This window comes from Watersipora subatra, chromosome 4, assembly GCF_963576615.1.
Source record: "Watersipora subatra chromosome 4, tzWatSuba1.1, whole genome shotgun sequence".
Lineage (NCBI taxonomy): Eukaryota > Metazoa > Bryozoa > Gymnolaemata > Cheilostomatida > Watersiporidae > Watersipora > Watersipora subatra.
Window position 1 is genome coordinate 53,542,217 of NC_088711.1, and position 131,226 is coordinate 53,673,442.

Genomic DNA, 131,226 nt, shown 5'->3' on the forward strand with positions numbered 1-131,226 from the left:
GTCTGAGATTGAGAGTGCTGACAGCCCTCGGCTGGTTTCTGGTATCTCGAAAGCGCACCATGCGATTTTGTTGGGCCATTTGCCATTAGTCTTAGTTTTTTTCAAGTTTCCTATACCGGCATTACCCGTCAAACAAGTTACTTATAAATTTTTTGACAAGCAATGCTGTGTTGTAGCAAGGCTTGTAATACGGATGCTTTTTTCATACTGCCCTGTCATCACTTCTATCACTGATGCAATCCTATCTCTGCAGTCTGACACGCTGATCTGTCATAGCTTCCAATACTGATGTATTCGTAACTTGGAAAATTATCACGCTTTTGTTTTAGCATTACAATATCCGTGATGCCAATTTCAGCGTGAATGCTGCTTTCTGCAAGCTTTCAAACTTTCCAATCCTGACACATACTGGCCCTCAGGTAAGCCAAACCCCGGCTTAATCATTTGCACGAATCCATTTTGATCATCTCCTATCTATATGTTGTTTGGTTTTTGGTCTTTATTCGCCCGTTACAGCAATGATCATCATCTCAGTTCATTAACATTCATTACGTACTTCTGTATTTTGTCTTTCTTTTGGTTAAGTAGGCTCTATGGGCGTGTCGTATTGCAGTTTCTCAATCCTCATTAGATGACTCTACATCGCATAGCCAATTTGCTTCAGGTTAAAGAATGTCGATCACTCTTCTGTCAATTTTAGGTGGGTCATCCGGGAAATATATTGCACTCGCAATATCATCGTGACAGTCAACCGCATTGGATATACGTATATGTATACTTGCATATTGTTTTACGTAAGTTGCTTATAATTTTTGCCGTCTGCATGTCCTCAATTGTCGATAAGTATCTAGTTGTGTATTTGCTCTAGGATCAAGCTGTAAAGTATTTTCTTCTTTTTATAACCTTTTTTTATGTAGTTTTTTTTTTAAATGTATTGATATATGTGTAGAGCTGGATGCTGTAAGCTACTCCAAATCATCCTGTAGCTCATCGTCATAAATATAATCCGTCACCCGTTTTTTCTTTGTACGGCTTTGTAGCTCATACCTTCTGTTTGTTGTTGTCATATTTTAGGCGTGCTTTCTCCTCCAAGTCTTCCGTAATGTGATTGCATGTCGTTTGACAGTTCAGATACATTTATATCGCCATGTATCGCCTTTGTTGCATTGTTGTCTAACACACTTGGGTGCTGTTGGCTCGTCCATGAGAAAATAAGGTGCGTTAAATCCAGGTATCGAGTTGAAAAAGTTTGGCCGCTATTTTTCCTGTTCATCTTTGGCCGCGATAGATAGTGTCTACTTCTTTGTTTGGAAGGCATATTCATTGGTCGCCAACTGTAACACTTCTCGTATATTTGTAGATTCAGCACTTTTACCTCCAGTGTAGAGTCTTTGGACTTACCTGACGTTATCTCGTCAGGTAAGTCCAGTATTAAGTGTGGGTGCGATCTGGGGTCATCTGCTGTGTGACATAGTATGGGATTGTCTGGGTGCGCTTTTGCTTTTCCAATTAGGCTGCAAACCAAAATAATAACAGTTGCCAGAGCAATCGGTCCTCCTGCCTCTTTCAAGACGATTGTCAGTCTTCCTGTCATTAGGCTTGGGCTGAGTTGAGCTTTGTGGCTTGGCTTAGTCTTAGTCATATCAATTGCTGCCTTTTTCTTTCTCCTTTCTGGCTTCTCTTCTTTCATATCACAAATAGCATTTGTCTCCCTAAGGCAACTAGTGCTTTGAGAATTTTCTTCGTTTTTTGTAATTGTAGGATCACTAGAGGCTGTACATGTTAGTTTCTCGTCCTCTGCGGTGGCCTGTTGGGCATTAGAGCTTTCTCTGATCCATAGTTGTGCCATACGAGTATCCAAGCTGCTAAGAACGTGTGGTTGTACTAGTAGTTCCCTTATGTATCCTTTGGGTATCCAGGTTGCTGTTCTGGCCTTTGCTTGCATCGTTTGCGTTTCCTTGCTCGTTTTTTCAGATCGCTTTGATTGGTTTTCGAGGGTGTTGATTTGTGCTATTGTATCATCTGTTGTCCAACGTACTTCTCTCTCGCCTTTCTTTATGTCCTTGAAGTTCTCTTCTCTTGTAATATTTTGATGTTGCAGTTTTTGGTTACACTGTACATCGTTTTGCCTCTGAGCTGGGATATTTTCTTGATTCAGTATATCTTCCCTGTCTATCTCTAGTTGTGCCAGCTCTGCTTCATATACTCGATTCCAATTCTCTTCATCAGTATTGTAATTGCTCGTCCATGTTAATAAGTTCTACCATTCTTCATTGGTTGTTGTTTGTATTGCATTGGGCTCCGTATCTAGAATAATGGCTTTATTATCTGCAAACCATTTGATACATTCTCGCAGTTGTTCATCTAGTTCACGCTCCTCTGTATGTTCACTGTTGTCATCAATGCGGTTTTCTTCTATGTCTAGCTGCTGCTCTATCTGTAGCTGAGGGGTTGGCTGTTCTTTCTGTGGCTGAAGAGTTGTCTGCTCTCTCTGTGGCTGAGGGGTTGTCTGTTCTACTTGTGGCTGAAGAGTTGTCTGCTCTCTATGTGGCTGAAAAGTGGTCTGTTCTATCTGTGGCTGAAGAGTTTTCTGCTCTTGTTCAGTTGCAGCACAATCAAGCTTCTCTTCTACATGAACTGTTGGTGTAGGTAGGTTTGGGTTTAGATTGTTTACCACTCCTGTCTTATTAGTGGTTTGACCTTTATGACTATTGAGAGTGTTGACAGCCCTCGGCTGGTTTCTGGTGTCTCGAAAGCCACCATGCGAATTTGTTGGGCCATTTGTCTTTCTGGTGTAGAGTTGGCCGCTCTCCTACAAAAGTAGTATTGACGACCAATGCCATTGCAGACTCTGCATATGGGTCTGCCATCCATTGTGAACTCTTCACCCACATGCTGGCGATGATGTTCTCTTGCTGTTTGCATCTGGTTCTGTCTCCATGATTGTCCTTGAGGCGCTCTTGAAAAGTTGTTATTTCTTTGATTTCTCTAACGATTATCAAACCTTCTGCCTGAGTAATATTGTGCTTGGCCGTTTCTATGATTGCCGTGAAATTGTCTACCCATTGGTTTATTCCATCTTCTTCTATCTCACCAGTTTGAGTTAGTTGTTGCATTACCACCGTAATTTCTATCTTGCCTGAACCAGTTGTTATTATTATCATGCCGACGTCTGCTCTCTGCTACTCTCTCAGCTTCTCTTAGCTCCAGGTTTTCCAGGCTTTGCTTCATTGCCTCCATCCGTTCCTCCAGTCGTATGTCACGATTTACTACACTAATATTTGCGTGTGCTGACTCATAAAGTAGAATAGCATTTGTCTTTTCCATCCTTTGTGCTGCTTTGAAGGCACTGTCTGCTGTAGTAATGCTGGGATTGTTTAGCAAGCCTCTCTTGAAGGTCACTGGCAGGCCTCTGACAAATGACGATAATATTATTTGTTCTAGCGCATCAGCAGTCATTGTGGGAAACAGTCTTTTAGCCATAGTCGTGATGCTTGCGTAGTAGGCCTACTTGCCAACACTTTCAGACTCCGGTTTTACTCTGTTGTTTAGGTCTACTGTATTAGCTATTCCATCTGTCACTGCAAATTTTTCAGCGAGTTCATATGTGAGTATGTTATAATCTTCTTTAATGGTTGGATTTCTGGCTATTATATTGCGATAAGTAATGAGAGCGCCTTCGGTGAGATATAGTGGGAGTATTTTTCCCCAATTTTCTCGCGGAATACTTAAGGCTTGGCAGTTCAGCTCATAATTGTCTTTCCATTCACTGAAAGTGATTTCTGCTGAGGGTCCATTTGAGAACTTTTCTACTTCAGGTAGTCTTGTAGCTACATTTATTATATTTGTAGTTTGCCCATCTGCTCGTGTCATAATTTGTTTTGCCGGCGGTCCATGCAGTCGCTTGGTAGGTAGTCCCTGTGTTTGTTTGTCTAAGTCGAAGGCCATATTTGACCAGACTGGCGGATCTGTATGTGTACTCATTCGATTAGTCTCTAATGTATATTTGGTAATTTTCTGGTGATGGTGGTTGGTAGGTTTAGTTGTTTTCCTTACATCCCTTTGGCATGTTCTCCATCTGGTATTGACGCAATTTCTATGATTAATTCCTCTAAATTTAAAATTTCTAAATTGCTTTTGACATTTTCTAACTATTGGATCTTTCGATGCCTTTAGGCGTTGTCTTGCTGCTTGCATGTATTATATGCTTATCCCATGGTCTGGCTGCCTTTCCTGTTGGTATGTTATATTCCCAATATCTCCACACAACATTGTTGTGCAACGAAAACTGAATATTTTATATTTGTTGCTATTTTAAGAAAAGACAAGACTTGTTTTAATGAATGTTGATGAACTAAGGTGTGTTATCAGCTAAAAGATTTATTTCAACAATTTTTAACTTTTCTTTTAAATTATTTATTTAAGGTCACTACAACAGCTTTACGTCTGCCTTTTTTGGACCATCATTTCCTAACCGCCATATCTTTTTTGTCAGATCGACAAACCTTTTCTCGTGTTTTGTCCGCCTCCTTGTTTGCTCAATGCATGTTCAATACACGTGTCAGTCTTGTTTTTCCTTCAAACTGATCTCATTAATCATCGTTACTCTTATTTTCATCTTAAGCATTCTCAGCTCTGCCAGAACAAATTTAAGCCACTAAAACTGCTCAAAACAATACTTTGAGTAATAATAGAACTACGACTTCTACTTACATCATAGAATGTATCAATTGTTGACAACTCCAATAATACAATCTGAATTTGGCTAGACGTACTGCGGTTTATGAGCCTAAAGCCAAACTCAAGTATTATCTGCTACCCAAAGAAACCTTCTGTCATTTTGTTATTTTTACAATGATTGACTGTCATAACTGTTACATTTAGTCAAATATCTACTATACTGTAGTAGTAAGTTTCTGCTTGCAGAGGCTAGTGAGAATGACGTGTGATGATGCAAGAACAGTGATAAATGCCGTAAGCGTACACAATGATAAACTGATTGTCCTTGACTGCATCAAAAGGTTAGTACATCCTGATCCCTGATGTTATATCTTTATGCTTTTTTTTAGTTCCATTCCTTCTTGAAACTAGCTAGACAGTTAAATATCTTGACATCTACTTCCTTAAATTAAAAGGTTTTTGATAAAGGACATACGTGTATGTATTCGTTTAAACTGCTTAGTAGATATATTTGCTATGAGCAGTGAGTTGACCTGAAAGTTGTCTTCTAATGGGTAGATAACGATTCACTAAATTACCTGCAAGTAACGTACTTACCATTGTGCATGCAAGAAGTAACTGCATGATACCTGTAGACAGTAATGCCAATTGTTCACAGAGCACTGGTTGACTGCAACACCGAACTTGGAAAAGAATTCATATTGAGCTCCTTTCCTTATGAAGAGGATAAAGTGAAGGCTTTGAGAATATTGGCTACAGTAAGACATACTTTTAAATCATCATTAGTTTTACCTGCGCTACCAAATTTAGGTTATAACTGTTGACTGAGTCTACAGTAAAATTGCTGCAATTAAAATAGCTACAATAAGGTGGTAAGATAAACCCTACAAGTTTGTAGTACTAGTTGCTATTTTCACCTGTGGTACATGGTGCTTTGGCTATTATAGTGTATATTGAATTGGCTTTTTTGTGCAAATTTATTTGTTTTATACAGGTGCGTTATGATGTTCACGATATCATGGCAGCTGGGGGTCATCAAGGATATGCTGCAGTTGGAGGACTATTCACCCAATCACGACCATTGGAAGCTCACCTATTCGGACCAATTCCTGAACAATTGCAAAGAGCTGCGGTAAGCACGCCTAGTTTGATGTTGAGAAGATGTAGAACCATAGCTATACATATTTAATATGCTTTCCAGTAACTATAAATTTTATTTGATGGTTTAGGAACAATGTTTTGAAGCATTGATATTACATAGTAGACATCGCTGGCAGTCCTGTGCAGCATGAGAAATTGACATTAGGGACCAGTACGTGTGTAGGAACCTCGTAAAGTGGTAAGGCAGTGCAGTGGCTAGCGCCAGTCTGTAAAACGGAAGATGTGAGTTTAATTCTCAGATGAGATAACTGTTTTGCTAAGTTGTTATCGTGGCTCCAGACAGACGAACAAATAGTTACAGCTCTTATTATAGTAAAGACTATACAACAGCTTATGGGCGTGACAGCTGATGTAGTTGCCTGCTGCTTGCCATTCGCCTGGCACATTGCCAATGACTAATTTGAGTAAGCTAGTACTTGGAGTACTTGCTAATAAGAGCCGCGAGAGCAAGCATAAAATCACGCTGCACCACGCAGATCTGTATGCACATTTTCACTCACAGAGCGCCATAGTGTAGATCGCCCAATAAATCCATCATTGCTTAATCGGTAAGATATTTGCCTGGTGAACGGGAGGTTCTGAGATCAAATCCTCTGTGATATGGATTCTGGATCTTATTTTAATAGCTATAGCTAGACAAACCGAAGTACACACAAACACACAAACTTTAAGATCTATATATATATATATATATATTATATATGAGTTTTTAGGGACATGGTTAAATTAAGATACCAAAGACTGCCCAGCCTGGAGTTGTACCATCGGTGTACACCGGACATCCTTCATACGCTTATCCCCAAGATAAGACATACGCTGAGGTCAGAGGTTACCCGGAGACAGAAGGTTATCCACAGGAGACAGAGCCTGAGCCGGCATATCCTGCAGGTGCTCCTCCATTGAGCACTACAACCAGTGGTGCCCCAGCACCTATGAACTGGCCCAGCCTACACATGAGGTAGAGTTTATCTTACAGTGCTTGTAGCTAAATACGCCTTTCATTTTTCTGCATAAATTAACTACACGTAGATAGCATGAAGTGATCCAATGATGTTTATGTATTTTGTTAGAGAGCCAAGCTTTCAGAGAGATGTCAGCATTGGACAGAGAGAACCAAGCGCTATGCAGTCATTCACTTGAGGCACTTCTATATTACGACCTGACATGTTCTGCTAATCACCTGCTGAAACCTGCCTATATGCGTTTTGTTACAATTTTAAACCCATTGCCAGCATGCAATGATAACAATATGTCACTAATCGCTAGGACACAGTTTTCGTCAACAATGTATAAATGTCTGTTGCTTCTAAGTGTTGCTATAATTGAAATAACTGCTCAATATGAAGGTCACACTAAATAACTGTAACCGTGTGCAAACAATCTTACAAATGCTTTTTATCTTTTCGGCTGTCACATATTTTATTAGTCCTGAAGCGCTTTACACTAAAATAATAAGTACCTGTATTTGGGATTTGTATAATTTGTGATGGTTAATTCTGTCCATCATCAAATTTCCCGTATTTTTTTAATTCAAGAAAATTTTAAAAACTTATTCTTTATAACGATCCAGTGTTTTAAATACTGTTAGTATAGTAATGGCATCATTGCTAAATTTGCTCAAGAGTTATACACCAGAGGGTTATTTGTGCTACTCATATCTCTTGTCTAATATAGATATATTTCATTCTGCAAACTAGACCCCTGTCTGTGTGGTTCAGAACTGTTATCCAACTTTTCTAAGAAGTAAGACAACATGGTTCTTAGTTAAATAGCAGTTATTTTCAACGTATAAGTTTACAGCTCACTATGTTTAGGTAAGATGAGATATGAAGTACGTGATGAGATGTAATGTATATGAGATATTTTGAGAAAAGACAATGAAAATCAAGCATTAAATGCACTGAAAAGTTATTACACTGATAAGGACTTCATAAGACATAAAACTGGTTAGCACTTTTGTGAATAAGAGGCCTAAAAAGTGTTGTACCTGCTATTTGGAGATCCTAAACTGGTGGATACTACAAATTTGTTTCTGAGGATTGTTATATATATGCAGTATTCTTTTTTCTTTGGCTGGTTTACTCCATTAGGAGTCACCAACTAAACTGGAAAACCATATATGGTGACCCTATTATCGAGTATTATTATTAAATATTAATATTAGATTTTAGGTATTAAAGATTAGTTAAAGCAGGCTAGCAGCAGATGCTAAAAGGAGTGACACAATTATAAACAAAGATTCAAATGAGCACTTATCTACTGTATATATAAATTCCAGTGTTTATCATATGTTTTTTAGTCGGTCATTCATATGGGTTGTTGTAACAATATAGTTTTAGTTTTAGGAACGACAAATCTGGTTCGCACTGGATTTGAACTTCAAATCTCTAGGTCTGCAAACAGGCGAACTAAAACACTAGACCATAGCAGCTACATTGTTATGTAAATGAATACTTGTACACATATATACACCACATAATTATGCACCTGCCAACCTTTAATGCTGATTGGTTAAAATAGCACCCTTCACGTCTCGGCAAGCATGCATGCTTAAAGATTATGATCCTTACGTGTAACGTAGGGATTATTAGGCTGGCTTCTTACACGGCTCTTATTATAGTAAGCTACTAGCTTGAGTTACTCAAATTCATTTGGTAGTTATTTTATTACTCAAACAAAGCCTGGTATTCAGCTAGTCTATATATCTCAATGTGTGTCATTTGTCTGCTGATCTGCCATTGGTGTCTAGTTATAGGGATAAAGTTTTAGGAATGAAGAATCTGTTTAGCAGTGGATTTGAACTCTGAAGCTCCAGGTCAGCAAAGAAGCTAACTAACTCTCTATACTACAATGTCTTTGACATATTATGTAATAATAATTCACATACTTATTCAGCGCTAGTGAAAATACTAGCATGCTTCAAGTTCATGATCATATGATTGATCATTATGTACAACGTAACATCACAAGCTGGCTTCAGACACAGGACATGGCCCTTATTAAAGAAAGTTACTAGGTAAATTCACTCGAATGCTGTACCCATGCCCGGTGATGCACATGTTATTATTTTATTACCTGCATCATCGGGCATCACTGTGCATTTGGTAGTCTTATATAAAACAACTGATAAAACTTTAAAAGTCAGTATTTATCTAATTATTTGCTTTTCTATTGTCAAGAGATTCCGTTTGTTGCACTCTATGTGAATGATTGATTTATTAGTTTGTGGAAAAGAGCTACATTTAGCCACTGCTAATAAGATTTGTCCAATCAATAGCAAACTTTGGTTGTCCTGATTGAACCAAATTAATCGTAACAGAAGCTGAATAGTTCTGAGCTTTCACACTTTGGCATTTTCTCCAAACAAAAGCTTCTGACGTCAGATGCTTTGAAAGCCAGGTGGTTATGTCTTAATATCCAAAAGTCAAGAGCATAGACGACTGGAAAACCCGTGATGAAAAGAGATTTGATATAGGAACTAGCAATGAATAAGAAGGGTGGAGCAGACAAGTGCTAAAATTAGGTTAGAGTAAATCAAGAATCCTGGATTCCTGGTTTGCTATGAATGCTCTTTTTAACACATTGTTTTACCTTGTTGCCATGGTTATTACACAAGCTGAAAGAAGCAGTGTTGTACTTGTGCTTGCAGCAAGTTGGTTAATAATGTTTTCTGAACATTATCAATGACAATCAGTCGTGATTAACCAAATACAATCTTATTAAACATTATGTGGTAAAACAACATTATATTGTCATTGGTTTTTCCCCAATTCTAGCCTTGGTTTAGTCGTACTCACTATTCCATTGATTTATTGGAAATAATTCCAGAGGTTATTGAAAATCACATGCTCAGCTGAGACCAGACCTTTCAGCGGTAGATCATGTCGCTTGTGAAATAAAATAATCGAAAGTTGCTTACCCCTGCACCTACTAGATAAGCAAACTCTTGTGAAAGCATTTATAACCCGATTAATTACCTTATAGTGAGTTCGTTACAGGCTTACAAAATTCCTTTGAAATGATTTTGAAGCAAATTTCCAACTTCTGACCCTGGAACATGGAAAAGATAACACACTTTTTATTATGAGTTATTCATCAAACGCAGCCTCAGTTCCGTATGATGGTTATGTGAAAGTTGCATAAGACCATAAGCTATTTATATGTATATGAAAGCCTTTAGCAGTAATTCAGTCAACCCTAAAAAAGCTTAAGTTTCTTACCTATTCAACTGTTGGATCAGCAATGAGAAGGCAGTAATTCCCTTTACCGTTTGATGTCTGATTCTACTTAGAGATAGTCATGGACTGAGTGTTAGAGTCTCTAACTCATAGGAGTAGATGCTGAGGTGCTGAATTATAAGAGTTGATACTAGCAGACAACTAGGAAAAGACTCAAGAGTAGCAAATCTTTAAAAATAGGTCTATAGTATTGTACCAAATTATCTAAATTACCAAACTAATAATCCATATATATTTTTTAAAGTTTGTCGCTTGTGTATGTGTATGTATGTCCAGCTATAGCTATTAAAATCTTTGAACTAAAATCCACGTTCTGATGGATTTGAACCCACAGAAAATGCTACCGCAAGTTTTTATCCAAGAGAGATACCACGAGCTATGTAAGGCATATTGATCAAAATTGCTGTCCTATTCCGTATACTGTATGCACATGTTAAATGACGTATTATTTGCATTGCATTGCATTGCAATTTTCATGCTCAACCTTCAGCACAGTATCAGTTAAAGCTATCACTTCCAGATTTGCCAAGATAAAAACTCAAAAGGAAGCTACAAAAGTAACTATTAACAAGAATAATCTCAAAGCTCAGCCGACTGGTCGTCCTTAATCATGTCTCACCCTTCACAATAGGTATAAAAAAGTGTACCATATGTCGATTGTTTTCTACGACTTTTATGACTTATTTATATTTATGGCGGACTGCAATCATTGTACCATTTACCAGTGTATATGCAGTTGAAATCAGTTTTTACACTTAGCTAGCTGACATGTTAGCCCATAGCATAGGGCAACATTAATAAGTTTGCAATATATTTTGAATGGAACAATATACATTTTTCTTCACACTTTAGATACAAGATAAACAGCTTTTTATTTAAAAATTTGCTGATTAGAAAATACAGAGTGAATAGGCTTTACATCTAAATTTTCAAACAAATACCTTTAGCATTTAAGTAGTTATGTAAAATTATGTGTAGCAACAAAAATGTCTCTTGATTCTTTCAATGTAAACAATGATGACTCACTTGCCTGACTAGGTGACAGCGAAAGTGAACAAAGCGATGACGTTGTGTAACACAGAATGTGGCTGTTTATTTATGACACCATGGTTTTGCATTCCTATTTCTAGTGTAGTTAATAGGTTGTTGCTATACATAAAGAAAACTGAATGCCCAATGGTAAACATTATACCCTAAACATAAAATCAAAAAGAAAGAACATGTGCACTTGCAGTGGTGGTAAAGGTTTTGACTACCTCTTTTGACCAAAAGGATTACTCATTAAAGAGCTACTAATAAGAAATTTTCTTGCAGCTAAAGATTAAGGTCTGCAAGCTCTGTATGTCAGGGTGATTTAGTTTTTCATGGTATACTGTGTGAAGTATATCCAATGACTTGGTGTAATAGTCAAGCGCTTGCTCATGGTCCCCTAGTGAGTTGTATACTGAACCTATGTGGCTGTAGCTAGTAGCAATATCAGTATGATTAGCCCCGGCACCATATATAGCTTTAGACATATCCAATGACTTGGTGTAATATTCTAAGGCTTGTCCATAGTCACTTAGTAAGTTGTATACTGAACCAATTTTGGTGTAGTTAGTAGCAATATCAGTATGGTTAGTCTCAGCACCATATATAGCTTTACTCATATCCAATGACTTGGTGTAATAATCTAGTGCTTGTAAATAGTCACCTAGTGAGTGATATACTAAACCTAGGTTATTGTAGCTAGTAGCAACAGCAGTATGGTTAGTTTCAGCACCATAAATAGCTTTACGCATATCTAATGACTTGGTGTAATATACTAGGGCTTGTCCATAGTCACATAGTGATATGTGTACTGAACCAATGTTGTTGTGGTCTACAGCAATATCAGTATGAATAGTCTCAGCACTATATATGACTTTATGCATATCCAATGACTTGTTGTGATATTCTAGTGCTTGTCCATAGTCACCTAGTGAGTGGTATACTAAACCAATGTTGTTGTAGTTCCTCGCAATATCAGTATGGTTAGTCTCAGCACTATATATGACTTTATGCATATCCAATGACTTGTTGTGATATTCTAGTGATTGTCCATAGTCACCAAGTGAGTAGTATACTGAACCTATGTTGTCGTATGCTTGAGCAATGTCGGTATGGTTAGTCTCAGCACCATATATAGCTTGATGCATATCCAATGATTTGAGGAGATATTCTAGCGATTGTCTATAATCACCTAGTGAGTGGTAAACTAAGCCAATGTTGTTGTAGCTAATAGCAATATCAGTATGGTTAGCCTCAGCACCGTATATAGCTTTACGCATATCCAATGACTTGTTGTGATATTCTAGTGCCTGTCCATAGTCACCTAGTGACTTGTATACTGAACCTATGTGGCTGTAGCTAGTAGCAATATCAGTATGGTTAGCCTCAGCACCATATATAGCTCTACGCATATCAAATGACTTGGTGTGATATTCTAGTGCTTGTCCATAGTCACCTAGTGAGTAGTATACTAAACCTATGTTGTTGTAGTCTAGAGCAAGGTCTGAATGAACATTTTCGCCGTACATGGCTTGGTCCATCTTCAAAGCTTTTCTCTGATATTTAAGCGCCTCGTCGTACTTACTCAAAACAAAGTACACTGATCCAATGCTTTTGTATGTCTGCGATGTGTCTCTGTTGTTGTCATCAGTTTCTGTGGACAAGTTCCTACTTTCTGATGACTCCATGTCTTTCTCAGGCTGAGACATTTACAAATCCGATATTTCTACTGAGAAACTCATTATTGACCATTGTATACTTGAGCATGTTGTTAGTTTTAGAGAAATGTATCATAAAATAGCATGTTATAAATGTAACAATTTTTAACTACCATGAAGTAGAGTGCCAAAAATACTTCTACTAAGTTACTAAGCTTAAGCAATTTAGATGAATTATATTATTATTTATATATTAAGATAATAGCGTGTTATATTGCTGTGGGCGACACTGTTTGGTATTATTTCCAGTGAAAAGGCCATATCTCTTCATGTTTCTGTTTGTCTGTCAAAGTAATGGTCACAGGTTGAAATAAACGATTGCTATAAGCTGGTTTTGAACCCACAACATTCAGATTATCAGACTGACACTCTATCATCTGCAATGCTCAACCGTCTTTTGGTGTTTAAGATTAGCTGCGTGTTAATATCTACCAAGTTTCTTATCAACACACCTGATGATCAGTGACTCACACACTAAACTTTCAGGGTAGTGATGTTGACCATGGCCACATTATTTAGTAATTAGATACAAAAAATTATAGTATCACGGATACGAAAGCTTTATATAATTTTGTTCAAATTCATGGCAATTTTAGCTGTTCTAAGACAAAATTAATTCTTTACCAATAGTTACAAAAAATTTACTTATGACAGTATATTAAAATATTTATAACCCAAAATTGCTAATTTAGCTACACACGCTAGCTCAGTTTATTTACTGATTGTATTATAGTAAATATCAACTAGTTCACTAAAAACTTTATTGCTTGTTTGGATGAAATTAATACATCCTTACATAGATTATTTTTGCTGTGAAGTCAGATTTTCTTCATATAACTTCAATTTAAAATTTTATAGAATTAGCAAAAGGTTCTGCGTAATTATTTATGCAGTTGAAAAAACAAAAGCAACGTTTAATATTTTGGTAGTTTGGTAAAACTAGCTGAAAAAAAAGCTATCGTTTTTTAAGTTTGACCAAATTGCCGGCACGTTATCTATTATAAAAATGTATTAGCAAAAGACATAATTAGTCTAGTGATGAAGAATTTCCCGAGCAGAAATAAGTTTAAGTCTCTGTTTGCAATATTTCTTTCATTCAAGCTGGAAATTAAAAAAAATTAAACCACAATTTTAGGCTGGTTGGTGAGTAAAGGAAAAACGATTCGGCTCGTTCGTTTTTTAGCAAAATGATAGCTTAATTTCTTAAATTTATTGTGACAAGTTTGGGAAGATCTGATAGCACTGCAATATGTGATTGTTGTTTTTGTATAGTTACAAATGTGATTCCTTATAAAGGCTTTTTGGTAGAAGGAACGATTTTTGCTAGAAGCTACGACGCTTATAAGTAAGCTTCCTGTCAGTGTGCAGACAAACCAGAAAGCTAGTGCATTAATAGCATACAGTATTGATTGAAAAAATATACCCTATGCTATAGAAGTCTTTTAAAAACATGTGCTAGTAGCAACATGGGACTGCACTGACGTCTTAGCTTTGGCGCAAATCAAGTAACCTTTTGTGTTACTTAGGACATCATATTGGTCATAGTTTTTTTGTCAAAGCCGTAATTATAAAGGGAAAAATCGTTGCATTATGACTCGCGTCGTTTTGCTTATTGAACATAGAGTTTGAATCAATTCATTCCTCTCTGGTGACACTGAACACTAGATTGAATTCAATTTTTACTGGTAGGATGCTCCAAACCGATAAAATTCTGCAGTAAATGAAAGATACCAGAGAATCGATTGGTTTTAGTTCATCAGTCAATTGAGCCTCAAGCCCCATTTTAACTTGAGTGCCTAGTTGTGATATTTATCTAGATTTCTGTATTATATCCAAAAAAGTATGCTGATTTTACAAAATTAAACAGATTTTAGCTGGTTGTCATACATAGAAAAAGCTGTATATTTATAAGAAAATATATTACTTGTTACTTAATTTTGCAGATATTAAAAACTGCTTGGCAATATCGTGATATTGGGTGTAAGAGGTGTCTGATTGGTCAGACTAATCGGATGCGCATGAGAGGAAGGGGATCGGGCTACGGAGTGATTCGTCAACCTGGAGGCTTACTAGAAGGACGTCAACGCTCGACTAATAGGTATATATCCAGAGTATTCCTATATGGTGTCAGAATAAGCACACCCACGCTAGCATTGTTAATTACCTCCAAGTCTAGTAGTAAAGGTTTGGCTGAATCTTACCAGGAATACTAACTATAATCTGCATAGTTCGGTACTCTTGAGTTAAGTTGAGGATTTGGATGAATCCTAGGAACTGAATAACTAAGTAAATAGTTGTTAGAAACCAGTTATCTATATAAATAATGGCGGAAGGAAGTAAAGATGATCGCTTTGTAAAAAAATTAAATTTCAAAGATGAAAACCTTTCAGTATCATGGAAAACATTCAAAAGGCAATTTAATATCCTCAGAATAGCCAAAAAGTAGGGTGATATGGAAAAAGAAGAGAAAATTGCAAACCTACTAATGCTAATGGAATCGGACAGTGTTCTTATTTATGACCAATTAAATTTTCATGCAACAGAAGAAGGTAGAACAAGAACATTGGTGAATGTAATCGCCATGTTTGAAAATCATTTTGAGCCTGATAGAAATATGATTTATGAACGAGTAAAATTCAACAGTCGTAAACAAGGAACTATGAAAATTCACCAATTTATCACTGAAGTTCATACTCATGCAGACAACTGTGACTACGGCAACATGCGTGACCATTTGATGAGAGACAGGATTGTGGTTGGAGTGGCAGATAACAAACTCAGAGAACAACTTATCGATGTCGAAGAGTTAGACTTAGCCACTTGCATTCGAAAAGCTAAACATTTCATATCCCACCACGCTCAAGCCGCAAAGTTATTAGGGGAACCCATGACAATAACTTCGATGCGGTAAAAATTTATTCTGCAATTGGTGACAAATTCAAAAAGCGAACTTACGGTCAACAAGTCAAACAAAAGTGTTTCTTTTGTAACAGAGACTCGCATCCAAGAGAGAGATGCCCTGCACGCAACGCGACTTGTTATATCCGTAAAAAGAAAGGGCACTGGGCTAGAGCTAAGGCATGTAAAACAAAAAAAGGATCGCAGATAAATATAACTAGCGAGCTCACGCAGGAGTGCAAAGGGCTGGAGAGTTTGTATTTTAGCTCTGACTCGGAATGACTAGATGGACTCACGATTGAAAATACCAGCGAAACTCCAAAAGCATGGATCACGAAAATCAAACTTAATTCACATCAGGTGAAAATTAAACTAGACACGAGAGCCGCAGTTACAGCTGTGCTGGCGTCTATGGCTAATTTAGTGAAAACGTCAATTACTCTAACAAAATCCTCAGAGGCGCTGGAAACCATAGATTGGTTGTTGCAGGCCAAACGGAGGTAACATTGTCCTCGTCGGAGGTGAAAGTCCGCAAAACAGCTTATTTTGTTAAGAATTTGGTGACACAACTGTTGAGAAGGCCAGCTATTTCTAAATTAGGTTTTATTAATTTCACTTATAGTGTAGAAACATATATACATTGGCTTGCAAGCTAAACGGAATTGTTTAAAGGTTTGGGAACAATGGATGCTCAGGTGAAAATAACCCTAGAAAATAATTGTACACCATTTATTCAAACTGTTCCTAAGAGAGTAGCGGCTGCGAGAAAGGATATGCTGCAAAACGAACTCAATAGAATGGAACAGCTAGAAGTAATCGAGCGTATTGAAAAACTATTCAATGGTGTGCACCGTGCATAGTAGTTCTCAAAAAAATGGGAAATTACGGGTGTGTATAGACTTTACAAATCTTAATAAGTCTATAAAAAGAGAGCATCACCTCTTGCCAACAGCAGAAAAAACGTTAAGTGAGTTGAGAGTTTGTAAGCTGTTTAGTAAGTTAGATGCTAATTCAGGGTTTTGGCAGTTGAAGCTTCAGTCTGCTTCCCAAGAACTTACCCCCTTCATAACTCCCTTTGGGAGATACTTCTTTAAGCGATTGCCCTTTAGCATTAGCAGCAAACCGGAAATATTCCAGAGGGAAATGCAAAAAGTCTTGGTTGACTTGAAAGGCGTAGTGTGTCACATGGATGACATACTCATGCACGGAGCCACCAATAAGCAACACGAAAAACGTCTCCATCGTGTTTTGGCTCGGTTAAAAACAGCTGGAATCACACTAAATAGAGATAAGTGCAAGTTTGTCGTGCGGGAGACTAAGATCTTAGGTCAAGTGATAGATGGTAGGGAGATTCGAGCAGATCCGGAAAAGACTAGAGCCATTCTAAAATTCCTGACTTCTTCCACTCAAAAGGAGCTACGACTTATCTTTGGGATAGTCAACTATTTAGGAAAGTTCTCCCCTCGGCTAGCAGAGTCAACAGGACATCTACGTAGGCTTCTCGGAAATGACTGTGAATGGATATGGAGTCCTGAGCAGATTGAGCAGTTCAGACACTTGAAAGAACTGCTGGCAAAGACTCCCATTCTCACACCTTTTTCAGTCACAGCCGACACACTGATTAGTGCAGACCCCTCTTCTTTTAGCTTGGGTGCAGCACTAATGCAAAATGTTGATGGTGACTGGCTACAAGTGGCATACGCTTCTCGTTCTTTGGCTTCCACCAAAAGAAAAAATGCTCAGATTGAGAAGGAGACGCTGGCAATTTGTTGGACCTGAGATAAATTTTCCTATTATATCTTGGGGAAAGACATTTTGATAAAAACAGATCACAAGCCACTCGTAGCTATTTGAGGTACTAAAGAATTGGCGAAGTTGCCAATTAGAGTCCAAAGATTTTGCTTGAGGATGATGACGTATTCATATAAAGTTTTTTATACGCCCGTGCGTAAGCTCGTCTTGGCTGACGCATTATCTAGATTGACGTCGCTAGAGGTAAATTCCATGATAGGGACTGGAGAGTCATGAGCTAACGAGAGTTTGGACGAACTACCAATAGCTTCAGGCAGGCTGGCTAGGTTCAAAGCGGCTCTGATAGCAGATGACGCAGGAAGATTTTTGTTAAAATTCACCGATGAGGGTTGGCCAAACAGTAAGCAGATACCCGATGTGGTAAAGAACGTGTATACATTTAGAGAATTCTTGACACAAGTTGATGGGATCATATTCTTCATGAACCGAGTTTTCATTCCTGAATTGAAAAGCAACAATATACTAAAAGATGTACATGAAGGCCATCAAGGAGAATCTAAGTGCATCGGAAGAGCATCAGACATAGTATGGTGGCCTGGAATGACCCGAGAGATCAAGGAAATGGTAGCAAAGTGTGAATTATGCAAAAAATTCCGTCAAAAAGCAAGGGAACTACTAATGTCTACCCCTTTTCCTGAGCGACCTTGGTGGAGATTGGCGATAGACTTTTTTGAAATGCAGCAAAAGTCTTACCTTATCACAATCGACTATTATAGTCACTTCATTGCAGTAGATGAATTGGATGACTCAAATGAAGCTCAGGTAGTTTGCGGTAAGGTGAAATACATGTTTTGTACACATGGGTGTCAAACACAGTAGTGACGGACAACAGTCCTCAGTTTATGTCGGAAAGGTTTTGTAGAGCAGCTCAGGAAATGGGATGTGCAGCATATAACCAGTTCTCCAAAGAATCCCCAAAGCAATGGGGAGGCCGAGAGAGCTGTTCATACAGTGAAGGGTCTAATGAATAAGAATATTGACTGGAAGGCAGCCCTGTGCATGTATAAAGATACTCTGCTGGCTAATGGCTATTCACTCTAACAATTTTTACAGCAGGTCTATGAACTCTATGGGTGTTCTATCAGACCATAAGATAGATGTCAACAGACTCAAAAAATTTGAAAACAATCAGAGACAAAAACAAGCTATGTGGTATAATAGCAGACATGCAGCAAGATATAGAAGCTCTCTTGCGATACAGCAGCCGGTAGAAATTCGAGACCCAGGCACAGCCCCAAACAGGCTATGGTGATGGGGACTAAAGGTCGGCAGGTTGTAGCTCTTGGAGCATCAAGAAATTTGCTTTGCAGAAACAGGGCATTAGTATCGAGGTCACCTGCGAAGATTTCCGCCAACTCTTCTCTTCCAAGTTCCAATGACTCACAAAGTACTGTTAGGTATGAGGACACAGGATATGTCTTTTCTAAAGATTTGCCTGTCAACCCACATCTAGGCAAAGAACCTTTTTTCCCTGGACCCTTTGGTGATGGGCTCCCTGGCGGGATCCAAACCCCTAGCTCCTTGTCTAGGAATCCAGTTGAACAAAGACTACATAGATCCATAGAGCAACCCATCAGTGAGACCGGACCATCGAAATCTCCTGAGAATCTCTCACCTAAATCTCCTGTTAAGAGGAGCCGCTATGGTAGGCAGTTAAAAAGACCCACTAGATTAAACCTATAGTTGCACATTCATTATATCTACAGAGTTGACTCTAGATATTATTTATCCCAGGAATGAAGAAGTTAGTGCTGGGCAATTCCATTGTAATGGGGTTGAATGACTCTTCTTGGAGAACCATTCCCATACCAGGAGCCGATTGGATAGATCTGCTTGAACACATATTTAATAATGTAAATACTTTCAGGGATTCGCTCACATACTTGCACATAGGTCCAGTGAGATTCACTAGGATGACCCATGAAAGGGAATGTATACTGATTGACCGGCCGTATGTACACCTAAATCTATACTACGCCCATGGTTAGGGGCACTCAGGGCTAATAATATTAACATAGTGCTCTGTAAAATCTACCCGGCTTGCCTCAATAGGTACAACAGGAGTTCTGCTATCAAGCAAAAAAATAATACCGAACTCCTCAGAAGCCTAGTCGTTATTGAAAACCAATTAATAGTTAACTTTAACATGCAAAATAATTGGGCTACGCAATACCTACATAAGATAATTTTTACTAGGAGACATCACTCTTATGCATTCAGAAACTATTTTTGAGGGATGGGCTTCATCCTAGGAGACAAATATCAAAGGATTGGATTAAAGAGATAAAGCGGGTCAACCCTACAAATCATTTAAGGGTGAATTGTCGTTAATGATATGTTAAAGCTAACAAAAAATCAAATATCTTACTCACTTTTCATAGAACTGTATACCTGGTATACGGTATATGACTAACATGCTCCACCATTAATTTTATCTAACCATCGCAACAACAAAAAAACATGCACATGATACTGCTGTTCGCGTGTGAATGTATTTTAGTTAGGGTGTGGGTGCACCTCTGACAGAAGGAACTTGGATGGGAGGTGTAAGAGGTGTCTGATTGGTCAAACTAATTGGATGCGCATGAGAGGACAGGGATCAGAATATGGAGTGATTCGTCAACCTGGAGGCTTACTAGAAGGGCGTCAACGCTCGACTAGCAGGTATATATCCTGAGTATTCCTATATTGGGCACAGCCAAATCATCAACAAAATATTTAGAAAAAATAGCAACAGCAACATTTTGCGCACCATTGGTCACTATATACTTTGATCTTGTAAATTCGAATAATTATTCCGATAATTAAATCTGATAATAATCTTATAAAATCAAACAATTATTCTTACAATTAAATATTGTAATAATCTTGTAAGAATCGTTAAGAAAATATCATCGTAATTCACTTTACTTTCACTACTTTTGAAATCAGTTGGAACATCAAAGTACTCATTATAAGTGTCCAAAATGTCAAAGTTATCTTTAAATCGGCAAAAAAGAAACGATTATATTTATCGGACGCCATTTTTCAGTACTTTCTGTTTAGCCTAGCAATGATTTTAGGGGTTTTTCCGAGGGTTAAAGACTTCTTCTATTGGCTAAACTTACTTCAAATTCAGAAAGCTCACTTTTTGATTGGACCAGATGCACGTGTTACAAAAATGATTACCAATATTATTTTAGTTAGTGCAACTTCAAAGTCGGTTAGCTCAACTTCATGATTTGCGACTTAACCATGGTTTCTGTGACGGCGATTCAATTATCTCTCTTCGTTCAGCTTGTTATAGAAACATGAGTTACAACGAAGTCACATTCACCATCTAAATCAGCAGATAATTAATCGCTCCTTTTACTACTAAATGATGATATAAAGGCCCATTGAGATAAAATATTTACAACATCTTACGCACAAAGTCGAAACTGACTTTCTTTGCAATCGACATGCGTCTTGATATTAAAAGTACTGAGTCAACCAGTTGTATTTATCATATTTCCAGTTTTGAAATGATTTTAATAACTGTATGGTCTGGTGAAAGGCCTTTTTTTGTAAAAATGCCCATTGGCTTAGATTTGCTAAATACCAATTTTGATAATGAAACATCAAGTGGCTTCAAAGATTTCATTCTGCACAAAATAAACAATGTTGCTTGTCATTAATGTGACACGCTGTAGCTAAAAAGCTAAAATAAAAAACACGTAATTGTGAGTATATGTTTTTAATTGTTTACCCTCAATGTAGACAAAAAAGAATGCAGCGAGGAGAGGTAGCCAGAGAATAACAAACAAACGAAAACAGCTCTGAGAGGAGTATTCGAGTTTTTCAAATTGTTTATCATTTTGATTTGATTTGAGTTTATTTTTATCATGAAAACATATGCACACAGAGAAATAAACTAAATAAATATATACATATATGAATGAGCAATCGCAATACAGTAGGGAGTGATGAAGGCCCACGTGCACAGTATAGCAGGTCTAATCAAGGTGCAGGGCCCGAGTTGACATTTTTCTTAATAAAATAATGTTTACATATAAGACCTAAAGCCATCCCAATGACTCAAGTAGATGCCTCTTTAAAGCAATCCTAAAACCTTTAGAATTTTCAATGTACCCGATCGATATTGGTAATTCACTGGACACTGGACAACTGGTAAGTTCTCTAGTCTCCAAACACTGGACAACTGGTAAGTTACCTGTTGATGTCCAGCTGTAGATGTAAACATAGAGTAAGGTAAGGCATAAGAAAAATAGCGAGTAGCATAAGAGTTTTGTTGAACATGAGTGTCAGAGTAGAATGATGAATGAGCTAGAATATCAACTGTGTGATCTTTGAATTTTTTATGAAAGATTATCCGCATTAGACGCTTTTGAATAAGGAATAATTTATTCAAATGACACTCTGCAGCATTGCTAAATGCTTCTAAACAATAAATTAGTTTACTGTTTATTGAACTGTTATAAAGCAATATTAAAATATCAGTATATCAATATCAATATATTAGAAAAATTTCTGAGGCTTTGAAAATTCTTTTTGCCCAAATCTTTTTGCAGTTGACTTCTCAAATAATCAATGTGAGAAGACCAGTTTAAAGAGTGGTCAATAACTACTCCTAAGAATTTCACATTTGTAACATCATATATTGACTTACTGTTGATACTTATGTTTTGGCTAAGTTTGAATTTATTTTGATGATTTTCGATTATTTTGATCATGCTTTAAAGGTGTATCAAAACGGAGGAAAAGTCAACACGAGTTACTATCAGTGTTGTTTAAGGTCATCCAAAGACTAACATAAGTTGTTGATAGTCTGTGTTGAAGAAGATTAACTACACAAATTATACACAGCCATGAAATCTTCATAGGTTTTCACATGCGACTTCGTCGCAGGACTATGTTTCTGATTTCATTCCTTCGCTTTTTAACTTATCATTTATTAATGCAATCATGTTGTTACACATCAACAAATTTTTAAGCCATATTTAATGCTTTGTGCTATCACCACTACTTTTACGGAACCTTTCAATTGATCAATCTTCATGAGACAAATCTCTTTCATCAGCAAAAGAGAAAAAAACTCAAAACTTTCTAGAAACAGAATTATAAAAACAGGAATTTAAAGTGAGCAAACACTCAGTTGTAAAATGTTATGAAATGAAAATATTTTTCAGAAGACCGAAAGCATGATGTAACTTTTCAAAAGTTGATTATAAAACGCTAATATTTCTAAACATTATAAATGTTTAAAAACTTTTGAAATTTATAACAACACATAAACACTCACATCTTTAATTAGTTCTTGAGCTTTTATGTAGTCTCTTATTTCTTTACTGCAGTGAGCTGCCAACAGCTTCCAAAGAGCATGCTGCCTTTCTTGTGTGAAGATGAAATAATTGAAGAAACGAAGTGCTGAATTATACTCTCTCGTGTAGTATAGGAGGTAGGCACAAAGTTCAGCTCGTTTTTGTTGATTGTCTTTGCAGTCGAGTGAGTCGCTTGTTTGTAGCGTGGCTTGACTGATTATCTCCAACCACCCATCATCACTGTCACTGTCGAGCGGTTGGTCTATAGATTTACCAACTGCCTCTTTAGCTGATTCGTACTCTCCAGTAAAGTAAAGTACTTCAGCTAGCAACCAATGATTCTCAAGAGAAACTGTTATTTTCTCTGGTAGTAAATGTAGGTCAGCGAGTGTCGTTACTTGAAGCATTGTTGCGCTAACAAATTGTTTGATTTGTACAAGTAAGTAGCCCATAGGTACAAACAAGTGTGTGGGAACAGTGTAGACTGTGTCTTGCCTTCCTTTATGGTACTTGTCAACTTGCACATCATTCGTCTGAGAGTTTGACTTGAGATAAGCAGAAGTTCGTATGTAAATGGCAGTTGCTAGAAGAATATTTAGGTACTTTTGATTCTCTGTTGACAAGATGCCAAGCTGATGCATTTCTGTCCATACCTCCAATGAGTGTTTAGACTTTAATCCTAGACACATCTTCATGTTATTTGCTAGTAGAGTTGGGTAACGGAAAATCTTCTCTTTTACTCTGACATTCAGATTATTTGGGGGTTGAAACTTGACGAAGTCCGGCACAAATGAAAACCTTTCCATATCCATTCGAAATGAATTGAGGCGTTTTTGTTGAACAGCTTTTTTTTCATTTAACACAGAATTTTCATATTGTTTTCTTGCTGTAATAAACTGATCAAAAAGCTGGCTACTATCAGAAGTTTCTCCATTAGATAAAATGACTACAGTAGAAGAGAACATGTCTGATTTGTCTGCAAGTTCATCTAATTCTGCCTCAGCTTCTTTTTGGTAAAGATCAATCAAGCTGTCAACTGTGAGGATCAGAGCATGCCCTCCTTTTCTGCCATTACCCGTCGGAATATTTCCAGAGTTTTTAGTTATTCCATCTATTCTGTAACCAGTTGTAAATTGCTTCTTTTGATTATCAAAATGTTCATTGCCTTTGAATTCCTCGATATCAAATCCTTTGAGCGGACTCTCTCCCAGATTCCCTATCCTGAAGTAAGTGTCAACAGCTAATTTTTCAAAGTAGTCTGATGTTTTTTCCACGATAATGGCGTATTCTAAATCAGAGTAAGGAGTTGCTTCTCCTTTGGCAATTGATCCTAGCCCTATCACAGCAAATTGGCAAGGGGGATAGTCCCCTTTTTGTTTTAGCATTGCAACACTGTCTTGGATAATTATTTTTGACACCTTGATAAGCCCATCAGTACACGTTCTACTTGCTTGAAACAATTTATGACAGGATTCTTCAGCATTTTTCAAACTTCTTTCACTGAATAGCTCACCATTGCTTAAAGTCTCAACTAAACTGTCTAAATCAGCAAAGTTCTCTCTAGTTTCTTCTCTGTAGCTTGTCAGAAGTCGTTTGTGCTCATTGATTAACTGTTGATGCTGATCATAGCTGAGAGGATGGTTTCCTTTGTACCAGCTTGTTTCTATTTCATATACAAGTCTACGTCTTGCTGGAGTTAAGTCTTGAGCAAGGCAGAAGTTAGCTAGCCCATGAGCCTAGAGATTGTAAATAATTAACAGCAAAATAATAAGATTTCTGTGTTTCATAGTCTACAGTACAACTCAACCTGATTTCTGTTTTCAGCAAAGTTACTCAAATCACTATCAACCTAATTAGTTGCATATCATATTAATTTTATTATATTTATCTTTGTTTATTGATATTACTTTATTTTACCGTTGTTTTACAACATTTAACTGATACTAACTTTGCTGTGTGAATAAACACTCCTTTAAAAAATAACCATGAAATTGTGTTGCAATTTTCTATTTTACGATTCACTATCCCACTATACTTATTCACCTTGTGTAAGTTTTGTCTTTCACTAGTTGATATGAACTATTGTACACTCACTTGTAGATAGTGTCTCCAATTACCAGACTGCTCTGCTCTCTCTTTGTAAGCTCTAGCTAACCATTCCATGTAAAATAACACATCCATTAGGTACTCAGTATTTTCTTCTTTCTCTACAAAAATCAGAGATCTGAGTATCAGCTCAATTGATTCAGTTACCATTTTCAATAATTGAAAATTATCTGCCAAATTAGATGAGTGCAGGCAACTTCTTTTAATGCTGCTTTTTATCATTTACCATGTTATATAGTAATCAAAATAAACTACTGTCTCTGCCATATAGTTTGCTCTGGGTGCTTCTAATACCAGATCTCAGAAAACAACAACTTTAGTAAACTTACACAGGGGCCTCACAAAACTGACCTAAATGAGAGTAAACATCAATGCAATAGAAATGAGAGTTCATACTACATCATAATAGTTATTAGTTATATGAAAACAGTTATTTGAGCAACTACAAATAAAACTTCATATATTTTACATCATAGGTTTGTTAATTAATACATAGGAGACTTATTTCGGTGTGTAACTAAAGTTATCAGAGCATCAGTCGAGTCAATTATTCCTACTCACCTTGACATGTTGATGACCCAGTTGAGAGGTAGTGTCATAAAAAGAGTAAATCAGGTAGAAAGGTTCTGAAAGAATTAGACAGTAGCCTGGGAGCTTTACTCAAAGTGGTTGAACCTAGTAAACAGAGCTAAAGTGCAGTCTCTGAAAAATTATTTGTAACTACGACACATAAGACAAATTGAATCATAGTCAATCAATCTGACACATATTTTGAATAATTAAAAAGCTGACCCGTAAGAGTAATACACGGTAATTGTAGACATGCCTGAAAACTCTAGAATTTGAAAGCGAGTCAATATTTGCTCTTTTGGCATTTTTCAGGGTATATTTAGAAATATATTACCTTGTTATTGCAAAGTATATTTGATATACTGTTTAAAAGAAGCTGTAGGCTGACTATTGTCTGGTATATTATAAATATGATTTTAAAAAAGCTGTGGTCTAAATATAACCTAGTATAACTTACATATGGTTTTAAAGGAGGTCTGGTCTGTCTATAACCCAATATGTTCTATATGTGCTTTTAAGAAGGTTGTGACCTTTTTATCCTAATCATTAATCTATTAATAAGCTTGTGATAGTTGCTGTTTGTGGTCAGCCATGCTGAGGTAATGGTGAAGAGGCTATTTTTGCCATAAAGCTCTAGAAATACTAGGAATCAATTAGGTAACTTCTCTTTTTAAATCATATGTATAATATAGCAAAAAATAGTAAGAATACACTTCCCTCTAAACATTACATGAAAAACACTTGGAGATAAAATCATAATTTTCCTAAAACCATAGAAATACTAGGCAAAAGTCAGACAGCAGCTTTTTTTGAAACCATATGTAGGATCTGATAGGTGATAATCAGACCAAACCTTCTTTTTTGAATATACCAAGTGATAGTCGGATGACACCTCCCTTCAAGTTATATGTAGGGTATACTAAAAAAAATAAGGGTATATTTCTCTTAAAGACAGATATAGGCTATACTTGAACATCAAGCGTTATTACAAACCAACCATTTGGGCTGAGTTTTATGTGTTCACAACCAAATCAAGGTCTAGGCTTTATAAGCTAACATCACAATTTTGGGAAATTTTTCTGCACTATCTTTACATGTTCTGGTTCTTGCAAAACCCTAATTAATATTCTCATGTTACAATAATTCTGTTTAGTATACGAATCTTCCAGAAAAGTAGTAGAGTTAGACAACAGTCATTATACTATTGATAAAAACATATCTGTGGTGTTACATCAATCCATCACACATTGATGTGAATTGCGTTGATACAAATGTTGCAGCACCTATCAATCAAACTGGGCCACGTTCAGCAAAATATTTATCTACACAAACTATAAAATACTTATGCTGTGCTAATGTGAAATAATAGTTAACAGCAAAGTTTTCACGTTAACCAAGTGTCTGACAGGTTGCGGCATGTGCTTGATGATAAGCATGGGCAAATGATAGACTGTAGAGAAATTACTACCCTAGGATAGTTATATTTTGCTAGTATTTAGTTCCGTGAGTAGCATACAGAGTAAAAGTTCACTGCATCTTAACTTCGCAGCTCTGATGAGTGCGGAAATATAGTGATTTGAAAATAGATGCAGTGAAACAAACATAATTAGATTCCGCAGATTCAGTTCACTGCAGGCCTATATTCACTGGTTGCAAGTTGGGGCGGCTTATGTTAGGCGACTAGTTGTGAACACCTAGGGGTGTTCAGGGGGGTGCATGGTGTAAGCCCCCAACAGGTTTTTTTTTATGTAGGGCCTCAGCCGGGCCTCTCGTGTGAAGTTTAAAAAATTTTTTATCGGAAAGTATCAACATCTTTCTATTTTTTGAGATCTGTTTTGTTTTAGGTGATGTGACTGACGAGACTACCGCCGGTAGAATGGTGTGGACGAGGTCAATAATGCAATTTGATCGCTTGCTGCCATTTGTTTCTTGGACTATCAATGAACAAAGCTACCCTAGGACACTTATGTATTTGCCTCATAAAACCTTTGCGTTTTTGCGGAGTCATCCTCTCACGAAAATTTCATGTGCGAAACTAAACTATCATAACAAACAAGCGAAAACGCGAAATTAAATAGCTTTGTTCATTGATACTCCAAGAAATAAATGGCAGCAAGCAATCAAATTGCATTATTGACCTTGCCCACACTATTTTACTTGCGGTTCACGATTACAAACTAGTCCCAAATTGAAATTCTTTTTTTATCGGTGAACAAGGCCCGTATTTCCTGGGGCGGCTGGCCGACTGAGCCGTCCCAACTTTTGAAGAACTTTCCGCGGCTAAGTACAGTCAAATTCGAATAACTCGCCATCGGTTAAAATGTAACATTTCATCTCAAACACAAGGTTAACTCGAACGGATTTGTTTGGTCCGTGCCCACGCAATAATAAATTGCTTCAGATAACTCGACCTCAACATCATTTATTCAAAAATTTATTTGCCCAACGGCTATGGAGACGGTTTTTATCGCTGTAGAATATTACTTTATTCGAAGCCATAGAGACAAACATCAACTTTTAGTAGTTCTTAGGCATCATTATTATCATCATCAGTGGCAAAATATTCTTGCTAACAACCTTTATAAATGTTTGCAAAATATTCAGTTGAACCAAACATCCGCTTGGCCATGTCCCATCGAAAGCGTGGAAACCTCCGTAAAAATTTAAAATAAAATCGGCAAAATTGATCTTTGTTAAAACGCTCAAAAGAAAAATATGTTTTTTCTGAGCGTTTAAACAGCGGTCAAGTTTTGCCTGTTTGAATTTAAAAACGTCTTGTTAGTCACATCAGCTAAAACAAAACAAATCTCTATAGGTAGAAAAATGTTGATACTTTCCGATAAAATTTTTTAAAACTTCACAAGAGAGGCCTGCTAAGGCCCTACATAAGAAAAACCTGTTGGGGGCTTACACCGCCTCCTTCAACGCCCCCAGGTGTTCATAACTAGTCGCCTAACATTAGCTGCCCCAACTTGCAACCAGTGAATACAGGCCTGCGGTGAACCGAACCTGGGGAATCTAATTATGTTTGTTCCACGGCATTGATTTTTACATCGCTATATTTTCGCACTCATCAGAGCTGCGAAATTAAGTCGCAGTAAAATCTTTCTCTGTATGCTACTCACGAAACTAAATACTAGCAAAATATAAGTGTCCTGGGGTATTTAATGTCGCATTTTGCTCGTTCTTTATGATAGTTTAGTTTCGCACATGAAATTTTTGCTAAAGGATGACGCCGCGAAAACGCGAAAGTTAGATGAGGCGAATACATAAGTGTCCTAGGGTAGTTCGAATATGTTGGACTTCAATTTTCTAACCATTTTCTGACTTGTTTACTTGGCAGAAATAAACATTCAAATCCACATTAATTTTGTTATGTAAATATAAAAATAATATAAATATATATAAACAAAAATTTAAATTCAGTTTATTATGTAAACGAGTATGCATATTTGTTTAATACCAAGTGCTTTTATAATTGCTCACTTTAGTGCATTATGAGAAAACTACATGCAATAAAATTGTAATGTAGATTCAAGTTTAGATATTTCCTCCTAATCTTATAGATTTACTAGCAGACTACCTGGCGTTGCGTGGGTATTACAATTTTGCTTATAAACAGTTTCAAGTCATGTAGTTGCTTGCCCCTTGCCATTAACCTGGCACACTGTCAGTGTCTAGTTTGAATAAGCTAGTACTTTGAGTACTTACTAATAAAAGCTGTGAGAGCAAGCATGAAATGATGTTGCGACATGCAGAGCGGTTTGAGTATTGCCATTCACATAGCAACATATATCACCTCAGAATTTAACGCATTTCATGTAGTTCATTTAGTAAATATTTGCCTAACAAACAGTAAGTTCAGATATTAAATTCAGCATGAAACAGGTATTTCATTCCTAAAAATTAATAGCTGTAGCTGGACACACACACAAACACGCAAACTTTGAGATTTTTATAGAATAAAAACAAGCCTTAAATATATAAAAGGTCTTAAATAACGTAAAAGGTGTTTTCACAGAAGCTTGAGTAAAAATAGGGAGTTGATAATCCTATTTAGTTACAGTTGTAAAAAGTAATGCTGAGAGATATGTTAATGCAGACTTTAATGACCAAAAAAAATAAAACTATTTATACCTATCAGTGTCTCTTCCTTAGCAGCTATGGTTGGTGCAGCTGACATGCAGTGAAGGAGAGTCAAATACCTTGGTAGTAGAGTCATGAGAATGCTGGGACCAATTACATGAATATGAAAAGTAACATATTATAAATTATTATTTTCTAACCTAAACAAAGGAATTGAGTAAGAAAAACTATAACCTGTTAACAGATGCTAATACATTTAGTTATTTTTGATATGAGAGCTCTTCAATAGTCAGACAAGAAGTGCAGCACTCTAAAATATCAAAATTTGTGCATGTAAAACTATTAAGGTTTTGTATGACCTTTCAAGGAAACCATTTCAGTTAAAATTCATAGTTAGTTATTTCGAAGACTGCATTTTTAGTTAATCAAAACCCAACAACTCACAAACCAGCAACTCTCTTGACAATTATCTTTTAAAGAAAAGGTGGAGAATTACAAGATAAATGGTAAACGTGATAGAGTGATGAGAGGAAACAGGTGCCAACTTAAGTAAACAACAAGTACCACGTATTATCTGATGTGAAGGATAAAACCTTCGAGAGTTATAATAGTAGTACATAAGAGTTGACAAAAGAAGTGGCTCTGGCCAATCAGAGTAAAAGAGTTGTGCAAGACAACCAATCTGTGTGCAACCTACATGTAAATAGCAAGAATTCTCAAAACATTTATTAACCTGCATTTATTTTAGAGTTTCATTAGAACTGCCTAAGAAACTTTTTATAAAAGTTAATAAACAAAGTCTAATAAATAACTAGAAATCAAACAGATCTTCTTGAGGAGGAACCTTAAGACTCATACACACTAGCAAATATGTGGTGTGATACCGAGTGGCACGGCAGCAACCTGTACTCAAACTTGCCTAGTCAGTTTATGCTGAGTGATAAAGCTAGACTTTCTCTATCAGAATTTGATCACCCATGAGAAGCAATTTGATTATCCTTTTTTAGAATGCAATGCTCTAGCTGCCAAGTCTATGATGTAAAGCAACTATTATGCAACAAAACTATTTTTTGCTGTTTTTTACAGTCAAAACATCAAAATGAACAATGAATTGCTCATAAATAAAATAATACCAGCCAGTCTTGTACGACACACAAAATAACTGCAAAACTAACCAATTGAAAACCAACATTTGGATGTCAATCATTGCACAGGTTCACCATATTGAGTGATTATTTAGTTTTAGAGTAAAAACAAGTATAAGGAAAATTATATATAAATGTAGTAAAACATTACTGTTACAAATACAAGAACCAATTTTTCTGAGAGCTTCTTGCAGTGCGCAATTCGTGCATAATTCATGCACAGTTAATTAGCAAAAGAGAAAATCTAGGGACAGACTAAAAATTAAAAGGTTGAGTGTATTTGGCTTTTTGGTTTGGCCAAAGGGGTGAGTTTGAAAAGATCTTGGAATGGATTAGACAATTTACATGTATTGTAATGTTTGAATGTCGTATAATCCTTATAATGTAAAAGTTCCTGGAACAAATGATTTATGTTGCAAGAGGGCCTACCGTATGGACTAATATATTTTCTTTTTTTGAAGATATATGAACAAAACTAGTGCATGTAAGTAGGAAATAGCCAAAGAACCTTTTCCACAATTTATTGAAAAATTAAATTTATTCAAAGCGTACTTTTATTAATTGATTTATGTAATGAAAACAAATTGACTTTGTTTACTCTGCTAGGGCATAAATGTTTTTTAGAAATTATTTCGTAATGCAAATAACATAACAACAAAAAAGTTAACGATATCACAAACCTTTAATGATCCTCGCTAAAATACAAAGATCCTACAAAAACTTTAATAACTGTGCTCTAGAAACCAGCAAAGAAGTCACAACCTTCACTCTACTTGACAATGCAATGCATTGCTTAAAAAAGTTGCTAACTGCGATCACAGCAATTATCTAAACAAGCCGACAGCTATATATTTTGATTGTGTGTAACCAGAACATATTAGGAAAGAGTGTATCTTATGGGTATCTTTGTGTATTTCAATATGTTTGGTCAAGTGAATGCATCTCATATTATAAAGGTTTTGTGCGACCTTCACTTTCTTCCACTAGTAAAAGACTCGGTGCATGAGTTTATACATATGTTTTCTGTTTAGTTCATAAGTTGTACAATAATGCTCAAGTAACAGGCAATGAACAGGCCCAGAACAGCTCTGCTCTCTAGCACAAAAGTTCAGGCCTATATAGCGGGTAGGCCTCGCCTCTCGGTCTGCTTGGCTGGACTTGAGCCAGCTCAGCTTTGGTTTGGCTCTACTCAGCTCGGCTTGGCTTGGCTCTACTTAGCTCGGCTTGGCTCTGAATGGCTTAAATCTCACTTCATTATTCTGCCTGACTGAGCACAGCCATGCAGGCTCGACTTAGCTCAGCCTTCGGCTCAGCCAGGCCTGTATCCACTGGTTGCAAGTTGGGTGGCCAACGTTAGGCGACTAGTTATGAACACCTGGTAGTGTGGAGGGGCGGTATAAGCCCTTAACAGGTTTCTCTTATGTAGCGCCTTAGCCAGGCCTCACATGTGAAGTTTTAAAAAATTTTATTGGAAAGTATCAACATTTTTCTATTTTTTTTAGATTTGTTTTGCTTTAGATGATGCGTATGACAAGATTTTTTAAAATTAAAATAGGCAAAACTTGACTGCGGTTAAAACGTTCAGAAAAATACATCTTTTTCTTTTGAACGTTTTAACAAAGATCAATTTTGCCGATTTTATTTTAATTTTATACAGAGGTTTTCACGCTTTCGATGGGACATGGCCAATCGAATGTTTGGAAAAACTTGATATTTTGCAAACCTTTATAAAAATCATTAACAAGAATATTTTGCCACCGATGATGATCATAAAGATAATAATAATAATAATGACACCTAAGAATTACTAAAAGTTGATGTTTGTCTCTATGGCTTGGAATAAAGTGATATTCTACAGCGATACAAGTGTTGGGCAAATAACTTTTTGAATAAATGATGTTGAGGTTGAATTATCTGAAACAACTTATCATTGCGTGTGAACAGACCAAACAAATCCGTTCGAGTTAACCCTGTGTTTAAGATGAAATGTTACATTTTATCCGAGTTTGACTGTACTTAGTTAGGAAAAGTTCCTCAAGAGTTAGGGCGGCTCAGTCGGCCAGCCGCCTCAGGGAATATGGGCCTGGGCTCAGCTCTTAGTGGATCACATTTCACAACACTCTCCTCCGTTGGTGACCACAGTCTCTAACCTAAACCTTGGGAGAGAGCTTATGGTAGCCATTCGGCACACCTCCTTTCCTGTCAGAGTTTTGTCCAGGTCCTCGTCATCTGCTTCAAAGACAGCACCTCCGCGGCAGCTCGTACTGGCTTCGGCAGTTACCTCCTCCCACTTCTGATCTCTCTTTGGTGCTGCCATACCTAACGGCTTCGGTGCACCCAGTGCTTCCTCAGCTTCTTTCCAGATAGTTGTGGCCGAAGTCAATAAATCTTGTAGCAAGGTGTTACCTTTGCTGTCCATTTTCTCAAACGCTTTAATGTTGTCCAGAGAAAATGTGTGTTTAAAAAAAACACCTTTTGTCGAGTCCGTGAGGACCCTTTTACTGCCTTCCTGTCCAACCTCTGGACCGCTTTCCAACAACGCTGTGGAGTAGCATACCCCATCTCCGTACCGTTCCGGCTTCCTAGTGGTCTGGGCCGGTCACGAATTGTGCCGTACTAAAGCTGATAGGATTTCTGGAGTTGATGGAATTTCTAAAGTCTGGGTTTCTCCGGCCTCCTTCGAGTATGATTCCGGTTCTGCTGGAACTTCTTCTCTTAGTGAGACCGGGTTGATTTTAACTGAACTCGGTCTTCGGCACTCTCCTTCCTCTGGTCCGGTCAGGTTTTCCTGGGAGTTGTCTCCTGTCTTCATTTTTCTGCAGCTTCCATTAACAATATTTCCCAGTTGGGGGGGGGGCAGCATCAATGGCGTTGGGTTGCTCCTGATTTCCTCCGGCCTTATCTCCGACCTTCCGGGTCGAGCCCTTTTTATGTTAGGGCACCTCCTTGGCTCCAGAGTGGCCGGGGCTCGTCCCAGTCTCTCTGGGCAAACATGGCCGGGCTTCAGCCTTGCTTCGCCCTGGATAGAATATTGGCCCTTTGCTTCACCAGATATGTGTGGTTGCCCCAGGCCTTCAGGACTTAGTATGGTCCCACAAACTATGCCTGCGGGTTAGGGTTTTCTCTTCGTCGTAGACGTTTGTTCGTAAGCCATACCCAGTCACCTGGGGCATACAGTATTGGCTCTTCCCGGTTCTCTCATTTCACTGCTATCTGGCTCTGTCGTAGTACCTTGTGTAGCCTATGTTTCACCTTGAGGGTGTGCTCGTGGGCGGGAAAGAACTTGGTTGGGGGGGGGTGACTTTCCAACTTGTCCAGCAACCTTGGCTCCCGTCCCAGCATCATCATGTTGGCTGTTTCTCCGGCTGCGGAGTAGGGAGTGCCGCGATATGCCCTCATCAGCTGGGGAAGCAACAGATACCATTTGTCCTGTCCTCGAGCCAGGAGTAATGCCCTCAAGGAATTTTTGAGTCCCCGGTTATTCCGTTTCATGATTCTATTGGCCTATGGGTGGTAAAGAGTGGTATGTGTTTTCTCCACGTTCCAGAGTTGGCACAGTTTGGCCATCAGTTGGCTCTCGAACTGCACCCCCTGGTCTGTGTGGATCTGCTCTGGAAGCCCTAGGTAGCAGAAAACCCGCTCATCCAGTGCGTTTGCCACCACCTGGGCTGTGATGTCAGGTAGTGCCAGTGCGTCCTGCCATCGGGTTAAGTGGTCGGTGAAAACCAGCACCCACTTGTTCCCCCTAGGCGTTACCGGAAATAGCCCCACCAGATCCAAGGTCACCTTCTGCCAGGATCATTCGGTGTAGAGCCTTATTTTCCTTTCGGCCGCCTTTGTCTCTCCATGCTTAGCGACCTGGCACACTTCACAACTCTTGATACGCTGTCTGACGGTGGACGTCAGTCTGGGCAGGTAAAATGTCAGCTGGAAGCGGCTTATTGTTTTTCCCGCCTCAGAGTGAGCCAGGGCATGCGTTTGCTACACCGTGGTCTTCCGCTTGGCCAAGAGCAGATGGCGCACTGTCTGGAATAGCCCTGCAGGGCCACGCGTGCTTCCAGCACGCCGTCCTATCATATGCGCTAAGAGCCTCGCATGTGAAGTAGGATATCCAGCTGTCTGCTTCCGAGTTCCAGGTATTCTGCTGGCACCTCTTCGCCTGTGGCGATGGCATGGTACATGATGGCCACTGTTCCTTGTCCGGTGGTCTGTGTCCTTGCCAGCTCGCTCTTTGGTCCTGTCATCCCTGGTGTGGGTGGTAGCCCCTCGGGGAGCCTCCGTCACCCAGGTTCAATCCTGCCCCTGTTGGGGCAGGCGTCCGGTGCAAGTTGCTGGCCGATCCCTGGGGTATGCGAGGTTGCCCTGGGTCAATCCCGCCCTGTCGAGAGCGAGAGTCCCATCAAGGCAGCTGATTTGTACCCACGCGGCTAACGGTCCTTGTTCTTTTGCTAACTCCTTCCGTGAGGGCCCCGTCCCTCTGCTCACTGCTTGCGCATTGCTGGAATTTCTTGCAGGTTTGCCTGCTCAACCTATCTGCGTTCCCATGGCGAGTCCCTGACCGATGTTTCAGAATGTAGCGGAACTCCACCAGGATCTCAAGCTACCGAGCTACCTAGTTCAAGGGCTCTTTCCTCCTACATAGCCACCGAGGTGAAGCATTGTAATGTTCATAGGAAGAACTCCTGACCATACAAATAAGGCTGAAAGTGCCTAACTGACTGGATTACCGCAAGCAATTCTCGAGTGACGCAGTTATTGCATTTTGAGGGGTGAGGGTTTTGCTGTAGTAGGCAACGGAACTCTCACAGGCTTCCTGTACTTGGGACAGCATGGTCCCCACTCCACATCCGCCGGTGTCTGTGTCCAGGGTGTACTGCCTATGGGGGTCCGGGTAGCCCAAGATCGGGGTGGTGCTGATACTGTCCTTTAGCTTTTTGAAGGCGACCTGATCTCCTTCCGTCAATCTCCAGGGCACTCCTTTTGCAGTCACCGGGTGCGAGAGATGTGCTATAGTAGCGAACTCGGGATATACTGTCAGTAGTAGCGGACGGTCTTGAGGAATCCTTGGAGCTCTCTCAATCCTCGCGGGTTCGACCACTCTGTGACTGTCTTTACCTTGTCGGGGTCTGTGGAGACTCTGTACTGGCTTACTATGTGACCTAAGTCGCGGACATGGGGTTGCAACAGTTCGCATTTGGACTGTTTTAGTTTCAGTCCAGCCTTATGGAGTCTCTAGATAACTTCCTTCAACCACTACAAGTGTGTATCAAAGTCCGCGGCAATGACTATAATATCATTTAGATACAGTAGCAGCGTTCTCCAGTGGAAGCCATGTAGAATGCGTTCCATAAAATTTTCAAAATTGGCTTGGACGGACGTCAGTCCGAAAGGCAACACCTTTTACTTCTACAATTCGGACCGTGTTGAAAAGGCCGACTTCTCCTTTGCTTTTGCATCCAGGGGTACCTGCCAATACCCGCTCACCAGGTCAAGAGAGCTGAAGTAGCCGCTGCCAGACAGGGTGTCCAGGCTGTCGTCGATCCTGGGTAGGGGTAGGCGTCCTGCTTGGTGACGGCATTCAAACGTAGGTAGTCTGTGCAAAAGCGCCACTTCCCATCCTTTTTTTGGACCAACACTGCGGGGTAGCTCCAAGCTTCTTGAGCTAGTTCGATAAGCCCCCTTTTAAGTAGATCATGGGCCTTCCTTCCAGCCTCCGCTTCCTTCTCCGGTCCGAGTGTGTTGGGGGGGGGGGGTTGCTGGATCGGCCGAGTGCCCTCCTCAAGCAAAATAGAATGTTCTATTTCAGAGGTCCTCCCTACATCGTCGTCACCCATGCTGCACACAGTGGCATATCGACTCAGCAAGGAGGCCAACCTCACCGTCTGACCTGTTCCTGTAGGCAGGCAATGCAGCTAGTGTTCTATATGTGCCATTAAGAAGAGTGTGGCCTCTTTATCCTAACCATTAATCTATTATTAAGCTGGTGATAATTGCTGTTTGTGATAAGCCATGCTGAGGCAGAGAGGCTATTTTTGCCATAAAGCTATAGAAATACTAAGAATCAATTAGATAACTTCTCTTTTTAAATCATATGTATAATATACCAAACAATAGTCAGAACCCACCTTCCTCTAAACAGTGTATCAAGTATACTTAGAGATAAAATCATACATTTCCTAAAACCATAGAAATACTAGGTGAAAGTCAGACAACCCGTCTTCTAAAACCATATGTAGGATCTAATAGGCGATAATCAGACCAAACCTCCCTTTTTGAGTGTACCAAGTGATAGTCAGATAACACCTCCCTTCAAGCAATATTTAGGATATACTAGTAGAAAATAAAGGTATAGTTCTTTTAAAGACCGAGGCTATACATGAAAATCAATAGTTATTATAAACCAACCACTTGGCTGAGTTTTATGTGTGTTCACAACCAAATCAAAGTCTAAGTTTTATAAGCTAAAATCCCATGTGTTGGGAATTTTTCTGCACTGTCTGTAAATAGTACTGGCTCTTGCAAAAGCCAAGTTAGTATTCTTATCTTACAATAACTCTGTTTAGTATACGAGACTTCCAAAAAAGTAGTACAGTTGGACAACCATTACTAAACTATTGATAAAAACATATCCGCAGCATTACTAATTCCATCCTATGTTGATTTAAATTGTGTTGATATAAACGTTGCAATACCTATCAATCAAACTGGGCAACGTTCAGCAACTTGTTCATCTACATAAATGACAAAACACTTCATGCCTTACTAGTGTCAGATAATGGTTAAGAGAAAAGGTTTTGTGTTTACCAAATGTCTGGCAAGTTGCTGCATGTGCTTGAAGATAAGCATGAGCAAATGATAGACTGTAGAGAGATGACTAGTTTGGATCTGTTGAACTTCAATTTGCTAATAATTTTCAGACTTGTTTACTTGGCAAAAAATATACATTCAAATCAACATTCACTTTGTTATGTAAAAGTAAAAACTATATAAATATAAATAAATAAAAAATATAGATTCAGTTTATTATGTAAATGAGTATGCATATCGGTTTAATACCAAGTGTTTTTATGATTGCTCACTCTAGTGTCTTGTGAGAAAACTACATGCAATGAATTTGTAATCTAGATTCAAGTTTTGATACTTATTCCCAATCTTATAAATTTAGTAGTTGACTACCTGGTGTTGCGCGGGTATTACAATTTTGCTTATCAACAGTGACAAGCAATGCAGTTGCCTACCCTTTTCTATTAGCCTGGCAAATTGTCAATGTCTAGTTTGAGTAAGCTAGTACTATGAGTCCTTACTAATAAAAGCTGTGAGAGCAAGCATGAACAGACGTTGCGAAGTGCAAAGCGGTATGGGTATTTTTACCCATATAACAACATATATCACCTCAGAATTCAGTGCATATCGTGTAGCTCATTTAGTAAGATTATTGCTTGGCAAACAGGAAATTCCGATATTAAATTCAGCATGAAACAGGTCTTTCATTCCAAAATTTAATAGCTATAGCTAGACAAACGCCCATGCACGCAATCGTACAAACTGCGATTTATATATATATATATATATATATATTGAAAATAGGCTTTAAATATATAAAAGGTTTTAAATAACGTAAAAGGTGTTTGCTCAAAAACTTAGGTAAAAACAGAGAGTTGATAATCATATTTAGTTACAGTTGTAAAAATTGATGCTGAGAGATTTGTTAAATTTGAGATTTGAATCAAGTAGCTTGGTAGTAGAGTCACTAGGTGCCTCTTCAGTTCTACTGAGAATGCTGGGACCACCTGCATGAATATGAAAAGTAGCATATTATAAATTATAATTTTCAAACTTTAAACCTAAACAAAAGAGTTGAATAAGAAAAACTATAACCTGTTAACATATGTAAATAAGTTTAGTTATTTTTTATATGAGAGCTCTTCAATAGTCAGACAAGAAGTGCAGCACTCTAAAATACCAAAATTTGTACTAGTAAAACTACTAAAGCTTTACATGATCTCAAAGAAATCATTTCTGTTAAAATTCATAGTTGGTTATTTTGAACACTGCATTTTTAATTAATCCGAACCCAACTACTCACAAAACAGCAAATCTTTTGACAAGAATAGCAAGATGAACGAAAAATATGATGGAGTGATGAGAGGAAACAGGTGCCAACTTATGTGAACAACAAGTATTATCTGATGTGAAGGATAAAACCTTCGAGCTTTATAATAGTAGTACGTAAGAGTTGACAATAGAGTTGGCTCTGGCCAATCAGAGTAAAAAAGTTGTGCAAGACAACCAATCTGTGTGCAACCTACGTATACATGTAATTTTAAGAAATCTCAACATATTTATTAACCTGCATTTATTTTAGAGTTTCATTAGAACTGCCTAAGAAACTTTTTATAAAAGTTAATAATCACAGTCTACTAAATAACTAGAAATCTAACAGATATTCTTTAGGAGGAACCTTAAGCCTCAAACACGCTAGCAAATATGTGGTGTAATACTGAGTGGCACGGCAGCAACCTGTACTCAAACTTGCCAAGTCAGTTGATGCTGAGTGATAAAGCTAGACTTTCTCTATCAGAATTTGATCACCCATGAGAAGCATTTCGATTACCTTTTTTTAGAATGCAATGCTCTGGCTGCTTATTCTATGATGACCAATGTACAGCAACTATATTTTGCTATTTTTTACAGTAAAAACATCATCAAAATGAACAATTAATTGCTCATGAATAAAAACATATTAGCCAGTCTTGTACGACACACAAAAGTACTGCAAAGACACCCAGTTGATAACCAACATTTGCAAGTCAGTCATCGCACAGGTTGACCATCTTGAGTAATTATTTCATTTTAAAGAATAAAAAGCAAGTATAAAGAAAATTAAATATAAGTATTGTAAAGCATTACTGTTACAAATACAAAAACTATTTTTTTCTGAGGTCTTCTTGAAGTGTGCAATTCGTGCATAAATCGTGCAAAGTTAATTAGCAAAAGAGAAAATCTAGGTACAGACTACAAATTAAAAGGTTGAGTCTATTTTTTCTTTTTGGTATTGCCAAAGAGGTGAGTTTGGAAAGATCTTGGAATGGATTAGACAATTTACATGTATTTTAATGTTTGAATGTCGTATAATCCCTATAATGTAAAAGTTCTTGAAACAAATAATTTATGTTGCAGGAGGGCCTACCGTATGGACTAATATATTTTCATTTTTTGAAGATATATGAACAAAACTAGTGTAAGTAGGAAATAACCAAAGAAGCTTTTGCACAATTTATTGAAATATAAAATTTATTCAAATCGTACTTTTATCAATTGATTTATGTAATGAAAACAAATTGACTTTGTTTACTCTGTTAGGGCATAATTGTTTTTCTTGGAAATAATTTTGTAATGCAATTAACAACAAAAAAGTTAATGCTATCACAAACCTTTAATAATCTATGCTAAAATACAAATATCCTGCTAAAACTTTAATAACAGTGCTCTAGTAACCAGCAGAGAACTTACAACCTTCAATTGATGACAGAAAATTCCCATTATTGATCTCCTTGACAATGCAGTGCATTGCTTAAAAGATAACTGTGATCTCAGAAATTATCTAAACGAGCCAGCAGCTATATGTCTTGACTGTGTGTAACCAGACCATATTAGGAAAAAGTATAAACCTTCTGTATATTTGTGTATCTCAACATCTCAACAAAAAACTAAATGCATTTTTATGGTAAGTTATAAGATATAAGTGCTGAAATTGACAGCATTACAATGACGATAAAACAGGCGCGTAAGATTAATAGACTTGGTTTTATTGAATGCGTGAATAATATTTGTGAAAGTATTTCGACGAATCACTTTGCGTGAAAGTGTAAACAGAAGCCACATTGTACAACTACATCCCATTTGAGCCGTTTTGGAAACAGATTCTAACCTACAGCGGCCTCGTGATGGCGGCGATTAACTGTTCGCTTTTGAGCTTTCAAGAGCTTGTAATCACATTTCCACCTATTTTGCACCTACAACACAACAGAGTAAGACATGGTGAGTCATTTGATACCAAATAACTGTAATGTGAATTTTGTTGCAAGTCAACTTTTAAATAATAATAGCTGTTGAGTGGTATTAACTGCTCTGACAGCAGCTGATATAAACTAACTCTGAGAAAGGTCAACATTTGTCAGAGACAAAAATTATTAAAATTAATACACAGTAATCCTTGTTGCTTTGCTGTTCTAAATATTGCAGCTTCAATGTATCAAACTTCAGGGGCCCTATTGAGTGGCCATACCTTAGACACGAAATTACAGTGGCACTGTGAATCTTGTGTCTAAAGTATAAATGCAGAGCACACAGTTTATTGATATGAAAGTTTCATGGTATTATTCTGGTATATGTTAGTAATAAAAATAGAAAGTTCTCCAATAACAAGATCCAAACTATTTTTAAATTATTAAAGGTAATTTTGCAATTTATCCTCTGATAATTTTGCTATCTTGACACGGATCAGCTCAAGGCTATTTATCATTGACTTACTCTCTTTGGTTATTGACTCAGCCATGATTTTTTGTTCAGTTCTAATTAATCTCTTACAGGTTTGAGAATTTTCCTACAACCAAACACGAGCGAAGCTAGTGTTTGGGAGCTTTATGATAAACTTATATGTAGACACAACCAAGAAAATTATTCATCAATGGCCGTCACAAACCTTTGTACCGAAATCTCATTAAAATATTTAACCATTTTTGTGTGAAGTCTTGTGCTGAAATAGTAATGCAAACAGCTACACAAAAATTATACTATCTTAAATCATTGATGATTCTTGTTACAATGAAATGCTCTGGTGATGCTTTGGTAACAGTGCTTTAGAATTCAGAAAAGATGCCATAACCTTTGTTCATTGACAGCAAATTCTCATTGGTTGATCTATTTGACAATGCAATACACTTAGCAGTGTCGACGGGTTTAGTCATAATAATTATTGACCCGAGGCGTTAGTTATGCAGTTCACCAGTGAGTGTAATTAGACATTATGAAGGAGAAGGCGTAGGAAAGATGTATCTCACGTGTATCTTTGAGTATCTACATGTAAATATGTTTCGCCATGCAAATTCATTTCAGATGCACTGCAAGCAAATTTGAAGTACAAATTAAATTTACCCATTTCTATTGATTTCAGCAAAATTATCATTTTCTGTTTGGTTCTCGTACGCTACAACAACCTTAAAGTTCATTAGGTTGTTATTCAATGTGCCGGAGTAACACCTTTATTTGAACACCACACTTCTATTGGACTGCCAATTTGACCATCTCTTATTTCTACGAACTTACATGTATAATAAAAAGTAGTGAGTAGAAAAATGTCCACAGAACAATCCAAAAATAGCTTGGTTACATCAGTAACAATTAATTATATTGTTGTAGTGTTATTCGTTGGAGTGGTTTTATTGACAGCGTACTTGAAAAGATCGATTATCCGCAATCATGAAAACTACACTCTGATTTGAAGCAAATAATGTCCAAATCCAACCCATTGTTTTTAGATTCACCCATGACATGGTTTAAAACCTGAACTAAAAAATAAAGCATTCAGATGAATGATGAGAATAATTTTAAGGAACGCTGTACGACAAATGGTAGCCATTGTTATGGCATGCCAAAGTTCTTTAAACCTTTGAAAGCAACACAATAAAAACAATAATAATTGTATACGGCTAATGTTATACTCAAAGTCGTTGCTGTTTCAACTCAGTCTGAGACTTTGACATATATAAAGATCCTTAGCAAAAGTGCTGAGATTGATAGTGTTTATGTCGCTCCACCCAAATGAGAGTGCAAAATAGAGGTGCCATTAGCATCGCTTTGTCCACAATAGGTTAGATTAATATTTCCAAAACTGTGACAAGCTAGTCAAAAGTACAGGGATTTTTGAAAGTCAGAACTTTATTTGAAAATCATCTTAAATAAAACGTCTCTATAAGAGAAGGGTTAAAAAATACCATGCCACTGCATTTAAGTAGAGATTTACGGGATGCCAAATGCTCAGCATATACTTATAGAGTTTAAGCGTAATATATTGAGTACTTACTGAGAGCAAATTGGGTCAAATAATGATTTAGTTTGACTGTAGTCAATAGGAACACCATGAACGTTATATGTTTTTGTTTTGTTAGAAAATTTATGCCTAAACAAAAAAATAAATCATTTTCTAAAAATTATCAATTATTTTGTATAATCAAGTGTTTTTACATAACAGATTTGTTGAAAGTTGTTGCCATGCCAGCTGATAACAACTTTTGTAGAATGGAAGCTATTTGACCAAATAGGAGAGTAACTTGTGATCTTGGCACATAGTGTTGAATTTTATTAAACAAAGCTATGAGAGAATTTTTAAAAAGTTATTTATACATACCTGGCATGAAATCAATTACAATAAAACCTATCATTGTAAGTTATTTGCAGCTGATAGTCACAACAAAATGCACAACGTATGAAGACACAATGACAATTCCAAGTCAATACCACTATGGTAATGGTAATCATACCTACAGTAGCTAAACAAGGAACTTCATAAGTATTGAAGACTGGATTCTACAGCAATTAAAACTAATGGTGTTGAACTGATTCCATTTAGTTTCTGCACCTAACTCACAAGTTGATACCATATAATAGCAAAATAATTCATATTGTGGTGTTGACCAAAATATGGTACCTATATGTAATTTTCTATGTCTCCAATATTAGGACTTCATTTCAGTGCTTTTGGGTGACCAATGACTTATGTGTTAGACTTTTTATTCAGACTTTATATTAGCAATCGGTCTCTGTATCAGCACTTTCTAAAAATATCTATAAGCAAAGAATTATAGGTATATAATATTTCACAATTTAGGCAGAAATTTGTAGACTACTCAGGTAAGGGTGTACTAGGAAAGCGCCATGAACTGACCTCGCCTCATAAAGGAGTGCGCTCAAAATACAACTGCAGCTGCCATATAGGATAAAACATCAAGGTAATTGGTGATGTTTATTTCATAGCTGTTCCAAAACTAACCACAGCTGATATGAATTAACTCTGAGAACAGTAAATATTTGTCAAAGATACATGTAGGAAGTCATCAATTCATATACAGTGATCGCTCCTATAGTTTGCCCTAACTATTGGGGCTTCAGTGTATAAAACTTCAGTAGCCCTGATTTGGATATGTGTTGATAAAGTATTGTATATGCAAGGTATAAATGCAGAGCAGACAGTCTATTGATATGAAGGTCCTTTAGCAATGACTTGGCAGATGTCGGTTATAAAAATAGAAGCTCTTCCAAAAATAACTCAAAACCACTTTTAAAGGACTGAATGTGATTTCACCATCTCTCCTTTGATAGTTTTGCTATCCTGACACTGATGATTTTTTCAATGTTATTTATTGATGACTTTTTCTCTTTGAATATAGGCCTAGCCATGATTTGCCCTTCAGTTTCTGTTAACTTTTCACGGGATTGAGTATTTTATATACAATGTACTAACATACTATGCAAGTTTGTGCACATGTCCAAGGACATGCACAAAGTACTTACATATATGTGAAGTTTAGAAAACAGCTTACCGTAGTGAAGACAGTGTTACATTATGGCTAATATCTCAAAAAATCTAGTTTTGTTTTAGTGGAATTTCTCGTTTCATGGTAGGGTCTAAAACATGAACCAATCAAATAAGTTCTTTTACAGTGAATAGTATTCCAACTGGTTTAAGAGCCTCTATTATTTTAATGTGGTACATTATTAGTAATCTAATATACATGGACAGAATTTTCACTAACAGTGTATTATCTTCTTAGCATTACAAACATGATGTGAAAATTGAAAAATTGAGTGTTACTCGTTAATTAAACAAAATTTCTATTTGACCACTTCTATGTTAAAAAATGTTTACGAAATGGTACTTATAATAAGTCAGTTACATCAATAACAATTAATATTAAACTCTGTTTTCTATCTCTAATGCTCTATAGATTTTTTGTTAAAATTTACAGCACTTTTATTGCAGTTTTGATACTTTCTATGTAATAGACAAAACATTTTTGCAATTGCGATAAAATCTTTCTATAGTTTTAGAGTAAAACCTTTGCTTAGCAACTGCGTGGCTAAATGCTTCTCATCATTTGCGCAAAATTTGTTAAATAGCAATGCGTAGAAGTTGTGCTCTGCTATATTCTTGTTTAGACGGAAAAATCGGCTAGCTCATCAGTGCCAAAAAGTGGAGACTAACACACACTGCAACATTGTCAAACAAAGTTATAAAATACAAATATGCATTGAAATTTAGACAGAAATAAAAAAATGAAAGCTCCAAGAAGTTGCAACGTTGGCTATAAGACCGTTGTAGGTTAATTGCAAATGATTGATATCAGCAGGTAGATATGTTTGTTAGCTTTCCAATGCATATTTATTTAGACATCTACAACAAGTCGGAGTTAGATTGTAGTAGATTTCTTGCACCTAAAAGGGTAATGCACTCTGCCCGAAAGAGAATGCATAAGTTGAGGCTATGTTTCTTGCCTGCGAAAAGGCCAAACCTATCTTCCTAAAATTCTGATGATATACATTATACATGTATTTTAAAAGTACCACAATGCCCGTTATTTGAACATCACCTCTAATAAATAAAGTGCCGCTATAGACAAATGATTAAAAATAGAGTGCCATGTCGTTCAAATAAAAACATTTTATTAATTTTTTTTTATTCTAGCTAAAAATTCAATAGTATAATAACAGTTTATGGGTACCTTTCAACTGTGGTAGGATGATTATGATAGAGAGAGAAATAGTGCTCAAACTACTATAAGATTGACTGTACAATCGATACTGAACTATCCAGCTGTATTTAGTCTGTTTTGAAATTACTGACAGACATAGAACAGTTATCTGGTAAACAGCTTATTTATAAAAATTTAATAATCATGAATTAATAAATGCTTAAATTTTGTACAATTTTTTTAAGAAGAACGTAAGGCTAAGTGATGACTGATGACCCACTGACTAGTCTTATAAAATACTTGCCATTCATCCAATGTTCTTACCTATTGACTTAGCCAAGCCCCTATTCAGCTATGTATGGTTGACGCAATGTCAAAAAAACATATATATGTATTGGTTTGTGTTGGTAGAGCTAAAGACAAGACACCTGTAACTGGCTGCAAAAGCTAATTCTCATAGAACTTTAATATCAGTTTATTCATTTCAAAAATGAACTAGCTGCATCTAAGATCTACCTTCAATTAGTAATGACTACCGGGTTGGACACAAATAGTTAGTATATATATGTACAAATATATTCTCATGATTTAATAGAGATATGAAGAGAACCAGTGTAAGTTAAAAAATTTCAAGAAACAATTTGCACAATTTTTTCAAAATTTGAATCTGTTGAAAGCTTAATTTTTATTGCTTGCGTTATATTATAGACTGAAATAATTTTTTTTGCTCTGCTGAGGTGTAACTTTTTTTGGAAAACTTTTTTAAGGCTGATGCAAAAAGCTGCACAATCCTTTATGCTATAACAAACTTAATGATACTTATTGCATTACAAATATCATTCTAGTACTTCAATAAAATAGCTGTAAAGTTCGGCAAAGAGGTCAGAACCTTTACTCAATGACAGAAAATTCTCATTGTTTTGTCTAGTTGACAATGCAATGCATCACGTAAGAGTGTTGATAACTAATATCACATTAATTATGTAAACAAGCTGACAGCTGTATTTTCTCAGTGTGTTTAGCCAGAACATACAAGGGAAAAGTGTATTTCACTTTTATGTTTGCGTATCTCAATATGTTTGGCCAAACAAATGCATCTCAGATGTACTCCTAGCAAGCTTCATATAGATTAGATTTACACATCGCTACTAAGTTCAGCAAAATCCTCTTGTATTTGGATTTCATATGTTACAACATAAAACATCTACATACAGCATCATAGCGGTGAATAGACGTTTATATATTCCGAATGCTGAAACGTGATAAAGAGTTTAAACAAGTACATGTAATATATTGAATATTTCTCAAGGCCAGTGGCGCCGACTAGATAATTTAACTTGAGGCTGAACAATAGGTACAACATGAAGTTTTGCTATTACCGAGCTATTAGGAAATTTCGGTTTAAAACCATCCATTATTAAAAAATACCTTCAAAAGATTATTTCAGTTTCCGTAGAACCAAGTGTTTTTACTCACCAGATTTTCTGGATGTTGGTGGTGACCCTGCTGACAGGCAGCTTTGTAAAATGGAAGCGATATGATTCAATAGGAGAGTAGCTTATGAGCTTGACTCAAGGCGGTAGAATTGGGTTAGCGAAGCTATGACCAGATCTCTGAACAAGTATATGTATATACCTGTCGTGTAACCAATAGAAACACAACCTGTCATTTCAAATAAGTTGCAGCTTATCTTTGAGGTAGAACACACCACGTTTAAAGACAATATGACAACCTCTGGTCAGCACTCCTAATATAAAAACAAACATTCTTGGGGTAATTAAACAATGAGCTTTATCTGTACCGAAGACTGGATTCTACAACAAAGAGAGCTGATCGTGTTGAACTGATTTGATTTAGTTTCTGCTGAAGACTTACTAGTTGATACTATATAATAGCAAAATAGTTCATGATGTTGTGTGTTAAAGAAAAGTATATGATATAATACTTACAGATGGTTTGTTATGTCTTCATCATTTAGATTTCATTTTAGTGGTTCTGAGAATCAATATGTTATGTTTTAGAGTGTATCTCTCAGACTTTATTTCTGTGATTTGTGATCTATGTCAGCACTCTTAGAAAAAAGTATAAAAACATGTCACCAGTCAAGTTTGAGGGTCAACGTGCTCAAGAAGTCTCAGAGCACTCAGTTACACAGATGCTATGAAAACACCACACAATCACTTGGCCTTATATAGTAGTTTACTTAAGATACCAGTGTCACGTAGGCATGTGTCTAGTGCAGCTGCCATAGATGATAACAGCTAACAAATGGTATTAGCTGTTATAAACACAGCTGATATGAAATAACTTTAAAAATAATCCTACGACCAAACACCAGCGAAGCAATTGTTTGGGAGCTTTATGATAAATGCATATGTGCACACAACTCACAAACATTATTCATCAGCGGCCGTCGCAAACCCTTGTACTGAAATCTCATCAACAAATTTAACCATTTTTCAATGGAGTCGTTTAAGTATAATAATGGTACAAAAACACATATATTCTATTTAAATATGTTACCAAGTCTTTGAAGTTTGTAGACAACATCCTAAACCTTACCCACCTGATAGGATTATACATAAATATACATGGTAATTTGGCCTAAACTTGCTATTAAAACTTTGACAAGCCTTTTTTAATCAAATTTGGAACCGGCCAATGAAACGCCAATAAGAAGAACCATTAGGTTGTGCGCATTTCACAAAAAAAATTTGCACATTTCACCAGTCTATGGCATTGTCCAATTGCCGAAGGTCTCTGTACCTAACGTAGAAGTACTGAAGAGTAATCGTTTCTGTTTTGCCGATTTCAAAGTAACTGATATTTTGGACATTTATAATGAGTACTCTGGTATTTCAACTGATGTCCAAAGCAGTAAAAGTAAAGGAAATGACGATGATATTTTTCTAACAATTTTTATTAAATTATTACAATGCTTAATTATAGGAATAATTATTGATTTTATAAGATTTAATTATAAGAATAATCATTCGAATTTACAAGATCAAAGTATATAGTGACCCATGTTGGGCAATATATAACCTATTATTTTTTTATAAATAATATGGTTAAATAGTTTTTCTAAAAATCTAGATAAATATCACAACTTTTTGATATTGGTTGCTATGACTGTCGGTTTTGAAATTTAAACAAAATTGTGCATTGGTTTTTATTATTACTGCATTACTATTTTAATAATGTTGGTTATTATGATAATATCAGTGCATTTACTTCTAATATTACATTTCTCCTATTGCAGGAGAGAGCTATAAACATAATCTTTTCCTTTCATTATTGCTGTTTGTTGTACATATTAACACCCAGTACACTACAGCTACCATTGCAGCTAACATTGCAGCTATCATATTGCAATGCAGTGCCATTTGACTGCTTATAATGAATTTATCAACCATCAGTACCCATTTTTTCCGATATCACTTTGGTCATGGGCTGTATGACAGGGGAATTTCTAGGTAACATTATTCAGAGATAAAAAGTTATAAAGTAATATAGTCATTGTTCCACATTGGCTGTTGTAAATATCATAGCTTCAATGTGTACAACGTCAGGAATTTGGATACATTTAGCAATTCAATGTTAGTATCATGGCTAAGGTACGAATGCAGAGCGCACAGTCTATTGATATGCGTGTCTGCTAACAATGACCCGATAAATGCCAATGATAAAGATAGAATATCTTCCATGAATAACTCCAAACTCCTTTGTAATTATTGAATATAATTTAGTTTTCTATTGGTCTTCTTGCTATTGTGACTCTGATTAGTTCAAAGTTATTTATTAGAAAATGACTCTAACAAATAACATGGGTTACATTAAATAGTATTTCAATTGGTTTAGGAGCCATGATTATATTAACGTGTCACTTTGCCAGTAATTTAATGTAAATGGAAAAAATGATTACAAGTATAATATTATATCTGAAAATAACTAACATACATGCAAATATCATGTACTAGTTCAATAGCTTAATACTAGTTTATCAGTATCAGTTAACTGAGGTTATGTGATTATGACAGTAAGAAATCGTGATCAGACAGCTGCAACAACATTTAACAACTTAGCTTTACTTATTCTGTTCTAAAAATACTGACAGATATAGGACAGTCATCTGGTGAATAAATTCATCTTCTAGGAATATCTTTCCTACTACATTTCCCTTGCAGATAATTTATGATATAACCTTATTTTTCCCAAATATTTACCATAATAAGCATAGTAATACAATAATACCATAGTGGTGCGCTTTTTCTGCCTAAAGCTAAGCTGAGGTCGTAAAAAAAGAAATTGCCTTGCACAGGAATCCAACTCTGACCCTCAACTTTACTTGTGGGCATACTAGCCACTACACTACTCGACCACCTCACCACTTCACCGATTACTTGTGCGCATACTGTTTACTCATGACTATCTCTCACAGTGCTCGAGACTACCAAACATATTAGTATCTATAAAAAACTATAAAGATTAAGAAAACCATTTGGACATGGCAATATTTAATCTATCCAATTTTGACACAAAAGAATATTGCCATTTGGTGTACACAAGTCACGATGATATATTTTAATGATAAATTGCAGTAAATTTTTGCATAAACTTTTTTCTCTCAACTTCAGCTCTAAACATGCAATAAAATTATTTATGACACTTGTTTATGCTGTTTATTAAATTTCTTTCAATAATTTGTGATGTTTATGGAGTTTTATTCAATAGTTTTGATAGTTTATTGAAAAAGCAATTGAATTATATAGATAATTACGTATAATACAATGACAATGACACAGTCACAACAACCTTGTTACAATGATGACTTCAATAACAATAGTTTAGTTCTCAGTTACATGCAGCCACAACTAAATATATAAGCTATATGTAATTTTCACCAGCTGTCACAGTTGTCAGTACAGAGGGTCCTCAAATTATAACACTGATACGCTCTTAGGAAGCTGTGTAACTCGAACTTCAATGAAAGTCGGAAAATGATTAATAAACTACTAAGTATTCCTATTAAAATCTAGTTTCACTTCCATAGTGATGGTCATTTTGTTTACTGACACATTACGAAAGGAACCATAATGAGTGGTAAAAAGTTTTAAAAAATCAAACAGACAATGGAGTGAAAATTAAGAGGGACGACCAAAATGGGCTAACGCTGAAAACCAGTGATGGATGCACTGATGCTGTTTTCATCTCACACAAACGCAACAATACTTGTTCATCCATTAAAACCTTGTTTGTGTCTTTTGATTGTAAATGCCATCGATACGCAACTACATGAAATTATTAAAATCCTATTAAAATCTAGTTTTACTTCCATAGTGATAGTCACTCTGTTTACTGACACATTACGCAAAGAACCAGAAGGAAGGGTAAAAAACAAAAAACAAACAGGCAATAGAGTGAGAATCAGGAAGCGCAACCAAAATGGTGTATCGCAAAAAGTCAGTGATGCACTGATGCTGTCTTTGTCTCACACAAGCACAACAAATTTTATTCATCCGTAACAAACTTATTTGTGTCATTCAATTGTAGATGTCGTGGAGACGGAACTACATTAAATTTTGTTTTCAATGTTTACAGAAGACACATTTGCAACCTTGAAACGGCGTAAGTCAAGATCATTGTAACCCGGGGACTCCCGGCACATGACATTATAAGAGTATGATGTGCCATGTACAGAATCTCAAACATGGCCATAATAATTACACAGCTAGTGTTGAAGGAGAGGAAGATAACGTGGTTATATCATGCTTAAACCATGATGTGCCATTTTAAGCATGGTCTAGCCACTCCAACCACCTGCTCACTCATGTCAGTGACCCTACCAAAAACTGGACCGAGCAGGTGAATGAAAACAGTTTATCAAATGCTGCAATGAAGATACCTTTTTATGAGTGTGATACAGTGACACTCAACCTTGCTAAACTTACTGTGTAGATAGTACCTTTCCAAAGGATTTTTTTCTCAAACAAAAGAAGAATAATGATGCTTGTATAACTAGTGTTACAGAGAAAGGAGCTAAGATGAGTATATGATGCTCAAAATAAAATTTTAGGTCTGAACCCAGATACTTATCTATCTGACAATGTACTCAACTTTCCGAATAAATAAAGTAGCCAGAAGCATTATAGCAGTTTTTTAATCACCTAATCGTATAAATTTTGCAACATACAACATATAATTCCAAAAAAAAACATAATACTGCACCTAATACAGTTGCTAACAGATGACATTCAAAGTTCTTTCCTCATCTGAGTTTTATAAGTAAAGGTGAAGAAGCTTTTTATAACCAAAACATAAGATATGAATAATTTTGGTAGATTAAGGAAAGAAAAGTAAGAATGAAGTAAGAAAAGAAACTATGTTTATTGACTACACATTTATTAGCATAATTTTACATCACACTTTTCATCATTCCATGACACGCTTGCTGTCATGCTACGTGTAATTATATGCAGCTTTTTCCTGTAGAACATATTTACATATTCGACAGATGTAGTTGTAAATGTAGATGTAAATCTTTGAATCAAATTTGGGTTAATGTTACAGTAAAAGTTCATGTAAAGGAAGAATCCACATTAAATATGGTGATGTGAATGATGAAATAAACCAGCATGGTCACTGATCATCAATTGAAGCTGTTCTAGTCAAATGTGCAATAAAACACCGAGCCAAGGAAACTTTAGAAAACACATCAACAGTTACTAACCAATGCTTAACAAAGTGTCTCAAGTAGCTCATGGAGTCCTTGATTTAAGAAAAAAAAATACTAGGAGAACTTGTAATAAAGCGCAAATAACTTCTTGCATTGCAGTCAATTTATTTGATCTATAAATTCCAGATCAAAATAAAATTCATGTAGACTCTGATGGAAGAGAGAAAGAGTATTTGATGGCCAGCAGTGGCTCAGCTGCCAAAAGTGGTCAGTCTGTCAACCAAAGTTTTCTACTTAAAAAAAATTTAGATTAGATAATGTTTATCTTGTTTTGACTTCTGGTACGCAGATGGAACATTTAATCTTGCACCACCTTTATTTTTGCAAGTCTATGTGATAATGACCAAAAATCTAGATCATGTTGAACGTGTTTATCTTACGGTATAGACACTTCTTCCAAACAAACTACATTAAACCTTTTGACCTCGTTAAAGAAGCTTTTTTGCACACTTTCTAAAAAACCATCTTTAGGATTTATGCAAAACTTTTGATTTGCAAAGATTTTTTATTAACTGTTTATAAGCATGAGAAAAGTTTTTTGGTGTAAAAATAGCAAAGCTACATTTGATATCAAAAATTCTGCACCAAAATCTCCTGCGCTAAGAAGTCTGTGCCAGAAAATCTTAAACAAATTAATGAGATTAACAATCATTTGCCAGTCAATATTTTGTAGAAAAAAAACAATGGTACATTTGCCAGGTATCAGAGCTATCCCTGCATTTGATAGAAATGCTTTATTCAGCCTGATTATCTGATGCAGTTAGGGTGAGCTTCTATGTTGGTGAATGATGAATAATATCTTTATTTTAAATGGTTTAAATCTTACTATTGCTTTGCCAAGCTAATATGACTAGAATTGTGCCATATCTACTCATATTGAATATGTGATGTCACCATCATCGCATCACAGATGAGCAGGGTGACCCCATGACCCTATTTTAAGAAACCACAAATCTCCAATTAAAGTTATCAGCTACAATTTTGTTTACACGCCTGAACAAACGAATGGACAATATATCCGTTAAAGATGTGATTGCGTAAAATTTTATTTCATTTTTAAAAGTACTGATTTCTGTCTATCAGTTGATATATTGTTTGTTGTGTTAGGTGATCTCATCTCATCTCAGATTAAAATCAACAAAAATTGATTGTGGTAAAAACGCTCAGGAAAGCAAAGGCTTGCTCAGACTTGCCCAAAATAATGTAACTAGTAATACAACCTGTCCTTATCGCTTGTATTTACATGAGCTATTGAGATAAAAGTCTAGTTCTATGAGGCTCTATTGGCATATATTTTTTGTTTTGTATTTGCTCATGTAAGCTAGAATAAAAATTGTAATCCAGCTACAGATACATTATTATAAATTTCACAAACTCCTCAAATCAGGAAAATTAAAAACTTGTCATGTTAGCTCCCTTTAAAGGCTGCGCGAACATCTGAGTACTGATTACTAATTTTGCCGGTCTACGATGATTAGGTCGTGGAGTTAACTTACTTCATTGTAGCATTTGAATCAGCAGACTTTTCAGTTGCTACTCACACCAGAAACTAATTACTAGATAAAATAAGAAAGCCACATCTTCGAAAAGAATATGTTCGAACATATGGCAAAACCAATGGTACCCTTAAAAAAGTCATGTATAGTAAATATAATCTAGTCATTATTAGTATCAAAATGCAGCAAAAGGATTACTGGTCACATTGGATTAATTGATTTGAGTAAACAGATGTTTGATGATTCAATGAAAATAGTGTTGCCGTGTTAAAATCAGTGAGTTATTAAAATAATGATCGTAACACACCAATTTCTATTAAATCAATCAACCCAACAATTCTGGCAAAGGGTTAGTAAAGCCATTGCTGCACCTTGTTGGCCATTTGTGGACTCATCAGTTTCACAAAAAATGGGAGCTTGTGATAGGTAACTGGTCCATTAGAATTGAGTCGAGCTATACAAAAAATTTTTGTCAATGCAGCTCTGATTACACTTCATATATCCATTTATCAGACAAGACTTTGGCACCGGTGGCAGTGGGGCTATGATTTATTTAATATGTTTTACAAATTATGTTTTGCATCACATTCAGCAATAATTTTTTCATATAAGTTTTACAAACCAAAAAAATTTCATCTCGTTATAAAGTTTTCTCATGACCGAACACAAGCAGAGTGAATGTTTGCGAGTTTTATGATAAATGAATGTGCACACAACTCAGGAAAATTACTCATCAACAGCATCGCCAACCCTTGTACCGAAATCTCATCAACAAACTTAGCCATTTTTCAATGAAACAATTTAAATATAATAAAGATGCAAGACACATGAAAACCTTTTTTAATCTGTTACTAAGTCTTTGTAAATTGTCGACAATATCTTAAAACTTACCCAACTGATTGGACTATACACAAATAGACAGATTAATTTAGCCGAAAATCATTATCAAAACTTGGCAAGCTTTACTTTTATCAAATTGAAGACCGGCAAACGTAATGCCGAGTGACAGAGAATAGAACAATTAAGTTGTGCGCATTTCACAAAAAATTAATGTCCACATTTCACCAGTCTATAGCAATGTCAAATTACCGAAGGTTTCTGTAATTAACATAGAAGTACTGAAATATAGTCATTTCCTTTTTGCCGATTTCAAAGTAACTGACATTTTGGACACTTTTGAGTTTTTTGATAATCTAACTGATGTCTAAGCCAGTGAAAGTAAAGGAAATGATGATGATATTTTTTTTCTAACGATTTTATGAGATTATTACAATATTTAGTTATAAGTTTGGATGACTATTGAAGTATTATAGTCACACTAACAACAACGATGATGGGCAATATGTTACTGTTATTATTTTTTCTAAATAGTTTTATGAAATAGATTTTTTTAAATCTATATAAATATCACAGCTTCTTGATATTGTTAGCTGTGGCGTTTTGAATTGTAAACAAAATTGTACATTGGTTTTCTATTGTTACTGTATTACTATATTAATAATATTGGTTATTCTAATCATATCATTGCATTTTACTTCTAATACTGCAATTCTCCTATTGCAAAGGAAGAGATATAAACATATAATATTTTCCTTTCATTATTGCTGTTTGTTGTACATAATAACACCTACACCCAGTACATTACAGCTACCATTGCAGTTATCCTATTGCACTGCAGTGCCATTTGACTGCTGATATTGCATTTCTCAACCATTCTTTTTTCTCACCACTTTTGTCTCACCATACCTTTTTTTTTTCCAATATTACTTTGGTCGTGGGCTGTATAGCAGGGGAGTTTCTAGTTATTAAAAATTTTTATCCAAGCCGTAGCCACTCAGTTTTAGCTCATATAATAAGACCAATTATTCTACTGCAGCACACTTTAACAAAACATATCATAGTTTGTGCTGCACAAATGCATGTCTCTCTTTTTTGTGTGTTGAAGTTTCCATTGGTGTAGCCACATAAACATCCTGTAATCAATGAAACAAATGTAATAAATATATGTCATTCATCGATATGTGGTTCTAAAGCGTATCTACTGAAAGCTTTTACATTGGGAGTTTGATAGATTGCGAGTGAAGCTTTAAAAATGAATAAATGTTTAACGAAAGCATAAGTACGCCAGGCCAATAATTCAAAGCTTTGTTTCTGGGGGTTAAATATAAGCATCAATCAATCGATTATTCTCTATTTCTGCAAGTGAGAAGTGAGCATAAATTCTAATCATGAACCTAATTTACCAACTAAATTGGCCCAACAAAATTTGAAGCAAACATTATAGCTGGATGAAACAATGAAAAAGCTATGAAAACAAGCGATGATTGGTGATAGCAAAAATTTATAATTTTATCAAGTAGTAAATGTATTCATGAGTACTAAAGTTTTTACCTTTAGTATATTTAACACTTGTTCATCTATCTAAGTCATCATATGCCTAGATGCTATAGATTAATCTACAAGCCATCAATTTAACACTCAATATTGTTTATTTCGTATTACGCACGCGTGCACAAGATGTGACATTGTAGTCTCAAACAGGGAAATAAAATCTAAATGGAAACTCATGTGTATATATAGGAGACTTAAAATCAAGACAAATTTAACTCAATTCTTCCTCCACAGCATAAGGCTGCTGACGCCTGTCATCTCTAATCGTACGCTGTCTGACCCAAACATTAACCACCACTTTGAGTCACCTTCGCAGGAAATGGAAGCATGATTTAAATTATGTTGTTTGTCAATAAAATGTGTCCATCCAGTAAATCAGTAAATTAACGATGTCAATTAATTCATTGAATATTGATGTTGATGTACTAATTTAATCTAAGCTAGTAATTGAGCAAATTTTCTAACTTCGAGATCACAATCAACGCGTTTTGCTCGCGGTAACATTTATTATGACCTATATAAAAGTTTGGTGCTGCTGATTGGCTAAAGAAGATGTTTTATATTTATTGCTCGTTGACTCTTTTTACATGTATCACTCGTTATGTAACAAATGAAGCACCCGCTCGAATCTTAGCGTTTCAAAAGATGGCCTCATTCAAACGCTGATATCTCTGGACAGAGTTAGTCAACAGATACAAAAATAAAACCAAATTGTACATGTAGATTATGGTTTAGCTTGTTATTGGACATACATGTAATTTCATCGGATCAAACCTTTTGTCGGAATCACATTTTTAAACACAAAAACTCATTTACAGTGGCTATGAATTAGCCTTTGAACATATTTTCAATTGTGGAAAGAGTTTTCATATGTTTGTTAGAAGCATGTTCACCAGATCAAGAATAACATTAATGATATGATTACATTGATATTAACATATATTGATGGAAACCTGTCTCCATAGACCTATTAACTATACTAGACTGAGCAATGCGAAGCCATGGCGTCCTACATAAATAGCCACATTATTTGTGACGCAACGTCAATGCTTTATTCACTTCTAACTGGTCAGGCAAGTGAGTCATCATTGTTCACCTTCACTATGTTTCCATGATGTGCAGTACTTTGGAGTTGCGCTCTCTCCGAATCATGGAAACAGCGTCTTCGAACTGAAATAACAGCGCACTGATCAGTGCGAGGTCAGTGCAAATTTGCAGCAAGGAAAGAGCAATTGTGCGGTGGCTGCGCATAGCTCTCATGCTGTGGAGACAGATTCTTCGAGCGCCATAAACTAGTACCAAAGTTATCCTGCTTATCTTGTTTTTGCTATTCTTCCAATCTTCTTTCACTTAAATTTGATTATGGTCTGCTCCTACGAGGATGATGAAATGATTACTTTCCTGGACTTTGTTATCGATACCAACACTTTTCGAGAAATAGGTGGCAAGTCCTAAAGTAACATCTAAATAATATATTACTTAAATATGTATTAAAAATATATTACTTTTTAAAATTTATGATAAGGTTTGTAAAACATTGTGAATGTTTATGGTAAATAAAAGTATAATGACGTCAAAAGCAAAATAAGACCTTTTCTGACGTTCGGTATCCATGATCGATTCCATGTAGGCCCTATCCATCCAGCGATTTGATTTATACAAGTTATCTTCTCTGGCTAATTTTCTGACAACCGCTGCCCAGCATGTAAAAGTACAATCCTTCCGACTTCTGAGGGGCTGCATCAAAGTACTGAAAGAATCAAAAGAAAATATCAAAGAATGAAAATCAATTTTTCTTGCTTCATGTAATTTGACATGACTACTAAAGTACACAATATATTGGTTTAAAATTTTAGATGCAAAGTTTATACACTATGCATTTTCTACCCTGGAGATTTGTAAGCATAAGGTTGAATATTTCATATGTAAAGTGCCAGTAAAATGTATATTGACCTCTTCAAAAATTATTAATGTTGCCCTTTGCAATAGGCAACATTCTTATGAGACCATCATAAAGTAAAATTATTTCCGCTTGGGTTTAGCTACACTCTTAAATATATGTCCAGAGGCCTACTACGCGCTTGACCTCACTTTGTGCAAACAACTATTCAAATTGCAGTGCAAGCGATGAACTTTAGAAAAACATTTTGGAAAAACTATTATTTGTATGCATATCTCGAAAAAATCCACTAGATTTCTTGCTCTATATATCTAGATATCTATCACAATCACCCTTGAAAACAATTGGAGCAAAATTTACCAATGAACTTTTTCCAGTGCAGGTAGTTGCTGCTTTCTCTTTGGCTTCCTACTTAAAACGCTCGCCTGGACTAGGGAAAGTCAACAAAGCAGTGATGTCGCGTCACAAAGAATGTGACTATTTAAATGGGACACAATGCTGAGCCCTGATGCATTAGATGGCCCAGTGTAGTATAGTTAATAGGTCTATGCCGGTCCCACAATCAGATTTTACATTACAAAAAGCTAGAGTGAATGGACTGTTATATGTGATTCTATGGATCCGCCATTTTTCAGATTCGTAAACACATAATGTTGGATGTCCTAAAATTTTGAGACTTTCTGATATATATCCTGAAATACAATCAGTAACTATCCACTCTCTGCAGAAACATGAGCCAGTAAAAACGAAAAGAAAACTCAAAAACATTAAACATTGACTGTACTCTGTAATACATACAGTTGAAACAAAAATTAGACGGAGCAAACAATTGCAGTATACTTTAATGACATTTTGCATACTTCAGGTTTCCTATAAACTGAGGGAAAGCAAAGTTCATGGGAAACAGACAATGTTTTTATAGATGAGGAGGCGATTCTTATAGATGGTGGAACTCCTACTCTACTGCGGCGTGTGTACAGAGTATTACTACAGATACAGAGTATGAGTGGAGTACTACAAGTCAACATGTAGGCATGAGACAGTTGGAAAATACAGAGCAGGGGTGAAGTATTGTATGTGCCCTTCACAAATTCTGCCTACGAAACCTGCGAATATTATTCTAGTTTATGGCATGCTATCCACATGCCTTACATCAAGTCTGATTTGTATACATATGCTCAATGATCTCAGCTCAGGCGCTCTCATTAATGCTTTGACCTCACCAATTGTTCTACATGGACAGATTTCAACTCACTTATCAGATCATAGAGCAAACCTGAAAAAGCTCTAACGAAACTACTGAGAGCTCACACTTATTGGCAGATTATGGGAGCAATAGACTCAGATGATTGAAAGCTATCTCAAACCATGTAGGCTAGATCTGTCCAGCTGGCTTACAGCTCTATTATGCATGTGTTTTCTATGAAACAATGGTAAACACCAATTGCAGGCCACTGTAAAACTACACTTTGAGGGGCCCAACCTTGCAATGACGGCCTACTTCAGATGATATACTGATCATGAAGACATCAGTTATTGTACCATCTTAACGCAAGTTTGAAGTTCGTTATTAAAGAAAAAAAGTGCATTCAACAGACTCGGAATACTAGGTCAATTAAATGTTTATTGCAAGTACACTTCTCTGAATGAAACTTAAAATAAATCCCAAATGCAGCAGGCCTGACAGACGGAAAGTTTTGTGTACATAGCCTAAATAGATTGAATTACAAAGTCCACTCAAAGTATAAAATCTAAATGGTCTAGCGAGAAGAATCGAGGTAGTTTTATTTAGCCAGAAAAAATATAGATGGCTAAAATAATATATAAAACTTTTGTCTATATTAATATTTGTTTTATATCCTTTGGACTATATTTGCTCTATATAAAATGCTGCTTAGATCACAGACGGTTTTCATGTTTGTTCAACATTTCAAATAAAGTTTACTGTTAGTAATTTAGCTTTAGGTGTACATTCTTTCATGACTAAATTTTCACATTCAAATTATCCACTCTACCACAGTGACTTGAAAAATAAGACCAATTTCAATAGAGAGTGTGACGAAAATGCAATAGTATAAGAAGTGATGAAATGTAAATAAAATTCAAAGGTGCTGGTCAATGGAAAGAGCCTGGCTTTCCACTTGACAAAATGTTTTTTTTTGCAGTCTGATGGCCTGCTGCAGATAAGCTGAGCTTATCATATTAGTGAATAAAAATTAACTTTGTATGTCCATAAATATTTAAAATTTTTTATTATGTAGCGAACTGTGATATAAATAGCAAATAGTAAATTTGGTAGTGGTTTTTGTTTCTTACTTTTGATAATCTTTATTTATGAAGGTTAAAACTATCGGTATGTTTGTCTGAACGAAAATTTATTACTTAATAGAGTCTTTAACAACTTCTCTCATCCTGTGGGAATTTTTGTAATCAGTTTTATATTTAAATACTTTTACTTTTTACTTGTTACATTGTTTGCTCTGCTGTTTTTGACTCGATGCTGTCATATGTGAGAGAAAAACTTTTTATTTATTGCAGCCCTTTCTTATACATTTTCATTGTCAGACCTAAGACCGACAAGGTCAAACTCACATGTACTCATTTTGGATGAAACTAATAGTTTCTAAACATGATGAAACACAGACATAGCCAGGAAGCCCTGATCTAATGCTACATCATGTTATAATTGTATATACACATCATGGCTTCCCACACAATTGTTTCACTACATATCCTTTTTAAGTGATGGACATCGTATATCTATGAATGCGCTCCGGATTAGGTAGTGCTATGTGCCCGCACAAAAACTTATGTGTACATGCGGCAAATAAGTATATACTGTATACTTATGTGCAAGTAAATAGCAATACATAATCTGGTGCACATTCATAGACATGCAGAGTCCATTGCATATGATAATCAAACAATTATTATATAACATATAATAATACAAGAAGCTATGATGAGTATTTACAAACATTCAATGATGTAGTGCCTAGCAAGAGGTATTTCACACAAAAATTAGCATGTGTTTGTATCATGAAAAAACTGAGCAGAATATTATAATGAGTAGCATGCAAAAAAGTCCTATATGTGACTATGTAACTCATCATTGTATACATGTATACATAAGTTTTCATCTATCTACTGTCCTCATTACCAAATAATTTTTTTAATGATTGTTCATTAGGCATCACACAATATTTTACGTTAAATTCCTGTCCAATTTTTAGGTATCAGGGCATCAAAATACAGTCAATTTTTTTACTTCACCCACTTCTAAGGTTCAATGGTATACAGGAAAATATTACTCTAGTATGTATAAAAAAACAGCTAAAACCATAAAAATCAGTATGACTTTAAAAACTGGTAAAAGTATTCACAGCAGGATCATATTTATCAAGCAGACGTTCATTATTGTGTCAGGGCTGAAAATAAACTGGAGAATGATAATTGGTATCATAAAGTTTTTCATTAGTTTCACAATCATCCATGACCTACAAACAATTGAGTCGTATCAATTGCTTCGTGATATTGTTCCAATAAAATTAGTTATTATAACAAAAATATTTGAAAATAGTAAAAATGGAAGTTAGTCTTTAGTCTAAATGAAATCTTTAGTCTAACCCTATGCGCAAGATTTACCTTAGTTGGTTTAGGTTGTCACTTAAAACAGCATTAGTAAACAGAGTCATGCGAATGCTGGTATGCCGGCCATCAGGGTTTCTGATGCAACCTTCCTAAGGCCGAAATAATAGCTGTAAAGGTTCAAAGGGTTAAAGGTAAAATGTTGTCTATATTTTGCACTCTCCTTTGGAGGGTGCGACATTAATCCTTTTGAATGGAATTATTCTGCTAACTTACCTAAATATTTTTAAAGGTTTCTAAATAAATATACATAAAGGAGCCAAGGAATATATCTACCAGTTGATATCTATTGCCTGCAATAAACCTACAATGATAATATAGCCTGTGTCCTAATCTGAACTTAGTTGAAGTTTTCCATTTTTTGAAATTTAAATATGAAGGCATATTTAGATCAAAAAAACTGTTTATACCTATAGTTAACCATGTTACATAAAAACCTCACTGATATGTTCTAATTACATAAATTGTTAGATGCAGTAGGCATATATTTTTGTTATAAGTTTATGTTTGCTAGAGTTTTCAGACAACAATAGCTTTTTATGTGCAATAGGAAAAGAGTAATGAGTGTCAATTCATTGCAAACCGAGTTAAGATATCATCAAGGATGCTCTTAAATAATATGCTATAAATCTGCAAACTTATACGTTATATAATGATAACCTTTCAAATGTTAAACATATGTATCTAAAATCAAGTGACATAAGCAAAACATATTTATAATATATTCAAAAAGAAAAATTAAGCTTAAAAAATGATCATTGTTTGCTCTGTCAGTTGCATTATGATTGTAGGTTTTGTTTGGAACTATTTCATATTATTCTGGCTATTCCATACCCTTCCACAGTGTCTTTTGATTTCGATTCTTTTTCTGCACTACTGAACTAATCAATACTAGCATCCAAACAATTTTTCCAGCAAAACCTACCTTTTGCGCATTTTGTACAATTTGTAGCAAAATTTTAGCTGAATAGGCGCTAAGCATAACTTTTAGCCTAAAAATAGTCATTCATGTACCGTCGTAAATATAAACCGACCACTGTTCACCTACTTTACGTATCAAGGCTGCTTTGAACAAAAAACTACTACTAGCCTGACAAAATTAATAAATATCTATATGTTGTTGCATTTGAAGTTTAAACAAAGAACTACTATTAGCCTGAGATTGCACATAACTACAAAGAAGTTGCTCCATATGTTATATTTCCTAAAAATGTGGCAACAGCCAATTGACAATTGCAGGCATTATAAAAGAAACAACATCACAAAATCACATTCCATACAAAACAAACTACAACCTTTTCTGAATTTTTTTATATGCATTAGCTACCAAGCAATTGTCTGCCTTGCCCTAGCATTTACAGTGCACCAGGGAGAATCATCCCCAATAAACAATCCAGCAGGCAATCCTCTGCATTGAACTAAGATTGCTTGTTTTCTTCAAGCACTTTCTGCACCAGCCAAAAAGTTGTCTTCTTGACCATTTCCGCTTGTGAAGGCCCAAAAGTGGTAAATTTTTCCCTTTGAAACCAGTAGGAAAGTTGGAGCTGCAATATCTTTTAAAAGAGAGTCAAGATTAAACAGCTTCCCTTAGCTTGCTAATAAAAATTCACTTTAATATGTATCAAATCGATTTCCAAGTGTACAGTATCATAACTAGCATTGATACATTTTTGGTCCTTCTCTCTGCTCAACTCGCTACATGTACCAGCCCAAATCACTTCACTCTTAAGGTACAGTAAAAAAAAGATTTTTGTGAATGTCCTTAAATTGTCAAGTGGGTGAGAGGCTATTTTCGAAAACCGCACAGCTCGAAATCTTTTGCCAAATATGGTTAAAAAGGTTTCAATGAAGTCAGCTAAAAGTTATAGTGAAAATGAAGCCAGGAGTTTGCAGGTCATAAAATTTTGGTGGTAAAAAGCTGAGGGTTGTTAAAATATTTAAAAAAACAAACTCAAACTTAGCTTAAAGTGTGTGGTTTAAGTAAATTAAGTTAGTTAAAGATGAGTTCAAAGTTTATGTTGTACGTACATCTGCTTTGTTGGTAAGAAGTTCCTATAATAAGTACTGCACATGTAGCATGTTTTAATGTTACATTATAACGTGAATCATAGTCAATAATAATAGTTGCAGTGAGTGTATTTAGTGTATTTACACTAAATACACTAAAGTGTTGAAGGTAACTATAGTTACTAAAGTTGCCATACTATTTTGTGAATAAATTTAAATATGCACAGTTCTTATTTAAAAATTATGATGATTTTTACCTTGAAATGTTTACATTATATAATCACTATGGTTTCTTTACCTGTCTATACACTATATTCATCATACGATAAACACATGCACTAAAGCAGTTTGCACATTCTACAACCATCTAGCAGCCCGAAATTGCTATTTTTTATAAACATGGTGTATAATATACCAATTTGATATTATTGTTTTTTGTGGAAGTTTTTTTCTAATTTTCGTTTTGCAGTTTCAGTCATCAAGTATGAGAGGGGATTCACTCATTATGGTGTTTGACTTTTAAGCGATTGTTTTTTTTTAAAATGCATAAATCATGTCATTTTTATAGACTATAGTAATGCCAAGTAAAATGTTAAACTATTTTAAAGCATATGAAACAACTTCATAGGTTGATATTTTTCCTATTTCATATTAAAGATTTTGTTGCCTCAAAAAGGTCGATTTAATGAAATTAAGTCCCATAAAAGGCTAAAACATCAGCTACAATTTGATGCTATTTTTGTTTTTGTAGACCAACCCTGTCCAGAGATATATGCGTTTGAATGAGGCCCTCTTTTAAAGAGCTCACGTTCTAGTGGGTGCTTCTTTCGTGACGTCACTAGCTATACATCTGAAAAGAAACCACGATCGATAAATATAAGGTCGCTTCATTAGCCAATCATCAGCGCTAAATTTTTATATAGGTCGTAATAAATGTTATCACTCATAAAATGTGTTGTCCGTGATCTCAAATTTAGAGATTTTACTATACTATTTAATCGCATGGGCATCGATGTTTACTAAATTAATAAACATCGTTACTTTAATGAATTACTCGATCAACACGTTTTATTGGCAAACAACATAATTGTAAAAATTGCTGTAAAGTTACTGCGAAAGTGACTCCGAGTTTTCTGGGTATCACATGGTTAAAGTTCTACGGAGGAAGATCGGAGAATGGAGATAGATTTATCTTTTACTTTGAGTCTCCTATAGATATACTGTTGAGTTTACATTCAGATTATATTTTCCTGTGTGAGGCTAAAATGTAATTTCCTGCGCGTGCGAGATATGTATGTACAGTGATTTATTGACGGCTTCTTTTTAATCCATAGCACCTAGCAATGCAATGGCTTAGATTGATGAATATACTAAAGATAATATTTTTAGTACTCATTAATACATGTACTAATTAATAAAATTATAACTTTTTTCTATCAATAATCATCGTTTTATAATTTTTTATTGGTTCACCTAGCTACATTTGCTTCAAATTTTCTGTGGCAGTTTTATCTAGTAAATTAGATTTATGATTTGACTTTAGATTTTTACTTCTCACTTGTAGAAAGTGAAGAAAATCAATTGATTAATGCAAATGTTTAACTTCCAAAACCAAACCTTCGAATCGTTGGCTTGGCGTACTTATGCCTTTGTTAAACATTTATTTGTTTTTAAAATTACACTCGCAATCTATCTAACTCCCAATTTGAAAGCTTTCAGTAGATACGCATTAGAATGACATATCTATGCATGACATATATTTATTGCATTTGTTTTACTGATTACAGGATGTTTATGTGGTCCCACCCGTCGAAGCAGCTTTGTCAGTGTAAAAACTGCCATAAATGAGAAAGAAGGACGTGGATGTGTGCTGCATAAACTATGATGTTTTGTTTGGGTTTGCTGCAGTAGATGAATTTGTCTTATTGTATCAGCTAAAACTATGTGAGTTGCCACAACTTGATGAACATTTTTAATAAAAGCTTTATGCCGGGATGAAAATTTTTTTGCTTGTAAAGATTGTATAATAAAATAATATTGTTGAAGATAATGCAAAACATGATTTGCAGAATATTTTAGTGAATTGTATACGGTATATGGATGTCGGCAAAACCTGAGAATGTGAGTTCAAATCCAGTTTGCAGCAGATTTCTCATCCTTAAAACTCTATCCCTATGTATATTATTTTCAAAGACGCAGCTTGCTTATTTTACTTACGGTAGTAAGAAACTAGTTTTTGGTGTGGGGAATGATATACAGCCCCACCCCCTGAATAGGCAACGGGCATGATGCGGGCGGGGGCTTTTGGGAGGCTCTATATCATTAGTGTGGGTATCGACAGAACTTTGCCGATACAAAGACCTTATTCTACATAGTTTGCTTGACAGAATTACCGTAGACCAGTAGAACTGCTATTCGGTACTCAAATGTTTACATAGCATTTGAAGAAAGGGAGTAAGACAAATTTTCAATTTTCGTTATTTGAGGCCTTTGAAACATTTATAATAATGTATCTGTAGCTGGATTTAAAGTTGTATTCTAGCCAACATGGGCAAATACAAAATAAAATATATGCCAATAGAGCCGCGTAGGACTAGACTTTTATCGCAAATAGCCAATGTGAATACGAGATATATTGACATATATATCATGCGTGACATCATTTTGGGCAAGTCTGGGCATGTTCTTTTGGCCTGAAAATTTTACTGCGATCAGATTATTTCGATTTTAATCTTCAAATATATTGGCAAGTAGATCGCCTAACACTACAAACAGCATATCAACTGATAGAGAAAAAAAAACGCTTCCTTTTTAGATCAACTCAAATTTGACGCAACCACATCTTTAATAGTGATAGCAAAATTAGTTTTTGATAATTTAAAAATGTATGTGTTTAGGGTTTTATTTGCAATGACTAGCGCGGGAAACATGACTTTAATTTCTTCCAAAACAAGTTTAAGCCTCAAACAAAATGGCACTGTTCGCCCTAGTTATTAATCATATAACAAAACCAAAATGAGCCAGCAAGTCCATATTTCCTCAGTATGGAGATTAAACCCAGAACATTGTAGAGGAAGCTTTGATGCCAGCCAGTCCAGCGACTCAGGCTTGCTGAAATCCAGACATTTTTCAATTGCCACAGTATATTTATGGAATCTGTAAATATCTTTACACAGATTACACACAGGAATATGATTACAGGCGTTATTGTCTTTATTTTAGAGGAGCTTAGCTTTTTATGTCGTACTCGCATGGTAAACTCCCCAATGAGTGCTTCACATATATGACTGGCAGCGTATTTGAAAAGCATGTTTGCTTAAATGATACCGGCTAGTACAACTTGCCAGACCAGCCTAGTCTAAATGTTTAGTTTTGATTGGTCAGACTGATTGATCTGGTTATCACACCGGTTTACTTCCTCAACGATATCTAATATTTCTGAGTGGCCTCATATTTGTATAATAACTCTTGCATTGCCCAATAGTATGTTTAACTAGTAGTGCTAAAAATAATGTTGAGTCAAGGCTCTAAGCTCTTTGGAGATTGGGATTTGTAACAATACCAAACACCAATGCTTTTAGAGAGCTACATGTACATGTACATGTATTAATATTCATTGAGAAGAGGTCAAAGGTAACACTATTTGGATGATTTCCAACAGCTGAATCAAAAATGACAAAATGTTTGGTGTATTGTGGATTCTAGTTTATGATTCAGTTTTGTGAATAATAATCTTTTGGCTTGTCGTGGGCTTAATGCTAAGCCTTGCTATAACTCTAATGTTCTTGAGAGCTTTTTTTTGACAGGGAATAATGTAGTACCAGCTTGTCTTTTCTCCCTTTTCTCTTTGCTCTTTGTTGAGTATGTAGCTATTTTGATGTCTGCATGCTGAAGGTTTCTCTGATATTTATTAAACTTTATCCAGTTGTTCTAGAGTTTGGCGCAAGTAGTAACTTTCTACCGTAACATGAGGCTAACAGCTGATTCTTACCAACCTTTTCATTGCATACTCCAAGGCTATGACTGAGAATAGCTTTAAGACCTTTATCCATACTCATGAACTCTCACTGATAGTGACTTCCTTTAATTATTGGACAAGCCCTGCAAGCTTTAAAACTTTCTTCTAAAGATACACTTTGTAATATTTAGTAGTTCATATGAAATTTACTATAAAGAAGATTGTAAAGGAATTGATTTAGATGATGGCTGGACAATTACAAACAGGCTGGTTGTAAATACTGACGGCACAAAAACAGCTAAAAATATTTCTAAGGTGTACTTATTTAAACCAAATTGACCAATCTTAAGATGAAATGACAACACGGATTGAGTGGTCCCTAAATTCAGTCACCCTAAAAGGTTTCGGAAGAGAATTTTCCTTCAAATATTTGAAGTAAACATGCCATTGAGTTCAGTTCAGTAATGTTTTCTTAAAATTATTGACAACACGCTCCATGATTAGCCAATTAGGATCGCAGGCATTGGTGAAATGAAATTTTCAACTTCTCACTTAGAAGTATGGTAAGAGCAACATTTCTTTGTCACTGGTTATTCATGAGCTGTTTTGTTGGTGTATTTATGACTCTGTAGAGTTTGTTGAAAATCAAAAGGTCTTATGAGGTCCGGCGATTTGGTGGCAGGTCATGATGCTTAGAATTGAAATAGTCTAAAGTTGCTCTTCCTACATCATCTTGATGAGCTAATTTCTGCGAGAGCAATTAAAATCTTATTATTTTAGCTTGCAGGGGATTGATTACACGCTTATTTAATATCTTATTAAATATTGGCAAAGCAAATTAACAGCTTCTCAGTCTGTAGCATTGCAAAAAAACGAAGCTCTTTCATCATGGGTTCTTCATCAATTGCAGTGTTGCTTTAGTGATAGTGATATAAAAGTGGTAGTAAGAGAGATGTAATTAGTCACTTGAGATACTCGTAAAGTTCAGGGATCAAAGCATGAACTGTAAAAGAAGAATACATCTCATGATATTTGTTACTGAATTGTGAGACTTGATGCTTAGTAATTATGATTCAACTGACTTAACTTATGTAGCCAGCGGTCTATATTAAACCTGCTAAAAACTCAAATTTTATAGTTGAAAATGGAGTTGCATTCCCATTTTGTAGTGACATTAAACCTACCTACTAGCAGATACCTTTTGACCAACTTTAGGCTTCACCTTAATTATTAACCATGAACAATCACTATACTTCACCAAGGGGTGACGAGACTACTTTATATTATTATAAATATATAGTGTGTATAGTATGAGCTATCGATATAATTCACCAGAAGGCTGATAATACTGGTATATTTCATTATGCAATAAAGAATTAATTAAGATTTAAATAGAAGAAAGCACTCTAAAGAATTGTACAAATAAACATGGATTGCAAATGAGAACATTTGAAGGGTATAATAAGGCAATTTTCTGTCACAATTAGTACAGGAAGTAAAACTTTAATATCCAATGATAAACATTATACCCAAAACATAGAATCAAAAGGGAATAATCTAAGCACTAGCAGTGGTATTATAGTTGTCACTTTTGATACATGCATTGTTTTAATGTACCATTCCACATCAGTAAATTAAACACTTGAAATATTTCTGTCAATGTGGGGTTTTTTGTATCTTCTACTTCTTCGCCTTTACCAAATGGTTGCTCCTTTTGAATGCTGATCGCGTGCATGACCTAGCTCCTTCAAATCTTCAGTCGGAAGCTCTTTCTTGCGCTTGCTTTAATGGAGTTCTGGTTTTAATAATAATTGCAAATGCTAATTGGTTGCGATCATATTCCTTGACAATGTTAATAATACGGTTGCTTTCTTATTTACGACATCCAACGTTGTTGACAGAAATCATTTTTCCTTTGTTTTATAACGTTTGTATCGGTCTCAGATTCTATAGCTAACGAATTAAATGTAGATACTTGTAGTTATAGACGTATGCTAGCTTAAAAGTTTATAGTAAAAGACATAATAACGCTACAAATGAATATTTGCTCTCGTTGTGTATTTTACACAAAATTCTCCACGCGGAATGCTGACATGAGAGAAGTCGATCATTGTGTCTCTTTTAAACATTCTAAAATTGTTTTCAGCAAACTATATTTTGGTGTCTTTTTTATTTTGACGTGCGTTATGAGCACAGCGACCGCGAAAGTTTAACTCGGCCGAAACTTTTCTCAAAATCGCATGGTGAATTAAAATTCGTATAGCGAGGTGGAGATATCACAATGTTTGACTTCGTGAAGTGAAAAAATCGTCTATCAGGGTAATTGTATCTCGAGGGCGCACTGTATTCAAAAAGAAATAATCTAAGCACTAGCAGCTGTATTAGAGTTACCAATTTTGACTCAAACGATTAATCATAAAATAGCTACTAAGAAGAAATTTGATTTATGCAGGTAAAGATTATAGTTTGAAAATGCTGTATGTCAGGGTGATATGATTTTTTATGGTACATTTTGTGAAGCATATCCAATGATCTGATGCAACAGTCCAGCTCTTGCTTATAGTCACCTATTGATTTGTATACTAAACCAGTGTTGATATAGCTAGTAGCAATAGCAGTATTACCAGTCTCAACACCATATATATAGCTTTACACATACCCCATGATTTGGTGTGATACTCTAGTGCTAGTCTATAGTCACCTAGTGAGTTGTGTACTAAACCAATGTTGTTGTATGCTGTAGCAATATCAGGATGGTTAGTCTCAATACCACATACCTTGTATAGCCTTATGCATATCCAATGATTTGCTGTAATATTCTAGTGCTTGTCCTTAGTCACCTAGTGAGTTGTATACTACACCAAGGTTATTGAAGTCTACAGCAAGTTCAGGATGAACATTTTCACCATAAATGGTTTGGTCCATATTCAAAGCTTTTGTATGATACTCAAGTGCCTTCTCATATTCACTCAGACCAAAGTACACTCATCCAATGCTTCTGTATGTGTATGATGTATCTCTGTTGTTGTCATCAATTTCATTGAGCAAGTCTTTGTTATCTGATGACTCTATGTCTTTCTCAGCCTGCGACAAATATTAGATATGTTTACTAGGAATCTCATTATCAACCATTATATACATATACTTGAACATGTTTTTAGCTTTAGGAAAATGCATTATAACATAGCATGTCACCATTATAGCAATTTAAAACTTTCCTGAGGTGGAGTGCCGAGAAAATAACCCTGCTAAGTTACTCAGCGTAGACAGTTTAGGCATACTATATTTTATTATTTATTTATATACATGTATTAAGATAAAAGTGTGTGAGCCCTCTGTGTGCCACACTCTTCAGTAAGATTTCCTATAAAAATCTGTGTTGCTTCATATAGATATATAAAGAAACTCATGATCAACCGTTATATACTTAAAAATGTTCTTAGTTTTAGGGAAATGCATTATGACATAGCATGTTACCAATAGTACAACTTATAATTTCCATGAGTTGGCATGCCAAGAAAATACCAAACTAGGTTACTCAGCTTAGACAGTTTAGGTATACTATATTATCTATATATATATGTACCTCTCAAAGTATGTTTTATGTTGTTTGTCGCCTGTTTGCACTCGGACTACAGATATCAAAATCTTGATATTAAAATTCCATGTACTGATGGATTTTAAATCACGATGACTGCATCGACATGTTTCTTATTCGGATGCTCTACCACTAAACTAGAACGCCATAGTCATCAGAAATGTTTTCATTTAACGGAGACACCATGGGAGTGCTAATTATTTTAGCCTTGCATCCACAAGTTACGGTGCTCCTGTTCAGAATTATTTTGGGACCTAAGTATATGCAACATGATGCTTAGTTGTCTTTTTTGTTAGGGCTAATTTGTTTGGCTCCCTGATATCGACAATAATTTATCTCAAACTTAAAATTTGACAATTTGTATACTGATTTTTTACAATAGAACTTCGGTTCTCAAACACTTCAGTTCTCGACCAACTTTGTTGTCGATCAAAAATTTTGATCTTCGATTTTTGAAAGTCTTGGAGCTCAAACATAAATTCTGGTTGGAGCACGCGATTGGTTGCAGTTGGTTGCAGCACCAACTCGGAGCATGCGTATTGAAGTTAGAACAGCTCTAGTGGTAGTATGGAAAAATTCTTTAAAAAATGGAGAAGCAAGTTACACTTCATATATTATTTACAAACCCAGAAGAAACCATCAGGGACGACGTCTCTTCCACCGAAGAAATTTGCTAGAGAGAAATTCCCTCCAGTCGAGTTACCCTTTATTGTTTTGAAGGATAATTCTCCTTTGAAGATGTGAAGTAACCGTGTCATTGCTGTTTATATTTTTGTTCCTACGATTTTTAATGTAACTGATTTGTTGTATTTTTAGCTGTTTCATTATCAATTTCTGCAATTTTTAGTATTGTGTTTTAACCTTTAATGTTTAACTGTTTAAAGAGCCAAACACACAAAATGTTTAATTTTGTTTTCTTTTTTCATCAACAAAAATAGAAAACCATTTATTAAAATTAAACACAATCTATATCTATCCAATTTTATTTATAATATGCAATGAGATTTTTTGTTACCTATATGGTTTCAACCGACACTTTCTTGCTTTGCTTTTGCTACAACCTTTAGCTGCCCTTAACAAAACTTTATCAAAACTAATTTGATACAAGACTAAGCAATGCTGTTCCAATTTTAACATTAAAAAAAACATTGTTGTTGACGTCTGAGACAAGTGGTGCATTTAAAGTAAACAATATTTTGTACTCAAACTGACATATACATGATATATTGACATAATTATATCATGCACTCGGCACATTCTAGAGATGGCTAATAAGGAAGACACATTTTAGCAATAACACTTTGGCAATGGCAATTAGCTGCAGAACTTTGATCATCTTGTTTATTATTGCATGTTTGTTGTCTGTTAACTATCCATGTGTTTTGAGAATGTGCCATCTCTTTCAACTCATTGTTGAGTGAACAGACTGTTCCAAAAATGCCCTAAAAATCTTCGAATGCTTCAAAAGGTTTTTCAGGTTTGCTTGTAACTGTATACATTAATCATTGCAAAGTGCTACAAAAATCTATAATATCCTTTTCACTTTACAATAAATGATTGCTTTTTTTCAGTCACCTTTTAGGAAATATACTTTAAATCAAGTTATAATACTTCATTTTGTAATAAGTTTTCACTTTAGATTTGTCTCCACCACACCCAAAATATTATTTCGCTCAATTGTCGGGCACCCGATTTGTTAAGTTTTGACCATAATATGCTGAAGAGCAAATCTGGGTTCTAGGTGTAATGTCTAGACCTAAAATACCAGCGAACTGAGTCCAAGTCATGCAGGTTAGTCTGTGAGGCAACGCTGAGCCCTTAGTCTGGTGGCCACAGGGCATTATCGTGTCAACAGGTGGCAGAAGATGGGGTCTATGGTAGCTTGACACTTTTAACATGTTTCTAATTTATTAATTATTAATTTAGTTTCTTACCGCTATTTTAGTTGATAGGCTAAGAGTAATTGGCCATTAAATGGTGAGTAGTTTTACCAAAAATAATTTTTTTCTTACGCGGTGTGCAGTCAGTCGAACCAGCTAATCAGAGCCATTTACCAACATTTACGTCATGTTGTAGTACGGGGAGAGGGGGGGAGGGGTATTAAATTACTCCGATATCAATTAGGTTTGTAGTCAGTTTCCTGTCTCGCTGAGCGACCGTCGGCGCTTGTAGTAATGATCGAAAACTTTAATTTACTAATTATACCGATTTCCAAAGCTAGCTGTCATGGATTACATAATTCAATATAATCAACTACCACATTCTAATAGATAAAATGTTGATCAACGCACTAACACGTTCAACACTGCATCTTTATGGCAAGTCTGATTCTACAAGTGAAGCCGGTGCCAGATACAGGTTGTTCTCATCAAGGGCATCTTATGAAAAAAAACCTTCCACCAAGAGGGTTCTCTCCGTCGGCATTTAATGAGGGTCAATTACTAAGCAGCAATACAGCAGTGGGAAATTCAACCATTAATGGTGTCCCCAGATACCACAAACCCTGTCTGGAGTAAAGACGATGATGAGAGTTCTAGGCATTGCTTTCCTGCTGAGAAAAGAGCTATTCCTAGGCAGCTTGTCAAATGGACCAGTTGCTCATGTAAAAAGAGTTTGCACAAGTCTATGCGGCTGTGTGGAGTGCAGTAATTAAATGACTGACAAGATTGAGGATGGTAATCAATTAGAAGGTGATGATGAGCTTTAAAATTATAATTATGTAATAGTTTAATTAGATACTTTGCAATATGCTTTCTAGAATCAACTAACAGTATTTGATGTATCATGATAAACAGACTATGTACTTTGGTAAACATGCTATATAATAATCATACAAAGTACTAAGATACCCATACAAAGACATGGTATTAATTAATCATCCAGAAAGTTGGTTGTCATCGAACATACTGTACCATACATTCCATCTTACTGGTTAAATTCAACATTTCAACCATACATGGTTTCAAAACACTGCATGGTTTTAACATGCTACCAGTACAATAAATCTAAAGCTAAGCAAGAAATTTCGCATATAAATTTCAGTCAAATAAAAAATAAATAACATGTACCAACGGAAAGTACTAAGATAAGCATAATAAATACTTTATGCTTGTCACGTGCTGCCTAGCAATATAATAATTTCATTTAAAAGATTAAGTTTACATTAGATTCGTTGGTTAGTCTGCGTCACAACCAGTGTACCCAATGAGGTATACAGTATAGCCTGTCAATCAGTATAGTTGTACAGGTATCAATGTGAAGAGTATGAAGAGGGTTTTTGGCAGATCAGTGGCTAAAGTGATGGCAAGAAATGTTTGTCATATCGAGTTCCTGGCGGCTGACTACAATGTAAAGAATCGCATTCATTACAGACAATGAGTTCAAAATACAAAATGATCATATAGACATATAAGAGCTGACATACATTTATGGTGCAATAATTATCGATCATAACCTACCCAAAAAACGAACCATTAAAGCATGTAGCAATAAATTTAAAACTTGAAAATAGGAAGAGCTACAATACTGATTTGAACGTGTACGCAATGTGCATAGCCCTACATAAAAATAATAGATGTGCCCCCTTTAGTTTTAACCACAACAATACTTAGTTAACTCATACATCGCATACTTCTATAAGGTAATAATTTATATGTGAGCACTATAATAGTACAATATAATATAATTGATTAAAATACAATAAAATATGTATTAATATATATAATTTCACACAACATAATGCAACATATCAATTTTATAACACAATTCAAATCAGTTCAATACAACATAATACAGCTATTATAATACAATAAACCAGAATTTAGCGTAATAACACAATAATACAGTACTGATAAGTTCTGCATGACACAATATAGTAACTTAAAACTAACCAAACCATCAGTTAAATAACAATCATACAGTTGCATGAACGTGCTACACTTTGTGTTGATATTGGTTTGACGTTTCAAAGAGCAATACAGTCCCCAATTTTGTAATTATGCGAGCTAAGTTTTAATAAAAATCAACAGAGGCATATGCTATATTACAAATAGTCCAGTATTACTGGTTTATTAAAAAAAATACCCAATCTAGGTGTTCTATTTATGAAGCCCCAATAATATAAGTAGCTTATAATGTTATGTAGTGCTACCGTCTTAGCCGAAAAATTAAACAAATTGAATTAAGCTATTGAGGGTATGAAACAGTGAGTGTCTAAAGACACAGCAACAATATCTACGACAGAGAGTAGTTTATTGTATAGTTTGTAACCAATATGTAAAATCTGGATTGAGAAGTTTGACTTGAGAGTTTGATTCATTATGATCAACACCTATCACTTATTGATCCACTGATCACTCACTACAGTAAACAGTGAAGGAAACGCAAAATTTTCAATAAAGCAATGCATTTAATGTTTGATTAATTAATCATAAATATTAAGTAAATGAGTTTGCTATCATCTCACCTTAGTATGTCATTATAGAGAAACTGTAGATTTTACGTTGCTAGAAACTAAAGTTGTTTTACTCTGTATATGATGAATAATAACTCCAAATTATATAACAGCGGCAGGAGACAATTGTGTGGTCAAAAATATTTCTTGCAAATTGATTGTTGCATAATCATTTTAGCAGCAAAGAATACTACTGGTACATTTCTCTTCTGTGTGTATGTTTTTCTTGATACAAAACTTATAGTTGTTTATTTAAGGGTTGACTTGCAACGAAATTCCCATTACAGTTATTTAGTATCAAAAGGTTCACCATGTTTTACTCTGCTGTGTTCTACACGTACATGTAGGCGCAAAATATGTGGAAATGTGATTACAAGTTTTCAAAAGCTTGAAGGTGACCAGTTAATCGCATCCATTACGAAAGCGCCGCAGGCTAGAATCTTTTTATTTTGCTGACATACTCAACCATTAAGGTTATTGTTTTGACAGGTGATATTTCCACGGGAATTGAAAAGCCAACAAAAGAATTGCTATCATCTCACCTTAGTTTTTTTTCAGGGGTTTGAGGTTATTTGCAACTTGAAAAGCTCTTAGTTATTTCGACTCACTAGCAATCTTCCTCAAGCAATCAGTGTGGCATTTACATACGACTAACACTGCGAGTTGCAATCTGACTGCAGTTTCTAACAGGGAACAGCGGAAACAGACTGAGGGCACAAATGTTATCGGTGAAAGCAAGTACACCCCGTATTAAACAAATGCATAGATTTATGTTTACCTAACTGATTGGCTGATTTGGCTAATTGCGCATGGCGCAAGGGAAATCTCATTTATGTATTTCTATCCATCTTTTAATGGCAAATAATCACTGCTTGACAAGAATAATTCCGGTAGGTATAGTAAAAAAGTTATGAGATGCTTTATTTTATCCATTAAACCTAAGATTCGTTATACCCCATTGTCATGCCACCTTGGCAAAAAAATGACACAAAAATGTCCTGTGGCCACCAGACTACCTGTGATATTTCCTTTTTAGAACTAGTCAATCATTTGAGCTAAGCAGGCAAAGTTAACTTTTGACAAATTCTAACAAATGGAGTTGCTTCTACAACAGAGACTTTTAACTGTTTGCTACGCTAAACAACAAATTAGATAAGGTTGGTGGCACATGCTCAACTATTCAATTTTATCTATTAAAACAGAGATAAAACAACAAGACATACTAAAACTGTTGCAAAACATAGCAGGAAAATATAAAATAATATTACTACTACTTTAGAAAAACAACTCTGCCCATAGGCTATGTCACACAAAGAGTTACTTGCGTGAACAGCAAACCGCTCTGGTAGAGAGTCTGGAAGTGTGCAAGTGTAAATATAGATATAAGTGTAAGTGTGTCAGCGAGGGTACGTGTCAGGTTACTAGAGGCAGAAAAATGATAAAACTTCATGCTTTTATAGTAATAGTAAAATGTTATTTGTGTATCTACATGTAGATGGTTAAAATTAGCTGGTAATTCTATTGACTAGCATCTAGTTGATTCAACATGAGTTTTATAACAAAAATGTTAAAAATGTGATAACACAACTTGTTTGTCATGGCCCAAAGCGAAGATTGACGGTGAAAACGGAGAAGTGCAGTTTCTTCTATGCGGGCTCAGCAGAGGTCTTCAGTTCACCTCAGTCTCGGGACCTGATGAAAGGTATTGCCTGTAAATCTCCCACCAAATGTGAGCTTGAGCAACATTTACTTGTATGTAAATGGCTTTGTTGGTTATCCTGGTACCATCAAGTGTAAGTCTAATGATAGTTTGATTGGCCTTTACTGCAAGTATCTTGACGTGCTTCTTCCTCAAAAGCTGGCTACATGGATAACAAGATATCCAGTGCTTTTAACGCCAATATATTTTGCCATAATAAATCAAGTGGATGGTTATCATATGCCTACCAAAGCCATACAGCATTACAACAAGATGTGTATAAATGAGGTTGCTTATAATTTTGTGTTTAGCGCTTTACACTTGTAATTTATACTTACTTTTCCGCTGTATCTTTCGTTCTATAGTAGTTTTAAATCAATTATACAATTAAGTTTATTTTACACCAGCAATGATTTTTACTTCTCTAATATCAGGTTGTATGTATACTGAATACCAGTAGGCCTATACATTCATTAAGTTTTTATTTGTCTCTCCCTTAATGAAGTCTTCCATTCCTGAGATGAGTTTGCTGTTTCCTGCTGTATCAGCCTTCTCATTGGTTCTCTTATTTAATAGCAAGTTTGGTTGGTTACTACTGTTCATGAATCCTATGAATTATTCTAATATCAACAAAATTAAAAAGATACAATATTGTTCCTACTTTGTTTTTAAGACCAGTACAATGGCAGCTTTCAAGGTTTGAAGCTACACTTTTGTTTATACACATTACTGGTTTTTTGTATAGATTAGCTATACCATGTTTATATCCTATTAGTTTATTGATATGTATGTACAGAAAAACCTTTCTACATTTATGTACCGATAAGATTGACTTAAACACAATCACCCATATTTGTAGATTTATGTCATATACAGACATACACTGGGTGCTTACAACTTCCTTGAGTATCAAAACATCTGAGAGGGATTAGTTTTAAACAGTGCTAAAAGTAACACTGATGCTAAAACTGTATTACAGCCAAACTTCAACTTATAAAATTAAATCTTTTATAAAGCCGTTTAGCAGTTATAAGATTTTGTAAGTAGACACAATATTTACCATGGAATCTGTGACATGGCCTCACAAAACTTTGAAGTAAATCTTGTTTACATGATGAAGACCTGTGATAAAACAGCATGTACCAAATATAGGCTAAATTAACATTACTACATTTTGAATATAAAAGTACACATGGAGAATAAATGAACCAATTAATAACATATAAAAACCTAAAACGGTATGTTTGTTCTTTTTACCGTTGGTCATGTAGATGAGGCCATGGTGAGACTACTGGGATTACTAGTAAATGTAATTGTTGTATTGTTTTGAATGTTGTTTTGCTTAGAATACATTTTATACATGAAAGTAGAAAGATTTATTTACACCAACATCAACTGCAAAGTACGTCATTATAGAGAAACTGCAGATTTTACGTTGCTAGAAACTAAAGTTGTTTTACTCTGTATATGATGAATGATAACTCCAAATTGTATAACAGCGGCAGGAGACAATTGTGTGGTCAAAAGTATTTGTTGCAAATTAATTGTTGCATAATCATTTTAGCAGCAAAGAATACTACTGGTACATTTCTCTTCTGTGTGTATGTTTCTTTTGATACAAAACTTATAGTTGTTTATCTTAAGGGTTGACTTGCAACGAATTTCCCATTACAGTTATTTAGTATCAAAAGGTTCACCATGTTTTACTCTGCTGTGTTCTACACGTACATGTAGGTGCAAAATATGTGGAAATGTGATTACAAGTTTTCAAAAGCTCGAAGGTGACCAGTTAATCCCAGCCATCACGAAAGCGCAGCAGGTTGGAATCTTTTTATTTTGCTGACATACTCAACCATTAAGGTTATTGTTTTGACAGGTGATATTTCCACGGGAATTGAAAAGCCAAGAAAAGGATCAATACAAAGCGCACAATGTAGCACTAGTTTATGACAAAAATTTCACGTTTTAGGTATTAATGTGAAAATGTGTAGTTAATTGAATACCACACTGATGCTGTTGCAGTCTAGAGCAAGCTTATTATAACTATTTTCACCATATTTGGTTCTGACTATCTTCAAAACTTTCCCATGATATACAAATATCTTCTCATACCTACTCAATTCATGTATGCTAACCTAGTGCTTTTAAATGTCTGCGGTGTATGTCAGTGGTTATCATCACTGGCCTTAAGCAAGTCCCTGTTATCTGATAAGTCTATATACTCCTAGCCAATTATCCTCTATAACCTGTTATATTTAAATATCAGATAAATGCACTAAGAAACACGTTATCAACCATTGGCTACTGTAACATGTCCTTAGTCTTAGGGCAATGCATTAACTTTACATTACATTTGCATTACATCGCATTACAGTTTAGCAACAATACGTAATATTTGTTATACTACAATTTATTACAATGTATTTATACATGTGATGAATATTAATTATATATTGAAGTCCATTATACTATGATGAACAGCAAAACAGTACAGTGAAATATTAAATGAAGGATTTCTATCTAAGTAGGAATTGCCTTGATACTTTATACTGTCTATAATAACTATGTTTATGTTATTCATAAGGGTTTAGGTTGAATCTACTTTATGAAAACATCAAACTGATTGTACCAATAATCATCAAAACCACATGATCTTGATTGGCTAGTTTTTTAACGATTTTCATTACTTTTTTTACTTTTTCTACTCAATTTATGGACTGTGATCACTTATTTCATAGGCTTGTAACATCCTGCTGTCAATTGCACTAATGCACGGACATAGATTTTATACAAAGAATTATTTTACATGAAACAAGCTTATAACATTGTACTAGCTTATAAAGTTGTACCTAAATACATTAGCATCATTAGTGAACACGTTGTGATTTGAAGTTTTTAAAATTAGTTTCATTTGACGGAAGTTATTAACCAGTCCTCCTAGGGTAAGCATACTTTGGAATAAACACTTTTGATTATCAGTATGCCATTGTCTAAGAATTTCTTTTCATTTTATTTTTTACTCTCTTTTTCACAGTATTCTTGCTGTGTAAAGGACAGCCTTTTATATTGGACTAACCCTTATATTTAACTTAGTTAATTTTGCCTTAACGAAACTAACAATGCTGAGTCAATGCGTGTGAGTGGTGCAGTGAAACTATTTGACTGGGGTGCGTTTTCGCCGTTGCGATGCGTCCGGTCACGGGGCGGTATCGGCCGATAGTTTTAGTGCCGTTTTCTCAGTTAGTCATGCAGAACGGCTTAGGATTACCTACGCTTTTCATCTAGTGCAGATCAGTTGGTCACACCGGTCTCTGTAGTTTGGTTGAGTTAATATACCGTGTATTGGACAACTATACCACTTTATTCTTAAGTACAAGGTATTTACCATTTAATATTTATCCAATTTCTGATTTTGTCGTTTTTCTTTTTAACCAACTTGAATTATTTGCGTATTAATATTTCTTAAAATCTGTTTTCTTTATTAGTTAGAAACCACTACGGCGAGACAACTCATACATGATTATAAACTAACATAAACGTAGCCGTACCAGAACATTAAAGGGCAAAAGGTAATTACTAATCTTCTTTTTTTATAAACGTATTTCTTATCGCATTCTTGCCGATTTTACGTATTTTGCTCTTAACATTACGACTTTTATTTTAGCTTTCACGGTGCATACCAAAAACTGGCACGCATAATAAAATAACCTATTCAACCACAAAGTATTGTGTCTAGTCCTATTGCACCCGTAGACGCACACCCTTAGACATAACCTGATACAGCTACAGTGAAAGCTTACCTATCGAGACTATCAACCAGACCACCCTGTCCAGGAACCGGAGACGCCGTTGGAAACAAGATACGCAGACGTTGCACACCGTTACAGAACGACGGACAGCTAAGTAAAACACATCTACAAACGTTATCTATCTACACTTAAACCTGAACCTTATCTAGTTACTTTATGCAGAATTTTGTTTAATTTTCCTTTAATCCTTTCTCATTCTATTCCTTAGTTTACTCTACAATCAGATTATTTGTAAACAGAGACTGGGTTGACAAATTCTGCTTTGAAAAGTTACTGCTTTACCGATTTATTCAGTTTCGGGGGATTCACAGTAGTTAAAGCCCTGATATCGTCGGCCCTTACTGGTTCCTGCTGGAGGGCGTGTTGTGATTGCGTTGGGGTTCCGACAGCCTGTGTTGTTTTCCTGTGCCCTCATTCCGCGCATGTCATTGTATTGTTAGCCAAACTTGAGTAAACAATAAAGCAGCCTGATAAATCTAGTAAAATTTCCACATACATGTACTATAACTCCGCTGTATTACTCAACCAAGCATGAGTGTACAGGCCTACAGGCGTAGCTTACGTCATATGAAGGAAGATGCATTGAGACCCTTTATCAAAGCTGAGCTATTGGATGCAAACAATGCTGTACTCAACATAAGCACTAAAATACAACAAGCAGCTAACACTGGTGATAGTACTGGTACTGATGTGTCGCTAGAGCCTGAGGAACTGAAAGAGTTTTTGGAGCACACTAAACCATACAATTACACTATGCTGCTGATAGATGAAATTTTTAAGACACTTAAAGGTGTATCACATGATGAGGAAAATGAGCTGAGTGAAGAAATCTCAGAGTTATGTCAAACTATGGCTGAGCTGCATGCTACTGTAGGTACGTTTCGCGACACTATAATTCAATCTTTACAAAACAAATTCTCACAACTGAAATCGAAGGCTTTTAGTACATTCGCTGACTGTCAGAAAGACATAGCTAGCAGCCCTACCCGAACCACAAAGCTGGAGACCTGGATCAGCACCCTAGCGAAAGTGGATCAGGAAATAATCCAAGTATACGAAGATTTACGCAGATGGTCAAATGGAAAGCTGTATGGCAGTACTCAACAGGACATGGACAAGATTAGTCAGAATGTCAGAAGCCTCACTCGAAAAGCAAATCAGCTACTCTTCGCCGCAGAAGAATGTAATGACGAAGGGGCAAACTCTGAAGAAGAGGACAGTGTGGTAGAACAAAAATCCAGTATACACACCACATCATCCGTTCACAATCAATCTGTTAAGTCAGCTGTTTCCAAAACACGAGCTTTGGTTGAGGCAATGAAAAGGGAAACTAGCAGTAAAGAAACAGACCTTCTAAGCTGCTCTAGTCAAGACACGCATGGAGGTATAGCACTAGCCAAGGAGTTCGCACAGGCGATTGCTACAAGTTTTGCGCAGAGCATGGAGCTGCAAAGAGTACCAGTACCCAGCCTGTACGTGTTCAATGGAGATCATCTGGAGTATGCTGACTGGGAGATGGCATTCTCAGCAGTAGTCGACAAAAGTGGAATATCTGAAGAGGAAAAGATGAGACATCTACAGAGAAGCGTAGCAGGTCCAGCTAGAAAAACGATACAGTGCTACTTCAGATTGAAGTCACCTAATGCTACCAAACAAGCCCGACAGGCTTTGAGAGAGAAGTTTGGCGATGACTTCAAGATATGCGATGCCTACAAGAAAGAATTGGACAGCTGGCCAAAGATTGGTGGTAAAGACCAAAATGCACTCACCGACTATTCAGAATTTCTGCATCAGTGTCTAATTACCATGGATGACGTTCCAGCTTTGTGCTCACTAAATGATTGGAGTGAGATACGAAAGGTAGTCGATAAGCTACCAGACTGGCTAGTCAATCAATGGAAGAGAAAAGTCACGTCATACAAATGCAAACACAAAATATATCCAAAGCTGAAAGACCTGACAGAATTTCTACAAGATGAAGTAGAGGTTAATGGGACAGAGGTGACAACAGAAGGTCGTGGTGCTACTGCAATGGTGAAGCCAGCTATAAACAACAAACCCAAAAAGTCAGCTACACTAACTGTCAAGTCAACAGAGAAGACACTTACCGAGAAGAAAACTTCAAGTCGGCCTTCCCATAAATTTTGTTACAACTGTGAAATGACCAATCATATGAGTGTTGACTGTGGCCATCTACGCAGGAAGCCTCACGCAGAGGTGATAAAACTGATCAAAGAGAAGCAGCTATGCTTTGGTTGTCTGCGGCCTGGTCATTCGTACAAAATGTGTCAAAATAGAGCGCAGTGTACCAAATGCTCCAGACGCCACCCTGACTGCCTACATACCGAGGAGAAACCTGAAGAAAAGAAGAAAGAAAATATTGAAACTGTTCAAGCCTGCGGCAAAGTACAGAGCACAACAGACGGATTTACATCAGCAATGATTGTACCTGTTTGGGTGTCACACAAGAATAAACCTCATCAGGAACTACTTACCTATGCCATGCTCGATACCCAGAGCAGCTCTACCTTCATGTTAGACAACCTGTTTGACAAGCTCAAATGCCCAGCAACTAAAACAAACCTGACAATCACTACCCTCACTTCCAAGAAAGAAACAACAGAAAGTCTGAAGATCAGTAACCTTCAAGTAAGAGGATACAGGCAGTCTAAGAAACTGAACCTTCCACCGACATACACAAGACAGTTTATTCCATTTGACAAAGATCATGTTCCTACAAGAAGCAAAACTACTTTTGGCCTCATCTTCAACAAGTGGAGAATGAGCTAGAAGAACTCTTTGAGTGTGATGCTGGTCTGCTGATAGGATATGATTGCATGAGTGCATTAGCCCCAATAGAGACCATCAGAGCAGAGGGTAATGTTCCTTACGCTGTCAAGACTGAATTGGGATGGAGCATCGTGGGCACAGTAGACCAGAGAGAAAGTGCAGATAGATTAGGAATCAGCCACAGAGTAATCATGAAAGAGTCAGAGGCTGGAAATCAGCTAGCTTTTGAATGCAAAACAACGATAAAGGAAAAGAATTTTTCAAACGAGATTACAAAAATCATGCAGACAGATTTCACAGACATTAAAGACCATAGCAAAGCAATCTCTATGGAAGATAGATCATTTCTGCAACAACTGAGCAAGAACATCCACCAGGATTCTGAGGACTTTGTCACCATGCCACTGCCGTTTCGTGAGAGACCTACCAATCTACCAGACAACCAAAAGATGGCCGAGAAACGACTCCATCTACTAGGAAAAAAACTCCAAAGCGAACCTATGTTCAGACAGCAATACACAGAGTTTATGACCAACTTACTGGATCAGGGTCATGCAGAAGAGGTCACTACACCTGGAAAGAAAGGAGAGTGTTGGTTTTTACCACACTTCGCAGTTTTTCACTCAAAGAAACCTGACAAGATCAGAGTAGTATTTGATGGCAGTGCGAAGTTCAGACAACAGTCCATCAACGACCACTTACTGCAAGGTCCCGATCTCCTGAATGGATTATTAGGAGTGCTTCTAAGATTCAGAGCAAAGAAAATTGCCATCATGTGTGACATCGAGAAAATGTTTCATCAGTTTCGGGTGGCGGAGCATGACAGAGACTACTTCAGATTCCTGTGGTGGGATGACAAAATGGAGACAGTCAAGGTATACAGAATGGTTGTGCACCTTTTCGGCGCTACATCTTCACCTGGTTGCGCCACATTCGGATTGAGATATCTGGCACAGAAACACCAGAGCACACATCCGAAAGCTGCAGACTTCATTCAACAATCTCTATATGTAGATGACGGATTGATATCAGTCAGTAGTGAGCAAGAAGCAAAGGAGCTTATAGAGTCAGCTAGAGATCTCTGCAAGAAAGGCAACATCAGACTACACAAATTTGTAACAAACTCATCAGAGGTGCTGGAAACTGTTCCCCCTTCAGAAAGATCACAGAACCTGCAGGAAGCCACTATAACCACGACTACTCCAACACAACCAGAGAGAGCATTAAGAGTACTCTGGTGTGTAGAAACGGACACCTTTCGTTTTACCATGCCGGTCTCTAAGGAGATGCAAACTAGACGAGAAATACTATCCCTGATAGCTTCAATATATGATCCGCTAGGGTTCCTAGCACCTTTCATAATTACGGGAAAACAAATACTACAGGAGCTGTGTAGACGCAAAGCAGATTGGGAAAGTAAACTACCATCTGACCTGACACCAATGTGGCACAAGTGGACAAGAGGACTACGAGATCTTTCAGAACTACGTATAGTAAGATCTAACATGATAGAGGAAGATGCTGCTAAAAATGAAATACACTGCTTTTCGGATGCAAGCACCACTGGCTATGGTGCATGTGCCTACCTCAGACAAATAACCAAAGAAGGAGAAGTGAAGTGTAGTTACCTGCTTGGAAAAGCAAGAGTGGCACCCCTCAAGATGATCACGATTCCGCGCATGGAACTTCAAGCTGCTGTTGTTGCCACGCAACTAGTGAGCGTACTTGAGAGGGAGCTGAAAGACTTGCTGCCGGCCAACACTGCTACACACTACTGGTGTGATTCTATGATTGTACTAAACTACATTTCAAATGATGCTAAGAAATTCAAAGTCTATGTAGCAAATCGTATCCAGCAAATTCGAGACGTGTCAACACCAACACAATGGCACCACATAGCATCTGGAAATAACCCTGCTGACCACGCATCCAGGGGTTCTGAAGTGAAAGACATAATTCGACATTGGATTAATCCACCAAGTTTCCTTCAGCAGTCAGACATCAAAATACCCACAACGAAGCTGGAAAAAACAACGGATAAGCTCCCTGAAGCACGTTGCCTCTCTACTTCTGTAAAAGAAATACCTGGATTTTTAGGGATGATGGAGCGGTACTCTAAATGGGAAACGCTAGTCAACACCTTCGCGGTGTTCATCAGGGTTGCCATACATAAGAAAAAACAAAAACTAACACCCCTACAACTGAGAAAAAAAGCTATCAGGCTAATCATCAAAACAGCCCAAAGTCGACTAGAGAACAGACATCTCAAACAGTTAGACCCGTACACAGATGACGATGGTATCATACGCATAGGAGGGAGGCTAAAATACTCTACCACTCTCACCATCGACTTGAAGCACCCAGCAATTCTGCCAAAGACATGCCACATCACAAACTTGATCGTACAGTACTGTCATCGACTAACTGGTCACTCTGGAAGAGGACTGACAACTGCTACAATACGACAGAACGGATATTGGATCACAGGACTATCTACCGCAGTGTCTACGGTAATACACAATTGCGTAATATGCAAAAAACTAAGAGGAAATACGGAAACTCAAAAAATGGCGGACCTACCAGCCGTACGATTGGAACCAGCCACACCATTCCACTACTCCGGAATGGATTGTTTTGGGCCGTTTCACGCCAAAGATGGACGCCGTGAAGTTAAACGCTACGGACTGATGTTCACATGCCTAACATCTCGAGCAGTCCACATAGAAATGCTAGACGATTTGACCACGGATGCGTTTCTGAACTCACTCAGATGCCTAATAGCCATGCGAGGCAATGTGAAGTCACTCTATTCAGACCAAGGCACTAATTTCAGAGGTGCACAGACAGAACTGAAAAAAAACCTGGCTGAAATAAATGAAGAACTGCACATAAAACTTGCAGAAAAGTTTGAATGTGAATTTCTTTTTAACACCCCATCGTTGAGCCACATGGGAGGCGTTTGGGAAAGACAGATTAGAACAGCGAGACAGGCTCTGGAAGGACTAATCCAAGAAAGACACGCACAGCTCACTAGTTCTTCTCTCCGAACACTCTTCTACGAGGCTACCAACATTATAAACAGCAGACCGCTCACAGTGGAAGATCTAAATGACCCCAACAGCCATCCTCTCACACCAAACCACCTGCTGCACTTCAAATCAGATGTTTGCCTACCACCACCAGGGGACTTCAAAGACGCAGATGCCTACTCCAGAAAACAGTGGCGAAGAATACAACATTTGGCCAACGTCTTCTGGAAGAAATGGAGACTGGGATATCTGCAAACCTTGCAGCATAGACAGAAGTGGACCGATGAGAAAGAGTCGCTAAAAGTCGGCGACATAGTTTTTGTGATGGATGCTAACCCACTACGAAACCAGTGGAAGCTGGCTAAAGTAACAGAGATGATCGAAAGCCATGATGGAAGAGCTAGAAGAGCGAAGTTAACACTAGGCAACACTCAATTAGACCAACAAGGTAGAGCCATCAAACAAGCTACGGAGATAGAAAGACCGCTGAACAAGCTGATCATTCTGACTCGAGTTTGAAATCGTTCCTTCCAGGAAAGATTTCCGGGGGGAGTGTAAAGGACAGCCTTTTATATTGGACTAACCCTTATATTTAACTTAGTTAATTTTGCCTTAACGAAACTAACAATGCTGAGTCAATGCGTGTGAGTGGTGCAGTGAAACTATTTGGCTGGGGTGCGTTTTCGCCGTTGCGATGCGTCCGGTCACGGGGCGGTATCGGCCGATAGTTTTAGTGCCGTTTTCTCAGTTAGTCATGCAGAACGGCTTAGGATTACCTACGCTTTTCATCTAGTGCAGATCAGTTGGTCACACAGGTCTCTGTAGTTTGGTTGAGTTAATATACCGTGTATTGGACAACTATACCACTCTATTCTTAAGTACAAGGTATTTACCATTTAATATTTATCCAATTTCTGATTTTGTCGTTTTTCTTTTTAACCAACTTGAATTATTTGCGAATTAATATTTCTTAAAATCTGTTTTCTTTATTAGTTAGAAACCACTACGGCGAGACAACTCATACATGATTATAAACTAACATAAACGTAGCCGTACCAGATCATTAAAGGGCAAAAGGTAATTACTAATCTTCTTTTTTTATAAACGTATTTCTTATCGCATTCTTGCCGATTTTACGTATTATGCTCTTAACATTACAACTTTTATTTTAGCTTTCACGGTGCATACCAAGAACTGGCACGCATAATAAAATAACCTATTCAACCACAAAGTATTGTGTCTAGTCCTATTGCACCCGTAGACGCACACCCTTAGACATAACCTGGTACAGCTACATGCTGTATTATATTATTACAGCTTTTGTTGAAAATCCATAAATCAGTGTTTTTTAAATTTGTCATAAAGAAGTACTGCCTTTACTAGCTATTGATTATCTTTTCTTTTTGTTTCATAGGCTATGTTAGTCTATAGTTGCATCTATTTTAAAGGAGGTGCAACATATGCTGCTGCAAATAGACTTTTCCCAAAGAGAAGTAGACCAACTGCGAAAATAATTACACAGAGTCGAGGCAACCATGCTTGAAACTGAACACTCTGTTCTGTGCGATTTTCCAACTTTCTACAAAAAAGAGAGTTAATCAAGTTTAGAGTCAAAGATTGCTAAATCGTAATGACATATTTACACATGTTTTAGTAAGTAGAAGTATAACTATATATATATACGGTATGTAACTGTATATACTAGAAGTATAACATGGGTTTCTCTTGTCAAACATGTTCATACTCTTACATTGATGGTTTACTGTAAAAATCATATTCATCTGGTCGCTCCTGTGGTACAAGTACAGGATATGAAGGTGCCTTTGCAGCCATAAAGCCATCAATAGGTTTTGCAGTTATTGAACTTCTGTAAGCCCTACATACCTCAACTTTTTTCCTATTTTTTCTAGAATTTATAAGATTTCTAGTTGAATACATGGCATTATGCAGATAATAAAAAAGCTTTTGTACAACAAATTTTTATTTGTTTAATATACCAAACTTATCGTTCTAAATTTTAAATGAAAGCATTTATCTTTAATTTTTGTCATTTCATAGTTATAGCAATTAAAATCTGGCAATAAAAAATCCCCCCTGGTACTGAGATCCTACTTGGAATCTAAAATGAATTCTGCATATACTCCATACATTCCGAGCTTTCATTGCTTCATGCTAAATATTTCAGCAAGCATTTTGCTAAAAATATTGGCCGGAAAAAAATGCTTAAAATCACATGGGCAGCCAAACTGGTGCAATCAGTATAAAGTGTTAACAGGCGCAGCAGCCGCTATAATATAGATGACACAGGAATAAACACAGAACAAAGAAATAACACAGTACAGATGAATAAACAAACACCTTCATTCGAAAGTTAGAACCATAGATGTTGTATATGTTCATTAAACGTAGATTTTCTAAGCAAAGACTTTTTTATAACCCGTGCAACTCCAGGCCTTCATCTAGTCTATATCTATTATATAAACGGAAAAAATTCTGTCTTTATACTTGTATGTGCGTGCGCATGTGTGTTCGGGGTGTCCAATGTGCGGTATGTGGAGTGTGGTGTGTAGTGTGTAGGTGTGATGTGTGGTGTGTGTGTGTGTGTGCGTGCGTGTGCGTGCGTGCGTGCGTGCGTGCGTGTGTGTGTGTGTATAAAAAGGTTACTTTTCCAGCAGAAGCTAGGCATCGAAAAATTTGAATTTGACCGTTCTGGTCCCTCTCGATACTGATACAAATATAAATTGAAATATCAGACGGTCTTTATCTGACCAAACGAAGAGAGAGTTTAGAGACTATTCCTACTCGAGATAATACAATTGTCTGTGTGAAAAGTATTAGCCTTTACTGAATTAACAGTTGAACCTTAGGGAAAATCAAATAAGAAGTTCACGAAATTACGAAAAAGCGTAATGCATGTTTCATAGAGTTATAAGGGTTCATAGAGTTAATTAACACATCATTTTCTATGTAAAGTTTGGAAAAGGTTTTGTACAGTATATAGTGAGAGCTATAGATTGTAAGAGCATTTGTAGACTCACATTTAGACAATTTGATCACCAACATGTAGTTGCATTCTTTGGGAGTTTATATCTAGCTGGGTGCAAGATTTTAACTTTAAGATTTTAATAGCTATAGCCGGACATATCAAAGGACATACAGACGGACATACAAACTTTAGGATTTATATATATAGATTGTTTCATCCATTGTACTCCGATTCATAATCGTAAAATATTGTATTTCATTGTGACAGTGAGCACTTCTTTACAATATTTTACAAACTTTTTATTTTAAATTTTTTATCCGCCATAACAAGAGCCAGTCAAATCTCCCTGTATTTTCTGAGATATTCAGGCTGATAGATTTTTGTTATAAAGGTGTCATTTTACCTATGCATATAGACTTCAGTTAGGATTGTTTAGAAGAAACTCCAATATGTTTTGTTACAAGAAAAACATTCATTCGTAAAATTACTTGGCCAGACTATGCATTTTTTTGTCAAAGTTAGCTTCTCCTGGAATCTTGCACAGCTATTTATAGTCTGTGTTCTGTGAACTTGTTTGTCAACTGTAAGCAATGATGTTATCATCACTCTTCATGAATACATGCTGTTAAAAAAAGCTAAGGTTAGGCTAGTTAAAAAAACTGCTCGCTTGTCTTATTCTATAGGAAAGAACCGAGGTATTTAGGGAGTGTGAAAGCTTTCATGACAAGTAACTCGGACAAGATGTTCAGGGATGGACGGGTAATTAAATAGTTACCCATGCATCACTGGCACTGGTAATGCTTTTGAGTAAGTTCTTGTAGTAACTTACTATAATAAGATCCATGTTATGTGTCTGAAACAAGCTTGTGATGTTACTTTATGCTAAAGGATCAATCACGCGAGCATGAACTTAAAGCCTGCTAGTATTTTCGAAAGCACTGCACAAGTATGTGCACTATTATTACATAATATTGCCAAGACAACGTAGTGTAGTGGTTAGCTCGCCTCTGTGCAAGCCTGAAGCTTCTAAATTCAAATCCAGAGCAAAGCAGATTCTTCATTCCTAAAACTTTATCCCTATCATTGGGCATGAATAACAGATCAGCAGACAAATGACACACATTGAGATTTATATAGACTAACTGAATGCCTGGCATTAGAGGAGTAATACAATATAAATGTTAGGCGTTGGGCAGGGAATCAAACAACAATCGCTTGAATATACAAAAAGGTTGTAGCTGCGAGTTTGCTTAGTGTCAGAGATTGTTTTACCACAACGTTTGACTTCGTGTAAACTCAAACCTAGCGAAAAGATTTTCCAAATCTTTTCTATCTATTTTCATTGTTTGTGGCGGTTAATGTGTTGGATCAACTTATTGGGCATAAATTTACTTTTTTAGCAGAGATTTGTTTGTTAGAACATACACTGTTGTAATATTGCACCAAATTTTCCTCATCCTCAATGAAATAACTGAGCAGGTAATGTTATTCCTCGTGGTTTACTAAGCTATATAGCTTTAAATAAATATTTCAATGTCATGTTTATTTAAACTTAACTATGTAAAAAGATGAAAACACAATGCACCAAGTCGCAAAACAAACTTTTAAAACTCAGCAACCGGATTTATGTGGTAAATATTAGTACGGTATGCTGGATATAAAATTATTTTTTAGTTAGAACCCTAGTGAACTCTTTAGTTTCTTCTCCAGTTACTTCTCTATCCACACACACACAAACAAACATTACCTATTTTACCTGTGACATAAAGTCACATAAATTATGTTTACTTGATTAAGTTATTTATGCACACTTGAGATAAACAGTTTTTAGTCAGACTAATAAATAAATTTGTAAACAGCAAACACTAAAAACTAAAGATTAGAACACAGGACATTCAAAAACAAGACATATCAAGTTCCTCGTAATGTTTAAATTTGTTTTTTTCCTGCTGCTACTCTACTGTGGGTTTATATCATTGTTTTATTTTCTTTGTAATGTCATTAACACACTCTATTCAGTAACCAGAAAAGCAGAGACAAAGGTTCTTACTCAACAAGAAACCCAGCAAAATAGTATGTCTATGATGTCAGACCAGTAAGAGCTTACATCAAATGTCCAACGATGTCAGAGCTTATGCTGTAAAGTAGAACTGCATCAATTTGCAGCAGCACTTATACTAGACTTCATGTATCACGATACGACCTTGAATATATTGCCTTTTCAGAGATGACCGGAGTAGCCTATACAGTTGGATAAGACATTTCAGTTTTATGGTTTCTTTGCCTTATGATGTGGAACACAATACATTTTTGTTCCCTACAACAATTTTTCCACTTTGTAAATAAAATGATTGTCTCTCGAGATTCAATTTTGGTACTCTGCGTGTTGAATATGTCGGAAAAACCAAGATGCTGATATGCTAATTGTCAATATTTGTTCAAAAATGCCTGAAAGAGGTACGATGCTTGTTTTCTCTTTCAGTTCAGCATTATTCATGTTTCTTGAAGAACTACGATCATAACCACAATCATAAAAAGATCATAAACATTAAATACACTAAAGTTACTGCGGGTAATTGTAGTTACTCAGGTTAATATACTATTTTGTTACTAGGTTTTAATATGTATTAAGTACATATATATATATTGCTTATACATGTACCAAAGAGCGTTTGCTCCTGGTTACTATTTTACACATGTTACTTTATGTATATATATATAATTATATTTACATGTATATATAATAATACATATACATTTGTACATTGATATGTATGTATATACATGTGCAAGTATATATTTATATTGTAAGCATTTTCAGCCCAGTCAGAACAAATTTAAGCCACTGAAACTGCTCAAGAGAATACTTTGAGTAATTGTCCCTGTAAACGTTTGCATAATTTATAGAATTTATCAATTGTTGACAACTCTAATAATACAATCTGAATTTGGCTAGACTTACTGTAGTGTATGAGCCTAAAGCCAAACCCAAGTATTATCTGCTACCCAAAGAAACCTTCTGTCATTTTGTTATTTTTACAATGATTGACTGCCATAGCTGTTACATTTAGTCAAATATCTACTATATTGTAGTAGTAAGTTTCTACTTGCAGAGGCTAGTGAAAATGGCGTGTGATGATGCAAGAGTAGTGATAAATGTCGTAAGTGTACACAATGATAAACTGATCATCATTGACTGCATCAAATGGTTAGTACATCATGGTCACTAATTTTCAATATTTATTTATTTCTTTTTGTTACCTTTTTTCTTGAAACTAGTCAAACTGTTAAATATCTTGACTTCTACTTCTTTAAATAAAATATGCTTTTGATAAAGAACATATGTATTCGTTTAAATTTCTTAGTGAGTGTATTTACTATGAGCAGTAGGTTGACCTTGAAGTTGTCTTCTAATTGCTAGATAATGACTCACTAAATTACTTACCTGTACGGACTTACCCCTGCCTATGCAAAAAGTAACTGCATAATACCTGTAGACAGTAATGCCGATTGTTCACAGAGCGTGGTTAACTGCAAAACCAAATTGGAAAAGATTTTATACTGAGCTCCTTTCCTTATGAAAAGGATAAAATGAAGGCTTTGAGGATATTGGCTACAGTAAGAAATACTTTTGAATCATCATTAGTTTTACATGCTCTACCAAATTCAGGCTGTTGACTGAGTCTACAGTTAACTGGCTGCAACTAAAAATAGCTACAATAAGGTGGTAAAATAAACCCAGCGATTTCCATTACTAATCGCTATTTTGCCTGTAGAAGTACATGGTGCATGGTGCTTGGGCTATTATAGGGTATATGTTAATGTAGTGTAAATTTCTTGTTTAGGCTTTCTTGTGCAAATTTATTTGTTTCATACAGGCGCGCTATGTCGTTCATGATGTCATGGCCGCTGGGGGTCATTAAGGATATGTTGCAGTTGGAAGAGTATTCACCCGATTTCGACCATTGGAAGCTTACCTGTTCGGACCAATTCCTGAACAATTGCAGAGAGTTGCAGTAAGCACCCCTAGTTTAATGTTGAGAAAAGGTAGAACCATGGTCATACATATCTACAAGCTTGGCAGTAGCCATACATTTTATTTGATGGTTTAGTAGCAATGTTTTGAAGCATTGATATTATATACTAGTACCCTTAACAGTCCTGCACAACATGAGAGATTGTCATGAGTAATCATTATGTACATAAGAATTCCATAATGTGGTGAGAGTGCTGGGTAGTGTAGCGGCTAATGCTGGTCTTTAAAACAAAGGGTGTGAGTTCAATTCATATGTGAGATGACTTATTTCGCTAACGCTGTTACCATTGCTTCAGATGAGCGAACAAACAGTCACAGCTTTTATTATAGTAAAGACTATGAAACAGCTAATGAAAAGTGCCTGGTAATGTAGTTGCCTGCTACTTGCCATTAGCCTGACACATTGCCAATGGCTAGTTTGAGTAAGCAAGAACTTTGAGTACTTGCTAATAAGAGCCAAGAGAGCAAGCATAAAATCACTTTGCGTCGCACAGAGTGGTATTCGTATTTTCACTCAAATAGTGGCATAGTGTATATCGCCCAATGAATCCATCAATAATTGGTAAGATTTTTAATGAATGAACAGGAGGTTTCGAGATCAAATCTTTTGCGATACGGATTCTTCATTCCAATATTTTAATAGCTATAGCTGGATAAACGGAAGTGCACTTAATGCACGTGCACGCACACACACACACAAGCTTTGAGATTTTCATATGTAGACTATAATATAGTCTACATATTACACACGGTACAACTCCTGGCTGGGCGGTCTTCGGTATCTTAATTTTAACATGTCCCTAAAAATACGTATATTATATGTATTTTTAGGGACATGTTAAAATTAAGATACCGAAGATACCTGGGCGGTCTTCGGCATCTTAATTTTAACATGTCTCTAAAAATACATATATTATATGTATTTTTAGGGACATGTTAATATTAAGATACCGAAGACCGCCCAGCCAGGAGTTGTACCATCGGTGTACACCGCACATCCTTTCTATGCTTATCCCAAAGTTAAGACCTACGCTGAGGTCAGAAATTACCTGGAGACAGAGGGTTATCCACAGGAGACAGAGCCTGAGCCAGCATATCGTGCAGGTGCTCCTTCATTGAGCACTACAAACAGTGGTGCCCCAGCACCTATGAACTGGCCCAGCCTACATATGAGATAGATTTATTCCTAGAGTGCTTGTAGCTAAATACTCCTTCCATTTTTCTGTGTAAATTAACCCGATAGCATGAAGTAATTCACTGCTGCCTACATATTTTGTTAGAGAGCCAAGCTTTCACCGAGATGTCAGCATGGGACAGAGAGAACCAAATGCTATGCAGTTATTCACTTGAGGCACATCTATATTACAACCTGACATGACCTACTAACCACCTGCTGACACCTGCCTAAATGCGTTTTGTTACCATTTTATACCTCTTGCCAGCATGCAATGATAACGATATGTCACTAATTGCTATGAAACAGTTTTCATCAACTATGTATAATTGTTTGTTGCTTCTAATGTAAGTGTTGTTGAAATAACTTATCAATGTGAAGGTCACGCTAAATAAATGTAACCGTATGCAAACAATCTAACAAATGCTTATTACCTTTCAGGTGTCAAATATTTTCTTAGTTCTGAAATGCTTTACACTAAAAACCATAAGTACATGTATTTGAGATTTGTATAATTTGTGGTGGTTAATTTTGTCCATCATTATACTTCCCATAGTTATTCAATTTAAGAAGTTTAAAAACCTATTAGTCATAACAATCTAGTGTTTTGGATACTGTCATTGCAAAGTTTGCTCAAAAGTTATACACCTGATGGTTAGTTGTGCTACTAATATATATTTTGTTTAATCCCATGACCAAACGAGTGGAGCGAAGTTTGAGAGTTTTTATGATAAATGCATGTGCACACAACTTACGAAAATTATTCATCAACAATGAGACGAACCCTTGTCTCAAAATCTCATCAACAAATTTAACCATCGTTTTGTAGAGTCGTTAAAGTATAATAACGATACAAAACACATATAAGCCTATTTAAATATTTTACCAAGTCTTTGTAAATTGTCGAAATTCTCTTAAAACTTACCCGTCTGAATGGATTATACACAAATAGACAAATTAATTTGGCTGAAATTCTTCACAAAGCGCTTGACAAGCTTAGTTTAATAAAAGTTAAGACCGGAAATTGAAACGCCGAGCGACAGAGAATAGAACGATTAAGTCGTGCGCATTTCACGGAAAAATAACGTGCACATTTCACCAGTCTATAGCATTGTTGAATTGTCGAAGGTTTTTGTAATTAACGTGGGAGTACTGAAATGGGAGTACTTTGGAATTCTAACTGATGTCCAACGCAGTGTTAGTAAAAGAAATGACGATGATTTTTTTTCTAACGATCCTCATGAGGTTATTACAATATTTAATTATGAGTTTGGATGATTACAAAGCGATGACTACGTAGTACAGATTTTTGAAAAAATCTATATAAATATCACCACTTATTGATATTGCTCACTATGACATTTTGAAATCTCAACAAAATTGTGCATTGGTTTTATATTATTACTATATTAATAATATTGGTTATTCTAATAATATCAGTGCATTTTACTTCTAAAATTTGCCAATATTACATTTCTCTTATTGCAGGGGGCAAGATATAAACCTATAATCTTTTCCTTTCATTATTGCTATTTGTTGTATATAATAACAGCCACACCCAGTACATTACAGCTACCATCATACCTGCCAGCTCTCACGCATTGGGCATGAGACTCACGCAATCACCCCAAAGAAAAAATGAAAATGCGTGAGAAATGCGTGAGGTTTTTGCCCCAATTTCCACATTTTTATATGTACTATCATTGATACATCAATTGCCCCAAAACCAAATCTCACGCATTGCCCCACTCTTTGGTTAGCAGGTCTGGCTACCATTGTGTTATCCTATTGCACAGCAGTGCCATTTGACTGCTAATATTGCTTTTCTCAACCATCAGTACCCTTTCTTTTTTCAATATCACTTTGGTCGTGGGCTGTATGACAGTGGAATTTCTAGAATAGTTATGTCTCATTTTGCAAACTAAAATCCTGTCTTTGTGGCTCAGAATGGTTATCCAACTTTTCTATGAAGTAAAACATCCTGATTCTTAGTTACTGTAGATAGCAGAGTTATTTTCAACGTATAAGTTTAAAGCTCACTATGTTTAAATAAGATGAGATATGAAGTACGTAATGAGATGTAATGTATATGAGATGTTTTGAGGAAAGACAATGAAAATCAAACATGCAATGCACTGAAAAGTTATTATACTGATAAGGACTTCATAATTATAAAACTGGTTAACACCTTGTTAATAAGAGGCATAAGAAGTGTTGTACCTGCTATTTGGAGATCCTGACCTAATTGATACTACGATTTGTTTCTGAGGATTGCTATATATATGTATATGCAATACTCTTCTTTTAGCTTTTTCCTTTGGGTGGACTTCTCATTAGGGGTGATCATCCAAATGGGAAATCCATTTAGAGTTACATTAACCCTATATCGTTTTTCATATAATTTCCATACAGACCCTTTATGGTTTGTCATATGGTTAAATGGTTTTTCCCTATTAGGTGACTCTGTTAGTGCCACCTAATAGAAGACCCAATTACTGAGTATTATTACCCTATTTTTATTTTGGTCACCTAAGGTGGCCAAAAAGAGGCCCTAATTAGGGTCACCTAATTAGGGTCACCTTATTAGGGTCACTTTTTGACTTCTCAAAATTTAAATGCAGATCTGCTTTCAAGTTTTTCCCTTTAAGGTCACCACCCAATATGTGACCCTAATAGGATCATCTATTAGGTCGACCCCTAATAGGAGAAAGCAGAATATCCTGATACCTGTATAGGATTCATTTTGACCATTTACTCATGATATTTGAGATTGCAACAAATATGGTTGGATTCCCTTCCTAGCACAACCAACAACTCTTGTGTGGTTCGAACCACTGACCTACTGTTCATTAGTTGGTAGGGCATTTATTGTGTAATTAGGTCATCCACTGTTTATTTATTTACAAGCAGTGCGCAAAGCCAATAAGATCATAAAAATTATAAAAAAATGACAAAGGTGATCAATGGTGATTTGCTCATCAGATTAGTATGATAGAATGTGTCACTCAATCTTGTACAGCAACGCCTGCATGACTGACCAGCTGGGATGCTACAGCTTAAATGGTTTGTGCAGTGTGTTGACCTTGAACACATATTTTTGCACACATCTACTTTAGATATGTGTTTAGCTCTCTAATTTTTGCCATATATACCTCTTAGTATAGGATTCTATCCATGAGTATATGGCCGAAAGGCAGCAGCTTTGATGCCTTTTTTGTAAGTCTTTTAATTGTTGTAAAACAAAGCAAAACCAAGCTGGAGCTGCATATGAAAGTATCGGAATAATCTGTCTTTGATAAAAATTTATAAGGCTCTTGACAGTTACTTTAAGATGGTTCAGTGTAAAGAATCCATGAAAAGTATAGACCTAAATTGATCTATAACTGAATTAAAATGTTCAGCTTAGTGCAAGTGATTATTTATGCTCAGTCCAAGAAGCTTTGCGGATCGAGTTTGAGGGATACCAATGTCCTTGAATTTAATTGGTTGTTGCACTGACACACTTAGCTGTAAAGTAAAGAACGTGTGTTGTGTTTTGGTGATGTTTAGTTGCTAGCCATTGGTTTATTAGAGATAGCCACTAAACCATGGCTGTTCTGCAGTTATAGGAAGATATAAAACTAGAATTACCTATGGTTATCAATATTCAATATGAGGCGAGATTAAAGATTGCTGAAGCAGGTAGAAGACTGGCTTTGCTTGCATCTCTTTTAATAATTTCTGATAATATCACTCATGGTATAGCGGTAAATTGGCCGAGTTTCTCATTGATGGTTGAATATTTGGTTAGCTCCACTAAACAAAATTGATGTCTACGCAAATGTTTGAAAGAAATATGCACACAACGAGAGCAAAAAACATTTGCATCAAAAGTTGATTGTGATTTGTTAAAGGAGTACGGATCTTGAAGAAGTATTTTGTGAAGGATAATGTGCTATTCCTTATGTAAAACACCAGACTGGTTGGCACCATATTTGCCTATTTAGCTGTGCAGGTACATTTAGTCAGCTACAAACAACCGGTGCTTCAAATGACCTCAAATTAAGTGGTTTTACATAAAAGACCTTAACAGCGGTGTTCATGGGTTATTCCATCTAAAAATGGCTGAAAAAACTCACAAATGAGCTTGAACACAAGGTATTGGATTTTATTAGAAATTATAGATATTTTTCTATCATTTGCAATTGTTTTTTGTTGTTTGAGGAAATCTGACTGTCAGGACGGTTTAAGATTAAAATCGACCAAACTTGATCATGGTTAAAACGCTCAGACCAAGCAAAAGCACAATTATGTTGTATATTGTTTTAAAGAGGCCAATAAAAAGAGACGCGTAACGCTGCAACTTGAACACAATAGCTGATATCAACTTTAGCAACTTAACTGTGACATCATTGCGCACATATTTTACCTCTAGCGTTTTAACTGTGATCAAGTTTTGCTGATTTTAATCAAAAATAAAATGATCAAACAGTATCAATACTTTTGGATAAATTTTACCAAAATTATGTGTAAATTCATATTTAACAAGATGTTAAAATAGAACTGTTTTTGATGTCTATATATAATTTGATTAACATTAAGATTAACATAGGTTGTTTGGTAAAAGGTAAGGCAGCACTTCTTATACAAGTTGAGGCAGCACTTCTTATAGAAGTCGAGGCTGCACGTCTTTTAAAACTTGTATATATTATACATGTGCAAATATGGATCAGCAACTTTAAAGATTTTATCTATTCAGAAATGAGAAAACTAGCTGCTGGCTATAAAATTTCCTCACTTATATGTTTTTTTATATTATATTATGTATCTCTTTTCTCGCTTTTCCGTGTTTTTTATACCTCCTTCACTTTTGTCATTAACTTCTCTTTTCTTTTTCTCTCATCAAGATGAAGCTGTGACTAGAACGGATAACATATTGCTTATTCTGTGAAATTGTTTTCTCATGCATACCTGATCTTATTTTATTGGTATATTATCTATTTTTCTGCTTTAAGAATTCGGTATTAGTATTGATACCTTCTAAATATCTGAACCATGCATTTAAATAAAAATGAAGTAATGGTATTTATGATTTAATGCCTCTTCTCAACTGTATATTACCAATAGTTATAAAGGAGTCTTAATGTGGAGCAAACCTTGGTGAGATGTAACTGTTTCTACACTTGTCCTCACCCAAATATTTTGTATTCTCTTGTATGACTCATCTCCATCATGAAGAAACACCATTTAAATTAATTGAAGTTATAAGTTTACATTTCAGAAACATTTGAAACAATCATTGTCAAGTATTCAAATTTTGGACTGAGTAAATGTCATCCGTTGTATAAATTAGTATTCATTTTTGTCTGAAAAGAGAATAGTTGTATAATATATTGTCATAACATGAGTTGATTTGAAGGGATATAAAAAAGACATTAATTTATTCTAGAATATTCTTTTGGTATAAACATTGATAACTTACTACTTCATCTCGCCAGTGGCTAACAGCTGATTCTGGCTGATACTCTAATGCTATGATCAAGCCTAGCTCTAAAACAGTTATCCATAGTCATGGACTTTCAGTGCTGATATATAGCTTCCAGTAATGACTGGGCGCACTATTGTGAGCTTTAAGATATTTCGCTAAAAATACCCTTTGCAATGTTTAGTAGTTCAGATGAAATATGCTATAGAGGAGATTGTAAATGAATAAATGTAGGGAAATGTTGGAAATTATTTACTAAATTATGTGCAAATACAAGCAGGCTAGCAGCAGATGCTAAAAGGGTGACACAATAACAACCAAAGATTCTAATGAAGGCTTGTCTACTGAATATATAAATCCCAGTGATTATAATATGTTTGTTGGTCTGTTATTCGTATGGGTTGTTATAGCAATAAAGTTTTAGGAATGAAAATTTAAGTTCACACTGAATTTGAACACTAAAAATCTAGGCCTTAGGACAATATAGACAAATCACTAGGCCCTTGCAGCTACATTTCCATATAAGTGAATAATTGTACACATACGCCACGTAGTAATACACCTACTAATATTTAATGCTGCTTAGCTGTGCTACCAGGCATTGCCAGGGTATTAAAAATCAGCTTATAAACAATGAGAATTAATGAGAGTTGCCTGCCACATGCTATTAGCCTGGCATATTGCCAATGGATAATTTGAGTAAGCTTAATAATAAGATTTACTAGCTTCTCGTTGATGTTTTGCCATTCCATATAGCGACATATATCGCTTAGGAGTCTGTCAATCTTGTGTTGCTGAAGTAGTACTGGACAATTATTTGAACTACGCAAGACTGAACTAGTACTTGGACTTAGGGCTGGTGAACCGCAAGGTCCGAGATCAAATATTCTGCAAAACTGATTTTTTATTCCAAGACTTAAAAAGCTATAGCTGAACATATACAACAACGGACTACCAACATTGAGAAATATATATAAATATAGAATGAGTAAGGAACATGGTCCTCACTCATAAAAAATATATATAAACTATAATTGAGTGAGGAATATAGAGTATTATTATTATATTTATATTATAAATGAGTAAGGAACATAGACCCTCATGATTATATTTGTAATATTATAACACTGACACAAACACATACTTTGAGAAATATATACATAGATTGGTTAAAATAGCGCCCTTCATGCTTCAGTGAGCATGTTTAAAAATCATGATCATTACATGTAACGTAGCGAATATAAAGCTGAATTTTTATGCAGCTCTTATTATAGCAAGCTACTAGCTACAAGTTAATCAAATTCATTGGGCAATTAATTCATTACCCACAGAACGCCTGGTATTCAGCTAGTCTCTGTACATGTAAATCACAAGGTGTGTCATTTGTCTGCTGATCCGTCATTCGTGCCCAGTTAAAGGGATAAAGTTTTAGGAATGAAGAATCTGCTTAGAACTGAATGTGAATTCAGAAGCTTTAGGTTTGCAGAGAGGGGAGCTAACTCACTAAACTACACCACACTTGCAATATTATATAATAATAGTACGCAGACCTAAACAACGCTTGAGGAAATACTAGCATGCTGCAAGAACATGATCATGTGATTGATTATTATGTACAACGTAACATCACAAGCTGGCTTCAGACACAGGACATGGCTCTTATAGTAACTTAGGAGCTGAATTTACTCAAATTCATTACCCCGTCTGGTGATTCACAAGTAATTATTTCATTATCCATGCTTCACCTGTGCAATCAGCTAATCTTATAAAAAACAACCGAAAAAACTCTAAAAGCCAGCATTGATCTAATTGTTTGCTCTTCTAATGTCAAGAATTTCTGTTTGTTGCACTCTACGTAAATGATTGATTTAATAATTTGTGAAAAAAACTACATTTAGCCTTTTTTAATAAGATATTGTCCAATCAATAGCAAACTTTGGTTTTCCTGGCTGAACCAAATTAATCGTAACAAATTGATTAGTTCCAAGTTTTCACACCATGTCATCTTCTCCAAATGAAAGCTTCTTACATCATATTCTTTAGAAGGCAGGTGGTCATATCTTAATATCCAAAAGTAACAAGCATGGAATATTGGAAATTCCGTGATGAAGAGAGATTTGATGTAGGAACTAGCGATGGATAAGAAAGTCGGAGCAGACTAGTGCTAAAATTAGGTTACAATAAATCAAAAAACCTGGATTCTTGCTTTGCTATGAATCTTCTTTTTAGTGCATTGTTTTACCTTGTGTTGAGAAATTCCACTTTGTACTTGTGCTTTTAGCAAGTTGATTGATAGTGTATTCTGAACATTGTTAATGACAGTCAGTAGTGATTAGCTAAATACATTCTTATTAAATATTATGTAGTAAAACAATATTATATTTTTATTGGTTATTTATCAACTGTAGCCTTGTTTTAGTGGTCTTCACGAACTGTTCCATTTTATTTTTTAACGATTCATGTGGAGGTAATCCTTCGGAGGTTGTTGAAGATCACATGTTCAGCTAAGATCAGACCTGTTAGTGGTAGGTCATGCTGCTAGTCAAATAAAATAACCAGAAGTTGCCTATCCCTGCACCTTCCAGATAAACTAACTTCTTTGAAAGCGTCTATAATTTCATTAATTATCTTATAGGGGGTTGGTTACGGGACTATGACAATCTTCTTAAACAATTTTAAAGTAAACCTTTTAAAATCTGACCCTGTATCATGGTAAAGACAACGTTTTCTTATTATAAGTTATTCATCGATTGTAGCCTTGGTTCAGTGATGGGAATGTAAAAGTTGCACAAGATCATCAGCTATGTATATATCACAACCTTTAGCGGTAAGTCAGTCGACACTAAAATAGATAAAGTTTTTTACTGATCCTTCTATTAGATCAGCAATGAAAAGGCAGTAATTCCCTCCACAGTTTGATGTCTAATTCTAATTAGATATAGTCATAAACCGAGTGTTAGAGTTTCTAATTCATAAAAGTAGATGCTGAGGTGCTGAGTTATAAGAGTTGATAGTAGCAGACAACTAGGAAAGGAATCAAAATTAGGAAATCTTTAAAGACATGTCTATAGTATGGTACCAAATTAACAGTACTAAATGTTTAAAAGAGGCAAGTAATTGATTGACATGAGATGATAGCTTCTAAAAATATGTTATGACGGAAATTATGTTAATGGATTTTAAGCCTTCATTATTTTTAAATATAATTGTACAGCAGGCTCACCACTCTCATATCTAAGATGGAGTTTTAGTGATAGAAAGAATACATGTTAAGAATAAAAACATTAATAATGTAACTGGTCAGTTGAGATACATACAGTACACCATCAGGATATGATTATCCTGATATACAATTTTTTTCACCTCACAAAGTGGAACATGATGATTTTTTCACCTTACCACGCGAATCTTATTTCATCATACAAATTCGCCAAAATTTTTGCCAAAGTTCAAATTTGCCAGTCAGTGTGCTTATTACATGTGTCAAAATAACAACGACAACAAAATGCTGTTTGTCGGAAATGTTTTCACAATGCTTGAAAGAGACTCCATGATCGATTTCTCTCGGTTCAGAAATTTTATGTGTAAAACGTAATATTTTTCCTTAACAACCAGTAGGAAAGTTGGAGCTGAGATCAATTTGTACAAAAGGTTTAGGGGTCAAACAAATTCTCTTAAACTCCTAACAAAATCCTCTTCATTACGAAAACAACATTGTTCGGGTTTTCTAGCCGACTTAGGTTAAAAAATGTTGTAAACAGGTCTGCTAAAGTTATAGTGAAAGACAAAACAGAAACTGGTAGGTGATAAAATTCTAGTGATAAATTGTTAAAACTGCGTAAAATATTTAAAGATGCATGTACTACGAAAGCTTACCTTTAAATGTATGTATTTAGTAACTAAACTTATTTGAAGTGAATTCAAAGTTTATGTTATACGTGTACATAAGTCTGACCGGAAGGTAAGAACTTTCTATGGTACGCAGGCTGCTCATAGCACATTGTAACGTTACATTTTAATTATCTTTACTGACTACACATCGCATTGCAGTTTTACATTTTCTTGCAGATCACAACCAATAAATTTCTTAAGTATAATAAAGTTACTGTAGATAACTATAGTTACTAAGGTTAACATACAATTTTTAATAGTTTCTAATATGAACAGCACTTACATGTATATATAAGATCTTTGATGATTTTTACCAGGAGCTGTTTACATTATATAATTACTATGGTTTTTATACCCCTACATACAATTTGTTGACCGTACGATGCCAACCTTGGAACGGATTATACTCATATCTCGTGCGTGCAGTGTATTTGTAAAGTTTAGTGCTCAATGCACGAACTGTAAAACTAGAATGCGTCTCATGATGTCAGCCATTGATTTATTAGACATGATGCTTGTTGCTAACTAAAGAACAAAGGCTATTGTTCAGTTGATTTAACTCATGTAAGCATTGGCATTCATTATATTTGCTAAATATACAATTTTATAGTGGAAGTTGGAGTTGCATCCCCACTATGTAGTAATATTAAACCTGCCTACGGATAGAATCATTTTGACCAACTTTAGACTTCACCTTAATTAACAACTATATATGATCAATCAATATTCCTCATCAAGAGCTGATGATATTACTATAATTTATCATAAATATATAGTATGTATAGTATTATTAAAAGTTATCTTAAAATGAAAATGAAGTAAAATTTAAACAGAAAACCACCTTCTAAAGATTTATACAAGTAAACATGGACTACGTGTAGGAAAATACGGAGGACAAAATAAAGCAAGTTTCTGCCACAATTAAAACAAAAAGGAAAACTGTATGTCCAAAGATAGGCATTATACCCAAAGCCTAGGATCAAAATGGAATAATCTAAGAACTTTATGAAAGTTACCACTCTTGACCCAAAAGTTTACTCATCAAGTTGCTACTGAAATTTCATTTATGTGGGTAAAGATTATAGTTTGTAAATGCTGTATGTGAAGATGGTCTGGTTTTTCATGGTATATAATGTGAAGCATATCCAATGATTTGGTGTAAAAGCCCAGTGCTTGGTCATTCTCACCTAATGAGTAGTATACAAAACCTATGTTGTAGTACGCTCTAGCAATACTAGTAGGGTTAGCCTCAGTACCATATATAGCTTTACACATATCCAATGACTTGGTGTAATATTCTAGTGCTTGTCCATAGTCACCTAGTGAGTTGTATACTAAACCTATGTTGTTGTAGTTAGTAGCGATATCAGTATGATTAGCCTCAGCACCATATATAGCTTTCCACATATCCAATGATTTGTTGTGATATTCTAGTGCTAGTCTATAGTCACCTAGTAAGTTGTATTCTGAACCAATGTTGTTGTAGCTAGTAGCAATAGCAGTATGGTTAGTCTCAGCACCATATATGGCTTTCCACATCTCCAATGATTTGTTGTGATATTCTAATGCTTGTCTATAGTCACCTAGTGAGTCGTATACTGAACCAATGTTGTTGTAGCTAGTAGCAATTGCAGTATGGTTAGTCTCAGCACCATATATGGCTTTCAACATATCCAATGATTTGGTGTGATATTCTAGGGCTTGTCCATAGTCACCTAGTGTGCAGTATATAGAACTTACGTTGTTGTAGCTAGTAGCAATACTAGTATGGTTAGTCTCAGCACCATATGTAGTTTTCAACATATCTAATGACTTGGTGTGATAATCTAGCGCTTGTCCATAGTCACCTAGTGAGTTGTATACTGAACCTATGTTGTTGTATGCTGTGAAAATACCAATATGGTTAGTCTCAGCACTATATATAGCTTTCTGCATATTCAATGATTTGGTGTAATATTTTAGTGCTTGTCCATAGTCACCTAGTGAGTTGTATACTGAACCAATGTTGTTGTAGCTAGTAGCGATATCAGTATGATTAGCCTCAGCACCATATATAGCTTTACGCATATCCAATGACTTGTTGTGATATTTTAGTGCATGTCCATAGTCACCTAGTGAGTTGTATACTGAACCTATTTTGTTGTAGCTAGTAGCAATATCAGTATGATTAGCCTCAGCACCATATATAGCATTATGCATATCCAATGACTTGGTGTAATATTCTAGTGCTTGTCTATAGTCACCTAGTAAGTTGTATACTGAACCAATGTTGTTGTAGCTAATAGCAATAGCAGTATGGTTAGTCTCAGCACCATATATGGCTTTCAACATATCCAATGATTTGGTGTGATATTCTAGGGCTTGTCCATAGTCACCTAGTGAGTCATATACTGTGCCTATGTTGTTGTAGCTAGTAGCAATAGCAGTATGGTTAGTCTCAGCACCATATATAGTTTTCAACATATCTAATGACTTGGTGTGATAATCTAGGGCTTGTCCATAGTCACCTAGTGAGTCATATACTGTGCCTATGTTGTTGTAGCTAATAGCAATAGCAGTATGGTTAGCCTCAGCACCATATATAGCTTTACGCATATCCATTGACTTGGTGTGATATTCTAGTGCTTGTCCATAGTCACCTAGTGAGTTGTATACTAAACCTATGTTGTCGTATGCTGTAGCAATATCAGTATGGTTAGTCTCAGCACCATATATGGCTTTACGCATATCTAATGACTTGTTGTGATATTCTCGTGCTAGTCCATAGTCACCTAGTGAGTTGTATATTGAACCTATGTTGTTGTAGTCTAAAGCAAGATCAGGATGAACATTTTCACCATACATGACTTGATCCATCTTCAAAGATTTTGCTTGATACTCAAATGCTTTGTCATATTCACTCAGACCAAAGTACACTGAACCAATGCTTTTGTATGCATCTGATGTATCTTTGTTGTTGTCATCAGTCTCCTTGAACAAATCTCTGCTATCTGATGACTCTATGTCTTTCTCAGCCTGCGACAGATATCAGATATCTTTACTAGAAAACTCATTATCAACATGTGTATACTTTAACATGTTCTTAGTCTTATGGAAATGCACTATAACATATCATGTCACCAATATAACAATTCAGATTATTAGAATGACATTGCAACACCTGCACTGGTCCACCACCTTCTGGTGTTTAGCATTAACTGTGCAAATAGTTATTACATGTGATTTATTGATACACCTGATGATCAATGAATAGACTCTCAGGGTGTGGAGCGGAAAAATTATGGTTATCACAGGTGCAACGGCCGTATGTAGTTTATTAAAAAGTTAGGGGAATATTTTGCTGTTTCGAAACAAAATCAATTCTCTAGCTGTTTTATACCAAAGTTTACCTATAATAGTACATCAAAATAACAATAACCCAGAACCAGTAATTTAGCTACACGTATTAGCTCAGTCTATTGACTGTTTGTATAGCAAATATCAACTACTTTACCAAGGATTTCATTGCTTTTTTTGGAAGGAAGTAGTAATTTCTTACCTAACGTACTATTGCTATAAAATCAGAGAATCTTTCATATAACTTCGATTTAAAGTATCAAGTAGGCCGACACAAGTATCAATGCATTTGATAAACAATCATATAAAAACGTAGCAGCCAAAAATATCATTGGTCAAGTGTTAAAGGATTTCACCAGGAAAAAATAGCTTAGATCGCTGTTTACAATAATCTTTTATTCATCCTAAAATGGAAATTAATAAACTAAACTACAGGTTTGGGCTATGTTTTGTGAGTAAAGGAAAAACTATGGAGCTGATTTGTTTTTAGAATATTGATAATATAATTTTCAAAGTTTATTGTTGCAAGGTTTTGGGTAGATCCAATAACACTGCAATATATGTCATCATTGCTTTTGTACAGGTACAAAGGCAAATCGTTATAAAAGCGATTTCCTATCTTTCATATAGAATGAACGATATTCTCAAGCAGCTATAAAGCTTATTAATATGCTTGTTCTCAATGCGCAGACAAATTATAAAGCTACTGTATAGTATTTATTATTGATCAATAAAATATACTCAGTGCTATAATACAAGTCTTACAAAGCATGTGCGGGTGGCAAAATGGGACTGCAAAAGATGGTTTTTGCTTTAAGGCACATCAAGTAATCATTTATGTTACTGAGGTCATTGTGTTAATTATAGATTTCTCATCAATGCAGTATTTGCAAAATGAAGGATTGTTGCATTTTGAATCGAGTTTTTTCGCTTATTAAAAATAGAGTTTGAGCGAATTTATTTATGGTGACAGGAGAGTTAATTCGATTTTTACTGTTAGGATGCTCTGAATCAATACGAGTTTACAGTACGTAAAAAATACCAGAGAATCGATTCTTTTCAACTCGTTAGTGAAATGAGTTTTGATGCTTGCTCGACCAAACATGATAACTCGCGTACCCATCTCTGGTAAATAGTGACAATAACATTTATATACTTTAAAAAACTCAAAAGTAAAAAAATCAGAAAGATTCCATGAAATATCTTTCGCTGCTCAGCTTTCCATGAAAACATTAGTTACAACAAAATCACAGTTGCCACCTAAATCATCAGATTCATTGCTACATTTACTACTAAAGAAATTAAAAGTCCATTGAGATAAAAGATTCACAACATCTTACATGTATGTACAAAAGTCGAGACTGACTTCCTTTGCTATCAACATCCATCTTGATATTAAAAGTACAAAATCAACCAGGTGTATTTATCACTTTTCCAGTTTTGAAATGACTGTAATAACTGGTCAGCTAAAAGGCCTTTTTGTTTATTTTTTGTAAAAAACATGTCTATAGGCTTCCTATTACTATAAACTAATTTAGCGAATAACACATCAAAAGGCTTCCACATTTCATCCCGTACAAAACTCCAGTCGCCATCGCTGCTCTTTACTAATGTGACACACTGTAACTAAAGCTAAAATAAAAGAGGACATAACTGTGGGTATATGTTTGTAATTGTTTACCATCAACATAGACAAACTAAGAAAGCAGCAATGAGAGGTAGCCAGTGAAGGACAAGCAAACGAAAACAGCCCTGAACAGAGTATTTGAAACGTTTTCAAAGGGTTTCTCACGCTTCAAGGGTATATAAAAGATAGAGGAAAAGTCCACATGGTTGCTTTCAGTGTTGACAATGGTCAACTAAAGACTATTACAACTTGTTGGTTGTCTGGGTTGAAGAGTGGTAGTTATACCAAGAAAACACAATCATGAAGTCTTCACAGGTCTCTACTAGTATACTATGTTTTTATTTTGCTCCATCAATTTTTAAATTATTAATGGAAACATGTTGTTCTGCATAAATTAATTTTTGAGCAACATTTAATGATTTGTGCTATCACCATTAATTTTTGGCCATCTTTCAATCAATCAACCTTGCTGAGGTAAATATATTCTATGAACAATATAAAAACTAAAACATTCCATAGCAAATTATGAAATATAATAATATAATATTTTTGCTATAAATAGCAAAAAAGAATTATAAATAGCAAATTTAAAACAAACAAACCCTCAGTAGCAATATGTCAAGAATGAAAGTCATTTTTTCAGGATGGAAAACATTTCAAAGATTGATCTTGAAACTTTAAGAACTCCAAACACTTTAAATGTGTAAAGTGATGTGGAATTTATACCAACAAATAAACACTCACATCTCTAAGTAGTTCTTTAGCTGTTATGTAATCTCCTATCTTTTTACCGCAGTGAGATGCCAACAGCTTCCAAAGAGCATGCTGCCACTTTTGTGTGAAGATGAAATAATTGAAGAAACGAAATGCTGGTTTATATTTTTCCGTGTAGTATAGGAGGTAGGCACAAAATTCAGCTCGTTTTTGTGGAATATCTCTGCAGTCAAGTACATGTAGGTCGGTTGTTTGTAGCGTGGTTTGACTGATGATCTCCCACAACACGTCATCACTGTCACTGTCAAGTGGTTGGACTATAGATTTACTGACTACCTTTTTAGCTGATTCATACTCTCCAGTAAAGTAAAGTACTTCAGCTAGCAACCAATGATTCTCAAGAGAAACTGTTATTTTATCTGGTAGCAAATATAGGTCAGCGAGTGTCGTTACTTGATGCATTGCAGAGCAAACAAATTGTTTGATTTTTACAAGTAAGTAGCCCATAAGTACAAACAAGTGTGTGGGAACGGTGTAAAGTGTGTCTTGTCTTCCTTTATAGTACTTGTAAATTTGCACATCATTTGTCTGAGAGCTTGACTGGAGATAAGCAGAAGTTCGTAAGTAAATGGCAGTTGCTAGAAGAATATTTAGGTACTTTTGATTCTCTGTTGACAAAATGCCAAGCTGATGCATTTCTCTCCATATCTCCCACGAGTGTTTAGACTGTAATCTTAGACACATCTTCATGTTGTTTGCTGGTAGAGTTGGGTAACGGAAAATTTTCTCTTTTACTCTGACATTCAGATTATTTGGGGGTTGAAACTTGACGAAGTCTGGCACAAACGAAAACTTTTCAATATCCATTCAAAATAAATCAAGACGTTTTTGTTGGACAGCTTGGTTTCCATTTGACACAGACTTTTCATATTGTTCTCTTGCTGTAATAAACTGATCGTAGAGTTGGCTACTAAAAAGGGCTCCACCATTAGAGAGAATGACTACAGTAGACGATAACATGTCTGATTTGTCTGCAAGTTCACCTAATTCTGCCTCGGCTTCTGTTTGGTAGAGATCCATCAACCTGTCAACTGTAAAGGTCAGAGTGTGGCCTCCTTCTCTGCCATTACCTGTTGGAATATTTCCAGAATTTTTAGTTATTCCATCTATTCTGTAGCCAGTTGTGAATTGTTTCATTTGACTGTCAAGATTCTCATTGCCTTTGAGTTCCTCGATATCAAATCCTTTGAGCGGACTCTCTCCCAGATTCCCTATCCTGAAGTAAGTGTCAACAGCTAACTTTTCAAAGTAGTCTGACTCTTCCTCCACAATGAGAGCATATTCTAAATTGAAGTAAGGAGTTGCTTCTCCTTTGGCAATTGATCCAAGCCCTATCAGTGCAAATTGGCACGGCGGATATTTTCCTCCTTGTTTTAGCATAGCAACACTATCTTGGAGAATTATTCTTGACACATTGATAAGCTTATCAGTACAAGTTCTACTTGCTTCAAATAGTTTTTGACAGAATTCTTCAGCATTTTTCAAACTTCCTTCACTGAATAACTCATCAGTGTCTAAAATCTTAACTAAGCTGTCTAAACCAGAAAAGTTCTTTTTAGTTTCTTCTCTGTAGTTTGTCAGAAGTCGTTTATGGTCATTGATTAACTGTTGATGCTGATCACAGCTGAGAGGATGGTTTCCTTTGTACCAACTTTTTTCTATTTCATATACAAGTCTACGTCTTTCTGGAGTTAAGTCTTGAGCGAGGCAGAAGTTAGCTAGCCCGTGAGCCTAAATATTGTAAATAACAAAATAATAAGAATTCTGTGTTTCATGGCCTTAGGTACGACTCAATCTGACTTCTGATTTCAACAAAGGTACTTTAATCCCTGTCAACACTGCAACATGAAATTTCAAGTACATTTCTATCATACTTATTTTTTTAGCAAAATTGCTCCAACCACTATCAACACTGTGACATCACCTCACAATTGCTGCTATGATATTTTACTGTTATGCAAGCAAACATAATAAAACGAAGTTATGGTAATTTTCTGAACGAACCATTAAAGACTTCATAATATCACATGGCATAGCAACCATCTATAAATTCAGTTGAAGAATTTAAAGAACTTCAAGGGTGTCTTAGAGAACGTCTATTTTTAGCAATGGGCAGTTATAAAGGAGTGTTCATAATTTTCCTGTTTTAAACCACAGCTAGAACAAAGAGAATAAATATACTTTCTACAATATTATAAGAATTTGACTCAGTAATAATATTTTCAAGTCTCTAATAAATAATGTTATAATCATTCAGCTAGTAAATTGTTAGATGCTAGTAGTTTGTAGAGTCAATGACCCAATATACAATAAAATTCAACACTAGCCCTATTTTTTACATGTTATATTTGTACTACAATTAGCTTCACTAAAAGTTTAAAAATCTTTATTCTTTCATCTTCATTGGACAAAATACAATATGGCTATGTTTTAAGATGCGATCTATACTAAATTTTATATTTTGTTATAACCTCCATTTAAAAATAATTGTTTGAATTACCTTTAAACTAATATATTACGTTCAGGAGTAAAGATTGAATATTTTGTAAAATCACAACTTTTCAAGCTCCATGGTAGTAAAATTAGCAGTATAAATAAATAGCCTCTGCTCGCGAATAACAGTTAAATTATGTTGCATTCGTCAAATGTATGACTCACCATCTTAGTGTGCTCGGTCTCCTTGTAAACATTTTACATTTCACTTTAGCTGATCTGAAGTAATGTAAACTTACCTGTAGGTAGTGTCTCCAATTGCCAGACTGTTCTGCCTTCTCTTTGTAAGACCTAGCTAACCATTCTATGTAAAATAACGCATCCATTAGGTACTCAGACTTTTCTTCCTTCTCTAAAATAGTCAGAGATTAGAAATGTAAATAAAAACAGTTTTTGTGGTCTAGTAATGAAAACATAGATTTATATTGTTAGGGATTCTGTCTGTGTAAGTAAACTCATTTAGTGTTGGAGCAGTTGACAGTAACAGCAGTAGCGCGGTGTTCCAATATGGCAAGGTACATGATTGTGTTCCAATATAACACGGCGCAGGATTATGTGTAAAGGAATTTGCTGGCCTTTACTTGGCACGATCTAGACTAATACATAAAGAGAAGAGAGTGCGTCTAGTTTCGTTCAGCTCTTTATTAGAGATGGAAATTTCACTAGCCAAGGAGCGTAAGGCTATCTGCTCTGCTCAACTAAGTGAGCGTGCTCCTTTATATACATGTATATAATAATATCAGCCGTTCCGGCTAACGGCAAACAGTTAGAACACCGGCAAACAAAATGAATAAATACAATCGCTAAGGCGTTGGCATGGTTATAATACAGTGATAAACGAAGACATAATAGTGATATAGCATACGAACAAATTAATTACGATATAATGAAAATATCAACACAGCATGCACAATATATATACATAAATATCTACACGAATTATAAAAACATGGCCCGGGAATCCACTACACACTTCCCTCCATTAGAGGCATTATCTAATTAAACAACATGGGTGAAGCAACTAGCCGGGCCAAGGTCCCAAGCTGCTTAACATGGTGTTCAAGGTGGCTAATTTCTTGATTAAGCAAATGTTTGTCGTCAGTAGCTGGCATATTCTGGTTCTGGTACTGTGGGCTGCCTTTTGGAACTGTCTGTTCTGCGGCTAGGTCTTCTTATCCTCTCGTTGTCTAATAGACCCAATCACCGTACCCTTTCGGCTTTTTTTCTAGTACGAAAAGTACGACAGTTTGGTTCTTCTGCTGCAGTGATGGGATATTCCACTGCTCGAGGAGACATTGCTAGGTGTCCGGAGTCCAGGTCCATAATTAATTCATACGGGCTTTCTAGAAGGGAGGGGACCAATTCCTCTCTACCTTCGTTTTGGCAATGTGCAGCCGGAGGTTCTGGGATCGAACCCTCGCACAAGTTTTTGTGCAAGTATCCGTGCAAGTTTTCGTTTTTGGTATTGGCCTGTGGAGTTGCCTTTCCCATCTCGTCGAGCTTATCAGCTGAACTCGTTTGAGAAGGGAAATCCATCAATTCTTTATCCGCTTGTGAGCAGTTCCTGCGCGAAGGCCGAGCCCTCTTGGCCCCTTTCATATTTGGCCCTCTTCGAGGGTAAAGCGTTGCCAGAGCACGGCCAGCACTTCCTGGGCAGGCATGATAGGGTTTCAACCTGGACTTGTGTTAAATCGAGATTTGGCCTTGCTTTTTCACTACATAGTTGTAGTTGGGCCAGGTGATTACGACTTGGTAGGGGCCTACAAACTTACCTTGTAGCTTAGCGTTTGCCTCCTTCGCCGCCGCCGCCTGGGAGCGACGGGGAAGGGGGCCACACCAACCCTCGGGCGTGAAGAATGATGGCTCAGGCCGACAGTCATGAGTAGCAGCAAAATGGCTGATGAAATAAACACTAGGATGTTTTTCAATCCCTTTTGGACAAGTAAGGGCAAATGTGTGATATGAATAGGATCTGATATTCAAAATTAAATGCTCTGTATATCAGGCCATCATTCTATCTTCTCTGTTACACGAAGTGGAGAGCTGGCCATTATACAAGCTAACTGATCACAAATTTGATGTCTATATGATGAGACATCTGCATCTGATTCTAAATGTGAAGTTGTGGGATTTCATCCAGAATGAGGATATTCTAGCTCATACCAACCTACCTAACATGTATAAAGTTCTCATCTAAAAGAATCTAAGATTGACTGGCCATGTTCACATAATGGAGGACGCCAGACTACCCTAATAGAGCCTTTATTAGAAATTCAAAGGCATGATAAAACACAATTTCTGAGCAATCTCTGAGCAATCTCTGAGCAGAAATCGAGGTTAATGAATAAGCGTGGTTCATTAGAAGTTGTCTTTTGGTTATACAATAGGCATCTACGATGGACTGCTGCAGAATTTATTTTCTTGCGCTAAATTCCCATTCATTCTTAGCAGTAAGCATCCGTCCATGTTGCTTACAATACTTATTTCAATCTAATTATTACACTAATAAACCAATAAATCATTTAAAAGTATTACAGGCACTGTTACCAACTCAATCAAATACTATCTGAATATAGAGCATAAGCACTACAGATGAAGAAACAAATGAGGGTGCACAGGTGGTATTTGTTAGATAATAGATGTTGTCTTAAAAGCAATCTAACCTACCTCTATGCACCTCTCTCTTACTTCATCCTACATACCAGCGGTCTTAAACACAATCTCTATACACTCACTGGTTTAGCATGAAGTCTCCATCTCCCTGAATAATTTCTACTGTAATGTTAGCTACTTCATCTGTTGACCTTTTATATTACATTATAAACATAATAGAGGTGTCATCTATCCACAGGTGTCTAGTACTTACATCATTTAAGCAATAGCCTACTTCATAATATTCTCATCAGAGAGAAAGGTCTATCGGACCTGAAATTAGTCTGTGAGGCACAAACCTTCGCAGTATATTCAGAGGCACTGTCTTACACTCATTACATAGATAATATATAAATTATGTTATTGAAGCAATTATTTGTATAGAATTTAAGTTTGCGTCAAGTGTTAGTAGGAGACAACGGCTTTCAGACTTGTGAACCAGCAAATTAAGCACCAGGCATTCAGATGAAAGCCTGGCTTTTAATTTGAAAATTTGGCCCATATATTTGGCTTTCATTTTATGAAAGCCAAATAGATGAGCAAGAATGCAAGATCTAAGCCGAGGCATACAAATCAAAACAATAAGCTATGCACAAGCGCAATCTGAGATGTAGAGAATAGAAACTATGTTGGTATTAATGCAGACACAAGAGATCTATTCTGCCCTGATCTGGCAAAACCCAATAATTGCCTAAACAAAAAGTTTTCAGTACAGCCTTTCGAAGTTTAAATTGGTGCCAACCTAAAAATATTGCACTTAACACTTCATATTTGGTACAAATATTTGAACATATCATTGTTCACCTCCACTGACAAATCACAGTTGTTTTTGCTCAGTAAAATGAATTTTTGGTCAGTTATTTGGTTTTGACAGAACATTGATGCTACTGTCTTCATGTGAGAGTGATCTGGCAAAACCCAACAATTGAAGTTGTTATGTTTTGCATGACTATCTTGTTTGTGGTTAGCATCCTAAAAGGCAGGCATAACCAAACAATTCAATGAATCGATTCCCCCATTTTGCTAATTGAAGGGATTAAACTTGCTAATCCCATCAAATGTGACTTATTAGTCAAAATTTGATGTATAGTGAGTGAATCAACCTGATGGGATTTGTGGGATTGTGTATATTTTATTAGCATGAATGGAAATGATAAAATATGTTGGACATTAAACTGGTTGATACCTTTCTTTTTGAAATTAAGAAAGTGAAAAACAACACAAACAACCCTTCGGCCAAAGATATTAATACTGAATAAATTCGGATTAATATCAAGATATTATTAAAATAAAAAGTTAATTACTCAAAACCAAATCACAAATTGAACTCATTACTAAAGGTCTGTCTCCTAGTTGCAAGCCAGGCACACTGCCTCATCGTCAATTCTGATGTTCAGCCAGAATTGGCGGCGACTTTTTGGCATCATTGGCAGCAGGTTTTTGATGATGCTGTCCTTTTTAGAGGCAGGGATTCCGCGGTCTGCCTTGCGGCTGGGTCTGTTGAAAGGCAGTGTAGCTTTTTTCATAAAAACGTCAAGTTCGGTGAACTCAGTATCACTATGATAAAGTTTGTAAAAGACTGCTCTGCTACCGCGGCGGAATTGGAGAACTTGAATATCTGCTAGCGCAATTCCAGCTTTCTGCACATTGGTGGTTGATTTAAGGTTTTTGACCGATACGAAGTCCTGATAGCCCATCGGAATCACGTTTACCCTTTTGGCAGCGATGCACGACTTGAAATCCTCAAAATCTAGTATCTGCCCCATCTTTGTCATGCGTTTCTCCATATCCGCGTGAATGCTGTCAGCAGACATAAACGTATGTCCTGCTTCTAGGAATTTTAATGTCACTGTCTCTGCACTGATATCTGACGAGTTCACTATATCAACAAGTGCTGTCAGCAGAAACCAATTCTTATTCTGTGCTGAACAGTTATCGGCAAAATAAACTACATGTTTGAAATCCCTGTCTACTTTCAAGGCTCTGAGGAAGGTAGACACAATGTCTTATGCCCGCCTACCCGAAATAAATTCGTTCCAAACACAGCTGATGGTGTCATGTTCTTTTTTGTACGCGTCGACTGGCGCAAACGTTTCATGAAACGCCACCAGTCGCTTGGTGAAGCAGGCGGACTTTACACCTGGCATGCAAGGTAGCATGATGACTTTCTGTAAGTCTACACTTCTCACCATCGTGTCTGCTTTCACTTGGTGGCTCTCAGACTTGTATGCGTTTCTCGCTACTATTTTCAGGGCATCATGTTTTGCCTGTTTCACACATGCTTCGCAGTTAGTTTCGCATTCACGGCTTCCAGCAATTTTTGTGTGTGATAAAGCCTGTGTCTTACACATTTCACACTCTTTTGTGGAGAGGCGGGTAAAAGAGATGTTCAGTTTTCTGATTTCTCAGAGATAGGTTGAATAACTCACTGGTGTATCAGAGCTTTCATGGTAGTCATTGACCATCTCTTGGACTTTAGCTCTGGTGGCAGGTAGAAACGCTTTGGAGCATGGGCTCGTCTGTAATGTGGCAAGGCAGGATTGAATGTTAAGATGTGTGCTACCACAGCATCTTTATTCACCTGGTTTGATTCACGAACTCCACCGCGTGCATCTGGTGTTGGGAAGGGTGAGCCTATCGGAGTTTTGGTGAGAATGTCGTTGATGATGCTCGATGTGTTCAGGTATCCATGTGTGCTCAGAAAGAATGTTTTACACACTCTCTGCCTTGCACCAGAAGGATCTTTAATGTGGCATGTGACGGTTCGGTCACGGTTAAAGGAAGCATCCCGCTTCAATGTTTTTGGTTCAGTCACATTTAGGAGGCTAAACATCTGAATGTCTCTCTGCTGCTTAGTTAGCTGCCAAAAAGCTGAGTATGTGTTGATTCGGGTTTTTTGAGCTATCTTATCATGGCAGTTTAGCTTTGTGCATGTGCACAGAGGTCTGAGTTTGTGTTTTTCAACATCTCTTTTTCGCTTTTCTTCATCAGTGCGGCAGCGTTTTTTAGGCGGTGTCACGAATTCGTCCAGAATGTCTGCAAATAATGATGAATATAAAAGATAAGGTGTCAGTAACATAATTACTTTTTGCAATTTTAAATACCTCACAACTGATATAAAAAAGTAATATCTGAGCGTTCATTCTTGGCGACATGAGTGAAAATAGAATTGCCACTGAGACCAATAAATACAGTTAATCCCACACCGACAACCAGTATTAGATAAACATTGTTGGTCTACTGGCTAGTTATCCTACATTGCGTTGCGTACGAGTATGTGTGACATTGCGTTGGCACCAGTTAAGATGTAATATTAAAATATTTATACCAATGGTTAGCATAAATGAAAACAACAAAAAGAAATAAAACAGGATACTCACTGTCTCTGCTTGATGTACGTAAAGCCATAGTAAATGATCTGATAAACCACTTTAATCCTTGGGTAATCAATGAGATGTATGATAATCTGATCTACTGAACAAACTTAAATTGATGTGAATAAACAAGATTAGAAGTGCACAAGTGTAAGTTGTTTGTATTGTCTGCTCAGTTTAAAGCTACCATTTTGTTTTATACTGTGGCAGAACACAACAATTACAATGGGCAGCATGCTGTCATCCAATCATAACCAAACAAGCCCAATTGTTGGGTTTTGCCAGATGAATACCATTGATGATACTGAGTTATTGGGTTATGCCATGCCAGAAAATCACACTTCTGGTAGGATTTGACATATAAAATTTTGTGACATGAATTTTCAACCAGAAAACAGGTCAAATCAAGAAAAAAGTCAATTTTGAAAAAAATGTCAATTATTGGGTTTTGCCAGATCAGGGCAGTATTATCTGTGAAGAGCTAATGGAATGGTTCACAAGCTAATGAAACTTACACAGCACCTAAAGTGAAGTAAAAACATTAGTTTCATTTGAGCGCCCAGACCTCAGTGGCCTCTCACTTGAAATTCTGTCTTACTCATTGACTCAGCCAATGATAAGGCAATCTATACCCGACAAATATCATATTACTATATTTTTATTCAAAATTTGTGTGGATTTTAACGGACACTTTTTTATTATCTGTATCAATTTAAAATTATTTATAATTAGTTGAATAGCCATATTATAGATAAATGTATAGATAAGTAGTCAATACTCCACCTGCAATTGATATTATGTAAGTGTAAGTCTGAGCAGTAAAGTAAAAGTATATGTTCCTGAATATAAGTCACTGTGACTATGACAACCTCTATAATAGAGTACTGTAGTCAACCATATGGTACTTTCAAACCAGATAAAATATGTTATAATATCTGCTATTCTCAGTTTTTCATGATCCTTCTAAGAGGATCACCTCAAACTCATTTTAGAGACATCAATATATAAAGTATCAAAAAGAGCAAACAATCTGGAAATGATGGAAGTTAGGATATTAGCACAAAATCCAGATCAAATATAATAATTAGTGGTACACTGAATAGACCCAGGGAAATAGTCAGCCAAAAACTCCCACCTTTGTACCGAAGCAAAAACTTGCGCATGACTAGAGCAGAAAGACCAGCTGTCTTTTTATCGACAAAAGAAAAACTGTCTTTTATGGAGTATACCTTAACCTTCATAGAACAACGAGGTACAGCAAAATTAGAAACCTTTAATACTTACCAGGTAGTCTTTAACCTTAGTCACTTGTATAGAAGGATGGTGGAACTTTGGGTGAGATCAGCAAATGGCATATCAACTTTAGTCAGGTTTGTAGATGAGAGCAAACGTCACTCATAAATGATCTTTTTAAGATATTATATACCGTATAACTTCTCATTCAGTGTAGAAGTGCTAGAACTCCAAGCTGTAACACTCGTAGCTAATGTAATGGCTTCGCGGACACAGTCTATCGCTAACACAAAGGTTTTTTTTGTTAATATCAATGCAGCCATGCTGTCTCATCACAGCATGGCCTATTGGCAACCAATCATTTAACAGATAATAATGTGAACCTGAGCGTATAAACATCAGTTTCATACTAAAATAATAGTTTAGCTCTATTTACTTCCTTGAGTGGTACATCTAAGTTTAGCCTACAATCAGCTACTTTATTATCAACTAGATGGATGTCTAGCATTACACGAGTAATAAAAAGGTTTTTGTATAGAAAATTAATTTTAATAAACATATACAACATTTACCATTTTAAATGAAGGAGCTTTTTTATTTCTCTGTGCAATATAAGCTTAATTCGGTTTAGGCTACATATAAATATATTTATATGCCTATATATATATTTATATTCTATATATATATATGTAGAATATGGAGGCTCCCGTAACAGCTAATTGTTCAGAGCCTTCTAACATGGCTTTTATATTGATATGAGCCTCCTGATTAGAAAATATATATATATATATATATATATATATCGCCATATAGATATCCCAATACATATATATTCCTATGTAGATATCCCAATACGTATACATACCTATATAAATATCCCAATATATATCCATATATAAGTAGCCTTATATATATATATATATATATATATATATATATATATACTCAAAATATGTAGGATGGGAGGCCCCCTAATAAGAGGCCTTCGTATATATATAAATTATCTAAAATGTGTATAGCAAATTGATAATAGGAGGCGGAACATTTTTGCCTCTTATCGAGGATATATTTTTAAATTCGTCAGAGGTAGTTTTGAACTTGGAGTTGTCTCCTCAAGGATATGTGTCCAAAATTAATGAATTCATAGGTAAAATTTTTACACACTTAAGAGTTAAGTCTCCTTACCCCAAATTTTGCAATAAAATGCACAACTGATGGCTGCCAGCTGAGCTTTTATAGGCAGGTTTTTATCAGGCATGAAATCAAAGTGTTATGTGATGTGAATAATAAACAAACCAATTATGAATTGAATTAGCAAGAAGTTATTTTTTGAATATAAACCTTTAAAACTGATGGTTTGATTTCGATGATTGTGGTCTATCTTTTGAACTTATGTGTAAATTGGCTACTTTTCCTCAATATAAAAAACTCATAGCATTTTATTTATTGTACAACAAATATAGTTTGCAAATGTGGATGTTGGCTGACTGGTTATTGTCATGGCAAGAAGGGACTGAATGGTAGGTACTAAAACAGCTGTTTTACCTAACATTTTTATCCAAAAAGTTGTAAATGCATTAAAACCAATTAAAATAGTTTGTATTTTATTACTTCACAACAGTGCTAAAAATAAATAGCAAACAGCAACACATTTATGCAAACATAGTATGATCATGCAGAACTACGCTAAAAAATCATCTCTTGATATTAATGTTAAGAAATCAACAACATATTGATACTTAATTACAAAAACGATATAATACCAAATAAATTTAAAAGATATATTCTACAAAAGTAGAGACATTATTATTCAAACACATACAAAGTATTCACAATGTGTTTTTATTATTTGTTATGATTCATCAGTGTCAGTTTATAAAACAAAATATTATTATAATGTTTTATTTCGTATTGTAAAATGATGCTATTAAACTATACAGTTATATATCCATATACATATACATATGTACATGTATATAGTTTTAGTGTGCATGTAACAATCGTAGGATATGGAATGTTCAACAATAGATAGAATGTTAATTTTGACTTCTCCCCTGGTATTCTAAATCACTGCAAGATAATTTAGATAAAAATAGCAAATTTGATGCTTCTATGGAAGAAATCGTGTTTACAGGGGAGATAAATCCTAAAATGTCATTTTCTCCAGATCTCTCATAGAAGTGGAAATGACAGCTACGACACTTTATCAGCTTTGAATTATCCATACAATAATTAGTCTAAATCACTGCAGAAATTTCCACTTAAAAACGGTGCCAATGGAAACGCAAGATAAACTGTCTTGGCCCACGGCCTATACGGCATCAAAGTGTTAATTGACTTCATAACAAGTGTTTGGAAAACCATGAACAGGCCATTAGGAAAGCCACTAATTAAAAAGCTTACACTGTTCTGGCTACATTATTACAAACATACTGTAAGAATCGCTTGCAGCTAGTTTTCTGATGAAGGCAGCAAAAATTTAGTTATTTTATTTTAGTTCATTGGCTATCATTACAACAATGCATCAATAGTTACAAAGAACATTTTTTTGCTTCTACTAGCACTTTATATTTGTATATTTGTATTAAATAAAACGTTGATGTTTGTCAATAAAATGCTACCTCACCAAGCGGAGAGTGGTTAAACGAATTACTTCATCTAATGAAGAACAGGTTCAGGCTTTCCTTTTTTACCGGTTTTAATAGGCAAACATCAAACAGAGCAGACAGTAGTCAATAATTTCTATAGTACGCAACAATTTTGTCTGTGCCTCTGAAGCTAGGGGCAGAGATTAAAAAAACTATTTTTATTGGTTTGGCTACTGGTGGCATACAGCTTAAGAATCGACTACCCTAACACATGCAATAATGAGCTGTCTTCTTTAAGGGTAGAATAATTGTGGATGTAATTATTCTCTGCACTTTATCAACACGCATGACCATCCCTCAAAGTACAGCGGACTGCCATGGGTACTAGTAATAACAATACAATGATAATTGTAAAGTATGAAAGCCGCAGTCTGAAAAAATACATATTACATACATATACATATTTTAAATAAACTGATAACTAACAATGAATAAGACATGTAAGATAGATTTTAGAAAAAAAAACTAGAAGGTGCTATGCTAGATAATGAACACCAAGACTAATGAATGAACTATAACAAATGAAAACAAGCAATCAGACAGTAGGGGACACATAAGTGGATGACAAAAAGAGGCCTTAAGAAAGAGGCAGGGTGTCTAATAACAGCAGCGCAAGACTAAGCACTGCAAACCAATTCCAGGAATGGTAACTAAGTGCAGGTTGTGTAAGACAAAGGGTGAAACAGCCATATTGTAAACAAGTGCTCAAAGATTGCACAAACTGAATACAATCTCTGACTTGATCAAGTGGCCTCAGCAGATTACTGGAGTATCTGTAAGAAGCATAACATACCACACACAGCATAATAGTATAATCATAGGGTAGAGCCAGTGTCTGAGAATGACAAAGTGAAAGGTTTAGTACTGATCAAAAAAGAAACAACAGATTGTCAGATTAGTTGTATAACCATCATATGTAATGCCAGAGTAAAAAGAAGAAGGAAATATATAAAGGAGATGTACAAAGTGCAAGATTTGAGCATCGAAGGCTGTAGAATTTTCAACCGAAAGTAATATAATGTATGTAGTGGTTGGAGTGATTGATACATTATTCAGCCAGCTTGTGTCATATCTCATTGAGGTCAGTGCTCAACAGTCTTTCAAACAACTCAGAAAACAGTGCTGCTAGGAGCTGGTCAGATTTTAAGGAAGACTATTCAGTAAAATGACTCGTTAAAGTCTAAATCATCAGGCTAAGGCCTTGGCTCACCTCCTACCAGCCACCCGGTTGTGAAGACAGTTTTTAGAATGACACTAATAATATAAATAATAGCAGTGTCTGTCCATATGTCTAAAGCTAGATATAGAGGATAGGAAAAACATTGCATGGGAAATTGAACTCAAATCTTTGGCTGAGCAGCTGTGCACACTAACAACTAACACTAAAAACGGCTCAGCTTAACCACCTTGCAGCTATGTTGGGCAGTGGGCCAAGGCAGTTTATTCTTGCATCTCCGTTGGCACCCCCTTTCAGTGGCAATTTCTGCAGTGATTCAGACTAATTTTGGTATGGATAATTCAAACTGAACAGTTGCCACAGCTGTCATTCCCAATTCTGAAAAAAATTTGATAAAATTTTGTTTAGGATTTATCACCCCTGTAAATAAGATTCTTTCCATAGAACCATCAGATTTGCAACTTTTTATAATATTTATTTTGCTGCAATTTAGGATGTCATTGGTGAAGTCAAAATTCATCTTCTATCTACTTTCTAACTTTCTATATCTTACGATTGTTACAACCACATGTAAACTATATACATCTATATACGTATATGTAAATGTAAATGTGTGTATAGTTGTATGGTTTATTAGCTTTATTTTACACAAAAAATTCAAAACCTCTTTAATTATGTTTTATAACCTGAAACTGATGAATCATGGAATATAATAATTGGTGATTATTATTAGCATTATTATTAGTGGTATTATTAACAGCTAATATCAGCAGTCTTACAAAACGAGCTGGGATATTTCAAAATATCGCATATCCTAACTATTTGTTCAATATGTTTAGTTCTTAATCATTTTCCTCCCTATCGGCATCTTCTGGTACTCCTGCTACAGTTTTGTTTCAGTGCATGCATGTGTAAAGCTCTGTGTAAGGCAGCTCTGCCATGATACTGGCACATCAGTTCCCTCGGGACCTGGATTTTGACACTCCCATAGAACAGCTTGTAGAATTTCAGGTGGGACGATAATTCTGGTATGACACTTTACTGCATACTCATCATTTTCCTTACCCAGTATCCACCAATGTAAAGAAGGAAATTGTGCTTTGGCAAGTTGTGTTGTTGACCCTTTCCATATACATGTATGTATAGCTGCTACATAATTGACACAATGCACATGGTTTTCAGCGATTGAAGGGAGGGACTGACTGGTTTAGACCTAGACACAAACAGCCGGTCTGTTAGTCAGTTGAAGTCTGTACCATTTTCCTGGGTGCTATCTCCTTGGCCATAGAGTCTGCGTGTGTAGGTTTCACAGAGAGAATAAAGTCGCTTTGAAACTTAAATGATTCCCAGAGTCCTTTCATTACCTGCTGAAGGTCGACTTCTGAAATACTCACTCACCTCACAGTGTTTTCTCATAACAAGCTCAATTTTGCTGTTATTTGTCTCTGATGGCATATGTTCTGTGAATCTAGTAGTGATTGCAGACAACTTGAAGCGTACACTATTTGAAACAGGCCATTCAGGCTCTTTAAAAGTGTTTTCCAGCTTTCTAGACAGTGACTAGTCAATGTTTATTAAGTTAATTTTTTGAGAGTCATGTATGTGAGCTACACAAATCATGTCAAAGCTCAAACAGTGAATGCACTTATCTTGTATCTTATTATTTTCTATTATTCATCTGTGTCAGGTAATAAAACATAACTAATCTGTGTCAGGTTATAAAACATAATTATAGTGTTTTGAATAGTTTTTGTAAAATAAAGCTATTAAACCATACAATTATTTACATACATGTATGTACATATTCATATATACATGTATATAGTTTACATGTGGGTGTAACAATAGTACGATATGGAATGTTTGAAAATAGATAGAAGATAAATTTCGACTTCACCAATGACACCCTAAATTACAGCAAAATAATTATGATAAAAAGTTGCAAATCTGACGCTTCTATGGAAATAATTTAATTTACAGGGGAGATAAATCCTAATATATTCTTTTTATCAAATTTATCATAGAAGTGGGAATGGCAGCTGTGGCAACTCTTCAGTTTTGAGCTCTCCATACCAAAATTAGTCTAAATCACTGCAGAAAATGCCACCAAAATGGGGTGCCAAAGGAACATCATTTCTAGAACTGTTTTGCCTGCTCGGCCCATAGCCTATGTGTAATAATTTTACAAATTCAGCTTGCCAGACTGACAGGGTACCAGTTTTTTTGTAATAAGGATTCTGGGCCTCCTTCTGCTCTAAGCCATGGTTGGAGGTTTGGGAAAAACGTTGCGTAATAGGTAAGGTTTCATCCTGGGTAAATATTGAAAAGTTGCAACGAAAAAATTATTTTTTACAAATAAATTGCTGCTTTGATAATTTCCCGAGGTAAAGTTTTTAGAATTCAGCCCGCTCATGAAACATCACTGCCAGAGACAGCTAGAGGAAAAGCACAAGGATAGCGACAGCTGAGAAAATTAGGTTTTCACACTGATCAAGAACAGTCCCAGCAATCTTGTACTATGAGTAGAAAATCAGCAAGGAGATGCAAACAAACATTTGTAAAAAATATTTTAAAGAACTGATCAGTTTACACTCTCATACATTTACAAGTAGAACTGCTTGGAGTTTGTATTTGATGGAGAACAGGCTAATGAAAAGGCTGTACTAATGAACTACCAATACAATCATCCAGGCACCTTGCTTGTAGCTGTGCATATATGCAGGATAAGACAACTTGTGCTTAGAGGCCACTGATGATGGATAGTCAAAGCTGCCATGATTTTTCGCAAGCTTTTTAAAAACGTGTGGTTCTCCTTGCTGTCTGTTACACTTTAATATAACGCTTGCTGTGCTTCTGGAAATGTCAGCAATTATTATACGGTTTAAACAGTAATTAAGATGCTTGTGACATTTTAGTCTCAATTTTAATACATAGTTCATTTGCTTCGATGTCTTAACGGCCTCTTTTCCTGTCAAATTCAAAAATAGTTGGTCAAAAAGTATTGAAGTTTTTCCATCATTTGAAATTTTGTTGGTTGTTTTTGGTGTTCTGACAGACAGGATGTTTTAAGATTAAAATTAGCAAAACTCAATTCCAGTTACAATGCTCACACAAAAAAAGTGCTCAGACCTCTCCAAAAATTACATCCATAGTCATGCTAGTTGTTTATAAAAATAGACATACTGTCACGTTATCAATGGATACTCATGTGTTCATACAGTATTTAAAGCAAACCAGTGGGACTAACTCTAATCAAACTATCTTTATAATATTTGAAACTGGCTATAGCAGTGTATCTAAGGATAGGCTTACATTCTAATTTGCATCTAAACACTCATAAGCAAACACAAATAATATGTACGTCAATAAATATGCATAATACCGCAACTTGGCTGCAATAGCCGATGACATCACTGGATGAAGAACAGGAAGTGCAACGATTGACATCTTTTTGGAGTAAACATTTTCTTCTGAACTTCATCAATGCAATCAAAAATTCTCAATTTAATTTTGAAACATCCCTGCAGCCAAATCACATAAAACAACATGCAGAAAGTCAAAAGAAGGAAAATACAATGATTATATAACGATTTTTAAAACTTTATGCAATGGACAATTTCAAAATATTGGTTTTAAAAGGTTTATAGGAAGTATTTGCCAAATAATGACATCAATATTAGTTGTACGTCCTACTCAATAAATAGTGAGTAAGAGTTGCAACATTTTCGATGATATCAACATTTTAATCTTTTTATGAAAACGCTTTGATAAATATAATTAGCTCGTGTAATACATTGAACTTTGAAACAGAGAGCTACATTGCAAATCTCACAAAAAGTGATGGTTTTAGACGTGTGTGAATTTTTTAGTTAACTATATCATAACTATTGTGTCACACATGCAAGAGTACACCACATTTCATCCAACATATATAACAAGAATTTTAATCTAATTTTTAATTTAAGAGCTTTTAATCAAAAGCTGTAAAGGTTGACTTGCACAAAATAAATTCACATTACAGGTGTATAGTATCAAAAGATTGACCATGTCTTACTCTGCTGTGTTGTTGGTGCAAAATATGTGTAAATGTAATTGCAATTTTTAAAAGCTCTAAATCGAACAGTTAATCGCCGCCGGTTGGAATCAATTTATTTTACTGACGTAGGCTAGTCCAGCATTTTTGGTTATTGTTTTGACAATTGATGTTCTCACGTGAAATTGAAGGCCAATACAAGGCTCAATAGAAAAGTTCTCGTAGCATTAGTTTATGACAAACACTTCGGGTTTTATTGAGAAACCCATATCAAATATAGATGCTCGCTACTTTACAGCTTTGTTTCGGCTTAGTCTAATCATCTAGTCGTTATCTGATCATGAAACTTGGGGAACTTGAACAATTTTTCGCCTGAGTTTGAGGGCATAGCATATTTAGCTGACTTTAGACTTTTATAAATTCAAGAATATACCAGTCAGAGGTATAGATTCTTTTGTGTTTACACACAATTTGTATATTTACACAAGCAAACGAATGAAAAATTTCAGAAGAATAATGTGGGAGATAACTCCGACCGAAAATGACCAAAAATGCTTTTTTAGCGACTATTCAAAAACAATTATTGCTCCTAACATATAATTTGCCTTTGTTTCTGTTATTATTTCTGAATTTCCCCAAGGCTCAGCTATCTAACACTAGTCTCGTCTTCTCTGTAGATGCATCGGGACTGCGTATAGAAGCCATAAGCCTGCAAGATTAACGTCTTAGTCGAAATACTGCAATAGTAGAGGTCCAGGTCAACTTGTGGTTTCAACAAAGTCACAAATTTTTCTCATGTTTACACCAATTCACATATGCAGATTTTATTAAAACCATCTAAAGTTTGTGTTTCATACTGTAAACCGCTTAAAATTGAGTTTCAAATGGCCTCCAAACACCTTTTTAAATCTCCTTAATTAAATGAGATGATCCCGCTTGTCAAGCTTTAACTTGGCTGATTATTATCCTTTCATTATCAAATTTTCTGTTTTCTTTTGGTTTGTGATTGTGATAGTAATGAAGCTTGAATTATTTTATTAACATATATTCCTAAATGTTATCAATTGTTGTAGCTTCAAATGCATATGTTTTGCCTGAGTTGGTCGTAGGTGGTGGCACCACTGCTAATAAAAAACCGCTCTTGTGGTACCCAGCAGATGTCTTCTCGCTTTGATCATGTGAAATTGTTTGTTGAGCCTTTGCACATGAATCTCACATTAACATCATTGTTCTCTTGATCATAGCCAATTGCCATCCCCATATACTACCGACCATCATATAGACAGGCCAGATATTGTCCAGGTTGAGGTGTTAAGGTATTGCTGGTAACATGTGAGTCATCAGTCTTCTCAACTTTATATCTTTGTAGCATACATTTTTTTCAACAAGTGGTGAAAGTTTTCAAACTTCAATGGCTTTCCTACTGAGTGGCTTGAACCAGTGCTGTTCCCGACAACCAATGACTCATTGTGTTGATTCGAGCCTTGGCTCCAAAATCGCTGCCTAATCTGCGGCTTCATCAGTGGGTACATAAAACACCTCCACCCCAGCAATGTTTTCCCTAGCATACTTGTACAGTTGCTCAGTACTGAGCAGTCTTTCTTTTCCTGACTTAAAGGTTGACCTGCAACAAAATTCACATTACAGTTATTTGGTATCAGAAGATTCACCAAGTCTTACTCTGTTGTGGTGTAGGTGCCAAATGTGTGAAAATGTAATTACAAGCTCTTAAAAGCTCAAAAACGAAAAGCTGCCGTAGATTCGAATCTCTCTATTTCTTGGACGTAGACATGATATTTGGTTATTGTCTTGTCACGTGATGGTCTCATGTGAATTAAAATGCCAATAAAAAGCTCAATGTAAAACTTATCGTAGAACTGGTTTATGACAAACACTTCGGGTTTTACCGAAGACACCGTATCAAATATAGGTGCTTGCTACTTTACCGTTTTCTTTTGGTTTGGTCTAATCGGCAAGTCGTAATCTGATTATGTGACCCAATACATCGCAAACAATTTCTGCAGCACTTTTCGGTTACAATCCAAAGCGTAAAATCCGGATAACGCATTTTAGATTGTATACATACATTCCAGAGAACGCTCATCAGATTCATTAAAAAAACCTACCTCAAGTGACTCATGTGAATTATTTCAATGATGGATCTGGCGCCCAATACAAGAATTACAAGAACTTTGCCAACTTATGTTACCATGAGCTTGATTTCAATCTTACAGCATCTTGGAGCTTCTTTGCCATCTCACATGAAAAAGGTCCGTGAGATGGGATTCGCGAGGTGGTCAAGAGACTGGCCACCCGTCACTCCAAGCAGTTAGTTAAGTCAGGAAAAGAAAGACTGCTCAGTGCTAAACCACTGTGCAAGTATGCTAGAGAAAACATTGCTGGGGTGGAGGTGTTTTATGTACTCACTGAAGAAGTCGCAGAACAAGCAGCAAATTAAAAACCAAGGTTCAAGGCAGCACAACGAGTCATTGGTTTTCAGAACTTGCACTGTTTCAAGCCGCTCAGTAGAACAGCCATTGAAGTTTGCAAACTTTCACCACTGGTTGATGAAAAATGTATGCTACAAGAATACAAAGTTGGGAAGACTGATGACTCACATGTTACCAGCAATACCTTAACACTTCAACCTGGACAATATCTGGCCTGTATATATGATGGTCGATGGTATATGAGGATGGCAATTGGCTATGATCGAGAGAACGTTTGTGTTAATGTGAGATTCATGTGCAAAGGCTCAACAAACAATTTCACATGGCCACAGCAAGATGACATCTGCTGGGTACCACAAGAGCATGTTCTATTAGCTGTGGCGCCGCCATCTACCACCAACTCAGGCAAAGCATATGCATTTGAAGCTACAACAATTGATAACATTGAGGAATGTAAGTTAAGAAAATATTTTAGGCTCATTACTATCACAATCACAAATCAAAATTACATGGCATATTTGAACTTGATAGGATAATATTCTAATAATCAGCCAAGTTAAAGCTTGACAAGGGGGATAACCTCATTTGATTGAGGCAAGTTTTAAAGGAGTTTGGAGGGCATTTGTAACTCAATTTTTAGCATTTTACAGGCTGAAACACAAACTTTTGATAGTTTTAATGAAATCTGCATATGCTAATTGGTGTAAAACATGAGAAAAATGTGCGACTGTTGAAACCGCAGGTTGACCTTGACCTCTCCTTTTGCAGTAATTCGACAAAGACCTTATTCTTGTATGGCTTCCAGACGCTGACCTGATACATCTACAGAGAAGATGAGACTAGTTTTGGATAGCTGAGGCATGGAGAAATT

General features: G+C 35.8%; 4 protein-coding genes across 4 annotated transcripts; 2 read left to right on the forward strand and 2 right to left on the reverse strand.

Moving 5' to 3' along the window:
* The first annotated feature begins 328 nt into the window (after window positions 1–328).
* LOC137394546 (uncharacterized) lies at window positions 329–7,529 on the forward strand. The gene is made up of 7 exons (XM_068081269.1): window positions 329–419; window positions 701–794; window positions 4,927–5,021; window positions 5,339–5,438; window positions 5,675–5,812; window positions 6,573–6,799; window positions 6,914–7,529. Exons 2-7 carry the CDS (start codon window positions 771–773, stop codon window positions 7,002–7,004), a joined length of 675 nt encoding a protein of 224 aa, XP_067937370.1. The 5' UTR covers window positions 329–419; window positions 701–770; the 3' UTR covers window positions 7,005–7,529.
* Window positions 7,530–35,466: 27,937 nt separating this feature from the next.
* On the reverse strand, window positions 35,467–81,603 carry LOC137394349 (uncharacterized). The gene is made up of 3 exons (XM_068081063.1): window positions 81,531–81,603; window positions 36,228–36,636; window positions 35,467–35,902 (listed from the first exon to the last, which is right to left on the reverse strand). Exons 1-3 carry the CDS (start codon window positions 81,601–81,603, stop codon window positions 35,467–35,469), a joined length of 918 nt encoding a protein of 305 aa, XP_067937164.1.
* Window positions 81,604–84,025: 2,422 nt separating this feature from the next.
* LOC137394350 (uncharacterized) lies at window positions 84,026–95,207 on the forward strand. Its single transcript, XM_068081064.1, is given in 5 exon segments — window positions 84,026–87,520; window positions 93,107–93,205; window positions 93,516–93,611; window positions 93,872–94,009; window positions 94,959–95,207. Coding segments are annotated over 5 exon segments (4,077 nt in total).
* Window positions 95,208–105,599: 10,392 nt separating this feature from the next.
* On the reverse strand, window positions 105,600–111,102 carry LOC137394352 (tetratricopeptide repeat protein 28-like). The gene is made up of 2 exons (XM_068081065.1): window positions 110,266–111,102; window positions 105,600–107,573 (listed from the first exon to the last, which is right to left on the reverse strand). Exons 1-2 carry the CDS (start codon window positions 111,100–111,102, stop codon window positions 105,600–105,602), a joined length of 2,811 nt encoding a protein of 936 aa, XP_067937166.1.
* Between the last annotated feature and the right edge of the window lie 20,124 nt (window positions 111,103–131,226).

Bases quoted from the DNA above. Each gene is read 5' to 3' on its own strand.
- LOC137394546 (XM_068081269.1), top strand. From the start codon at position 771: ATGTATACTTGCATATTGTTTTAC. The intron at 5,022-5,338 runs GTTAGTACATCC...AATTGTTCACAG, and splicing joins GTCCTTGACTGCATCAAAAG to AGCACTGGTTGACTGCAACA. The intron at 6,800-6,913 runs GTAGAGTTTATC...ATTTTGTTAGAG, and splicing joins TGGCCCAGCCTACACATGAG to AGCCAAGCTTTCAGAGAGAT.
- LOC137394349 (XM_068081063.1), bottom strand. From the start codon at position 81,603: ATGAGGGCACAGGAAAACAACACAGGCTGTCGGAACCCCAACGCAATC. The intron at 36,637-81,530 runs GTAAGGGCCGAC...GCCTGCCTACAG, and splicing joins ACGCCCTCCAGCAGGAACCA to GAACAGGTCAGACGGTGAGG. The intron at 35,903-36,227 runs GTGAGCGGGTAT...TCCGCGACTTAG, and splicing joins ACTTCAGCTCTCTTGACCTG to GTCACATAGTAAGCCAGTAC.
- LOC137394352 (XM_068081065.1), bottom strand. From the start codon at position 111,102: ATGGATATTGAAAAGTTTTCGTTTGTGCCAGACTTCGTCAAGTTTCAA. The intron at 107,574-110,265 runs GTGAGTGTTTAT...TATCTGTCGCAG, and splicing joins CTAAAGAACTACTTAGAGAT to GCTGAGAAAGACATAGAGTC.